The sequence below is a fragment of the Dipodomys spectabilis genome, unplaced genomic scaffold (assembly GCF_019054845.1).
Source record: "Dipodomys spectabilis isolate Male_0828 unplaced genomic scaffold, ASM1905484v1 ptg000051l, whole genome shotgun sequence".
NCBI classification, from domain to species: domain Eukaryota; kingdom Metazoa; phylum Chordata; class Mammalia; order Rodentia; family Heteromyidae; genus Dipodomys; species Dipodomys spectabilis.
The window spans coordinates 14,884,004-15,006,032 of record NW_024870728.1 but is presented as its reverse complement, the minus strand read 5'-3'; the positions used below and the strand labels follow the sequence as shown (position 1 = coordinate 15,006,032).

The window sequence follows — 122,029 nt, the reverse complement described above, 5'->3', positions numbered from 1 at the left end:
AAGACACGTTGGCCCTTGCGGATGGCGCTCATGCAGACCTCTCCTCTGTTGAGTGACATGCTGCCATGGCTTCAGCAGCCCAAGATCTCTTCTCTGGAACTGCATAAAAGCATACTAGCTGTTGAGTGCACCGAGATAGGCCTCATATTCCACATCAGCTTTCCCCAAAAATGAGCACATGGAATGCAGTTCCTCCTGTGTTGGGCAGTACACAGTGGTGCCTCGTGTGCCCTTTACATGTGCCCTGACTGCCAACAGGGTCCTAAAGAGTCAGCAAAAGCCTTTAACATCCTTTTCCTCAGTAACTTTGTCTGGCCCTCTCTCAAGTCTCTAGTTCTCCCCTCCCTAAATAAAACTTGTGAATCTTTTAAAAGTGTCACCTTGCTGGGCACTGATGGTTCACACCTATAACCCTAGCTATTCAGGAGGCTGATGTCTAAGGACCATGGTTTGAAGCCAGCCCGGGCAGGAGAGTTCCCTTGAGACTCTTTTATCCAAATAACTCCTCAAAAACTGGAAGTGGAGCTGTGGCTCCAAGTGGTAGGACACTAGCCTTGAGCAAAAAGCTCAAGGACAGAGCCCAATTACCAAAAAAAGCTGTGCCCCAAGTGGTAGAGTACTAGCTTTATGCAAAAAAGCTCAGACATGGTGCCTAGACCTTGTTCAAGACCTAGAACTAGCACCAAAAACAGAAAACTCACTTTTGTAAGGCTTTGTTTAAGTACTTTTTGGTTTTGTATAACAGGCCTTCTAGTCCTGGAAATCATTGGGTACTCCAGGGTAACCTTCCACTCAATATCCTCCTGGCCTCTACCTCCTAGGTGTTGATATTACAGACATTTTCCACCATCACACTCTCTATAAGTTGTTTTTGTTTGGGCATAGGGAGTCACTATATAGCCCAAGGTGGCCTCAAACTTGTTATCTTCATTTCTAAAAGTCAGTAGGACTATGGGAATGTACCACCGGGGCTATAAGTCATTTATACTAATCTTCCAGCCCTTGAGTTGTGCCTCCCTTACTGAAATTATTGCAAGCAAAATGTGTAAAGACTGAGCTTTGGTCATAAAGACACACCAAACATGAAAGTGGTAGAGGTCCAGCTTTGAGCAAAAAGTAAAAAATAAATAAGGGAAAGTGCTAGGCCATGAGTTCAAGCCCCAGTACACATGCACACACATCTACACATGCATTCATGCATGCATATACAAAGAAAGCAAAAGTTTAGAGTTTGTTTTCAGTTAGAAAATGCATCCAGCTGGGTGCTGGTACCTCATGCCTTGGACTTGGGAAGCTGAGAGCAAAAGGATCATGGTTCCAGGCTACTCTGGGTAGAAAAGTTTGAGACTCTTATATGAAAAATAGCCAGCAAAAACAGGGCTGAAGGAATTGTTCAGTTTGTAGATTGTCAGTTTAGCAATGTGAGGCTTTGAATTCAAATCTCAGAACCAGAAAAAGTAAGGACACACCACCTAGTCTGCGTGATTTGCTGCTGTGTGGGAAGCCCTGTTACTCTGAAAGGCATTGGAAACAGTGTTCAGCAAGGAGACATACCATCCAATTCATGTTAGCTGCAAAGCCCTGCAAGTGAGCCACATAGAAAGCTGAACCTTTAGCTCCAGTTCTAGGTCTAGATCTGAGCCAGGACTGTCCATAGGAGCTCAATTCCTGACCCCAGCTTTAGAGGGGTCATGTTGGGATCTTTAGCTATGTTGTATATTAAGTAGCAAATAGAGATTTTGGCTCTCAAATTATTATATTTGTTTCCTGTCTCCCTCCATTTACAATTAGCTTGACTAAAAGTAAACATTAAGGATATAGTTATTGGAACCACATTGGCTCTGTTTAACACCATATTTTCTAACCACACTTGCACATGTGATTCTGCCAACTCAGCATTTTGAGCCTTTTTTTTTTTTTTTAAAAAAGGTATATAGTATGTCCCCATGCCTGGAAGTAATGAAGTCCACTTTTTCCATCTTCTTGCAAATGTCAATTGGTGAGAATGGGTAACAGGAACTGGGGGACAGGGGACGGAAGGGCGGGGGGGGGGGGGGCGCAGGGATAGTTAATCCTGGTGTGCATCAAGCGTCAAAACCCAGAGTTGCTTCACTCCACGAAACAGCTAAATTTAGAGCTGTCCACACTCCTCAATTTGTGCTCCCACTGCCCTGTCAGACAGTTGGACCAAAGCTACCATTGCTCACTGAAAACAGCACCAGCTCATGCCCTCGCTGCCTTCTATTCAGCTTCCTTTGTTTGTATTTAAGCCACGGTAGCCAGAACCAACTAGCACAGTCTTCATAATGCAGAGCAAACGTGGGCCACACTCAGGAAGCTGAGGTAGGAGGATTGCAAGTTTTAATACCAGCCTGTGCTACATAGGGAAACTTCTACTTGCAAAGACAAAACAGGTGGAGGAGATAGCTCATAGCTGTAATTGTAACTTCTCAGGAATTGGAGATCACAAGGATCATGGTTTGAGGGCAGCCTGGGCAAAAAGTTTCTGTGACAGCATCTCAAAGGAAAAAAAAAACAAAAAACTGGATGTGGTAGCACACCCAGTATATCCTCCTAGGTACTGTAGGAAGTATAAGGAGGAGCACAGTCCAGGCTAGTCGGTAAAACAGATCTTTCAGAAATAATAAGCAAAAGGAGCTGGAAGAGTGGCTTAAGCAGCAGAGCACTGACCTAGCAAATGTGCCCTGAAGTCAAACCCAGTACTGCCAAAAACAAAAAGCATGTCAGAACCCAGACTGAATTTCACTGGTTTTCAAATGAAAGATATAATGATTTATTTAATGTACATTTATTAGTTGTACAAGGAGGTTTCATTTGACTTGATTCCTCCCTCCCATCATCACTTTCCTCCCCTCATCCCATGGCTATCTCCACAAACCGTTGATTCATTTTCACACGAGTATTTGAGATAATTCACCATATTCAGCCTTCTTCGCCCTCTCATAAAGTCCTAGTTTATCCTCAGAATGTCTCTTTTCTAATCCCATTTGAAGTATAGTTAATATTTACAATTGTGTATTTTTAAAATTTTTAATTGTACATAGGGGTTTCAGCTCCAATGCATCTTGCTCAGTGTCACCTCTTCCATATGATTTCTGATCAGCAATTAGTCACAGAAGAGTAGAGGAGGGCCCACAGCAGAAAACATCTTGATCAGAAAAGTTATTTTGACTGAGGGAATGCCGGTGCCCAAGCAGAAAAGAACCACCTTGAACTCACATGTGAGCACCACCAGCTACACATTCTCCCGCTGTCTGGTCCTTGGACACCCTCTGCCTAGGGCATTTCCCAGAACCTGGTCATCTTTTTCTCACAGCACAAACCCCTGCAGGTCTTCAAACTCCCAGTGCCTTCTAATTTTGGTAAACAGTATGGTTAACACAAAGTTAGTTATTTTTGAGAAAGATTCTCACTGTGTAGCCCAGCCTGGCCTCCAACTCTTGATCCTCCTGTCTTAGGGCTAGAATCACAGGTATGCACCACCCTGTCCAAATGTGTCTTAAAGAATTGCAATAACTCACATATGGAAAAGTGCATGAAACCTCCACCTTTTAGAAGCGATCTAAGTAGACATCTATCACCAGCCCTGAGGTCAAGAAATAGACCTCCAGCAGTATCTTTGTTCATTTGTCCTGGCCTGCATCTGTTCCTCCAAGCCATCTGTACCTTTAAGATGATGACGACCTTGCTTTGTGGCTCAGTAGCCTTATCCTCTTTTGGTTTGCCACTTCTCCATGCAGAGGCTGAATAGGCTCTGATTAAAAGCACATGGGAAAGGCTCTGATTAAAAGCACATAGCCAGCAGCAGGGTCAGGGTGAAGTCCCAGCTCTGCCTCCTGAAAGCTGTGTGGGCTTAGGTGGTGGACTCACAAAGCCTGGCCCTTCCTTTCTGCTTGTACAATGATGACAGAAACAATATCCACTGCCCGGGGTTGCTCTGAAGAATAAACGAGACCAAATACTAAGCACACTTAAAACACCACCAGTTAAACACTGCTGAGGAAAAAATGCTATTCCTTTCACACTAGTGGTTTTTTTGTTTGTTTTGAACTGAGCAGTGCTAAGTGCTAGTGTTCACTAGGCAGATACTCTAACCACTTGAGTCACAGTTCCAGCCTTTTTCAGTTTTGATAGGGTCTTGTGGGTTGGCTGGGAGCTGGCATCTGACACCTGACCCTCCTACTTGACATTTCCTTTGTAGCGAGGATGACTGAATCACCACACCCAGCTTACTTGTTGCAAAGTAGTCTTGCTAATACACCTCAAACCTTAATCCTCCTGATCTCTAATTCCTGAATAGCTCAGATTGTATGTATAATTATGACAATATGCTCTGGCCTTTCACATTCCCTGCGTACATGGGAAACATGGGAAGGGCTGGGAATGTGGCTTAGCGTCAGAGTGCTTGCCTAGCATGCACAATGCCCTGGGTTCAATTCCTCAGTACCACATTAATAGAAAAGGCTAAGCAGGGTGCTGGTGGTTTACGCCTGTAATCCTAGCTACTTAGGAGGCTGAGATCTGAGGATCACAGTTCAAAGCCAGCCCAGGCAGGAAAGTCCCGAGACTCTTACCTCCAATAAATCACCAGAAAACTGGAAGTGGCACTGTGGCTCAAGCAGTAGAGCACTCAATTCGAGTTTAAGAGCTCAGGACAACACCCAGGCCCAGAGTTCAAGCCCCACGACTGACAAAAAGCCAGAAGTGGTACTGTGACTCAAGCGGTAGAGTGCTAGCCTTGAGCAAAAGGAAGGGACAGTGCTCAGGTCCTGAGTTCAAGCCCCAGAACTGGCAAAAAAAACCCCACAAAAACAAGCATGGGAAATAGAGGAAGATGGTAATATATGGAAAGTGCTATGAAAGTGTGTATTTGGGGATTGAGAGATAGGTATTGATATAGAGAAAGATAAATGTTTTCAATTCTTTTGGGTGTTTTCCTAGGGGTGCAAGATCCAGTGGTAACTGTTTCACTTTTGGGGGAGCTGCCACACTTTTCCCAAACAGCACTACCAGTGTACCTTTCTATCAGCAGTGAGGAAGGATTCTGTTCCTCTACCAACATGGCATGATTTGGGGTCAAAAATAACGTTTCAGTGTTTGGTTGAGGAACTTAACAGCCAGGGCTGAATGAGAAATCCACAGGTTCATGGTAGAAGCTCTGCCCAGCAGTCTCCTGGCAAACGCATTGCTACCTTCAGAATGAAATGGCTGTGTTCAAAACAGTAAGATGCACAGCTTTGACTGAGAGAATCCTTGGCCTTCAGGCATTTGACCTGGGCACAGCCTTGGGTAAGAAAGTCAGAGCACTGACTTCAGACTTCCAAAAGTTGCTCCTTTCAGGCCGTTAAGAGACACCACACAACAGCTATTTTAGAGAGAAATTTGGTTCCAAGGAGTGTTAAGACCTGTATGCTTCCGAAGAGTAAGTAAAAAAGAAGCTAAGGAGATGTAAAACATGCTTCAGTATCTCACCTGTTTGTACTGAGGAACATTAGAATTTCCCATTTGAGGTTTTCATGAGATCACTCCTTGCTCTTTTATTACAGTATTTCCTCCTTTTCTGCTTTAGGCAGAGTTTTGTTTGCAATTCAAATCAAATCTTTAGTTTTAGTGAGGATCAAATATGACAGTGAATGAAATAAACTCACACCTCCAACAGCAGTCCAGCGGACTTGAACTTGTCTGATCTATGGCAGGTCGTTTCCTTTATACTGCTGCTGATTTGCCCACCTTATCAAAATCTTTAAAAATCCCCAGACAGAAGCTCCAATGGTGGCCTTTTTGTTAAAGCAGTTAAATTGTATCCCATGAAAATGAGATTTTTTTTTTTTTTAAATTGTGGCCTGCTACTTTCCCCACCACAGTAATGGGAACTAACCAACCAGGAAGCAATTTCAGCTCCCAGTGTGCTGACGTGGTATTTCTTAATCACTGTAATGAGTTTCATACAACTAGAAATGGAATAGAATTTTCGATGGAAATATAATTAAGTGGAAAAAGTCATTTCTTGTACTTGTCATTTCTACCTGATTATTTCTCTACAACTCCCCTAAAAGAGCCCTCCCTGCAGGCTCATCGTGATTATTATATACCAATTTGCGTAATTCATTTAGACCACTACAGCTAAAAACAATATAGATACACAATAAATTCCATTACCGATCAAGGACAGTATGACACAGAAAAACTTCAAAACTTGTTTTCTCTTTAAAGTCTAGACATCAGCAGGACACTGGTAGCAACTCAGGAGGCTGAGATCTGAGAATCATGGTTTGAAGCCAGCCCAGACAGGAAAGTCTGTGCAACTCTAGCTCTAGTTAACCACCAGAAAACCAGAAGTGGAGCTGTGGCTAAAAGTGGTAGAGACTATCCTTGAGCAAAAGAATCCAGGGACAGCACCCAAGACCCTGAGTTCAAGCCCCACAACAAAACATTTTTTAAAAAATTTAAATGTCTAGTCATCTTTACTAGTTTTACCTAAGTTTTCCTGGATTGCCTATTTCTTATCTAAGTCCAGATTAGTCTTTTTAATTGTGCCTTCACAATCTGGTTTGCTTAACACATTTCTCAGGGAAAGCATTTATTGGACAGTTAAAAGAGCTTTACAAGTATGGAGTTCTCATGCTGGAGAATTTTTAATCAGAAATGGTCAAGACAAAAAAAAATGTTCAGTGCCAATTAATAGAAGTCTAAGGGCAGCTTCACAGTGACCAGGTACTCAAGAAACTCCACAAAGGGGCTGGGAAGGTGGCTCAGTGCTAGAGCACTTGCCTTGCATGCCTGAGGCCCTGGGTTCGATTCCTCAGCACCACATAAGCAAAAAAAAAAAAAAAAGCCAGAAGTGGCGCTGTGGCTCAAGTGGTAGAGCGCTAGCCTTGAGCTGAAGAGCTGAGGGACAGCGCCCAGGTCCAGAGTTCAGGCCCCACAACCGGATCCCCCCCCCAAAAAAAAAAAACCTCCACAAAGACACCAGATCCTGCCTTTACGTAGAGAGATAATTTCTATGTTTGAGACAAATGATCTCAAATAGAAAATGCAACCTGGGTACTAACTGGCATGCTGTGCCAAAACTATGCAAGTTGTTACTAACCAAAGTTTTAGTTGCCATGTTTTCGTTTTGTTTTGTTGGTCAGTCGTGGGGCTTGAACTCTGGGCCTGGGGCACTGTCCCTCAGCTCTTCAGCTTAAGGCGAGTGCTCTATCACTTGAGCCACAGCACCACTTCTAGTTTCCTGCTTGGGCTGGCTTTGAACCGCAATCCTCAGATCTCAGCCTCCTGAGTAGCTAGGATTATAGGCATGAGCCACTGGCGTCATGTTATTTTTAAGAAGATAATGTCAGAAGATCTGTAATGTTTTATTTGGAAGATATAAATAATTTATACCAATTTATATGTGATGGATTGGGAAGTGTTTAAGTTCTAGGTATTTTTTAAAGGAAGACATTAGTTGTTTGTAAGTAAAGCCTAATAGTTATGTTTGACCATGAGAAAAAAACAACAATTTTTTTTGCCAGGCACTGGTGGCTCACACTTGTAATACTAGCTACTCAGGGAGCTGAGTCTTTAGGATCACACTTCAAAGCCATACAAAACAGGAAAGTCTGAGACTTTATTTCTAATTAACCAACTAAAAGTCAGAAATAGAGCTATGGTTCAAGTGATACAGTGGCAGCCTTGAGTGAAAAAAGTAAGAAACAGTGTTCAAGCCCTGAGTTCAAGCTCTAGTACCAACATTTTTACCATGCTTGCAGTATGGTGCCTAAACAGAAAAGACCCTTTACATTTGTTTAATGTTTTTTTGTTTTTTTTTTGCCAGTTGTGGGGCTTGAACTCTGGGCCTGAGCGCTGTCCCTGAGCTGCTTTTGCTGCTCAAGGCTAGCACTCTACCACTTGAGCACAGCACCACTTCTGGCATTTTGTGCTTATGTGGTGCTGAGGAATCGAACCCAGGGCCTCGTGCATGCAAGGCAAGCGCTCTACCACTGAGCCATCTTCCCAGCCCTGTTTAATGTTTTTCAAGCTTCACTTGTAACTTTATTGCTTCTAAAAGCCCGTAAAACATTTGAGAAGGGTGTTTATTTATTTTTAACTGTAGATTATGATTTTCTGTTAAAAGTTGAAGAGGCTTGTTAGTCATTTAATTAACATGGTCCAACCAGATTTATTTAAACTGCATTTTAGGGAAACTTTATATAGGTTGGTGGTTTATAGCATAGTCAACGTTCACCCAAAGTTGCTTTTTCTTAGCTTTTAAATATAATGACCATCAGATGAGACAAGATCGGGCTGAAGTTCAGGTGTCTGCCGGGCCATCTCATTTTTGCAGACCAAAGGTCTAGAAGCTGGTGTGCCTGTGTCTCCAGTGGGGTTCCCATAGCTTTGTGGTGAGCAGCGGCAGCTACACCAGACCTCCACTGGAGCCCACCTGATCCTGCAATAAGGCTGAATGGCCAGTGGTTTGAAGTCAAAACCCAGGATCTGGGCCTGTGGTTTGCTGTACTCCTTGTAAAATTCAGCTGGAGCCTCTCCACCAAATGAGATGCTAAATGTCCAAATATTTTTAAAATTGCAAAGCAGCTCAAATGTGAGCTTGTTTTTCTCTTCCTGAAAAATGAAAGTTCATTTCATGTATTTATAGTCTTACAAGGTATTAATTTTTCATTGGATGTTACTATTTATTGTTCTGAGCATCAGAGTTTAAATAGGCTTGTGTTTTTTTCCCTCTTTCTTTTAGGGACTTGAACCCAAAGCTCACACATCCTGAGCTCTACAACTGAGATACTGCCCCAGCCCTGAATGTCAGTATTAATCCCAAAGTTTTATTTCCCCAAGGTGAAATGGAAAAGGAAATTATCTTTGCAGGCCAGGAGTAAGCAAACCGTTCAGTGGGGGAGTTTATCAAGTCATGCTAAGTGTCTGCTGACATGAATTAACATAGGCTGGAGAGAGGTTATTATACCAGAGGGATTCCCTAAGACAAAACTGCCTTGTTCTGTAATGTTGTAACTGCTCAGTCATCCTCACTTTCCTTGCAGGTGATCTGTAGAGTAGATGTCTATTCAGTGAAGGAAGGAGAAGAGGAGAGGGAAACATTATAATGGCTAAAGTAACTGAAGATTATTTCAGTCATACATTCCTGAAGTGTTAGCTCCAAAGTTTAATATAAATACTTGAGTCCACTTAAGGTAAACAAGCTATCTCTCCAGAAGAGCATTAAAAAAAAAAAAAAAAGGATCTGTAACTGGGTACTGTGGCTCACTCCTTGCTACACAAGAGACTAAGATCTGAGGACTATGGTTCAAAACCAGCCCAGACGGGCTAGGAAAGTGGCTCAGTGGTAGAGCGCTTGCCTTGCATGCATGAGGCCCTGGGTTCGATTCCTCAGCACCACATAAGCAAAAAGAAAAAAGACTGAAAGTGGTGCTGTGGTTTAAGTGGTAGAGCGCCTAGCCTTGAGCTGAAGAGCTGAGGGACAGTGCCCACGACCGGACCCCCATCCCCCCCGCCCAAAAAAAAAAAAAAACAGCCCAGATGGGAAAATCTGTGAGACTCTTATCTCCAGTTAACCACCAAAAAGTCAGAAGTGGTGCTATGTTTCAAGTGGTAGTATGTCAGAACTGAGCATAAAAGCACAGGACCAATGCCCAGGTCCTGGGTTCAAGCCCCAGAAACACCCCCAACACATACACACAAGATTCTGTGTTTTTCAGCCGGGCGCCGGTGGCTCACACCTATAATCCTAGCTACTCAGGAGGCTGAGATCCGAGGATCACGGTTCAAAGCCAGCCTGGGCAGGAAAGTCCGAGAGACTCTTATCCCCAATAAAAAAAGATAGAAAACCGGAAGTGGCCCTGTGGCTCAAGTGGTAGAGCGCTCACCTTGAGCTGAAGAGCACAGGAACAGTGCTCAGGCCCAGAGTTCAAGACCCACGACTGACCAAAAGAAAAAAAAAAAGATTCTGTGTTTTTCTAGCAATAGGCAAAAAGTCTTGTACAGAAATCACCTAAGATTTACACATTTTCAATTTTGTTAAATTGAAAAGAAAAAGCACATTCATGAAGATTCTCATTTCCTCCCCCAATACCTGGGTGTTTTTGTTTTTTAAAGAGACTTTCAAGTCGTGGAATGTAAATCTTTTATTAAAACAGTTTCTTTCCACAGTAGTAAAGCTTTGGCACATACAGTATAAAAAATAATCACCAACCATAATCATACCAAATTCCTCTTATCAACTGCATACTAAGTGTCTTCAATACAATTTTTTCCGTATAAAAATACTGGGAAAAATTGATAAATAACAGGTAAGAGAAAGGTATTTCCAGGCAATTATTAAAATCTTTGAAAATAAGTACTGTGAAAAAAAAATTCAAACATCACAGTATGCCATATCGATAGTCGAGGGGCCTGGACAGTTAAATGAAAGCAGAAGTGTTTGGGTAACTTTCCTATTGAAAAATTTTTATAGTATCAGTCAATACATTTTGCATCTTGGTTGGCTGCATATGCTTCTCTATGGATCCCAAACCAAATCACACTGAGAATCATTTCTTTAAAAAATACTGAGCGGTACTGAATATTCTGAAGCAGAGCAGGCAGTACGCTGCCCTTACACGAGAAATATCTCAAAACCCTCCCAGGGTGATGCTTTCGGACAAGCTGTGAGTCGCGCTGAAGCTGGAGGTCTTAACTCCAGGGCAAAAGGCATAAGAAAGAAACGAACACTCAAACATGAGATCTGCTGCATCACTCTAGTTTGGATGGACCTCGGCAGAGAAAGAGAGAGACACGCTTGCTCCTTCGGGTTGCAAATATTACTCTCTGGAATCTTCTCTGTCAGCCTGGACATCTAACGGCATGAAGCACTCAATTGGACAATTAACATTCTGTTAAATGGGAGAAAAAAAAAGAAAACAATGAGAAAAAAACGAAAGTGTGGACAGAGAAGACTTCTATGGCAGGTACTTACAGAAAGGACACTTTCAAGACCCTACCAAAACACTAAGCAATCCAAGAGGTTCAGGAGTTTAATAAACTATACATTCTGATCCAGGACATAGTGACCCACCCAAGTCACTGGTAAGACTTTTATTAAATATTATTAGTTTTTCCTGGCAGTGGAGATTGAAGCCTCACATTTCCTAGGCAGGTGCTCTACCACTTTTGCCCTGCCCCCATTCCGTTTCTGGATTATTTTCAAGGTCTGGTCTCAATATCTGTCCCCCTGACAACCTGGTCTGTGATCCTTCTACTTGTGCTTTCCCGTGGCTGACAATGACAGGCACACACCACCCGCTCAGCCATTGGTTAAATGGAATCTTCAGCTACTTCCCTCACTTCTTCAACCTCCATGTCCTCTCCTGGGGACCTTGATTCCCCAATCTCTACATCCCAAGCAGCTATGATGATAGGTTTTGTCAGACCTTTTTTTAAAAAAATGTAAACTCATTTGATTCATTTAGAAGAAGCATACTTCCCGCTGTGCACCTGATTGCATTTGGGGAGGGAGACGTGACAAAACGCACTCACAGTGTTCGTTCTCTGGTGGTATCTCTGTGAATACTGGTTGTAGGAGTGGCCAGTGGTGCCCTCAGGACTGGACTCAGCCCCCGGTCTGCGGCAGTTGTCACAGCGCCAGCCCTGAGGGAGAGAACATAAAATCAAACTAAAATAACCAGAGGACACTGTAATTTAGTGCTTGAGTAAAGACTCTTGCCTCTTGTGCATTGCAAAATACAAGCAGATAATCACTAAGGAAGCTGTGATGATGGTCCCACTTATTTAAATTCTCCATACATTTTGGTTTATTGCTGTATCTTACACTTGTCCTGCCTGTTTTCGTCGGTCCTTTCTCTGGACATGTCCTCCATTGTCTTTCCATGCAAACCCCACTCACTGACCAAGGCTTATTCTAGCCCAGCCTCCTCAGTAAGCTTTCTGCACTGGATAGAGGAGATGTGCCTAGAATCCTAGCATTTCTCAGAGACTAAACTGTCTCTCTGCTTTCTTCCCTCCCCGGAACAAATCTCAGACATCAGCCAGCCCGTGCTTCTCTTTCTCATGAAACCTTACTGATTCCAGCCTCACTCAATCATACTTAATTAGTTTGATTTTGCAATGTCTGCTAGTTTAATGTGTCTGACTTCTCTAGGCCACTTCTCACTTCTCACTTCCTTTATTTTCCCCTCCTTATTTAGCATAGTATTATAGCAACATTTTAGGATCGATGAGGGGCACCAAGAGGTGGCATTTGCTTAGATCCCAGTTATTGTTCAAAATATTTAACTATGCTGCACACATATGGCTCATGTCTGTAATCCCAGCTACTCAAAATATAGATTTGTAATTCGAAGCCAGCCTGGCCTGGGTTGAAAAGACTCCTTATTTCCTGTTAATCACCAAAAAAACTGGAAGTGACTCAAAAAAACTGTGACTCAAATGGTAGAGCACCAGCCTTGAGAGAAAATAGCTCAGGAATAGCACTCAGGCCCTGAGTACAAATCCCAGTATTGCACACACACATTAACAAATAATATAGCAAGAGCACTCCTACAGCTTTAACACTTTAGGTGCTAAGGAAGAGGGCAAACAGGTATTATAGGGATTGAAGCTGACAAGGACAGGGAACCTGGGAAAGGATACTCTTGTCTTAGGGACTCTTCATTAGAGGTCCAGGTACCCTTGTGTACACAGCACATCCATACAGAAGCCTCCTTTGTGTGTCATCTACATTGTAGAGAGCTTAGTACGTCCAGTCTTACCCGCTGGCCTCCGAAGCATGTGCAGGAGCAAATGGCCCCCAGGTATTCCTTCTGCCACTGTTCGCCTACATGGTATGTCTTCCCATCGTCATAGCATGTAGCTTCATCTACATGTGGGTACAAATAAAAAGTGTTTGTAAGACTAAGAAGGTAATGTAGATTTGACCTAATGTCAGGGTGGCTCCAACATTTGTATCTTAGCCCAAATCTCATGCATGTGAGTGTCCATGGTAGGTAGTGATGCATAGATCTTAGGGCCATGTTTCTCCAAGCTTGATCTACTAGGTTCAATGGGAAGACAGAAAGGTTTTAACTGAGTGAGGGGGGGGGGGGGGGTAGGGGGGAGAGAGGCAAAGGGAAGCACAGAAAGGGAGGCAGGGAGGGTGAATAAATGCAATCTTACTATTCAGTGTAAACTACATGGAAAATGAACTGTATAACTTATGGGCAGGGATAGGATAGGAAAACTAGAGGAAAGCAAAGGAATGACAGTGTCCAAAAATAAAAATGCAGTCATTATGAAATGGTAAACCCTCTGTACAACACCTTAATAATAACACTAAAATGATATATTTTTATTTAAAAAAAAGGCTATAGGCTGGGAATGTGGCTTAGTGGTAGAGTGCTTGCCTAGCATGCATGAAGCCCTGGGTTCAATTCCTCAGTACTACATAAACAAAAAAAGCCAGAAGTGGCGCTGTAGCTCAAGTGCTAGAATGCTAGCCTTGAGCAAAAGAAGCTCAGGAACCATGCACAGGCCCTGAGTTCAAGTCCAAGGACTGATAAAAAAAAAAAAAAAAACAACCAAATAAAATAACCCTGCATCTACAGATTAACAAAGCCTTCTTGTAATATTTTCCTGAAGATAATGGTCAAAATATAGAAAAGTTAGAAAGTGCTACAGTATCTTGGAATAGCATTAAGTGATACATGACTCCTTTTTGAACCTCAACTTTGCATTTCCAAGTCAAAAGAATAACAAAAACCACCATTCCATCTTCAAAGAGATCTCCAAGTCCCTGCAGATAACAAAAAGGGGGAGCACTCCAGAAGGCAGAGATCTGTGGTAACATACGAGGATCACACTTGAATTCTCCTTTTCCATTCCCAAGACACGTGCAGCTCATCATCTGGCCGTTTTCGCCCTGCCGATCCCACTTCTCTCCAATCTTGTAGTTCACACCATTGTCATGGCACCATTCTGCAAAATGGAGAAACCACAGGCAAAGGGTTCGTTGTGTTCTGACTCACGGGACAGCCAGTGCACTGGGATGGATGGATCCAGAAAGTGTGAGAAGTTACAGATAAGAGCTCCGTGATGAGCAGACTCTGACTGGATGTTAAAATATTGTCTACAGTATTTGATATTTTCTAGGCCACTTTCAAAGTTTATTCTGTTACTAATATGTCATAGAACAAATCAATGACTCCCAGTTGAATTCTCACTATTAAGATTTAAAATTTTTTAGAGAATTAAAGTCAGATTGGGTATTTTTTTTTTTTTTTGGTTGGTTGTGGGGCATGAACTCTGGGCCTGGGTGCTCTCCCTCAGCTCTTCAGCTGAAGGCTAGCACTCTACCACTTGAACCACAGCACCACTTCTGGTTTTCTGGTGGTTTATTGGAAATAAGAGTCTCACGGACTTTCCTGCCAGGGCTGGTTCTGAACCACAATCCTCAGATCTCAGCCTCCTGAGTAGCTAGGATTACAGCGTGAGCCACCAACACCCAGCTTGGATGTTTTAGGGATTAAAAAAAATCACTTTGGATTTGCTGAGACCTCAGAGATAAAGAAGTTAATCAATCATAAGTAGAGATCAAATGGTTTCTACCAGTCACCACTTGCCTCATATAAATAGAAGGCATAAAATAAACCTAAGTGACAGAACAGAAATGAAGCAGAATGACAACAATCATAATTAACCTACAAGTAAAACATGGCTTCCACAGACGTCCAAGGCCCAAGTTATGCATCTAACTATCAGAAATAAAAGTGACTTTTTAATCCCTGAAACAGAACATCCTTCAGAAATTTACATCACAATGCATCATTTCTTCCATTTTATCAATAATGCAGTCTTAAACTATAAAAAAGTTAAAGAATTATAACATTTTAGTAAAGAATATGTAGGTTGAGCTAAAGATTCACACAAACAACCATATAGTTGGGTCCCCACAATTGTACCTAGGTACTTATGCAGGTAAAAATATGCAAAGTAAAGGTAGTTCAATGCCCAAAAGCAACAATCACCAAGTAGACAGTAATGACATCAACTCCATCACAAGATTCTCCAGAGCCCTGTCCCACCTTCCCATTCTCAGCTGGCCAAGCTCAGAAGTCCTACACTGAAAACACTGATTAGCTTTTAAATTTCAGTCTGGATTAAATCACGTTGTGTATACAACAGAAGTAAAATGCATTCAAGCAATTTTTAAAAAAAAATCTGTTCTATTTCAGTTCCACAGAATGATTTCTGTAATTGTCCATAGGAGGGCTTGTTCATAAGATATAATGGTTAGCACCTGTAAAAGTGAATCAATGGTGAATAATTATATCTCCTAAATAGAAATAATAAGTGAAACATTATAAATTCTACTATTAAACCTCAAAGCATAATAGGTAATTCCTAGGATCAGGTTTTACTACAAACTTCTTTGAAGTTAAAATGCCTTTATGCTTTGAAAATCAAATTATGTTTTAATTCTAGTTGATTCCTGTGTACACATTGCTTCATATTATTAGAAATTGTTAAAGCTGAGTGATGGTTGTTGTGATGGTAGTGGTAGAGACAGAGAGAGACAGAGGGACAGAGAGACAGAGTATGTGTGTGTAGATAATGGTATACTGACACAAGTATGTTTGGTTTGTGTTTAAAGAAACAGTGTTTACATTTTTAAATGTTCACCTCTGATCTCATTCAACATAAAGATTAACAGCGATTTGGTAGTTTGTATCACCAATCCACCGAATTACACCTGGCTCCTAAGAATCTGACTTTGATTAAATTTAACAGAAAACTTGAAAAGTCAAATCACCACTACAAACTTATTTTTTAGTTAACAGTTGTGTTAGTGTACAATCCTATTAATAAAGCAATATTGGACAAGTAAAATTTCCCATCATATATTTTTATGATGCAAAATGTTACTCTGAGTCAAACAGTTCTCTTGTGTTTGCTTCATGTTTGGGAAAGCTTGTGCCCAAACATGCTTCTCTGGTACATTAGTGCAAATGCAATGGAACTCTTTGGAAGAGATGGAAGAAAAGATGGATGGACAAAGCAAGCTACTCACTAGATGAATCGCATCTGAAATGACCACTGCCAAAGCCTAAGCACTGGCACGTGAGCTTAAAGCCAGATTCAGACAACCGCTCCCATTCCTCTCCAATGGCATAATTGGAAACTGTGTAGGGGTCAAAGCATGAGTCATCGGTGGGTTGGTTCAGGCCTTCATTGACTGGAAGAAAAGGAAGATAAAAATATTTTTTATTGGTGGGCTGGGACCATAAGGAGCAATGGAAGCATGACATAGAAGGGCTTAACCAAGTAGCACAAAGAAGCATTTGACTCCTCTGAAGGGACTGGCCACACTCACTCACAAACAATGTTTACGTGGAGTCAGGGGTCACCTGCCACAGCATCATAAAGGAGCCCAGCTTTCATTTCTGTCATCACTTCTACAAACTGCTCATTCCTGGTAGGTTTACTTTACAGAACATGAAACAGATTCTGGAGAAGTTTAAAACTAGGTAAGACCTCGGGTGGTGATGATGCCTTTCCATGAATACCTGAATACCCTTCAACTAATTATTTGTGAATTAATTCTGAGTTAATAATGAATTAATATTCATTCACCATAATATTCACTTACCATATAAAGATTGTATGAGAGGAAGAACTGATAGCATTGGCTTTTGTCAAAACACTTGAAAGTGCCCACTAAGAATGATTAGATGTGATTCTTTGCTTATAATGCCAAAGTGAACATTTGTTTGGTTGTTTATGTGGCTACTGGGGTTTGAACTCAGGATCTTGTGCTTGCAAAGGCAGATCCTGTACTATGCTCCCAGCCCCTTTTTTGCATTAGTGATTTTTCTGACATGTGGTTTTGCCAGGAGCTGGTCTTAGATTGTGATCTTCCTATCTACAGTCTCCTGCATAGTTGGAAATACAAATTGTACCATCATGTCTAGCTAATATGTTGAGATAATCTTGTTAGCATTTTTCCCAGGCTGGCCTGGGAACCATGAGTCTCCTGATTTTGAATCTCCTGAGTAGCTAAGATTTCATCCAAGTCTTGGCATTTTCAGATGCCCTTATACCATGTTTACTAATATTCAGTGTTTTGTGTAACCATGCAAAATTCCTAGATTTCATGCACTATTATAATGGTAAAGTTGCTTTTATCACTAAAACTAACTTCCAAATAAGAGAAAGCAACAGGATATAAATGACTTAGGAATAAGTAATCACACCTCATCCTGTTAGCTAAGATCTTGTCCCTTCATGTCTTGGAAAAACTAATTTTTTTTTTTAAAGGCTTTTTATTTATTTATTTTTGGGTCTGGTCATGGGGCCTGAACTCTGGGCTTGGGCGCTATCCCTCAGCTCTTCCGCTCAAGGCTAGCGCTCTACCACTTGAGCCACATTGCCACTTCCGGCTTTTTTTTTCTTTTTGTTTATGTGGTGCTGAGGAATCGAACCCAGGGCCCCATGCATGCAAGGCAAGCACTCTACCACTGAGCCACCTACCCAGCCCCGGAAAAACTAATTTTTTAATAATCTGTATAAAGCATGCCTTAAGTTATTCTCTAAATACCAAATAAGCTAACACTGTGACTTCAAATCCAATGCATATGTTTTTACAGTGTAAAAATATCAAAAGCTCAAATGCAACAGGTATTTGAAGTGCCTAATATTTCAAAAGGCAAAAAAAAAAAAAATTAGTAGGGGAAAAAATAGTACCTAGAGAACTAAAATGTCTGAATGTTCAAAGCCAGAATAACCTAGCTTGAAATAACCTGCCTGGGAGTAATGAGTTAGAAAGAAAATGGAAAAAGTTTACCATCTAAATTGAAAAGCCAAGTGGCACACTAAGGGACATCTCAGGTGCCACAAAGAGTCAATGCGCAGGGTGCCAGTGCCTCATAGTTACAATCCTAGCTACTAAGGAGGCTGAGATAGTATTGTGATTCAAAGCCAGCTCAGAAGCCAGGTGGCTCACACCTGTAATCCTAGCTACTCAGAAGGCTGAGATCTGAAGATTGCACTCAAAGCCAGCCCTGGCAGGTAGAAGCTCAGCCTTGAGTGAAGAGGCTCCAGGACAGGCACACACCCATGCATACATGTGTGTGTACCCACACAAGCAGGAGTATGTGTGTGTGTGTGGGGGGGGGGTGTCAATGGTTATTTAACTTTTATTATATAACTAGAAAAAAGACATTAAAATATAATAACTGGGCTGGAATATGGCTTAGTGGTAGAGTGCGCACCTAGCATGCATGAAACCCTGGGTTCAATTCCTTAGTACCACATATACAGAAAAAGCCAGAAGTGGCGCTGTAGCTCAAGTGGTATAGTGCTAGCCTCGAGCAAAAGAAGCTCAGGGACAGTGCCCAGGCCCTAAGTTCAAGCCTCAGACTGGCAAAAAAATAAAAAAATAAAAAAAATATGTATACATATATGTATATATATATATATAACTTTGGAACAAAGAAACTATGGGTAGGAAGGGCTGTTTGTAGGCCCTCCTGCAGAGGGAGTGTTTCTTTACAAGTAATCAATTTCAGGACTATGAATCACTCAATGGGAACACCAATTGATGAGACAGAGAGGGTTAAAGAAAAGATATCAGGAACCCAATGTCCTATGTCACCTCAAAACACTCATGAGCAAGGACTCAATGTTGAACTAAAAAAAATACTTGAAGTCCCTTCTAGACCAATATATCATCTTCTCAGTCTCTTTGTTCGGTATGCATATCAGCCAAGGGAAAAATAACTGGATCTAAAGCTGTTCTTTACTGCATATAGATGCTGCAGCTTTGCTTCAAATGCCTAAAAAAAACAACAGTAAGAGAGAAACAATAGAAAAAGCCTCCTCCTCTGGGGGCTTGGGCCTGAACAGCACAAGTGTACATACCAGAGTTGCCCACTGTAACAACCTCCTCCCGCACTTTGTGCCTCCTCTGGTCTTTCATGGCCTCCACTATGATATTGTAGGTGGTCCCCCTGGTCAGGCCTGTCAGAGTGGCAGCGGAAGAAGTGCCAGGAACTCGGAACTGCAATTATTGGTACAACCAAAGTGGGGAGAATGCATTAAAGTGAAGCACAGACATGGCCCCTACCCCATTCTCTTCTCAATAACCTGCTCTGCTTAAACACAAAGCACAGGGTGACATAAAGAAGATCATTGTAAGACTCCCAACTAGCCAAGAAGAGAAGTAGAATAAGTGGGATGAAGCCACTATTTCTGCCAGCTTTTTATCAAAAATTTCCCTCTGTGCTCCCTAGTTACCAGAGGCCCTCAACTTTGTAGGTTTCCTCATAATCCTGCACAGAAGCCGGAGAACTGGCCATGTGGTCTTCACACAAACACACATATGGTGCTCTATGGGAGATACGGTCATGCCAAGCAAGGAGGCAACAGACCAGAAGACGCAGGCACATCCTCAACCTCTTGTTTTTGAGCCACATATTCCCAAAGTACAGACTATTTGAAAATTTCTGACACTTCCTAAAAATAAGAACACAATAAAAAATGATTCCTGTACCAGTGGGACAAATTAAAGAATGGTGTTTTCCGTTAGAAAAATCAATCGGCTGGTACACATAGCCTTCTCTTCTTTTTAAGACATATTGGGATTTCTCAAGGACAAATTCTAAGGGGTATTTTAGACTTTAAACAAATGTAAATTCAAGCAGAATATGGTCTTTCTTTCTTTTCTTTCATTTTTTCTTTCTTTCCTTCTACCTTTCCTTCCTTTTCCTCCTTTCTTCATTCCTTTCTTACTTTCTTAGGATCATCTTTCTGTCCAACTCACTGAAGAGACTCTAATGTATAAGAATAATAAAAATTATTCCATTTTTTTCTACCAAGTAAGAGTTAATGATATACTCCATCTAGTACATCTACGAAAGTAGAGATTTTAAAATATATCTATATATTCAGAGCTTACACATGCTATTGCTGAGAGTCCTAGAGAGTCCATTATTTTGTATCTAAACATGGTCACTTCTGTTAACAGTTGAACCCTGTTAGGGTGCCTAGTCCCAAGAAAGGAATTAAAAACAAATTACCTGTAAGGGTTCATCATCGGTGCCAACAGGATTACATGAAATGATGTACTCAGAGCTTTCCTGGAATGGGGTCCAAGAGATGGTTGTCTGAGAGAGCGCTTCTTGTCCTGTAGAGGCATTTGGATTGAGTCCCAGAACGTGAGGATAGAGGTGGTAGTCTACGTCTCCCCTGGGGACGTGACCAATTTGGATCTCCTCATCTACGTTCGGTGTGTATGGTTGTGGCCTGAGCCTTACTGGGGTGGCCGCGGTAGGTGGTGTGGTCCGCCTAAAACCATGTTCCTCAAAGATCATTTGTTGCCCAACACTGGGCTGCTGATGGGATGTGCCAGGAAGCTGAATACCATTTCCGGTGTCATACCCAGGATTGGTGGTGATGAAAGGGGTCTTTTGAACTGTGGAGGGAACATCCAAGATTTCTGGTCCGTGAAGATTGGGGTGTGGAAGGGTTACCAGTTGGGGAAGCTCATCTAGCCAAGAGAGGTTAGAGCCAAAAAAAGCAAAGCGCGTTAAGCTCCAGTCATTGGCAGCAATAATTGTTATCAATTCAGGCAACAATGACAGTTTATCAACTTGATCAAAGCCCCTGGAAAATCAGCAGTCCACAGATCATAAAATATTTTTTTTTCTGGAAAAGAAATCTTTGATTTTTTTTCTCAAAGGTTTCTTTGTTGCTTAGAAAAAAAAAGTGTTAGTATGAATTTATCAGACACACAAAGCTTTGAGCCATGAATTTATCATACATACAAAGCTTTGAGCCGCTGAGCCCCATAAAAGCTGCCTCTGCTCACATGAAGCCTATAAGAAATGAGGTATGCAGCCTTTCGCCCTTGTTTTTCTTTTACATTTGAGAAGCATCTTGTTGGATCTAGAATCCAAAATAATCATAACAGTATCTGAAGTGTGAGAATTACAGAGGTTCTGCTCAAAAGATTTTTCTTGAAGTGGTAAGCATAAATAAAAACACATAGACATTTATTTTCAAAGGCATTCCTAACATGACTGATGTAGTATTTTCTTCATATTAAACTGAAACTGGATAACAAAGTAAGTTTCAGAAACCAAATAATAAATGAAGACCGAAACAAAAATTTAAGAACATCATAAGTAATTTGGTAGAATGCAATGTCCACCTGAGATCATAATAACATACAGTTTGATTTTTTTTGGAAAAGGAATAGTAAGATTTTATAATGACTGGCTGTAAATGAATGGAATTCCTCAGAGCTTCTTAGGTTATTCCTGTCAAAAGTGTACCAAAAAATATATAAGCTATGTTATTAGGAGAAAAAGAGTTCCCTGAGAAATGCATCAAAATGTGGAGTATTTCGCAATGATTTGTGATGAGGCTTCTTTTTCTTTTTAACCTTCTCCACTATAGCTCTTTACCTGTCTTTTTCCTTCCAATCAGAGGCTCACTCTTCTGGTTGTTCTTCAGGGCAATGACATAGAACGTGTACTCAGTTCCTGGTTCCAAGCCTGATAGAAGAACATAGGAAGGCAGGTGAAGGTTGGTGGGCCCAGCTAGTCAAGTGGGAGTTGCCTTGCCAACAGAGGCTGCTGGGGAGCAAGTACTCATCCCTCTCCACCTGGCTACTGGCCAAGGTAAAAAAAAAAAAAAATCAACTTTTCTTCTATACCCAAAGAAGGACATTTAGCCAATTCTTGCCATCACACCTGACACTTGAATGATCACTTTCTTATTGACTTTTCTAGGATATTCTCCACTCCCCCTCTCCCGCCCACCCTGGTGCCAGTCCTGGGGCTTGCTCAGGACCTGGGTGCTGTTCCTGAACTTTTGTACTCAAGGCTAGTGCTCTATCATCTGCATCATAGCTCCACTTCAGGGTTTTGTTTTTTGGTGGTTAATTAGAGATAAGAGTCACAGATTTTTCCTGCTTGGGCTAGCTTCGAACCACGATCCTTGTATCTCAGCCTAAGTAGCTAGGATTACAGGCATGAGCCACTGGCACCTGGCCCTAGGGTACTCTTTTAGCCAATATATTCAATATTGAATATATTCAATAGAGTATACCACCAATACAGCATACACATGGGGTCACTGTAGATTTTATAAATGAATCTATTTAGGTCTAAACCAGGCAACCATCAATGGCAGAGCACAAAAAGTTAAGAACAGTTAAGCAATCTTCATGTGAGCCCTGTAGGAAGTATCCAGCTCATCAATTCCCACATCAACTTCCCTGATCCCTAAAATGTCAGAGGAAGACAGTGTCTCTAGGTATCTGCATTCTCCATATTCTCTATAGGATTCTAATATTTAGATACTACCAATACAATTTGTTTCATCTCTAGGGCAAAAAATACCAGAGGCCTATAACATTTCTCACCAAGGGGGCAACATTATTCCCACCCCAGGTACTCTATCCAGGGATGGTGGCCGGGATAGCGCTGCCTCCAGATCTATTATGTGTAACTGCATACTGGGACCAATGACAGGTGGTAATTAGGAAGGTTGTACAGCATTACCAGAGCTATAGGAGGCTGAGTGTGAGGACATGATCATAACTAGCTAGTTTGCAATGGAAATTACCTTCTTCCAGAATTGCACAGGTGAACTTAAGCAAAAAAAAAAAAAAAAAAAAAAAAAAAAAAAATCCAGACAACCTTGTTATGCCGTATTACAAGACTGACACTGCATGTTCTTAGATTCATGGGTTTTGAGGCCTATGAACTCTACTGCTCCTATACAGACTGCCTTCTACTGGACCAAGCTTTTTGCCCTCAGAATGGAAGGCAAGTTCAAGGAAATGAGAACATTGTCAATATAAAAGCAGTTGTACCAGTAACGGTGGCCTCTGTGACACCTGGGCGGGGCCGAGGGACGACTTCTCTGGGAGGGGACCCAGGCTTCTCATACTTGATAATGTAGCCAGTAATTCTGGCACGGGGTGGCTGCCATGATAACAGCACAGAGTTGGGTGTGGTGGTCAGGAAGTGCAGGTTGGATGGTGCATCAATGGCTAAAAAGGAAACAGAATGAAGTCTCAGAAAAGCAATATGCCGTATCAATACTCACATGTTCTCCTTATTCCAGTCCTAAAGAGACAGAATTCTGTCAACTATAGATAATTCACGGCAAGCTACAATACCAGAAATGTCAGCTACTCCTGTGATATTTTTAAGTTCACGTGACTGATTCCTGATTGCATTTCCCCAGTGCAAAGGATAGTTACCAGTAGAGGCATCAATGATCACAGGGGAGCTCCGGGCATTGTCATTCAGGGTGTACAGGTGGATCTTGTAGTCAGTGCCTGGTTGTAAACCTGGGATTTGAAAAGACATGGTTCTTACTTGTTCTTGCTTTACTAGGAGTTTTTTTTTTTTTAAGCTAAACTGACATTTCCTTTACTGCTCCATATTTATGTAGATCATAAAAGTGGTGCATAATTGAATAGTAGCGCATGATATGGGTATTAACTGTTAATGAGAAACATACCCCCAAATCACATTACTAATGGTAGACAATGATCCCAGCTAAAATAAATTTCAAAATAGGAAAATGTTAGTTCCTAACCCACCATCTTAGAGGAGGAGCAGTCAACTATTAGAGGGGTTTTTCTCCTTAGCATAATAAATTATTTGTTAGTACCTGGAATTAGATTTGTAAACATTAAAAAGACATAAACTAATCCAGATATTAAAAGTAATCTGATTATCACTTTGACCTTTATTAAGTAGCACTGTATGTTTTTATAAATTTAATTTTTTTTTTTTTGGTGCAGTACTGGGGCTTGAACTCGGGCCTGGGCACTCTCCATTGGCTTTCTTCCTCATAGCTGATACCTCCACTTCCAGCTGTTGGCTGCTTAATCAAAGATAAGATTCTCATGGATTTGTCTGCCCCAGCTGACTTCAAATCTGGATTCTCAGATCTCAACCTCCTAGGATTATAGGCATAAGCTGTTGGCTTTTATACCTAATATTATTAATGGTAAGGATTACACACCATCCTTTCTTTTGTTTTAAATATTATTTGTTTTTTTTTAATTTAAATTTAAATTTTTTATTTAGCTTTTGTTTTTTGCCAGTCCTAGGGTTTGAACTCAGGGCCTGGGCACTGTTCCTGAACTTCTTTTGCTCAAGGTTAGCACTCTACTACTTGAGCCACAGCTCCACTTCCAGCTTTTTCTGTTTATGTGGTACTGAGGAATCGAACTCAGGTCTTCTTGCATCCTAGGCAAGCACTCTACCACTAAGCCACATTCCCAGCCCAGCTTTATTTTTAAAACAGTATCTTATTCTGGACCTCAAGCTCAAGATCATGCTCACCACCATGCTTAGACACAAATAAAACAAAATGATAAAATAAAAAACTTAAAAATAATATAGATATTAAATAAACAAGGGCATTGTAATGAAGAATAAATTTGATGAATATTAAGATTTAGGCTATTTCTCTGATAAATACTCAATGAAATCAGAGGTTCACAAACAAAATTGTTTCTCATCATGTACACCAACAACTTTATCACACTGTATCACCACAAAACATTGGAAATAGGATGACCAGCGAGAGTCAGAGAATTACTCATAAGTGAGTTTGCATTGTGAATGTGATGAACAAACATGGTGTGGTGAGTGCTGACCTGTGATGGTATAGCTCCTGACATCTGGGCTGATGATTCTCTGAACTGGGGTCTGGCCAGTCGTTGGGATGGCATCAACTTGGAAGCCTGTAATGGTCTCAGTCTTGGTTCGCCAGCTAATGGTGATTGTGGTTTCTGTAGCATCCGTCACGCGGGCTCTTCTTGGAGGGCTAACATCTGCATGGATCACAGTGACATCAATTAACGCCTGCCTCGTTCATCCATGGAAGCTTTTGGTACTTTAAAACATGTCTTCATTATGTGCCAAATACATTTATTTCAGAAAAGGACATAGACTAATAATCTATAGGTTATCTCTTCTGACATTCAAAGAGAAAAATCAATAATAATTAGGAAAGAGAATTTTCACCTCTTAAACCTTGAAGAATGGAAGTGCTTTATAAATATTACCTGCTTTTATATAATACTCTATAAAGTCAGGGCTGACTTTACAATATCTGCAGATGCCTTAGTGTTAAAAATGATCAATTGACTGTAATGTAACAGTGTATGTGGCAGGAATTACAATAACACAGCCAGCAATTATATATAATGTGGCTAATATTATTGCTGGCATGTTGTCGTTTTTATAAGGCTTCATATCTTTTCTCTATTTTATCCTTGGTTTATAGATAGCAAAACTGACAGTTCATGTCCTTGGGGAAAACGCATATGGGAGGTTATTGACATACAGCAGGGGAGAACTAAAAATCCGAGCTCATGTTGGTCTCCTTATTCCTGCACTGTTAAAATACAGCAAGAGCCTGTGTGTCCTTCCCAAACTCAACCCTATGAAAAATTCTGACAAATAGTGCATCATCTGTTTGGCAGCCCTAATCCATGTCATCATAACAAGAAGTGATTCTCTTTCTTAGTCCAGTAAGCCATTTTCTGAAGGTGCCTTAATGGCAGCATTCAAAAAGAGAAATGACAACATCCATGGTTAAAAAAAAAAAATCAAGATTCCCTCCATGATTAACTGAGTGATCAAAGATCTCATTCACTAATTCTTGTCAGTATTAAAACTTTTGATTACTTACTTTCCAGAGTGGTGACAATTCCCTGGGCTGGTTTGCTTGTCAATGAGTCCTTAAGAGCAGAAACACTCACTTCATATTTGGTGGCCACCTAGAAATAAGGACACGGTAAGCTTTTGCAGTGTCATTGCATGATGCCTAAACTTTCACTACTAAAGCATCAGATAACTCCAGTGGTTATAAAAGAAAGAAAATACCTATAAACTAGCAACATATAGCACTGTAAACTCTTAGATTAATTTCACATTCCTATTTACAGATGACTGGCAACAGACTTAAATAAAAACACTCTAGGGATTTATGCCCAACTAAGCTTTAAAATTACACCTTTATGCTAAACTGATAAAAATAAAAATGAAAAAGCGGTATTAGCCTTCTATTTCCCCTTTATGGTCTGACAGGTACAAATTAAGAATTTTTCTGATCACAGACGGGAAAAGAGAATTTGGTGCTCCGTCTCTGAACCCTTTTGTGTAGTTTCACCTAGAGTTGGCCTTTTATTAAGATATTTATCAATCTCTTAGGATCCTAGCTAGTTTTCTGCATAATGTCTAGAAGGATTACAAAAATGTTTTAATGAGGGTCAACTAGATGTGGGTTAGTACAAACTGGAGAATATTACATGCCAGCTCACAAAAATGCATAAATTCTGTGTTGTCCCCTACATACATATGTTTTAAAATAAGCAGAATGCTTGTAAAAATGAACTACACAAAATCTAAAGCTAATATACAATCCTATTCAATAGTCATCTAGAAAGGGCATAGGTCAACATAAAGGAATTCTATTTATTTAAAATTATTTGATGCCATGGAAAAAAAGTTTATAGTAAGATTATATTCTACCATCTTATAAACTGTAAGAGATGACCTACTTTTGAATATTAATGATGGAAAGTCACTGTATGTGTCTGTGTGTCTAGGTCTATGTGTATGCGCACAAGCACATTCCAGTACTGGGGCTTGAACTCAGGGCCAGGACACTGTACACCTGAGCCAAAGTTCCACTTCCAACTTCTTGGTGTTTCATTGAAAATAAGAATCTCTTTCCTTCCCAGGCAAGGAAAGAGATCTCAGCCTCCTGAGTAGTCAGGAATATAGGTGTAAACTTCCAGTGCCTGGTGGGAAATCACTTCTTACCATGAGCCCTGATATAACCACGGAAGAGCTATCAGGAGAAAGGTGGATCTCCTTCATGGGGCCCGTCTTGTCCTTGGGGGTCACACGCACTCGGTATCCAGTGAGCTGAATATTGGGTGCTGTCCACTGGGCACTCAGGCTTGTGGGTGTGACCTGAGTGAACTTCAGGTTGGTTGGAGGAGGAATAGCTGTTGGAATGGTCATTCGTTAGAGGTTTTCTCACAGGAAATGGAGAAAAGGGGGAAATAAGAAGTACAAGAACAGATTGTTCTTTTAGAGTCAGATAAATTTCAATACAATAAAGTATTAAGAAGGGTTACAAAGTGAAGAAAGTGTTTGCTGAAATAACATGTTGTATATCCACCACATTTCAAAAACTCCAAGGGGCTTTAGATTTTTAAAGGGTTCCCCAATCCCTTAAACAGAAAAATAAAATAAAATAAAAAACTAGATTGGCTTACTGGTCACTAGGATTATGTTTCTATTTGTATGAAAAGATGAGAAATAGCTGATTCCCATGTTAATTTATTTTTATATGGAAAACCATTTCACAGAGTATTCTATGCAATATATATGTATATATGTGTATGTGTGTATATATATATGTATATATATATATACACACACACACGTTTTACTGTCTCTTTATTTGGGCCTCATGCTGGCTCACAACAGAAGCAGGATAGAGAAGCAAAAAGCAGTAACACAGATGGTCACCTCTATGGTTTAGACTTTCACTAGGACACGCCTTTAGCATTCCACTCAGCCCCAGAAATAAAGCACAAGAGGATGAAGAATTGTGGATAGCATTTGCTCAAATTATTGTTTCCCATGTGTCTGAATTGAAACTTTAAAGCAAATTATACCCCACCACATGCTATAGAGCCAGGGAAGAAAGCTCTTATTCGAGTGTTCCCAGATCATGCTGCCCTACCTTGTTGTTTGTTTGTTTTACTGAGTAAGCTCTATGATGCTGAAATACTTTTCTTTGATTTATGGTTGGATTTGATTTATGGGGTGTCATAGCTTAGAAAATAATCTACAATTTTAGTATCACCTTCAGATGTCTCACTTTATGATCTTTTAATTTTCTGTTCGATCATTTCCTCTGGGACTGGAACTCACTGCCTCATAGTCTTGTTCAACTCTTTCACTCATGCCTGGTGCTCTACCACTTGAGACATGCCTTGGTACTCGCTTTTTTTTTTTGTCAGTCATGGGGCTTGAACTCGGCTTGGGTGCTGTCCATATGCTCTTCAGCTCAGGGCAAGTGCTCTACCATTTGAGCCACAACACCACTTCTGGTTTTCTAGTGGTTTATTGGAGATAAGAGTCTCACGGAGTTTCCTGCCCAGGCTGGCTTTGAACCATGATCCTCAGATCTCAGCCTCCTGACTAGCTAGGATTACAGGCATGAGCCATCAGCGCCCGGCTTGGTACTGGCTTTTTGTTGATTAATGAGTGATAAGAGTTTCAAGGGCTTTCCTGTCCAGACTGGTTTCAACCCTTGATCTCAGCCTCTTGAGTAGCTAGAAATATAGGCATGAGCCACAAGTCTTTTAACATATGGCTTTTCTTTTTTAATAAGTCAAGGTACTCCAAATTCTTTTTATGAACTATTTACTTAAATATCACCTAAATATTATTCTGTGTTATCATTGCTCTTTCAACAATGTCTTTCCTAAAAGAGCCTGAGGATGTTACTTTTCTTCTTATGTGGGAATCAATTGTCCAATTGATTTTACTTAAATATCAATTGATATTATTTAACTATCACCTAAATATTAATCTTAATTATCGTTTCTCCTTCAAAAGAGTCTATCCTAAGAGAGTTATTTTCCCCCTTACATGGGAATCAATTGCCCAATAAAATACAATGTCAGCCAGGCATAAAGCCGCTGCTCCCATGTACACCTGAGCGGTGCAGTCAACGATATACCTGTGGACTGGGTTCCAATCAAGGGCTGGCTCTCCATGTCACCGTGCAAGGCAACCACACTGACTGTGTACTCAGAACCCGGCCTGAGGCCTTTCAGCTCTGCAGTGTCTTCTTCACCATCAGGTGCAGGGAATAGCTCATGGATTCCATCCTCAGGGCTCGAGTAGGTCACCCTGTACCTGGAAACTTGCCCCTGTGGGCTTTCCCAAGCAATTTTGATGGAATCAACATCCACATCAGTGAATGTCAGTCCTTTAGGGCGATCAATGTCTGTTAGGCAAATTAATGGTAAGAGGTTATGTGAAAAGCAAGTTGTGAAATAAGCATTTTTATCACATGCAAAGCAGTTCTGCAGATTCCATTTTCTCTGATGAATTAAATTCCCTTAACCCCACTATTAAATGGAAAAATTACTTGACATTGGTTTTTTGATTTAGAAAATATTTAACGTTGCATTACTTATTAAAACATGGTGTATGTGAGATTTGTAGACACACTGCAAGATGGTCCCCAAATGGAGATTTAAATTAACTTGAAGCTCTGCCACCAAGATTTGTTCTTGCAATCTGATGTTAGTCCTAAAGACCTGGGTTTTCTATGGCTTTGGATTGGTAAAGTTGATTTTCAATGTTAAACTCAGATAGCTCTAATTTTCTCTTAAATTCTTCTTTTCTCCATTAAGTATTTGTATTAAATTTTGATCCAGCCACAGTCCTTCAAACATAATAGCTCCACAAGACATACTTCAGTCAACTTTACCAGCCAGTCATAGAAAAGAAGGCTCTAGCAAAATATCTTATAAATTTGCTATATGTGAATAAGATCTTTTTGCTGAGGCCATTTGAGCAAAAGAAAAATTCAAAGCACAGCAATAAACTATGGCAGAGCCACAACTTCTGTTCCCATATGTTCACTACTTAGCACTGAGAAAAAATAAAGCATTTGTCAAGGGCTCAACCTAATATATACTGAGCCAACCAATTGGTCTTCCCTCTGTAAAACTGCCAAAGATATACAGAGGACATTCAGATAACCAAGAACAGAATCTGACTTCAGGAATGGAAGCCAGTGTTGGTTACGTACTGGTCACTGCAGTCTGAACCAGGGGCTGGCTCTCTCCATTTTGGTTCTGAGCATAGACACTAACCACATATTCGACAGTGGGCTGTAAGCCTTCAATGGTCATTTCTGTTTCATCTGTGAAGAGAGTTCAAAGCAAATGCAGTGTCTATATACTGTAAAAGCCATCCAAGCAGCTTCCAGAATTTGATAGTAAGAACACAGTAGAAAAGAATTTCACTTGCAAAATGAGTCTTACATCAATTTTCTCTTAAAGAAAAAAAAACCTGACCCTTCATTGCTAATACAAACCTCACACTGAGGTTTTACAACTTGATACAATACCCCAATTAATAATCCTGCTCTGAAAAGCAAAGACAAAATTAACCTTGATCCTGAGATCTAATTAATTTTACAAATATTTCATATAAAAATAAAAGCAACAGAACTATAAGACTCCTCTTTGTGTGTGTGCGTGTGTGTGTGTGTGTGTGTGTGTGCGCGCGCGCGTGCATGCATTTGCACACATGTGCGCGTGCACTTGCACACTTGCATGAGCAAGCACCAGTCAGTCCTGGGGCTTGAACTCAGGGTCTGAGGGCTGTCTGGAGCTTTCTTGCTCAAAATTAGCACTCTGTCACTTGAGCCACAGCTTCACTACTGACATTTTGGTAGCTAACTATAGATAAGTGAAGTCTCATGAGCTTTCCTGCCTGGGCAGTCTTGGTACCTATCCTCCAATCTCAGCCTCCTGAGCAGTTAGGATTACAGGTGTGAACCATCAGCACCCAGCTATCCTTCTCTCCTTGATGTGCATGCTAAACAATACCACAGTTACAATTGCTTAAGTAAACAGAATTGTTTTGAAAAACCAGAAATTCTGTATTGTAAAACAAACTGAGAGTTAAGTTGGCATTAGTTTTTAGCCCCTGAATTATTAATGGGATCGCTCCAATATAGTACATGAAATGTATTCCTTATGACAAACTGGCTGTTTATTTTAAAAAGAAAATTGGTTATTCTTACCTGGACCCACAGTTTTTGATTTGGATGGTCCCTGGCCATTTTTAGGTGTGGTAGTCACTCGGTAGCCAGTGACAGGAGAACTTGAAGGCAGCCACCTGACACTAATGCTGTTGTCTTGAACATCTGTCACTTGCATCTCAGATGGTTTGCCAATTTCTACAAACAAAAGACAAAGAGAAGCTGGTGACATCCCAACCCTTGGAAATAAGACTACACAGACCCTGGTTTCAATTTCTGGTGTATATTCAAATAATCTACTCTTGTTCTTCTATGTGCTTCTTTTTTTTTAAGAAAAGAAAGAGTTTGGCCGGGTGCTGGTAGCTTAGGCCTATAATCCTAGCTAGTCAGGAGGCTGAGATCTGAGGATCACAGTTCAAAGCCAGCCTGGGCAGGAAAGTCCACAAGACTCTTAGCTCCAATAAACCACCAGAAAACCAGAAGTAGCACTGTGGCTCAAGTGGCAGAGCACTAGCCTTGAGCTGAAGAGCTCAGGGATAGTGCCCAAGCCCAGAGTTCAAGCCCATGACTGAAAAGAAGACTTTGCCAAGTGCTAGTGGTTTAGACCTGAAAACCTAGCTACTCAGGAGGCTAAGAGCTGAGGATCATGATTCAAAGCCAGCCTAGGCAGCAAAGTTCATGAGAATCTTATCTCCAATTAACCAGAGAGAAGAGGAGCTATAACTCAACTGGCAGAGTGCTAATTCTGAGCAAGAAAACTTCAGATAGCTCCAAGACCCAGGGTTCAAGCCTTACGATCAACACATAGCTAGCTAGATGGGTTTGGGTGCTGTCCTTCAGCTCTTCAGCTCAAGGTGAGCGCTCTACCGCTTGAGCCACAGTGCCACTTCTGGTTTTCTAGTGGTTTATTGGAGATAAAAGTCTCACAGACTTTCCTGCCTGGGCTGGCTTTGAACCGTGATCCTCAGATCTCAGCCTCCTGAGTAGCTAGAATTACAGGCGTAAGCCACCGGCGCCTGGCTCTTAAAACTACTTTTAAGATGACTGCTTTAGGGGCTGGGAAGGTGGCTCAGTGGTAGAGTGCTTGCCTTGCATGCATGCCTGAGGCCCTGGGTTTGATTCTTCAGCACCACATAAGCAAAAAGAAAAAAGCCGGAAGTGGCGCTGTGGCTCAAGTGTTAGAGCACTAGCCTTGAGCTGAAGAGCTGAGGGACTGCATCCAGGCCCAGAGTTCAGGCCCCACAACTGGACCCCAAAAAAAAAAAAAAAGACTGCTTTATTTTACATATCCTAAGCAGGGTGTTTTTCCTTTTACCTTATCAACTCATTCACTCATTACAAGTACATAAGACATATTAATCAAACAGACAAAATCTCTGCTTTTGAGATGCTTTCTTGTATATTTGATTCAAACCTGTTCACTGCAGGTGCTGTTAGCTACAAGTTTTGTCTTATTAAAAAGACAAATCACAACCAGGTATATATGCCTCATGTGAACCTATAATCCTAACTACTTAAGAGACAGGGATCCAGAGAATCATGGTTTCAAGCCAGCCTGGCAAAGAAAAGTCTAAAAGAGTCTGTCTTCGTTAAAAAAAAAAAAAAAAGACACCCAAAACAGCAAAATGTAGGGTTGGAACTATGTCTCAAGTGGTAGAGTGCCAGATGAGCAAGAAAGTCTTGTGGCCCTGAATCCAAACCCCAGTACTGTCAAAAAGAAAGAAAGAGAAAAAGGGAAAGGATAAGGAAAAAGAGAAAAAGAAGGGAAGGGAAGGAAGAAAGAAAGAGAGAGAGAAAGGGAAGAAAAGAGAAAAGAAAAGAAAATCAAGGCTGGTGTACACTTTAGGGCACACAAGCCACTGGGTCTACTCCTAGTCCAACACACACATCACACACACACAGGCCTTTGAATAAATAAGGCTGTGTCACTCAGAGAGAAGTCTGTACCTGTTCGATAATCAATGGAAACTGGCTTGCTGCTGGCTGGGCTGTCCCCACGGCCAACAATAGCATATAAGGTGATGGTATAATCTGCTCCAGGCTTCAGGTTGCTGATGGTAGCTGTGGACTTGCTCCCAGGCACAGTGAACTCCTGGACAGGGCTATTTCCTCCTGTACAAAAATGGACCATGGAGAATGGGAGGGGCTCCAGGTTACTTGGGTATTACTTATGAGTTAACCAATTGAAAGCAGCATACAAATCACATCTTACTACTTATTCCCTTCTACTGTGCTGTTAACAAAGATTGGACAGGAAGGAGTATTTCTGCATGGAGTAGGAAATTGAAGTTAACAAGCATGATATAACATGAAATGCTACCTTGTGAACATGAACAAATTGTAAATTGATGTTAAAAGGGAGATGAAGGTGAGCTTTTTATGCAACCTAGGATTACAAATATTGTATTCTTTTCAAACTTTTCAACAGAACATGTTTATGTTAAAAATTAGAGACTACATCCAGGCACTGGTGGCTCAGGCCTGTAATCCTAGTTACTTAGAAGGCTGAGATCGAAGCAGTGTAGTTCAAAGCCAGCCTGGGCAAGAAAGAGACTCTTATCTCTAATTAACCATCAAAAAGCCAAAACTGGATCTGTAGCTCAAGTGGTAGAGCACTAAGTCCTAAGCAAAAAAGCTTAAGGACAGTGCCTAGGCCCTGAGTTCAAGCCCTGCTAGAAGCAGCACACACACACAAAAAAGTAGAAAAGCAAGAAGAAAGCAAAATTATACATCATTAGTCATCATATATTTGTCAATTTATGACCTTTCTTCCTTTATCTCTGTTCATCCCCCTCTAGTTGTATTCTATAAACAACTTCTTAATCTAGATTTTACAACCAGTTAAAACACACACATATATATGTTTATATATATATATATATATATATATATATATATATATAGTCTTGGGATATGGCAATGTCCAATGAATAGGCTGAGCCATAGCTCTTCAATTCCATCTCCACCAATGGGTTTCCAGGACTGCCCACAACACATTCAGATGTGGTCAATGTGAAGTAGACTCTCATAGCTAACACACCTGTTTCTCCATAGGTGATCCTGTAGTACCTCACGGTGACTGCTGGAGGCTCCCAGCTGATCAGGAGGCTAGTAGGAGTTGAAGCAATGACTTCCAAGTCCCTTGGGGTATCAGAAACTACAAAAAGTACAGGAAAGTTTGATCATTTTCAAACAATGCCCAGAGTCTCTTTTTCTTACTTTCTAGACAATTGTCTTTTATATATATCCTTCACACAAAGATAAAAATGCTACATTAAATAGGCAAATTATAAAAGCAGGAATCATTTAATGTGAGAGAGTAAGGAAAGCATTTAAATTGTGATTAGAAAAACAATGTTGAATATTCAGTATTTCAGTACTTACCAAAGCATTTTTTTCCATTAACATTTTTTATTTTGAAATATTAGTTTACAAAACAATAGAAACTGGCCAGGCACCCACAGCTTATCCCTATAATCTTAGCTACTTTAGGAGCCTGAGATCTGAGGATGGCATTTTGAAGCCAGCACAGACAGAAAAGTCTATGAGACTCTTTATCTCCAATTAGCCACAAAAAACCCAGAGTAGAGCTGTGGCTCAAGTGGTAGAGCACTAGCTTTGAGCATAGAAGCTCAAGGACAGTGCCTAGGTCCTGAGTTCAAGCCCCAGGGCTGGCACTTGTGCACATGCACATGTACACACACACATATCCACACACACATAGACATAAAACTAAGGTTTGTGCTATTTGGAAACATTTGCCACATATACACTCCCTTTCTCCCACCCATCTGTCTTGCTCGCTCGCTCTCTCTCAACCATTTATGGTATAGGTTATCATAATGCTACTTCTCCCCCAAAGAACTTCAGCATCTCAAAAAAAGAACTTCAGCATCTATCTCCCAAGAATACTGTCATTATTACACTAAGATTGTTTTTTAACTTTTAGAGCAGTGCTAAGCACTCCATCCCTTCTCATTTTATGTCTGTAATGGTGGTCTGTTTTTGAGAGTTGATAATTCAGACAACATGGAGCTATTTATTCCCTAGATACCAACAGATTAGGCAAGTCTTCTGAATTTCTTTGTGGACAAAAAAGAAGTTACCTGTTGGTTGTTGGCCAACTAAGGGTTGGCTTTCCTCTCGGCCATAAAGAGCAACAATGCTGACCACATACTCCGTGCCTGGAATGAGGTTGCTGAGGGTGATGGAATTGCGGTTGGGGGGCACTCTATCTTCTCGAGGTCTCCCACTAAAGTGTTCAGGATGGTGGCGAATCTTGTAACCAGTGATGGGAGCTCGAGGAGCAATCCAGTGCACCGTGAAAGAGTTGGTAGTGATCTCGGAAAAGTCAATGCCAGTTGGGGAATCAAGACCTGTTTTCCCAGCCAGGGGAGGATGAAGATAGAAAGAAAGAAAGAAAAAAACAGTGAGACACCAGCTTAGATAGGTAAGAGGAAGTAACATACGCAGCAATGCAGTGATCCACTACTGACCACGTCGGAATTGCAAAATCATAAACTCAAAATATGTCAACTCACACATTCATTAATGCTTTTCTTCTTGCTAAATTACCTGTGTGTCATGATAAGCTTCCATGTCATCCTTGAAAGCAGGTATGCAAAAATATTTCAAGAGCTGCTACTTTCAAGTACTTCAGCATTCAAGGAGTATTTTTATCCTACAAATTTATCACTCAAAGCAAAGCAAGATTTGCCCGTGCTCATGTTCAAGAAGCTTTCCATACTCAAGAAAGGATACATATGTCAAGAGAATGACAATAATGGTAGACACAAAACTTTCCAACTAAAGACAATCTCCTGGACAAATTAGAGTGAAAATGTAGTACATTAAAAAAAAAAAAAAAGAAGAAGAAGCTGGCACCAGTGGTTCATGCCTGTAATATCTTAACTACTCAAGAGACTGAGATCTGAGGATCATGGTTCAAAGCCACCCCAGGCAGGAAAGTGCTAGCACTTTGCCTCAAAGTGGTAGAGCATTAGCATTGAGCATAAGAGCTCAGGGACAGCACCTAGGCCCCAAGCTCAAACCCTACGACTAACAAAAAAAAACCAAGAATTCAGTGTTTATCTCCTATTCAACTTACTTAATAACCTCTCTGGGACTTCCAGTGTATTTTTTGTTTGAATTATATACAACATTTGCTAATTCTATTCAGTAATATATTCAAATATGACTGAAAAGTCTTAACTACTTTTTGGAATCAACTGGACCATAAATAAACCAATGAACACGTTTTTATTTTTTCCTTTGTGTTGGCTTGAACTCAGGATCTGCCCCTGAGGTTTTTCACTCATGGTTGGATCTCTACCACTTGAGCCACAGCTCCACTCACAGCTCTGTAATGGTTATTTGAAATAAAAGTCTCAAGAACTTGCCCAGGCTGGCTTTGAACCACAATCTCAGCCTCATGAGTAGCTATAATCAGAGGCATGAGCCACTGGTGACTGGCTGTTGAATGTTTTTTTTTTTTAAGGGAAAAATGGAAAGCAGTACTCATAGTTAAGAAGAGAAATAATATTTAAGGGATTCTATTCAACCCTTTTCTTGTAAGAAAATGTGTTGTCAAGGAGAAAATATACACAAATTCATTGGCTTAGTAAAGGAGGAAATATATTTAGAAGGCAATGACAGTGTTTTAGGTCAGCTATTATGCCAAACTGCCTAATGAAATAAAGATATCATGAGAAGTGCTTTGTTGTTGCTGTTTGTTTTGTTTTGGGGGGAGGGGTCCATTCTAGGGGGCTGAACTCAAGGTGAAGGCAGTGTCCCTGAACTTTTGTGCTCAAGGAGAACACTCTACCACTTGAGCCATAGCTCCATTTCTGTTTTTTCTTTGGTAGTTACTTAGAGGTAAGAGTCTCATGGGCCTTCCTGCCTGGGCTGACTTTGAACCAGGATCCTCAGATCTCAGCCTCCTACATAGCTAGGATTATAGGCACAAACCACCAGTGGCCCAATATTTTTAAAGAAAAACCAACAAAGTTTCTGGACTTATTTCATTTCTATGTGGAAGTAGGAAATAGAAACTGAAGTGACTGCAATGCTAACTAATAATTAGTAATTATGAATTATTGATAAGGTGTCTCTTCATTTTCAAGATCAATGATAGAAAATAAGAACAATGATGCATAGACTACCATTGCAAAAGATGGAGATGTACTTTAGAAATAATACCTCATGGGGCTGGGAAGGAGGCTCAGTGGTCAAGAGTGCTTGCCTTGCATGTATGAGGCCCTGGGCTTGATTCCTCAGCAACACATAAGCAGAAAAAGCCAGAAATGGAGCTATGGCTCAAGTGGTTGAGTGCTAGCCTTGAGCTGAAGAGCTGAGGGACAGAGCCCGGGCCCAGAGTTCAGACCCCACAACCAACCAAAAAAAAAAAAAAAAGAAAGAAAGAAATAATACCGCATTTTGTTATTAAAACTGGCAAGTGAGAGCTATGTGATAAGCATGTGGTCACATGACTCACGTGTTTTCTCTCTTCCTCTGAGAGGGACGCTCTCATGTTGTTCATAGACACTGGAGACACTGACTAAATATTCAGTTCCAGGCAGGAGATCTGAAAAGACAAGTGAGGCTTAATTTAAAATTGTGCTTGAAAGCATGAGAAAACAAAGCATTCCTTGAACTATTTGAACTCGTGAGCTATCTGATATTTAGGTATCTCACTTAGTCTAATTACACCCAATTGCTACCTGGAAAAGGCCTATAATTGGGTAATACAGAAGCTTCCCTGTGTCCTAAAATCTCTTGTATCCCTGCCCTCAATTCCACTTCTTTGAATGTGACTCAACCAGATTTACATAGGAACATATCGCTAATATTTCTCTTACCACTTGATGGTGTATCTGTTGGGGACAAATGTTGATATTTATTCTGACACAATGCATTATCATTTCTTCCTCACAACAACCTGATGAGTTAGTTTTCTATTCATTATAGCAGCTTTATTATCAACAATATATGCACTTATTTGAAGTGTACATGTATACCCTTTATCATGAAGAACTTGAAGAACCATTAATGTATTCAAGATAATGAACAATCAATATATTCAACAGGACCTTTACTTCTGAACATTTAGTTTATCACAGTTATCTCCATTGCTCAGGAGAAAACTGAGGTATACTTAAGTTATTTTCTTTTATTTACTTGCCCATATATAGGAGCTGATTCAGGTCTAGATCCATGGTCTTAACAATTAACCTCCATACACACACACACACACACACACATACACACACACAAAAGAGCCCCCCTCCCAAGGGAAAGAATGAGTTCTGTCATATTCAAATAAGAGAAGAATAATTTCTAAAAATTTAATACACATCCCTGAGCATTCTTTTTTTTTTAAATAATCGTTTCCAACCATTATACTCCTACTCACTAAAACCCTCATTCCTCTACCCATCAACTTTTCTAAAGATGCTCCTGCAATGTATGGACAAGCTCCAGATTAAGAGGGAATGAGAGGCTTCAGATGCTTCTATAAAATGGGATAGTAGTGACTTTAGTAAGGGGAAGATTGCTACCATGATGTCATAGCACTAGGACCCAAGTTCTCTGAACATATGATTGACACATGACAGGTGTTGGGTAGGCTACAGCCAACTAGATGCAGAGGATTATACAGTTACTATTGATTCCAGAGTGTTCTAAAATAGAACTAGCCACTATGGACTCAATCATGTAGATATAAAGGCACTCTAGCACTCAGCCACAGAGTGGGAAGGAAAGACCATTGTCTAGCTCAGCTGTCTTGGTGCTTCAGTTTCTAAAATATACTTGAGAAAGAAGGGATGTTTTCAAGCTACTCTTTGGGAATCTATCTTAAGGTATTTTTCCCTACATGGACTCTTTTGTTGTACTTACACATTTTACTATAATGTGAAATAGTCAGAAGAAATATTTATGTAAAACAGCACCATGTTGCAACCTCCTCTTTTTTTAATAAAAGAAAAACTGCCTCATTCCAAAATGATAGGAACTAGAAAAAGACAACTTGCACAAATCGTTGTTTATTTAGTGTCAGTCATTTCCCAAGTCCTCACCGTCTTCTGAGAAATACTGCAAACAGATTTTTTTCTGTAGAAATTAAGCTTCTGACTTCATAGTATCCTGCTGTATCCCAGACAATCAATTCCTAAATTTTCAAATACTAAATAGATTACCTGCTGACACTGAGAAAAGTCAAGAAAATAGATATGATAACACATATTTGCAACTCTCACTTGTCCTCTCTGAACATTTAGATTCAGCTATATATCAAGTCTCTTGATATGTGCTGATTTGGAAGTAGAATGTGAAGTTGTCCAAGATGTTTTTTTTTAAGAAGTCGTGTTATCAAGAAAACAATAAACGTCAGATCCTTTAGAATGTACAGAGTTGCCTATTAAAATTGGAGATTAGTTCACAGCTCTTTGGCAACTTGTCCTCTTAATTGCTTCTATTCAAGAACTCCAGAATTCACTATGCTGAAAGTTAGGACTTAGTGACCAAATATATTTGACTGCTTACTTGTTAAGACCACTGCATTGTCTAAAGGAGAAATGGACAGCTCTGCCACATCTTCTTCATTCTTCACGGGTGAGTAGCGTACCAAGAGGTTAGTCAGTTCAATGGATGGAGGTGGAGCCCATGTGACACGCATAGTGTCTGAGCCGATATTGGTGAATCTCAGGTCAGTGGGAGGAGGGACCGCTGGATTCAAATAAGAAGATATTAATACAACTTTAAAGCAAAAGTGAACAAAAATAGCTGGAAAGGTAAGACCAATACTTCATGCACAAAGGAAACAGTCACAATCATGCAATTCATCTAATCTAAATCTAATTCTAAATCTAATTCATAGTGTTATGACACATAGTACTGTTAGGCCCCTTTAACCTTTCTGCCATCATCAAAGTAGTTGACGGAGTAATTTCAAATAGGTTGATTCGAAGTTCATAAGTAATACCACTGAAGATAATTTTACCGCAGGCTGAAGAGGCTTAAGTTGCCACACAGCAGAAAGGAAACAGCAGTACTTTCCAAGGAAACACATGCACACAGACAAAAAAATAAGAGGAAGGTTCTAAGTTTTCTCCATGGTGTGAGATGTCTACAAACTACCAATATAGCTACAATCTCATTCAATAAATTCTACTTACAAGTAGGAAGGGTTCATGCATATTGGTTCTCAATATGTGTCTTACCATGCAGGGCAGAGAACCTCTAAAATGTTGCATGCTGGTACCCAGACTGTGGTTAAAGAGGAGTTCTTTGTCTTGTGATAACAACAAAATCTAGACTCCTACCAAGCTTATTTTTCTTTCCTACCTGGGGCCACCTCCTTGCAATCTACCCTAAATTTTTATGTGTTCTTAATCACAAGGAACATGGTATAAAGCTCATCAGAGGACAGAAAAAAAAGAGCATAATATATTCTGGAAGTGTATCTCTTAGTATTAACTAGTGCTTATCATACCATGTGGTATTCATGTTTGATATTTTTTAACAAAAAATAACCCTCCAGGTCTGCAAATTTGATTAACTTATTATGTTACTTTGAAATTAATAGATAGGGTGTCGGGACTTCTGTATGTGGTAAAGTGTATGGAAAGCGACTTACATAGGTCTTCATCCAAGTAGATCAGTGCATGTACTAGTCTTCTTATCTCCCAACCCATCCCATCTTAATCTATATGGTCCAACACTGGCTTCTCCCTGGAAACTTCCAGATTTAACCACAGTGACTGGTGACAGCATGCAACACTATCCGTGTCTCAAACAGAAGTTTTCAAAATTCACCCGTTTGCTGTGTCAGTGTAGTAGGGGCACTCTCTCCGCCATTAATGAGAGTGATAACGCTGATGTCATAGTCAATGCCCGGCTCCAGCCCTGTAACTGTGTAGTATCCTACTGAGGAGTCCACAAAATCTTCAAAAATAGGGATACCTTCTCCTGCCGCAACTACTGTGATGCGGTACCCAATAATGGTGGAAGAGTTTAGCGGGGTCCACCTCAGGCCGATGCTTGAATCGGTTATATCAACAAAGCTTAGGTCAGTGAGTTGGGGTACCTCTATTAAGTTACAAAGCAAAGAAAAGGGCAGAAGGAAAATAGAAGCAAAAAAAAAAAAAGAGGAAAAAAATAAAGCAGTGTTCATCAGGTCATCAGTGGTAAAATTGAAGGAATGGTAAAGCAATGATGGTAATATGCAATTTGTTTCAAATTATCTGAAAAGACTTCCTAAGAATCATGAATCATTTGCTTCCCTGGGAGAATAAAACAAATTACAATATTCTTTTAGCAGTTTGCTTGCATTTTGAAATATTCCAAGTTTTGAAATGTTCCAAGTTCCAAAAAATCATAGGCCTGTTTCAGATATTAAAAACATTCCAAGAACCTAACATATAATCTAAAGTAAGTATCAGTTTGTTTAAAAAAAAATATATATATATATATATATATGTACATATATATACCCAACTGTTTTAATAGGAAAATAAAAGCTTGCATGAGGAAGGTTTTTTTTAAAAAATGGCTAAAGAATTGTTTGTCCACCATACAAAACTCAAAATATTATGGCCATCATGCTAATGCATTATGAATGTATAGAGTAAAATGTGCCATTCAAAAGCACATACAAACCAGGTGCTGGTGGCTCACACCTGTAATCCTAGCTACTCAGGAGGCTGAGAGCTGAAGATTGTAATTCAAAGCCAGCCTGGGCAAGAAAGTCCATGAGACTCTTATCCAGAAAACCAGAAGTGGTGCTGTAACTCAAGAGGTAGAGCGCTCATCTAGAGCTGAAGAGCTGAGGGACAGTGCCCAGGCCCAGGCCCAGGCTCCATGACCCACAAAAAAAAAAAAAAAGCACATACAGGCCAGGGCCAGAGAGTCCTGAGTTAAAGGCCCTTGCTAACATTTTAAACTCAAAATGTTATTTAATTAGCATAGTAGACACAAACCAAGTGATATAAATGGGAAAACACAACATGTCCAGTGCATTTAGACTGGACAAACGAGAAATCTGTCCTTATATGGGCCTCTTCAATATTGCCTCTCAGTTCTTAAGAAAGAATGCCCCAAAGGCAAGGACTTTACTTCTTTCTTTCTGTCTTTGGTTTTCCCCTCTGATTTTAAGATGAAAATAAATTTGAAGCTGCAAGATAAAGAATTGGATACTGTCGACCAAGTGCTATTTCAATGCCTATATATGGAAACACAAACTATTTTACATATCACCATTGAAATTGATAGGGAGTGTAAAAGTCAGGCACAAATGTACCATTGGGATGCATTTACCACATTACTTTCAGCCTGTCAGCACTGAGTACAGACACATGACATTGTTTAGTAATATTTCCACGAGAGCAAACAGTACAGAGTTAATGCTGTGACTGCCACTTCATCATGTACCCATGGCAACAAAAAGCATCCCAGTGAAGCAGACAGGAAAGCAGTGTTAACAGCAAGCCTTTGTCCAAACAGTTGCTTTGACTTTGTGGTTTCACAGAGTATAGTTGGTAGGTTGGAATTAAATCCCAAATATCTTTGACCCATTTAACCGCCTGGGGATTAAGATGCTAATCCCTACTCCTATTGAAACTGCCACTTGGAGGATAACAGCTTATTTTTCTATTACCTGGGATGATGGTATCAGAGATAGGAACACTTTCCTTGTCATCTTTGACAGTATAAACACTGACATTGTATTCCAAGCCAGGATTCAGGTTTTCAAAAGTGCAGGAACTCTGATCGGCATGAACCACTTCTTCCAAAGAAGTTCCCTGCTGCCCATCTGTTGGAGTTGTGGTGATTCTATAGCCAGTAATATCTGCAGAAAGCAGAGGGAGGAGTTACTAAACAGAGCATTTATGATTCAGGGTACACTGAACTCGACTCAAGATGGTGGACCACAGGGGAATAGGAAAAAGAACATTTACGGAGAATGTTCTGTCACTCAATTCTCACACAAATCTCTTGAGGCTCAGATCTTGAGAGTCCAGAAAATCTTAAGACAACTTGTTTAGACAAATAAGCCTGTTATAGAAAGATAAATACTGTATGTTGTCACTCATTCATGAAACAGTTGATCTCACAGAAGAAAGTAGTGGACACTACAGACTGGGAAGGAGAAAGAAGGTGACAAATAGAAAATGTTAGATGACGGTCCCTCAATACAAGTAAGTGGGAGGAATAAAGTCCAGTGTTATACATTATAGTAGGGTGATTGTAGTCTATGTACTTTTACATATTTCGAACATGATAAATCATTGAGAAGATGGAAATGTAACCTGGTCTTATGTTTAATGCCCATTTGATGATCTTACACACATACAGATGCACATAAATACATACAAATGTATTATATGTCAATTATAACAGTAGTAATACATTAATAATGCCAGTGCTATTTTCCAAAAAGAAAGACAAGCCAGGCACCGACTAGTGGATCAAGCCTGTAATCCTAGCTTCTCATGAGGCTGAGATCGGAGGATCACATTTCAAACCAGCCTGGGCAAGAAAGTCCTTAAGACTTTGATCTCCTATTAACTAGCAAAAGGCTGGAAGTGGAGCTTTGTCTAAGTAGTAGAGCACTAGCTTTGAGCACAAAAGTTCAGAGACAGTGTCCAGGCCCTGAGTTCAAGCCCCAGGACCAGCACAAAGAAGCAAAAACACTTAAAAAAGACAAAAAAGGAGAGGAAGAAGTGATTACTGAAGATGTCTCAGTCTGTACATTTTATCCTTCTACAGGGAAAAAATGAAAACACTGTGAAGACTGGAAAATTTTTAGTTCCATAGTAGATGTGAAAATATACTGTGAACATCTACTTCAGAGGAAAGTTAAAACTGATATTTTGAGCTTTTACTTTGTGTAATTGTGTAATTCATGATTTAAAGATAATTGCTGTAGCTGAAGATCAAACAAAGGCTGAGAAATTATTTCAACAAAATAACAGTAAAGTTAGACATAGTTAAGCAATATGTCTGTCCAATTAGGTATAGCACATAAGGATGTAATCAACACTATTTGAAACTACTGCTTGGTTTAATTTAGAATGTTCTCAATAAGAAATATTAAGAAATCTCTACAGCTCTTTCTGTAATAGACTCAAAATTAAATAATACTATTATGTTAAATAACATAGTTTATTTAAAGAGTTTGGGCTGGGAATGTAGCTTAGTGGTAGAGTGCTTGCCTAGCATGCATGAAGCCCCAGGTTCAATTCTTCAGGACCACCTAAACATAAAACACTGGAAGTATGCTGTGGCTCAAGTGGTAGAGTGCTAACCTTGAGCAAAAGAAGCTCAGGGACAGTGCCCAGGTCCTGAGTTCAAGACCCAGGACTGGCAAAAAAAAAAACAACAAAAAAAACAGTTTGCGCTTTGGATTAAACAGATTTTATGTTTTGTGATGTAATGTTTTGTTATGGTTATTACTCTGGAATGTCATGCTACTTGAACATTGCTATATCTTTTATGTATTTTAGGATTTATATGTTTTAAATATGTATAAATAGCAGGTTCACTTTTGAACTTTTAAAAATGGTCCTGAAACTCCTTCGCTAACTTTCTCAGTCTTGAATATTCAAGACTGAGTATTCAAGGAAAAACACAAAAATAATAAAAATGAAGTTCCAGCATGGTGCTGGTAGCTCATGCCTACATTCCTAGTTACTCAGGAAGCTGAGTTCTGAGGAACACAGTTTAAAGCCATCCCAGGCAGAAAAGTCCGTGAGCCTCTGTGATCTCCAAAAAAAACCAGATGTAAAGGCGTGGCTCAAGTGGTAGTGTGCCAGCCTTGAGCAAAAAAGCCAACTGAGAGTGTGAGACCCTGAGTTCAAGACCCACTACTGGCACAACAGAAATAAATAAAATAAATAAAATCCCAAATGTGTGATATTGGGTATAAGAAGTAGCCTAAACAGTTATAGTTCAGCCAGGAGCCTGTGGCTCGTACCTGTAAATCATAGCTACTACAGGAGGCTGAGATCTAAGAAAAGTCTGTAAGATTGTTGTCTCCAATTAACCACCAGAAAACCAGAAGGGGCACTGCCACTCAAGGTGATAGAGAACTAGCCTTGAGCACAAAAGCTCAGGGACTGTGCTCAGGCCCTGATTATCAAGCCCCAGGAGTAACAACAACAACAACAAATTAAAATTCCAACTTCTGCAGCACTTTTATCATCCTTAGAATTTTTTTTTCAGTCAGTTGTGGGGCTAGAACTCTAGGCCTGGGTGCTGTCTCTGAGCTCTTCAGCTCAAGGCTAGCACTCTACCACTTCAGCCACAGTGCCACTTCCGGCCTTTTCTCTTTATGTGATGCTGAGTAATGGAACCCAGGGCCTCATGCATGGGAAGTAAGCACTCTATTGCTGAGCCACCTTCCCAGCCTCTCATCCTTATATTTTTATAATGCAACTCAAAACAAAATACATTGACTCTCTGTGTTCATGGGTTACAAATCTGTGGTCTCAATCAACACAGATTAAAAAATACTTTTTAAAAAGCAGAAACAAAAACTCTTTACTGAACACATACAGGCTTTTTTTGGTCATTATTCCCCTAAATAATCCAAAACAACAACTATTTACATTGTGATAGGCACTATAAGTAATGTAGACGTGATGGATGGTTTATGGGAGATGTATAAGCTTATTCAAGACCACTTTATTTAAAGGATTTGGGCATTTGCAGCCTATGGTATCCAGTGGGGGTCTTGGAATCAAAGAGAAGCTTGTAATAGTAACCCTTCATTGAATAAAGCTAGAATTCATGATTACTCACAAAAAGGAAATTACATCGTAGGTGGTTTCAGCCTTTTGTTTGGCAATTTTTTTTTTTTTTGGTCCGGTCATGGGGCCTGAACTCGGGGCCTGGGTGCTGTCCCTCAGCTCTTCAGCTCAAGGCTAGCGCTCTACCACTTGAGCCACAGCGCCACTTCCGGCTTTTTTCTTTTTTTGCTTATATGGTGCTGAGGAATCAAACCCAGGGCCTCAGGCATGCAAGGCAAGCGCTCTACCATTGAGCCATCTTCCCAGCCCCTTGTTTGGCAATTTTTAATGCACAGAAAATTAAAACATCTTTCCAAATTCTTTTACCTAGCTCTCAGAAAGCTGTCTTAAGACCTGTACTTTTCCCCACAGTCTAGCAGGTGATTGCTGTCATTCTTATGACTTAAGTAAACATGTATTGAAAAAACATGTTTGGTGGGGCTGGGTATGATGGTTTACTCTTCCAACTATTCTGGAGGTGAAGATTATGAGATTGTGGTCTGAGGCTGAACAAAATCATGTGTCTGTCTCAAAAAACAAACAACAAAAAACAAACAACCAAGAACAAAAACCACTAAAAGTAAAAGGAACATAGCCCAAGTGGGAGAATGCTTGTCTAGCCAGCATAAGACTCAATGTCAAACACCAGTACAGCAGATACAACAAAAACATAAACCAAAACAATAGAACATATATATCCCTGCATAAAGTACTGCATACTCATGTACTCTTATGTTACTTTGACCCTTGCTTTGTTTCTTATCCTTCTTTGAAATGAATATTGTGTCAGGAATCGTTTTCATGGGAGTTGTGCTTGCATTGAGTTGGCTCTTGGAGCTATCTCTAGCTTACCTGGTGTAGTGCTTCTCTCCCAGGAGACTACAAGCACGCCAGTGTCCGGGTGTGTCTCCAAGTGCAAGTTTGTTGGAGGAGACAATGCTAAGCAGAAAGAAAAATTTAAAATACAAGTTAAACCTAACATAAAATCCTGAGCCTCTACAATGTTTTCTTTTCTTTTCCTTTCCTTCCCTCCCTCTTTCTTCCCTTCCTCCTTTCTCCAGTGAAAATTCCAAGAATATACCATAAAAACATAGTAGACAGTAGTCCTCTTTGCACAGAAAGTTTTTCAGGATTAATGATTTTGAGATACTACTGAAATTCCATCCATACTGCCAATTCAAAAAGATTCTTGACCTGGAAAGTGTATTCTTAGGGTCATGGAACTCATAACATGAGTTGAAACTGCTACTCTGAAGTTGGAAATGACTCTTTTCCTCTGGTACCATCCTCAGGAGTGAGCAGTGGTATTGATGTTAGCTAGTTTCCAAAAGCAAATGTTTTAAAAACTAAAATGAAAGGAAATTTAAAAAAAAAAAGCACAAGAACTCTTCTTACGTGTCACTACTGTGTTCACAATTGGCGGGATGTTCCGTTCCTGCCCGTCTCTCAGGACTTGGACGGTATAAGTGTATTCCACACCTGGAGTCAACCCAGATACCATGACGCTTCCTGTTTCTGAAGTTACCTCTCGAGGTGCTTCCCCTCCTTGGCTTGGGCGTACACCCAGCTAGAAAGGACAAAGGTAATTACAATCAACACAAAGGACAAATATTTCCAGAGTTGTGTCTCTGAGAAGTTGTGGTTAGATTATATAATGCAATCTCCTTAGAAAAGCAGAATGCACCTTTGTCAGGAGATGAGTCGGGGACGTGCTTCAGCTCTATATTATGATTTAGCTGGGGGTCCCGTGTTGGTAAGAGAAGTGTTTCCCAAAGGACATTAAGGCACCTTATAATGGAAGTTTCCAGAGAAATGTCATTACATATTCATTTATGTATTCTATGATAGAAATTTCTACCTGCTCTCTTTAATGATATTCAAATTCAATTCACTATTTTACTTATCACTTAAATGAATCAATTTCTGTGGCAATTTGTACTAGAAAAAAAAGTCACTCCTCTTGAAGAACTATGTTCAAATCTTCAACTGCAGAACTGTATCTTACAAGAGAACTAAAATGAATGTGCTCACAGTTTTAAATCCTTTTAAGATTCTATTTCAAAAGCCTAGGTAACACTGTGTTATTAAATGGTGTCAACTTTAGAGAGATCCTTCATATGCTGTCTTCTGAAAATCCAAATGCCACTATTAAGAGAGAAATTTGAAAAATATATTGTCAATCTTCAAAAAGGGTTCTCTGTATTTAAGTAGCATAGTCATCAATGTGGCCATTTACATCCTAAAAGAAGTGACCTTTTAGTCTTTTATTTATTTATTTACTTATTTTAATGAAACAGGGCTTTAGTTTTGATTTCCAGTCATAATATTTCTGTCTCCTAACTCTAATAAAACATATTCATCTGTGCTCAACACTTTGCTAATACCATTCCTCTAAAGAACATGACTCCAGTTATCTGTAAAGGAAAACCTCAATTTTAACTTTTATTAAGAGATTCACCCATAGGGCTTTAAATAAGCTGAAAGTGTTTGGATAAAAATGCGATTTTTTTAAAGCATCCCTGAATAAGTGTCTCCTTAAATTGATTTTCATAAATTTCTTGACAACCTTTTAGAGCAACAGCAATTGGAGTTGCCTGATAACGATCTAAAAGTACAGTTCCCTGGGGAAAATAGAAGAAACAAAACAACAATGACAAATATTTCCAGGCTAATGTTTTCTTCTTTGCAAAAGAAAAAAACTTCAGAGCATCCTTACAGCAATTCAGTGAAGTGGGAAAGGCAGAAGTATTGCTATGGTTGGTAACAGGGTCCTAGAGGTATGAATGGTAACAGCAAAACCCAGGCCTCCTGAACATCCTATTCCAACTACATGCAGAAACAATAGAGCACCTTAGGGATGGATGCATCACAATAGACTGGGAACAGCTACAATTACCTTAAAACCAATTCTTGGAGCAGGCGTCCATGTGATGACAATGGTGGTCTCAGTCACCTCTGTGTTGTAAGGCGGAATGGAAGACACAGGCTGCACTGCAAAATGAACAAATCCATGTGTTCAGATCTTGGAATCATAGACAGTTTCAGAGAAGGTACAAATAAGCTTTTAAAAATATATTATATGTGTGTGTGTGTGTGTGTGTGTGTGTGTGTGTGTGTATTTATGCACCGAGAACCTTAATTTAACCAATAGGCAAATGGAGAATGGACCATAGGTTCAATCACTGACTACAAATGTAGCATTGGTTCCTTCACTGACTGAGCAGTGGGAGAATAGTATTGTTCAGACACGAATGTACTACACAAATCATCTGAGACCCAGTGAAAGGGCAAATACTAATTATGCAGGTCCAATGCAGTGCTAAGGAGTTTGTATTTCTGACAAAATGATAGATAATGCCAACTCTGATCTGTGAATGGCCCTTGAATAAAATGATGTGTTTGATCATCTCAAAGGCAGGAATTTCCAACTCCTTCCATCCCATAAGCTGCATCTTTTCTTCATTGGTGGGAATTATGTTTAAGGACAATTAATTTTCTTATGTCATTAGCTTCAAATTCTTTATCAATTGTACAACTGGACACCACAAACTGATGGTCACTTTGACTGTTAGTCTCATTAAGAGCAATGGCAAGATTAGAGATTAATCTAAATCAGTTTTATGTTGCATTATTCCATAATTATGGGCACATATGTGTGGTTGCCATAAGAGTAAATCTGAAACTGTGGGTATTCTTCATATTCTAAAGATTCATTCCTCCACCGTGAGATTGCTCATTCAGAATAAGACTGCAGAGATTTATTATTTTACAACTAGCACTGAAGATTTCAATCCAAAATTTTTCCTATTATCTGTATTTATTTACTTAACATATTTATTGTGCCAGTCCCAGGGCTTGAACCCAGGGCCTGAATGTTGTCCTTGAGCTTTTTGCTCAAGGCTAGCACTCTACCACTCCCTACTTTTTTTTGGGAGGGGGGCAATTTTTTGGGAACTTTGCTGCTTGGGCTGGCTTAAGCCATATTCTCTGACTCCTGAGTAGCTAAGATTATAGGTATGAGACACCAGCTCCCAGCCTCTTTTCTATTATTATTATTATTATATTATGAAATTACTACTAAAAAGAAAAAAGGAAGAGAAAAGAAAGCTAAGGGAAAAAAGAATGTGTACAGAGTTAAGATGAACATTTCCAACAGCCCTATATATCTTTTTAAGTTTAGAAAGGTAAAGCCTCAGAAGCCAAGATAACTAAGATAGGCAAATCAAGCTCCAGGGTTTCAAGTGCCTTAAGAGCCCTGATTTAAAATCCCTTTCTCACCGGGTGCCAGTGGCTTACTCTTGTAATCCTAGCTACTCAGGAGGCTGAGATCTAAGGATCATGGTTCAAAGCCAGCCTGGGCAGGAAAGACTGGGAGACTCTTATCTCCAATAAACCACCAGAAAAGCAGAAGTGGCACTGTGGCTCAAGTGGTAGAATGCTAGCCTTGAGCTAAAGAGTTGAGGGACAGCGCCCAGGCCCAGAGTTCAAGCCCCACGAACAACAACAATAACAACAACAAAATTCTATTTCTCTTTACTTCCTGGTAGAAAACCTCTTCTTTCTGTTCCCACTAGCAAAATCCAACTGAATATCCTTACACTAAATTATGGCTGCCTCGCAAGACAGAGTAGAGTTATCCTCCAGAGTTATACAAACAAAAAAGTCTTCGGACTCTGGCCTCAGTTCCAGTGAATTATATTTTTCTGTGCTTTATGGGAATTTAGATGCATTGCAATTCTTCCTTTTATGGGGGCTGTGGGTTTTAATGTCTCATTCTCATTTTTAAAAGATGGTGTGGGAACACGTCAAATATATGTGTGGGCTACTTGGCAGAGATTGCTAATGGCTAAACTGAAGTACTACTGGTTTAGCCAGCTGTATGGTAAGGGTGCTATTTTGATGTCATTTGGGGGAAATGAGGGTGGATGACCCATGGAACATCCCCATGAAATCGTATACCTCTTGGCGGCTGCTGACTTTGCCAAAATGCCTGGACTAGCCCTGGGTGACCATTTTTAATGGCCCACAGAAACAATTCAGTCAATTTCTTTCACTGAACATCTGTAAAAGCCACAGCATTTTCACAAATTGCATTCCCCGCACCAAACCTGGGCTTTAAGACTGGGTATTTTTTTTATTGCTTGGGCCAGCCAGCTAAAATTGCCCCATGTTTAAGTTGATACTCAGCCTGGGAAGTCTATGACCAAAAAATCATCAAACCACAAGCCTACAAGGATGTGACTGTAAGGATGAGTTATGGGTTCTGGCAAGTCTTTTTAAGTGAAGAACAGCTTGGTTGTTAAAGGAATAAAATATGCCCTATCAATAAAGGAAGCTGAATTTCCCCCAGAAATAGCTTAGTCTTCCCTCTCTTGCTCTTAAGGATTTAGCACAAGTTATAAAAAGTCAGAAAAATTATTCCCAGAATTCAGTTTAGTAAGGTAGTAAAAAGCAAAAAGAGTTATAGAAAACTCACAGTAATTCTAAAAACATGCAAGCTTTGTTGATGCTAAAAGCTGTAGGGAGTACTTGAGGTTCAGATAAAATTGCAGAAGTCCTTGGTAATGTGAGTTTATTTACACCTAAGCTTGGTTAAGCTGTTTGCATTATTATCATTTGTTCCTCAATCGATCATCCCCCCCAGAAAATGTTTTTCTTGAAAACACACTATGTATAATATACAATGTTAATTGACATTTACTTAACAATTCTTCCTATCATACTGTAATTCAAATATCATATTTCATGAACATTAAGGAACATATTCAATAGGTATATTTGATAGTGCTTAAAATATTCTATACTGACCCCACTCCTTTCATTAAAATGCTTTTTCTTATATAGGCGTTCAACTTACCAAAAAAATACATGAAATAAGACTTAGGTTGAGGAACAAAGAAATTATGGATTCTTACAGGGAGAAGCTTACATAGATAATTTTGTATAGGAAATAATTTCCAGTTATTTAAACTTGTTTTGATTTTTTTTGGTCTGTTTTTGGTGCTAGTCTTGGAGCTTAAATTCAGGACCTGAGCCCTGTCCCTATCCCTGAGCTTTGAACTCATGGCTAGGGCTCTACCACTTGAGCCACAGCTCTGCTTCCAGCATTTTTGGTAGTTAATTGGAGATTGAGAGTCTCAGAGACTTTCCTGCCAGGGCCAGCTTCACCGTCCTGAGTAGTTAGGATTACAGGTGTGAGCCACTGGTACCCAAATATATATATAAAAATTATAAATGCTTTTGAACATTAATACTTTATTTCTTAGTCAAAAAGAAAGACTGGAGGTGCTTAGAAATATCAAACTAGTATAGTTTCAATAATTGCTGAGAAACAAGCACTTACATTAGGTGCCTTGTAAGTTAAAAAGAAGGTGAAAATAACAACGTTCAGATATACCTCAGGAGTCCCATTACTCTTCAGATAATAAATGGAATGTAGATGATAGATTGAGGTCGGTTTGTGATGTAGGTATGTAGGATATTTGAGATCAATTTCCTTTAAAGTGTTGAGCAAAAATACACACATGAGGAGGCTGAGATCTAAGGACCACAGTTTGAAGCCAATCCTAGCAGGAAAGTCTGTAAAACTCTTATCTCCAACTAACCATCAAAAAGCCAAAAAAGAAAATGTAGCTCAAGCGGTAGAGTGTAAAACTCGAGAGAAAAATCTAGAGGACAGCACCCAGGCCCTGAGTTCAGACTTCAGTACATTGAAAAAAGAAAAAAAGTCATTTCTTGGCTTCTTTTGTTGATTAAAAACTATTATGGGCATCCTATGAGAGAATGGATACATAGATACAACATATATATGTATATATACATGTATGGGTATATACTTATAGATATAAAATGTATCTATATAGTTATAATTATCTTCTATATATAGATAGATCTATATATCTTAAGTAAAATTTGGTAAATTCATTTTATACAACAGAATTCAAGTTTTCTAGTAGCATCACGCTGAACACCCTGTTTGCTCACAGTTTTTACTCAAGAAACTAGAAAAAGGTTGTCAATTTATGCAGATCAACACACTGCTTCCTTCATCAAGAAAATCTTGCTTTAAAACAAATGATCAGCCAAACCTAAGAGCATTCTTTGTTATACACATTCAAGCAAGAGCTCCTCGTCCGTGGCAGGCCAGGAATACACCGTTCACAGAGCAGGAGCCAATCCATGGAGGATACCTCCATCTGTATTCCTTTAAACGATGATGTACTAAAAATTTCAAGTTAACTCTTTAACCAGAGAAGAAGAATAGAGAATATATAGTGAAGAACCTATGAGAATCATAAGAAAAGACAACTGAATTTCAACTTACGAGTGGTAAAGACACCAGTGGCTTTGGGGCTTTGTTGGTTGCTTTTCACAGCTACTAGGCTGACGGTGTATTCAGAGCCAGGCTGCAGATTCCGCAGCGGGTACTTGGAAGCCGAGGGCCCCACGTTGTACTGCTTAGGCTGGCCTCCTCGGGTCAGGCCCACGGTCAGTCGGTAGCCTGCGATCCGGGCCCGAGGTGGAGTCCAGGTCACCATCACAGTCGTATCTGTTTCATTGGTAAACTGGAGATTCGTGGGAGCAACCAGTTCTAGGGAAAAAATATATATCGAACATGTCAAGACATAGTTAGATTATATATCATATTGAAATCCTAAAGCTTGATTAAATATTCCTAAGTTTTTTCTCCTCCCAAAGTTAGAACTAAAGCAAAAGTCAAAACCCTGGAAAAACTGAGCATGTAAGAGCCTAATTGGTAGAATTTTGCCCAAACTGTATCAAGTATGAGAAAGGGTTGACCTTTTACACTGGACTGTCATCCTTTGAAAAGTCTCATTTTCCAGCAAGATGGTCCCATCACTTTCGGAGAAATTATAGTTACATTATAATGTTCATAGTTTTGCCTTTTGAGTTTTTTTTTTTAAAGCAAAATAAACACTTATGCAACCCACAATTTACTATGCTCTGAGCCAGAAAGGCTAAGGGATGGATGATAAGCTTAATAGAACAGGAACAAAAAGAAAGATCCAGCTGGATCAGAAGCAATATTCTGTACATTTATTGAATGACTAGCCCCTTGCTGGAAAAATCAGTTATTTTCACCTGGTTCGTAATGACAATAATTTACAACATACAACCAGAATCTCAGATTCACGGTAGAATACTAGTGGCTTTGTGCTATCAGAAAGAATTACATAAGTTGTAGGTTTTCTTCTAACTATAAGTTTCCCCCTAAGAATTTTTGTGTGTGTGTGTGTGTATGTATGTGTGTGAGGTCCAGTCCTGGGACTTGAACTCAGGGTTTGGGTGCTGTCCCTAAGCTTTTGTGCTCAAGGCTGGTGTTCTACAAGCTGAGCCACAGCTCTACTTCTTGGCTTTTTCAGTGGTTAATTGGAGATGAAAATCTCACAGACTTTTTTTTGCCTGGGCTGCCCTTGAACTTAAATCCTCAAATTTTAATCCTCAAATTTTAGCCTCTTGAGTAGCTAGGATTACAGGTCTAAGCCATTAGCATCTGGCTCCATGAGAATTGGAAACATCTTCTGAGTAGAGAAATCTTCAAAAAGCTGTCGGGTATAATGACCGAGAGCTGTGGAGTCAAAGGGAGGCTTTAGAGCCAGCTCTTGTCACTTCCTAGCTCTGGGATTTTGCAAGCTGCTAGACCTTAAATGCCATCCATTTTTTAAAATGGATCTAATAGGGTAAAAAGATTTTCCTTTATGAGATTATAATGAAGATTGAATATGAAGCTAAATAATGCTCGTAAGGAACTAAGCTGGTGACCTGTTCACCAACAATATTAAATGCTAGCAATTGTTTTTTTGTGGTCCTAGGAATTGAACCCTCGGCCCCATAAATGCTAGGCAAGGATTCTACCCGCTGAGCTAATACCTCCAGCCCAGGTATTGACTATTTTTAAATTCCACTATAAAACTGTGAAAAGCTTACATTTTAATTCTGTCTGGATATACATTTACAAAAAAAAAGTACAATTAAATTACTTTTCCATGGATGCAACAGCAAAAGAACAATTAGGTTTTTCTCAAATTCTGTCTTTCTTAGGACCATTGCTACGGAACATGAGCGTGGAAAATGGATTATCCAATAAGCCTCCACAAAGCTTGTCTCGGTTTATTTCCAAGTTTGATGTGTTCTATCTCCACTACACATTCTCTCGTCGGCTTTCCATCACAGATTAGATATACCAGTGCAGAAGATGGGAGGGGAAGGGATCAGGGCAAAAGGACAGACAGGCAGGAACCAGACATACTGGTGGTCTGTTGTGCGATCAGAGGCTTGCTCTCTCTCCCTTGGTTCACAGCGAAGACTTTGAAGTAGTAAGTGACGCCGGGGGTCAGCCCGGAGATTTCTGCGAACGTGTTCCTGCTGACAGGCAGCCTTTGCCCATGCTCCCCAGGCAAGTTGACAGGGAGCACATCCACACGGTAGCCAGTTACCGCACTCTCAGGAGGCGTCCACATGATGGTGACCTTCACATCTGTCACCTCCACAAACTGCAGGTCCCTGGGAGGGGACACTTTATCTAACAGGCAAGAGACAACTGGTCATTCGCAATTCCTAATAAAGACTGTTTAAAAAACAAAACCATTTCCCTGGATGTTTGAGGCCAGCTCAGTAGATCCACTCACTCCAGAGCAATCCTAAATTTTACCCCTGAATCAGTAAGCCTACTTTTCTGCATAAATTCTGCCCATTCAGTTATATTGTTTATCTAATGCTATTTGAAGCTTTTATCTAAAATTCATAAGTAAGCATGAGTTTTCTGCAGAAGTGTCTGTTCATAGTGAGAAATTATTAAACACTAAAAAAACCCCTTAACTTTAATAGAACTACAGAAAACTGGTAATTTTGTTTTACCGATCATTTTATAGTACTTAACAGCAAAAGATAAAATGAATAAACAAACATCTGTGGGGAAGAAGAGTTGATGACATCAGTTTCTAATCAGAAGGGCCAATGTCTTAAATAATTTACTTTTATTTATTTATAATGGGAACATCTCAGCCACTATCCCAAAGTTAGAGAAAAACTAAATATATAGAATTCCTTGGATACAGGAACCAAGACAAGAGACCAAACAGTCCTGCCTAAGACAGCTTCTTTTCTTCTCATACTTCTGGTCCTCACAGAGTGAACTAGTCTAAGAGACTTTATTCTCCAAGGAAAGAGATTAAAAAGGGTACGCCCAAGAGATAAGACATCAATGGAAGTGGCTTTTTTTTTTTTAAGTTACCTGTACGTGGGACACCAGTAGTTTCTTGTTGGATGAAAACAGGTGTGCTTTCTTGATTTTCTTCCACAGCATAGATGGTGATGTTATACTGCACACCAGGCTGCAGATCACTGAGGGTCACGGAATTGGCAGTCTCGGGAAGGTTCAGTTCTGTGCTACTGCCTTCTAGTGATGGTGAGTAGACGATTCTGTATCCTGTGGTTCATAGCAAAAGGAAGATACTTGTATTGTGAACTCCACAAATGCTATGTCCTCCCCAACCTAGCCCTTAGATCAAACTCATTTGAGTGTTAAGAATTTAAGCAACAGTCTCTTTTGCTCGACTTTTTCAATTATCACTTCTTATGGTTATGATGACTCAGAACAAGATAAAATAAGAACGTCATGCAAACCTTTTAATAATAAATGCCATCCTTAAAGACTCAAAATCCTTCATGTCAATTAGAGAAGTCATTCATGTTAAGCTAATTTCCTTTCTTCAAGGTCTAGATGATGTAAACAATGAGCCAGCCTGAATACACAGCCATCTAGCACAGTCTGTGTCTTTTGAGAAAGTTAATGGTGATGAAACTGAAGAAAGAACTCAGCTCCTGCACTGACGTTTCCAGGAATATTATCTCTGCAACACCTGGAATGTTTGCTTCAGCAAGCATTTCAATAAGCCATAGGGTTGGCCTTTAGGCTGAATATGTTATGGTGTGTATGTGTGTGAAGAAGGAGAGTAGAGAGTGACCGAGGAAGTAAAATGGATTTAGAGGAGGAATGATCCATAATCAAATAGGGCTAGAATACAAACACACACACACACACACACACACACACACACACACACACACATTCACTCACATATGCACAAATCTGAGAGATGCAAAGTGGTCCATATCAAAACCATACCTATACAATTAACATTAAAGATTAATTAACAGACAGCTAAACTAAATCACAAGGCATAGCTGACCGGTGATGGGTGCCTGGGGTCTGCTCCATCGAACAACAATGGAAGTATCATCAACCTGGTCCACGGTAGGGTCAGGAGGGGCATCAGGTGCTAGCAAAGAAGAAAAGGAGAAAATGTGGCCAACTGTGCTGCTGCAAGACCCACCCTTTACAGAAGGCCTCCTGTGGATGAGGGTTTTTTGTTGTTGTTTTGTTTTAAGATAGTCATGCTATACACATAGCTCAGGCTATCCTTGAACTCAAAATCTTCCTGCCTCACTCAACCTCCCATGCTGGGATAACAAGCCTGCCTCACAGCAAAAAGATGAACACCATACACGTGTGTACCTGTAGTCTGCGACGTTGACAGGATCAAACTCTGTTTTCCTTCTTCAGATATCTGATAGACATTGACAATGTACTTCCGGCCAGGAAGCAGGTCAGGGATGTTCACAGAAGTGGCTGTGCTTGGAAGGTCTTCAAAAGAAAACAGAAAGGTAATTGGCCAAAGCAAACTTCATAGAGGAAGAACTATATATTTGTGGGGGAAAAAACTAGAAGGAAGTATACTAATAAATAACCAATTTAGGAAGTGGGTGAAAGGATGTAGGAGGAATTTTCCTGATGATTCTTGAAAATTTGCTGATCACACAGTAGATTTCAACAAACTTTTCAAGAATCTCTAGCCATGAGAATTTGAAAAGCGTACATGAAGGGACTGCATGCCCCCTAAAAGCTAACACTGTCCACTGTGATTCTCATACTGGCAATCAATCCCTTCATGAACTGGTGCCCAGACAATTGCAGGATAAAGTGCCACCATCGACCAGAACAGTAGTGCAAAGGGTTCAAAGAAACTCAGTTAGCTTAGAAACAAGGGGAGGGGAGTTTGTTCAGTCACAGAAGTTTCCTTTCATGGAGGGGAGTTTATTCATTCCATTTCAGCTATAGACTAGCTTCAGAGACTACCAGCCTGGAACCTGAGTGGAGCTGTCTATCAACAGCCCCTCCAAACTCACAGGAGCCCCACATTCTGCTCACCAAGATACTGTGGTTCACCGCCCTTTTCACTCAGCTCATACTCCACTCGGAATCCTGACACGGTGTCCGAAGCAGAGACCCATGAGACCACAAAGCTGCTGGCTGTGATTTCAGTCACCGACTCAGAAGTGGCCACAACGGGAGAAAAGGGTGCTGTCTCTCCTGTCACAGTGTTGCCTAGAGGGTAGAAGAAAAGGGAGAAAGCAAACCATTCAGCTGTCTAGAACATTCACCATCCTCGCCTGCAGAATATGCATCTGACAATGCAGGTGCCATTCCTGGAAGAATACGATCTGAGACGGAACACTTCCTGAGGGAGCCCATGTCTGGGGCCCACAGGAGGATTCTAGGGGACATCACGTACTGGTGACAGGTGTGCTCGGGCTTGTGGTGAAGTCGAAGCGGGTCACCTCTCTCTGGCCATACTGCTGGATGCTGATGAGCTGCCCCTCGTATATCACACCTGGGGTCAGGCCTTTGATAGTGTACGAGTTTAAGTGGCCTGGGATGGTGGCTTCCTTCCAACGGCCCGTAGACGTTTTCTGCAATTTTAGGTTAAAAGAAACTATCACACAAGTGTTTTCAAGGATGGACCTTCAGAAAGAGTGTTCTGTATATCACTCAAAGGAGGAGGGATCTTTTATAGCTCCATTCTGGATGAAAGTCGTACAGAACTGGAATTGGAGTAGAGACTTATTAAGGATTACTATTAGAATTGTACCTCCTTGGAGTTTACCATGTACATGTTGTGGTGTTTTTCTTACTTGTTGCCATTAATCTTCATCTCTCAACCCTCTATACCCAGAAGTGATTACTGCTTTGCTCTCATTTTAGAAGTAGAGAAACAAAGGGTTACGGGCTGGAAGTTACACTGTTGCAGGCACTGAATACCTTTCCCTTTAGTCTGAGTGTTTAGTAGTTTAATTATTTAATAACAGGAGCCTAGGTTTCATCTCTTCCAATTCTTTCACTTTTACAATAAGCAGAGATTGGTTCTTTCTAGAGTGAAAAAAGGCCATACATTCTGTCTCTTAACTTGGGATACATTTCACGTTTCTTGCCTGGCAGAAACATCCAAAAGCATAACAATGCTTTGACTCAGACCCTGGGCCATCATGGAGAGATTCAACTGGTGTGGTTTTGTCACTCATACTTGGAAAAGAACTCCCCCATGCAGAGTGGTGAGCCCACTTTAGGGAAGACTGGAAAAGAATGTCATTTCAGTTTATTTAATCTTTTGTTTCCAGTTTTTTATCTTGACATCCACCCAATTTCATTAATGTCATGGATCACAAAGCTCATTGCAATCCAATGAGTGGATAAGAAACACCTCAACTTCAAACAAGATGAAATCCTTCTAAGTGTAAATAGTCTACAGCAGTGCAAGGATCAAAATACATATTTGGTGCTCAGTGATTTTATTTAATTACCCAATCAACCAGCTTGTTAATAATGCCAATGTTCAAGTGCCTGTTTATATATTTTGGGGTAAATGAAAATGATCTTAAATGCTCTCTAATTTTAAATTTCAATAAAATTATATTGTAAAAAAATTGAAATTAGTCATTATGAGTAGCTCAAAACTAGCAACAGACTTTTATTCAATAGTAGTTTTTTGTTTGTTATCATAAGAAAATTCTGGAATATAATGGTATTACAAAAAAATAGATGGCATTAAAAAAAAAAGCCAGGTGCCAGTATCTCACACCTATAATAATAGCTACTCAGGAGGCTGAGATCTGAGGATCAAAGTTTGAAGCTAGCCTGGACAGGAAAGTCCATGAGACTCTTTTCCCAAATTAACAAGCAAAAAGCTCAAAGTAGAGCTGTTGCTTAAGTGGTAAAATGCCAACCTTGAAGAGTAAAAACCAAGTGGGGGTAGAGGCCTTGACTTCAGGTAAGCTATATCCAAAGTGCATCAATTTTTCCAAATATGAATTCAATTTAAGGGTATTATATGCAACATTTAATAAAAGATTGAGTAAAGAATAGTTTGGACTATCATTAAACATTCAACATTTTTTTAAAAAAAACATCTAATGTCTTCTAAATACTATACAAGTCAACCAAAGCTACACTCTAATGTGACTGACCACATGTCAATTGGTCACTAAGAAAATACAAATGCTATCTGATAGCTACTCAGATCTGTGGAATCAAAGCTAAACAAACAAACAGGACAGCACATCCAGATTTGGTAAGGTCAGGAGCCCCAGTGCCCCAGGTTTCTGGGAGAATACTTACAGGTCTCCACCTGAGGATGTACTTAGTGATATGAGATGGTTCTGGTGCATTCCACTGGATAGGGTGAGAGTTGGGCTGGCTGGGGGTTTCAGTGATAATTACTTGGACAGGACCACTTGTACCTGAAAATGGAAATGGGAGATTTGGTCATGCTATTTTATTCACTCACCACATTGACTTATAGTTAATATACACCTATGGCCATCATTAAAGACAGTTTGCTTACCAGTAACTATGAGTATAATAAAAACTATTAGGTGGGAAGGACAAGGGGTGAACAAAAGCAGCAGTGGTACTTACTGGACACTATGCTGAAAATGAACGATATTACTTGTGGGTGGGAATGGGAGGGAATAACTAGGAGAGAGCAAGAGAAAGAGTGACAATATCCAAAAAGAAATGTACTCATTACCTGACTTATGTAACTAACCCCTCCATACATTGCTTTTATAACAACAGAAGTCAAAAAGAAACTATTAAGCTTAGCCCTTTATATGCTAACACTGGAAACAATGCAACAGATCCTTTTTTAGCTGATAATTATTGTCTTTCTCACAAGAAATAAGTAGAATTGCTTTATAACAAATCATTTTGAAAAAAAGATTAAGTATCTTGGCATGCTTTCTTCTCTATTTTCTTTTTTTTTTTTCTTTTTCTCTCTTTTTTTATTTTTTTTGTCAGTTGTGGGGCTTGAACTCTGGGCCTGGGTGCTGTCCCTTAGCAATTCAGCTCAAAGCTAGCACTCTACCACACAGTGCCACTTCCGGTTTTCTGGGGGTTAACTGGAGATAAGAGACTAATGGACTTTCCTGTCTGGGCTGGCTTTGAACCACTATCCCTAGATCTCAGACTCCTGAATAGCTAGGATTGCAGACATGAACCACCAGCACCCAGCTTTCTCTATTTTCAAAGTAAGAATTTTGAGACCCTCTTGAAAGTGCCTTCATACAAATATTGCAATTCAGAGTACAAATTCCATGTACTGATTGCACTAAGCCTCTGTTACAGCCAATTCTCATGTGTGGATGTTTTCGTCACTAATGCATCTACTAAGAAGGAAACCACATTCCAAAGGCCATATGATATGATGTAAAACAAACACATTTCTAAATAGGGTAGAATCTTAGACAAATAGACAAAGCTAATCATTAAAAAGCCAATTTTATTTCTCACCAGTCTTAGTATGGAAAAAGAAATCTAATTTTACTTTTATTCAAGAGAAATACTCTAATAACCATTGGTCAAAATTTTTAAGAGATCCAACTTTTTTTATTCAAAAGCCGCTAACTATGGAAATGACATTATGACAACGTTTCATATTTTGATAGGTGTGACTAATAAACAAAATGTCAAGTACAGATTGAGTTCTTTCATTAAAAAAAAGTGAAAATAAACTAAATTTCTTAATACAGTAGACTCCATTTAGGAAAATATGTTTATAGAATAGAAAATTATCTTTCTTCTAAACATTATATTATCAGTTAAAACTCATTTGTAAAAGGTTCCTTGTCATAATCCTTCCCAAGAATTTCTCAAAAATATTTTCCATTTAATAAGGTATTTCTCTAGTCTTTTAACACATTTAAGTTTTCTGAAGGCTCTTAGGAACAAGTATATTGATTTTCAAACTTAGTTGTCATCTATCTCAGCTGTTAAATTATCTTTGCAAACAAAAATTTCTCTAGCAGAACAATTATATTACTTGTCAATCCCTGTAGACTCGAAAGTTCTAAAATAATAGACTCATTACTATACTGACAATAATTCAAAGTTGGCTGAACACTTCAAAATATTTGTAGTCTCCTTTGGAGACTACTTTAGAAATATCTGGAGACCAACTTGGAATCTTAATTTCATTAATGCATACATATCCAAGACACATGAAAATTCACATGTAAAATACTGTTTTCCATTCTTACACTTCACAGAAAATGCCAGATATTTCTTTTCTATGGCTCTTTGTTCATGAAAGCTTACATTCAAGCATGAATAACTTTGTTTTTTGTTTTGTTTTGTAGGTGGTAGGGCCTGAACTCTGGGCTTGGGTGCTGTCCCCCAGCTCAAGGCTCTATAACTTGAGCCACAGCACCACTTCTGGACTTTCCTGCTTATGTGGTACTGAGGAATCGAACCCGGGGCCTCATACATGCAAGGCACTCTACCACTGAGCCACCTTCCCGGGCCCTCAAGCAAGTTTTAAAAGACAAATACCTAAACAAAATTTTAGACCTTTAAATTTTAAATATTTATACTTCAGTTAAAAATAAGACTGCCATGTCTTTAAGTCATTAACAATAATCCGCATAAGGCTGTTTAAATATTGGTCCTTCAAAGATTTCCTACTATAATCTTTTCAGTTACAGAAGACAATTTACTTGTTGTATCAGTAATGACTGAGGGAAAAAAGTTTATGATGGTAAATTGTCTACAAAAAAATAATTCTTTAAAAGTCAATATTAGTCAGTCACTGGTAGCTCATGCCTGCAATCCTAGTTACCCAGGACACTAAGATCTGAGGATCACCATTCAAAGCCACCCCTGGGCAAGACTCTTATCTCCAATTAACTGCCAGAAAAACAGAAGTGGGGCTATGGCTCCACGTGGCAGAGCTCTAGCCTTGAACAGAAAAGCTTAGGGACAGTGACCAGGCCCTGCGTTCAAGCCCCATGATCAACAATAAATAAGCAAATAAATAAATAAAACAGAAAGTCAATACTAATGACTTTTATTATCTAATTGTGCTACTATACCCACAAGGACACAAACAGGAGTATGAAGAAGGGGAAGGAAAGGAAAGAGTGAGGTTTCTGCAGTGATTTTAACTCCTGCTACAATGGATCAAAACTACTGAATTCTACCTTTTAAATCTCAGGCACAGGACATAGTTCATCTTTAAGGGAACCACACTAAACAGCAGTGGTCACTTAGCACATTTTTGTAATTCTATGCTACATACAACTGGAAGACAGAAAAGTTGAAAATCACACATATACATTATTTAAATTTCTAATAATTTCATTGTATTTTTTCTTCTTCTTTAATTTCTTTTGCTTTTTAAAGCAAAGTTTCTCTATGTAGCTCACACTGGCCTTTAACTTGCCAAGAATCTCAGGCTGGCCTCAAGTTCATGCTACTTCTGACTTAACTTCCTGAGTGCGGGGATTTACAGGTGTGGGGCTCCCTATTCAGTCTGACCATCCTTTTTGATTCTAGTTATTTGGTGTAATTATTTCATTAACCACTCGGTCTTATATGAGCAATTACCACTGTGAAATCTTTACTTCTCTTATTCAATACGATCAAACTTAACTCTAAACTAGTTAAGAAGAAGCAGGCATGATACAATTTATGCACTTTCAAAATCTGTTTAAACTAAGCTCACACTGAATCACTTCCAGTTATGGTGACCCTGGAGAAGTTAAACATTTATCATTTTTTCAACTCAATCCTTCTTCCCTCTACTTAATTTGCTGAGAGCTGTGTTTTCCTAGTTGCTTATTGACAAATCAAAGACTCTTATCTTCTGTTAGTTTGGACAACTCTTCTAAACCTCTGTAGGAAGAGCCAACAGGGCAAGGCTCAGAGACAATCTATTGGTAATCTGTTGTTTCTTTATTCTTTCCACACGCTCACAGCCCACACATTGGACAAACCAGACATGCGGATAACTACCACACAGCATGTCTGAGGTCAAGCACCCCTCCCCACTCTCCCTCTTTTCAAAAGGGCTCAGTGGGCCTTTTTGATGTTGCCCTTTTTAGAAAGTAGGGACAAAGTCAACAGGTAAATCTCCATGTAGAGTAACAGATTTTAGTGGCAGTGTGGTGGCTCAAGGGGTAGAGCACTAGTCTTGAGTAAAAAAACTTAAAAACAGCACCTTCCCCCTAGATTCAAGCCCAAGAAAGAACTGGCACCAGAAAGAACAAGCAAGCGAGAGAGAGAGACAGACAGACAGACAGAAACAGAAAGAGAAATAGAGGCAGAACCAGAACAAAGATCAAGAGAAATAATTTTCAACTATTTTTGACACAACGGAAAATAATTTCAACACACTAGTAGCCATTGAAATGAAGGAGGATTATTTTAGACATTTCTGAACAAATTATCTTCTCAACTCACAATACTGCTGTAACCAAACTTAAAACTCAACTGAAAAACAACAACAACAAAATCCAGAGTGATTCCACATCTGAATCCACCAGGAAATACAACTTAAGAAGTGTCTTTCCATAAACATGTGAAAGCCAAGTCAGGGCTGTTCACCATCTTCCCATTCTATAGATGAGGAAGCGAAAGAGTGGGGTGTGACTGGTATCTGAATGGCAGCACGTTCAGAGCTGGGATCCAGGGCCTGGCCTTCTAGTTTGTTCTCGATCACAGAGCATCTCTCATCACATTATGGAGGCACTGAGTTCATCTAATCTTAATTTCAGAAACTCCCTAAATCATTTTGCTTGTGAATGAGGACATATTTATTGTCTAAAGTTAGGAGAGTCATTCAAAATATCTAGGAGCCATGCAAATAACTGATGTCTGGTAAGTTGATGTCCCCAATTCAACATGTCTAATTACAATCACTCACTAATTTTTTTTTTTTTTGGAGGGGGGATCGATCATGGGAGCGTGAACTCTGGGCCTGGGCGCTGTCCCTCAGCTCTTCAGCTCAAGGCTAGCACTCTACCACTTGAGCCACAGCACCACTTCCGGCTTTTTCTGTTAATGTGGTGCTGGGGAATGGAACCCAGGGCCTTATGCATGAAAGGCAAGCACTCTACCACTGAGCCACCTTCCCTAGCCCTCAGTAAATTTTAAATCATGCTTTTCCCAAAAATCTATGACTAACCCTACAGATAGAAATCATGTCATTGTGACCTGGGAAAAAAAAAGCAATAAACATTTGAAAGTGTTTGAACTATACAGGCAGAGTTGACCAAGTTACTCAATGCTTGACCCAGAATACTCTGTTCCATATTTGAACTCATCAAACAAATGGACAGTTTGACACAAGAAGGCCTCAGAGAACATGGTAGAAGAAAACATACCCACATTATATTCCATGCCCCCTCTTCGCTGTTACTTTTAAGAACTGTATTTAACTCTATTCCCAGGACACCTCAATCCAAGGTTTCTACTTCCACGTATAGATAGACAAGAGATCAAATGAGCTCAAGTGGTTTAACCTAATGGGATAGTCTACAGTATATGAAACTAAATTGTGAGTGAGTAAACAATTTCCTACCTTTTTCTTGATGGGAGGAGAAAGGGAAATTCTGTCAAAAGTTCAACCATTGGAGGAAAAAAAAAAAATGGCAAAGAGAAGAATCCCCACGTGGAGCTTAAGCCATTAATAAACACTGAACAGTGCTGTTTGGTCCTCAGTGCACAGTCTCAGAGCTGCTCACCTGGGTAGGACTGCAGAGGTTGGCAATGCCACTCCCCAATGCCCCGGCCATAGCAATAGCACTGGTATCTGACGCCGTGCACGTACTTCTCCCACGAGTCTCCGATTTGATAAAATGTCCGGGTTTCTGAATCCTGACACTGGTCTAGAAAATATGCCAGAAAAACATTTTTACAGATGTTTTTTTACGAAGTTTGACAAATACTGATTATGTGAATTTTTTGTTTTGGTTTGGGTTTTTGGCGGTCATATGGCTTGAACTCTGGGCACTGTCCCTGAGCATTTCAGCTCAAGGCTAGTGTTCTACCACTTGAGCCACAGCACCATTTCCAGTTTTCTGGTGGTTATCTGGAGATAAGAATCTAACAGACTTTCCTGCTCAGTCTGGCTTTGAACCACGATCCTCAGATCTCAGCCTCCTGAGTAGCTAGGTGTGAGCCACAGGCACCTGGCTGAAATGAATATTAATTTCTTAAATAGATACTCTGTGTGTGTGTGTGTGTGTGTGCGTGCATGCTCATCCTGAGGTTTGAACTCAGAGCTTGGGTAATACCCCTTTTTTGCTCAAGATTAGCTATCACTTTATCACTAGAGCCATAGCTCTACTTCTAGCTTTTTAATGCTTAATTAGAGATAACAGTATCACAGACTTTGCTGCCCATGCTGGCTTCAAACCATCCAGATTTCAATCTCCTAAGTAGCTTGGATTTTACGCCTGAGTCACTGGTGCCCAGTTAGATAGTCTATCTTATCCATATCAGCTATACTATTTGAATAGCCAGGAAAAAATTCCAATTATTAGAGGACCTAATCTTAGGTCAATCATGTAGATTTTAACTAAGATTAACTACTAAGAAGCTTCTAAGAAAATCTCTTTGGGTCTGTGTCAGCTTTGGCAATCTCAGGTCAAACAAACTGACTTGGTTTATTTTCCCAGTGAGCAATCTCTCTTTAAGTAAAGGAATTTTTAATGGATTACCTTATACTTGGAGTGCTAGCAACCTAGCTTGTTTAAGGACAAACCTTCACTCTGCCCAATTTTGTCACACTGAGCAGCCAAAATTAAATTAAGAGTATTTTGGAGGAGGCATTCGCTTGCCTCATCTTTGGCCCTATTATTCTACAATCAGCAAAGGAAAGTTGATTATCTTAATGATGCAGAACCAAAGCCCTAACTCCTCTCAATTAAAGAAAACCTGCAAACGTCACCCAATCCAGCAAAAGCCAGATGATTACAATTGAGATGATACATTAGTTTGAAATGAAAGAAAAGACTTTGCAAAGCTTTCTGCAAACAATTAAAGTCCTAGTCAACTTCAGCTACAGAAAAACTAATTGCTGGCTATATCTAAAACTGGCTAAGCATTCTCCACATCCAAAATCATCCAGCAAGAGGGGGCTACTTACCAATGGGATCACACTTCCATCTGCCCCGGCCCTGGCCAAAGCAGGTGCAGTTCAACATGTGACCCTCTTCATGACGCTTGTGGAATGTATCATTCACATTGTACGTGATGTCATCAACAATGCACTGATCTGTTTGGGAAGCAATTGGAGGGGTGAAGCAGTTTTTAAATTCCACTGATGAACAAAATTATGTTTTTCAAAACAGATGATTCTTCTCCTTGATTGCTGAGACTTTTCAGGAAATCAGCTTTGCTATTGACTTAGATAGAATAAGCACTTTGTTTCCCTTCTAAACTTGGTAATACAATTTTTGCCTCTTTTCAAAATTTCTCTCTTACAGACCTGTAACATCAGTAGATACAACTCAAGAATATGGTAAAAAAAAATATATACACCTCACTGTGAAAAACCAATTTTGAATAAACACATGTACTAGTTGTTATAGTCCTTGCCTAGTTGATAACTTCCCTTTAATTTCTTTTTGTTATAATGAGATGATTCAACATGTTTGTGGAAGACACAGCAGAGTGCGGTGGTCTTTGCATTGGAATGGGAAATGGGGAAGGGAAAAAGATAGGTGGACTTAGACTGAAATAAAACAGCATGTGCATATAGTATTTGAATTTTGTTCCTCACTCTCCAAGAGATCCTGAGAAGATTGCTTTCCCTCTTTGGATCTCTGCTTCTTCATATGTAAAATAAGAACCTTAGTCTCATAAAACCTACTATGGGGGGAGAGATGGGGAGGGGGGGAAACAAAGGAGGAGGCAACAATTGATAAGAAATGTACTCATTATCTTGCCCATGTAATTCTAACTCCTCTATACAGTATTTTCACAATTAAAAAAACCTACTAAGGTTCCGTTCAGTTCTGTTCTGTAGTATCATATGTAAATTATTACTCCTGAGTCATGCTGCCCATAGGACACCACAAAAAGAACAGAAGCAGACCAGTGTGTACAAACTAACCACATAAATTATTTATTAGCCCAGAGTTCTATTTAAATATTATTTTTCAAATCAAAGAAAGGAAAAACTAAAACAGTTTTCAAAAAGCCAACAATTCTTCATATATCTGAGTCCAAAGGGGAAAACAGGAATTTAATTTCTAATTTGTCTTAAACTTGGATCTCGTAGGACCTGCTTTTTGATTAGCAAAGTATTTTTTATTTACAGAAATGATCTGATCTTTTCTAGATATGAATCCAGGGCAAAACCTGAAGCTCCAAGATTCAAATCTTGATGATTTTGTCTTTTACGTTTATCTTTTTGGTTGAGCCTAAGTAGTTAAATGCTGGGAATGTTCCAGAAACCTAGAACTGCTGAGCCAGCTTTGTTTATCTCTTTCCTTCTTTCTTTTCTCTCTCCTTCCGTACTTCCATACTTTCTTCCTCCGTCTTTCCCTCCTCACTCTCTCCTCACCCCAACCCCACCTCTCGGCACTCGTGGCTCTCAGATATTTTCAATAAACCAGCATACCTCGGAGCTGGGAGTAGGCGACACACGTCCACTCTCCACGACCATTCCCAACACACGTGCACCTCATCATGTGACCCATGTCATGCTGTTTATCCCACTGATCTCCAATGCGATACATAACTCCCTCGTTGGTTGTACAGATCTCCTCGTGGGCTGTTTGGAAATAGATCAGAAGTACATTGATAAGCAATCACAGGGTCCAAATGGGTATGCATACAATAGTCCAGATTGGTCATTCTACATATTCTCAGTTGTGAAGAAGCCTTGAGTGCCTTCAAAATCTCTAAGTGCAACTAGCAGAAGTGTACAGTTTTGAGGGAGAAAATTATTCAAAGGTACGATATGCTATAGGAAAGCATTACAGAAGGGCTGAGGGGTGTTCAACTAAAATAATACCTACACATTGACTCAAAGGCTTTACATTGTTCTAGAAGCCTGCCTTGTAACTTGTCCTATTTCTGGTTTAGAATAGTTCTCAAAGATAAGCTATGTATTTGGGTATAGAATGTCAAGAAAAAAAGTTTTCCTCCTAAACCCAATGTTATTATTTGTTGAAACGAGCAAAATGAAAGTATAAATGGTTTTCCTGTCTCTTACTACACAGGGCACAGGTTCCTGGTTCTACAACTGGAAAATTCAAGGTCATCAACATGACTCTTGAAATTTGAAAACAAATAAAAAGGCCTTGGTTCCCTTTTGTTCATTCAAGAAACTAAATAAATAAAAACATTCCCTACTTGTCAGAAAATGTGTTTGGTCATGGCACTTGATAAGTGGTAGAGCTTATATCAGTCAAACCAAAGCCTCGTATCAAGAACTGTAGGTCTGGGACTACAGCAGTCAGTTTGATTTCTTAGCTGTGTGCTCCCACAGAAGATAGTACTTTTGCAAATTTATATTTCCAGACTTAACAACAACAAAAAAGGATTTGATTATTTATGTAGCTATTGACACCAGATCACACCAATGGAATTTTAAAAGCTGAGCACTGGTGGCTCATGCATGTAATCCTAGCTACTCAACAGGAGGCTGAGACTCTCATCTCTCATTAACTACCAAAACCTCAAAAGTGGAACTGTGGCTTAAGTGGTACAGTACCAGACTCGATCATGAAAAAGCTAAGGGACAGCACAGTACCCATGCTCTGAGTTCAAGCCTCACAACAAAAAAGTATGCCAATAATTATATAGTTATATAGTCCTCTCCATTCTTACGTATATGATAGGATGTATAGAGAGATACATAGATATCATCTAAATGAACCAAACAGAAATAAACAGAACCCCAGTCTCTGCTCTGGCCCCCTAAGGGGTTTTATATATATAGGCAACCCACAGGGTTTCATCTTACCAGCCATGGGACAGAATCCAAATTTCTGGTCAACATCATAGTTCTGTGTGGTTCCACACCATTTCATGTTATCCCTCCTGCCCTCAGAAGTACAATCAGTATAATTGTGGTTGTTGTACAGGAAAGGAAAGTGGCACAAGGCACCATTGGAATTTCCACCTCGAGTCTGCACCAAAACTGCCAGGACAATACAAATAGGAAGGGATAGGTTACAATGGAAAGGCTCAGAGAGTACCAGGTTTCTTAAGCTAATTCCCAGACATCCTCTACCAGAATAAAAGATGTCAGATAATATAAATATAGTCTTAAGCTTCTTAGTCTATTTTTATCTTCACTTTCAAAATAGATTTCAATCTCATTCCATTCATTTTTCTGAGCCAAGAAGAAACAAACAAACAAAAAAGATTAAGTGATAGCTTTGTAGAAAATATAATCCTAACCAGAAGGAAGACAAGCAAAGTCTCTCAGATATCCATGCTGTGCATATGAATGCACAGCCTTGTGGGACCTTCTACAAATTTCAATGTATTTCCACGCATGAGCATCTTTAATCACAGCATAATCCCTCCATGTGGAGATAATTGCACTGGAGGGCTTGTCCCTGGGTGTGGTTTCACAGTGGTGGTACAGGAGACCAGGGAATGAGCCTTGCTGCTGAGTTAGCTCCATATCTCTTGGGTCCAAACAGATCCCATGGGAAGCTCCTTGTGTAACCTTACAATTAATGGTTCAACAGTTGGCAAATAGAATGGGTTTCCCCCCCACACCCTGTGGTCTCTACTGGGACACTCACCAGTATGGTCGGTACAGAAAGAATACTTCTGATCCTGCTCATAATTTGAAGTTGTGCTACACCACAGATGTCCATCCTGCCGCCCTTCTGTGGTGCAGGAGTAGAAGGTGCGGCCGTTGTAGGTGAAGGGGAGGACGCAGGGCTCTCCATTTGAATTGCCACCATAAGTCTGAGTCACAGCTACAAGCACACACAAAGACAGAAACGTCTCAGTCAAGAGAACGGCTTTGCCTCCCACTAACAGCTGCTTATTTATAGCTTAAAATGAGAGACTGAGCTTGTGCCCTCAAAGGAAAAAGCTGTGCATATAGATAATCATCTGCAGTTAAAGCAGGACTCCATCAGGAGAGCCAGGCCTGCTGTGGAGACAGCCAAAGACTTGAGTTCCCTGGATGCCCTTGGCTACTTACTCCTGGGGCCTTCTCTATGTTTATTCTACATGTAAAACTATGCAAATTTAGGGTAATTAAGAATAACTGTTCTAAAGATGATTCTGGGGATAAGTATGCATACTTCTGTGATATAATAAACATAATATATTTGAGCCCACTTTAAGGAAATCTGTTTTTTTTTTTCCGAGAAAGACACTTTTTTTAATTACCATGTTTGTAGCCCAGAAGAGATAACTTTGAGATAACTACATGTCAAAAACCACTGAGATTTTTTTAAGAGTATAAACTATGGATAATCAGCTATTCAAAAAGCAGCCCTTGCAGGAACATTTTTGGCAAATAGAGGGAATACATAGTAGCATAATGCCAATCACAGGAAGGAAAACACACAGATTAGAAAGGCTGAAAAAAAATCCATCAAATGTCACTGTGGTTGTCATTAAGAGGTAGAAGGATTATAAGCTTTTTTGTTTTTTTTTATTGCTTTATACTCAAATGTATTGCCTTGCCAAACAAACAAAAAAAACCCAACTAATTAATAAGGTCACTTGTGTTGCTCTTTGGAAAGGTATCACATACCTGTCTCCTGGCAGCTGACTCCATTGCCCAGGCAAGTACACAGCATTTGCTTATTTCCTTGGGTCTTCAACCACTGCATCCCCACAGAGTAGAAGACACCGCTGTCAGATGCACAGTGGCCGTAGGGACCCGGCTGGGGCTGAGGCTGGGGCTGATAAATAGCTGTCCGGACATCTGAGAAGGAGCCAGATCCTAAAGAGACAAGAAATGAAAAGTCACAAAAGTAGATGAGAGAAGACAACGAAAGACTTTGGAGTCAGGACCTTCATGATCCCACGGGAATTACCTGAACCGGGAAGAAATATGTTTTCCATTATTCACTGTACCTTCTATCTTCAGCTTAAGAAATAATCCACAAGACTCTACCACCAGTTCACCTGGAGCTGCCACGATTGTATTTCTAAGTGACAGATAGTATGTTGCTACTCTACCAAGCAAGTATTTCCAAGAAATCCTTACTTATAACAGGAAACTCACAGTCCATGAGCTCCAGAATCCTTCAAAGCTAACTTCTTGCCAGACTCAAATCCGGCTTTCTTTCTTACTCTCTGCTTCATTCCACTGAGCTGCTCTTAATGGCCATGTTTCCTTATTTTCTTCTTCTTCTTAGTGCTGGGACTAGGGCTTGAACATAAGGTTTTGTGCTCTCACTTAGCTTTTTTGCTCAAGGCTGGTGCTCTACTACTTGAGCCATACCTCCACTACTAGCTTTTTGCTGGTTAATTAGAGATAAGAGAAACCTATCTGCGGAGGCTGGCTTTGAACCTCAATCTTCAGTTCTTAACATCCTGAGTAGCTAGCGTAACAGGCATAGCCGGGTACCACATTTGTGCCATCATCATATACCCTTGATGGACAGATTTCTCTGTCTAGACTCTTATAAAACATTTATGATACAAAAACATATCTTTACTATGCCAGAAATCATGAAAACTTCTTTAACTTTTACATTTATTATTTGTTTTAGTGTTGGTGATCGAACCCAGGTTCTTGAGCATACTAAGAATAAACATGCAACTCTGCCCCTGAGCCTTATACACACATTTCTCTTATTTTTTTTAAATGCTAGTTCTGAGGTGTGATAGTGCCTTGTGCTTGCCAGGCAGATGTTCTACCACTTGAACCATATCCCTACCCCAATAATATTTCTATTAAATTTCTACCCTTCATTGCGAAAATTCTTTTTGGTGTGTATGGGCTCATCCTGGGGCTTGAACACAGGGCCTGGACACTAGCCCTGAGCTTTTGTACTCAAGGCTAGTACTCTACCACTTGAGTCACAGCTCCACTTTGGCTTTTTTCTGGTTACTTGGAGATAAGAGTCTTACAGACTTTCCTGCCCAAGCTGGCTTCAAACCACAATCCTCAAATCTCAGCCTCTTGAGTAGACAGGATTACAGGTGTGAGCTATTAGCACCCAGCCAAAGATTCACTTTCATCTTCACTTAATTTTTTTTCCCCAAAGCTTGAAATTGGACATTCAAAAAAAGCTTAAAAGTAACAATGTATCAGTGACCTCAGATTATTAGCAGAAAGTCTACCAACCAGCCTTCCCTTTCCCCTACCCCTCCAGACCCAGGCCTCACCAGATGATGTGGTCTGCAGAGATGCATGCCTCTCACATTTCCATTCCCCTCTGCCATTGCCTGTGCAGACACACTGGAGCATGTTCCCTCGATTATCCTTCTTGCTCCAAGTGTCTCCAATTCTATAGGAAGTCCGTGTGTCCTGATCATTGCATCTGTCTGTTTCAGAAAGGAAATCATTTAAATACATGAATCAGGTCGAGAGTCACAAGTGGTCAATTCAAGCCTAAGACAGGAATAGAGTCATTGAATTGCTAACTTTTTTTTTTTTTTGGTAATATCTCCATCTATAGTGCTGGTATAGCAGATATTAGACTTTTGAAAGAAGGAACTACATTTGCCAATTTAAAAATAAGTGTGTGGTTTAGCTTGGTTTCTTTGGTCTATTTGCCTTAAAAACTTGTTCCTTACCATTTTACTATTCTGATTTGTGTTTTGTTTTGTTTTGTTGTACTTTACCTTAGTAATTTCTATGTAAGGTTTTGTTGTACTTTATCTTAGTAATTACTCTGTAAGACTGGCCTTTGTAAGAGGAACCTTCCTCAGAATAAAGAAATGAGTCCAAGCCCAGAGTTCAAGCCCCGCCACTGACCAAAAAAAAAAAAAAAGAAATGATAGGAAAGCTATAATGGGACTGATGACTTTCATGCAAAGGCTAACTACTAAAGCCACACCCCAGTCCTAGGAGACAAACAACTCCTTTGACTAAAATGGTTTCTTTCTCAGACAAAATGAAATATATAGAAACTACCAGCAAAATGTCCTCTTAAATTGATGCAATGGGTAAAAGTGGAATTATTTATGCAAAATAATAGATAACTAAATTAATATGTATTAATTTTTGTACCAAGTAGAGTGAAATTATAATTCAACACTGCCCAAAGGCTACAATCTGAATATAGAGGTTCAGAATTATTTGTGAATCAGTTATTTCAACTACTGAGGTTTTGTTGTTGTTGCTTTAAAAAGAAAAGACTATTAAACTCAGCAACACAGGTACTGTTTATCATTGGAACTTTATGCAAGTCCCCAGCTAAAGCTAGAGACATCCTATCTCTGTATTTCTCTCACAACCTCTAATGTTGTACTTTGTGGATGACAAAAGTGTATTAGCTTTTCTCATCTCTGATTTACTAAGTGGTGTTAGTACCATCTTTCACAAAATATAAAATTTCATTGGATATATGAGTTTCCTTTGAGAAACTTTCCCCAATTTGCTATTAGAGAAGTTTTAAATAATAAAGAGTTTGAATTAGACTTGGAAGACTGATTGATGATCCTAACATTTTAAATGTGAAGTTCTAATAAACTAGTTAACTTTTAAGGAAATATTTAGTCAGATTTACTCATTTTTCATGGAAGTTTTCATTTGTTTGGTAGCAAAGAATTTGAATTTGGTGGACAAATATTTCTCGAGAACTACTTTAAGCTAGATAAACAAAATAGATTGAAGTTATTTCAATTTGATTTTAAGTTCTGCTTCAACAAATTCTATAGTTTAAATTAGCTTGAAATTCCACAAATGGAGCTTTGAAACTAATGGCAACAATCTCAGCAGAGGCAGAAGAGATGCCTGAGCTCTTCTTCTTTATAGCACCAACAGATTTTTATTTATATAAGAGACATCCTTCTCCACTAGGAATTGAACTCGGGGTCTTTGGCTTAGCTTTTTCATCAAGGCTGGTACTCTTATCACTTGAGCCTCAAGTTTACTTCCAGTAATTGAAGATTCTCTTGGATTTGTCTGCCCTGAGCTGCTTCAAAATTTGATCCTCAAATTTCAGCCTCCTGGAGTAGCTAGGATTACAGGCATGAGCCACTACTGCCTGGCCAAGAGACACCATTCACTCTTTTTTTGTTATTGTCATTGTATGGGTCCTGGGTTTTGATTTCAGAGCGTGGGCACACTCCCTGAGCCTTACTGCTTCAGCCACAGATCCACTTCTAGCTTTTTGGTGGTTAATTGGAGATGAGTCTTACGGACTTTCATTCTCTGGACTGGCTTTAAACTAAGATCTTCAGATCTCAGCCTCCTGAGTAGCTAGGTAGGATTGAAAGTGTGAGCCCTAGGAGCTCCAAGACACCTTTTTTTTTTTTCCAGTCCTGGGGCTTGAACTCAGGGCCTGGGCACTGTTCCTAAGGTTCAGGGCTACCGCTCTTACACTTGAGCCACAGCACCACGTCCAGCTTTTTCTATTTATGTGGTACTGAGGAATTGAATCCAGGGCTTCATGCATGCTAGGCAAGCACTCTACCACTAAGCCACATTCCGGGGCCAAGAACACCATTGTTAACTCAAGTAAAACAACTATAACCAAAGAGATAACTTCTTATTTTCAACAATTTTGCATATGAATATACCTTATTTAAGTTTTAAGCACAGAATTCATTTCCCTACATTTTAATCATTTCTTTCCTCTTAATACTTGAAAACAATACCCGATTGGTGATTTCGATTACACATTGGCAACTAATCTTCAACACTGAAGATGCATTTAACACTTGAATAAATAGGAAATTTCTTTTTTTGGTATCTCAAAGTCTAATTACTGAATTAGACTTTTTCTATTTATTTAGTTTCTCTCTCAAGAATGTCCTGGTTATTCTTGATACCCTAAAAGTATTAAAACACAGAGTGTGTGCTATAGGACATAGTATTTATGACTGTCTTTGAGAATCAGCAAACAGTACCCGGCCTAATCTTCAACATAAAGATCTAAAACGTACTTCGAGAGGTACAAGTGATGCGTCCATTGCCTTCTCCCAGACAAGTACAATCCACCATCATCCAGCCTTGGTAGGGCTTTTCCCACGTTTCCCCAACCACATAGGAAGTCCCAGCAGCATGATCAAAACATTTCTCAGCTGTATAAAAATTTGGAAGAAACACAGAAAAAAGGGTTATTCTAAATGATACAGTCTCCTTGTAATTTAAAGGGGAGTATGTAAGCAAAAAATCCAGCCACATTTTCTTTTAAGTGGCACTCTGTTCAGAAAGAAAGGCACACACCCTGCAACTAAGCACAGAGCATGTAGCCAAAGCAAAAGGGAGTTTGAGCCAAGTTGGCAGACAGAAATTTTGTTCTTCTAATGAGGACATGGATTGCTTATTTTCAGCCAGGCATGAGCTTTCCACTAGCATTCTGAGGGAGAAGAATACATGAATACAATCCTTTGGAAACTATATATACAAAATTCTAATCTTAATTATTATAAATGGCCAATGATGAAATATGAATAAAATAAGATGACATGAAAGCTATTAAAAAATTTGAATTTCTATAAAAACAAAGACAGTGGCCCATGCCTATAATCCTAGCTACTCAAGAGGTTGAGATCTGAAAATCAAGGTTATAATCTACACTAGGCAGCAAAGTTTGTGAGACTCAAATAAACAAAAAGAAGAAGAAGAGGAGGAGGAGGAGGAGGAGGAGGAGGAGCAGGAGGAGGAGGAGGAGGAGGAGGAGGAGGAGGAGGAGGAGGAGGAGGAGGAGGAGGAGGAGGAGGAGGAGGAGGGGGAAGAGGAGCAGGAGGAGGAGGAAGAAACAGCAGCAGCAGCAGCAGCAGGAGGAGGAGGAGGAAGTGGAGATGTCACTCAACTGGTAGAATGCTAACTTTGAGCACGAAAGCTCAGGGACAGTGCCCAGGCCAAATTCAAGCCCCAGTACCAGCAAAAAAGAAGAAGGAGGAGGAGAAAGAGGAGGAGGAAGAGAAGAAGAGGAAGAGAAAGAAAAAAGAAAAAACTCTGAATCAGGAAACAAAGGGACAAAAAGTTTTGGGTTTATAATTACACAAATCAAATGAGGACCAAGACTAAAAGAATCTAGGAGTTTTTATTCTGAAAAGTTATTACCAAGGTGTAGACAGGGCACATGTCATTTTGGATTCCAGTCTAACATATTCTAAGAAAGAGATGTGTCGAAAGTATCTTTTTTTTTTTTTTCCTTTCAGACAACTTATAGCTCGACCAAGGAAGAAATCTGCAATCGGCTATAAACAAAAGAAATGTCTTCTTCCTAAATGTGTCAACTCTTGTGCTTTTGAAACCAAAAATTAAAGCTGCCATACACAGTCAGTATTTTGTGACCGGATTTCTTCAAGAATACTGCAGATCATACAATATCACATCACTTGGTATAAAATTCCCATTTCACTATTTTTAAATGGGAATTCACATCTCTTCTCCAAGTAGACGTGACTTTCATTCAACCTAACATTAGAGCAATGCATGCCTGTTCCCACCCCCATTCATCCACAAGGGGCCACCCACCTATAGGCTTGCAGGTCCATTCTCCTTTCCCATTACCAAGACACACACACTCTAACATGTAACCACCGGTCTCATGTGGTCTCCTCCAGGTGTCACCAATCTTGTAGGACTGGCCCCCTTCATGGCAGCGATCTATTTAGAATAAAAGGCAAATAAATGTTAGGAGAAAATGGGATAGAGAATCAAGTAGGAAAAAAAGCAAAAGCCTCACGTTCCAGGATAGGTTGGTCAAAATGAAACACAAAGAATAGCTTTCCTATTGCAGACAGAAAAAGAAAATGAACAGATGTGATCACTTTAATTCAATTAGGTACCTTGCTCAAAGCACAATGAGAAAACTACAGAGACATGAATTACAAAGAAGAGGTTATAAATCCCAGTTCCCCAATGAGATCACAGGAGATTGGGTTCTAAAGCAAAAAGGAAAGGCTGATGGGGGAGTGATATCCAACCATGCACAGTAGGTAAAATCTAACACTACTTCACCAGAAAGTCTGAGACAGGCACACAGCATTCTACTTCGGAGAATAGGGAGAGCCTGCTTTTTACCATAGAATACAAATGTCATTTTAATGGAAGACAAGCAGACACACACATGAAAGTCTTGAGACTTTTCTAGGCTGTTAAACCCAATGGCACATCTAAGCTGAACTCTCCACTACATTGTACTAGATTATAAACACTATGGACCTTTCTTTTGTTCCCGTATTGTTTTCAGGAAGTCTTGACATGGCCTTTAGTTTAAGATCCTCCCGCTTCAGCCCTCTGAGTGCTGGTGTTACAAGTGCATACTACTACTCCTGGCTTGAGCCATTAACTCCTGATGTGCCAGGAAAACCGGATAGATCATAACACTTAACTGTAGAGAATACTGATAGTATTTATTCGTAAAGGACTGGCTTGTCCTTATAGACAGTGTTTTTAAGATTACTTATATTTAAACAGCCGATTTTAAAGTGCTACCTATATTAATAGAAAGTATGAACAACCCTCATCCAAAAAAGATTATCTTAGCAGTGCCAGAGTTGATGAAAGTCAGCCCAGTCTAAACTTACTTGAAAAGACTACTGGGTTAATCATTTAATATTACCCCCTAGAACAGAAAAGATTTGCTTCCTGGGTGGAACCAGAGTTGTTTGTGACAAGCAAGAGGTCTCTGCATTGCAAGCAGAAAGAGCAGAAACATGGTGGGGTCTATCTTAAGGAACGTCCCTCCCATTGTTGCAGAAAATCTCATAACCAGTCTGGCTAAAAGATGTTAACAGGTAATTTAGGATAGGTGACTCATGTAAGCACTTCTTCCTGAAACAGAGCCCATGAGACTTACTTAGTTATACGCTACACATACATACACACACACAGTCTTACACACTCGCATAAGCATTCATAAATCCACAGATGTCAAACACTGATTCTTCAAGTCCTCAAGACCCAATCTCCAGAACCATGGGAACCAGCAGGGTGCCCATGTATGAAAACCTGGTCATCACTCCAATGAGAGTAAATCTGAATGTTAGAAGACAGTGATAGCGGTAAAGAAATGAATAGTTCTGATCTTTGATCATCATTTTGCGTGTCATCCTTACTTGCAATGGTGCAGCTGATCCTCCCTCGTCCAGCTCCGATGCAGGTACAATCCCAGATCATGGAGTCTTTAGGGCGCTCATAAGTGTCACCCACGCGGTAAGTGTTCCCAGTGTACTTGTCAAAGCAAGTCTCTTCAGCTAAGGGGAGAAAAGGACTGCATGAATCTCACATAACTAAAAGCAAACACTAATCCATCCTGGGAGGGGGGTGGCGGGGAACTCACTTTTCCATTGTTATAAGTAGCATGGCATTTTCAACAGGAATTTAAAATTGAAGTTAAGAGTTACAGATTTCATCTTAGGTCTGGTTACATTTTGACCTCTGACAAGTCCTCAAATTTCCTGAAAATTTCTATTGTTAAGTATGCTCAGGAAATGCACAAAGTACTATGACCCTATGACCAGTTCAATTTCAAAAGGAAGAATTTCAGATCCAAACTGTGACTTGGGAAATAAAACCAAAGTCTACAGAGAAAAGAAATAGTTTGAAGATGGTCACCTCCCAGCAGGCACTGGACCTTGTCAGTTCTACTAATACCTCTCTTGGAGCCTCAGCTATGACTTTTCTGAAGGAACTGCTATGATTTACAAGAAATATGTCATAGGTCTTCAAGGTATGTTAAGTGGTTAGTGGTTTTTTTCACTGGACTGCAGTTGACAAACCACTTTACAATATAATGCCCCAAAGTGTTTTTTGGCTTATAAAACAGTGAAAAAAAACTAAGGATGACTTTCCAATCAACTCTGTGTGTGTGTGTGTGTACCCATACTGCAGCTTAAACTTAGGGCTTTGCACTCTTGGTTGGCTTTTTCCAGTCAAGGCTGGAGTGGTAGCACTTGAGTCACACCTCCACTACTGGCTTTTTGCTGATTAACTGGAATTAAGGGCCTCATGGACTTTTATGCCTGAGCTGGCTTCAAATTGAGATCCTCAGTTCTTAGCCTCCTGAGTAGGTAGGATTATGGTATCTGATTACTTTCATAAGCAAACTGAAGAACATGCAGCCCTTTTCATCTGTTTAAAAAAAAAACAAAACTAAGGACCAATGACCGATTCTCTCCACTTACTTTCAGGTTTACTCTCGCAGTTAAAGCCTCGGCTTCCTCCATAACATGTACAAACCAAAGCATTGCCCAAGTAGGTGCGTTCCCACTGTTGGTTTATCTGATAGTGTTTCCCGTTGTCATAACAACCAGCTGTAAATAACCAAAGGAAAAATGTTATTACGTTGCCATCCCTCCTTTTTCCAAATTAAGGAATTTTCTCACAGAACTGAATTGATGAGCCTGAGCACCAAATTCAGAAAAAAAAAAAATTAAGTTAATCACAAAAAATAAAAAGCAGTATTCTACTAAATGATAGACATGGAAACTAAGCAAGTTATCTAAAGAGGTAAACACAATTTGGATAAGTGGATATTTATGTTGGTTTTTTTTTTAACTTCACTAAACATTATACAAATGATGTCATTTCCATCTGGCCAGGGGTCTACATCAAAGCGGTGGAAACACTTTGGAAGGCAGATAATTGAAATTACATTTTAACCATGTAAGGAACTTCAATATCTTGGAAAAATAAATCAAGAAGGTTAACTTTAAGGTTTCCTTGAGCCCAGGGAAAGAAAGGGAGGGTGTGTCTTTGAAAAATTGGAAGAGGAATTCCAATCTCAATTCTTGGTGAAGAAAATTCCAGAGGAATTCTCAGAGCAATCTAAGCCAATTACACCTCGGGCAAGTTTGTTACAAACGACCAAACTACTCAACTAGCCTCTCTCCCCATCCCCACCTGGCCAATCACTTAGTAACAAAGAAATGAGGAGCAAAGAGAACCACACGAATCCCAGAAGAGCACTGTATAGGCATGCATCATTTTTTCCTTTAAATGCACATTTTGATTAATTCGTATTTTAGAACAAAGATGCTTTGATCACGCAGGATTCATCAGGACACCAGGGAACACGGCAGATCCCCCCCTCATCTCCTCTCCGCTAAGCCCTCAAAGCCAGCCCATTCACACCAGGACCCTTTTGTGTCCCACAGCTGGTTTCTCTCCAGGAGACGTGCACGCGCGCACACGCGCACACGGACGGGCGCGCGCACACGCACGCAAAACTTGAGCCACAACTTTACTTCTGACTAGGTCGGCGGCGAGACCCAGCCCGGTCCCCGCCGCTCCCAGCCCTCGGCCGGTACTCACGCTTGCTTTGACTGACGGGCACCGGGGACTGGGGCTGCACGATCTGCTGAGCCTGCCTCTTGCTCCTCGAGGCTCCGACGGCGGGCACCACGGTGCCCAGGCACAGGGCCGCGGCCAGCAGCAGCAGCAGCGGCGGCGGCGGCGGCAGCCGGGGTCCCGGACCCCTGGGCATCGTGGATCGCGAGGGTGGAGGGACAGCCGCCTCGAACCCCGGGGATTCACTAGTCACCAAGTTGCACCTACAGTGCAAAGTCTCTCCCGGGGCCTCCGGGTGGGCTGACGCCCGGGGGGCCGCAGAGCCCGGGGAGAGGGGCCGAGGGGGACGGGGAGGGCGGGCCGGGGAAGTCGAGGATGCAGGGCTCTCCTTCCGCGCCAGCCCGGGACTCCCTCTCCTCCTCCCCCGGGTGCAGCGCAGCTGTTGCGGGCGACGGAGTCTCGAAAGCTGCGGGGTTTATATGGGACGGTCCCCTCCCGCCCCACCCCCCCTCCCGCCCCACCCCCCCTCCGCCGCCCTCGGGGGCCCCGGGCGCGGGGCGGGGGGGGGAGGAGGGAGGGGAGGGAGGACTGGCCCCCCCCTCCCCGCGACCCCTCTCCCCCACCCGGTGCGCCCGCCGCCGCCTCAGCCCGCGCGCTGATTGGCTGGGGCCCCGAGTGACGTCACGGGACGGTGGGTTCGCCCCGAACAAAAGCGAGGCCGCCGGCCGCCGGGAGTGGGCCGGGGACTTTTTTTTTCCTTTTTTTTCCGGTTTCCTTTGCGGTCGTCCAACTTCTGGGAGGGTTTGTGGAGTGGGGGTGGGGGAGGCCTGGCAGCAGCCGTTGGGGGTAGGCTGGGAGGGGAGGGCAGGGCCGGGGCTGCCCGCAGCCGGGGATGCAGGTCCCCCCCGACCCCGCTTCTCGTTTTATTTTTTGCATCGGGGCACCGGTGGGGTTGGAGAACTCTGCACCGCCCCCGGGGGGCGCACGGGGCGCCGGCGCTCCCAGGACGTTCGCGGGCAGGCGGAAAGCCCCAGGAGCCGCTACCTGGCTCCAGGCTGGGCAGTCCCGGGGCGGGGCCGGCCGGTCCCCGGCGCGGGGACTCCACGGTGTCCCGGGCCGGCGTCTCGGCTTCTCCACTGTACCTGCCGGGGCTGGAGGGGCCGGCGGGGAGGGCCGGGGTCCCCTCCCGAGTTCACCGCTCACCCGAGTGCGCGCGCCCTGCTCGGGGAGACTCCGAGAGAAAAGTTTTCTTTGGAAAAGACAAAGCAAGTTTCCACGTTTCAGAATTCAGGGGCGTGTGTGCTGCCTTCCTTTCCTTCCCTTCCTTCCTTCCTTCCTTCCTTCCTTCCTTTCTTTCTTTCTTGGAAGTCTCTTTCCTTCCTTTTTTTCTTTCTTCCTTTCTTCTTTCTCCTTCCTTCCTTCCTTCCTTCCCTCCTTCCTTCCTCTCGTTTCCTTTGGGCAGGAAATCAGTAGTGAATACACAATGCCATTGGGAAATCTGACCGACCGACCGTTTGGAAAGAGGAAAACTTTTTAAAATTAAAGTTTTTGCCACGTTCCGTGCTACTTAAAACACAAAGCCGAGATTTTGTTTGAATCACTAAACGCCAGAGGGGTGGGGTCGGGAGAGTTTTCACAGACTTGCCTTTCTAAAATGCATTGGCTTTTTACTTTGGCACACAGCAATTTCCATCAGACAAGGCCGCATCCTGCCCAGGCCCTTCCATCACCAGATTTTGTTGAAATGTTTCCATCGTTATTTGTTCCAAAAAAAAAAAAAAAATGTGTGCAAAATTCTTATTTAAGATTCCCAAGATTAGCCAGGTGCTGGTGGCTCACGCCTGTAATCCTAGCGACTCAGGAAGCTGAGATCTGAGGATCGCGGTTTAAAGCCAGGCTGTGCAGGAAATTCCGTGAGACTATCTCCAATAAACCACTAGAAAACCAGAAGTGGCACTGTAGCTCAGGTGGTAGAGCGCTATCTAGCCTTGAGCTGAAGAGCGCAGGGACAGTACCCAGGCCCAGAGTTCAAGCCCCATGACCCACAAAAAAAGAGAGAGCATTTAAGCAAGTCATCGAACACCATTTCGGCCTCCTTGCCCCAACAAACCCTACCTCAATTGCTTTTAAAACGAGATTAACAACTTTCAGAATAGCTTTTCAAAAATCCACATATTTTTCCTTATATGAGCAGTTCAAAAGTTCCCACTTGCTTTGAGAATATATTAAAGCTACTGGCAAAATATACTTATTTCTGCAAGATACTTATTTTCTCCACAGTCCTACCTTCAATTACCCATAGGGGTAAGTTGAACCCTATGTTCTAGAAAATCTCAACACAGTTAAGACACAAAACTAATACTTGTTGTTATTGATGTAAGGAATTTTTTTTTAACCCACAGCAAATATCAATTTCCTGCAAGTGGTATAAAATAACTCTTGAGGAATCTTGGTGAGCAACTGAGTTGACTGAGTGCCATAGATTTCCCCAAATTTAGAATCCTGTCTGGGTTAGAGTCTTTTTGGAATTTCTCATCATCATTCGACAAAACAGTTTTCTCTTTCAAATGTAAAAGGGTGCCTTGTGAAATATTTAGGAGATTTCTGGGAAACCAGAATGTTCCTTGCTGAAGGGAGGATACCTGGAAATCAAAAAATGTAAGCAAGATAAACCTGAAACAAGTTTTCTTAAAATATGTAGATTATGGAGGAAGGAAAGAAGTGGTTAGTGGTTATTTTGTCAACCTCCAAACATGAAAATTTGATATATTTACTGTACCCAAAATATATTAGAATAATATACCTATCAAAGGGTTTTTTTTTGATGTTTTAGAAGACATTTTTGTCTTTTAACTCCATAGAAATATAACTTATTTAAGGAACTGGAAAAATCCATTACATCTCACAAGCAAAAAGGTAATAATAATATTTGAATTTTATAGGAATGCTTGGGAGTTTACCTGTTTTCTTGAAAGTTAGTTTTTTGGTCTTTTGATTTTTTCTTTTTTCCGGTTGGTTGTGGGCCTTGAACTCAGGGCCTGGGCACTCTCATAAGATTTTTTGCTCAAGGCTAGCAACTCTACCACTTTGAGCTACAGCTCCACTTCTGGTTTTCTGATAGTTAATTGGAGATAAGAGTCTCATGGACTTTCTTGCCCAGGCTGGCTTTGAACCACGATCCTCAGAGCTCAGCCTCTTAAGTAGCTGGAATTACAGGCATGAACCATTTGCACCCAGTGGTTTTTTGATTTTTGATTTTGAGGAAGGAGATCCTTTCTCAGTTGACAGAGTTTGCTACAGAATTCTTTTATCAAAATTTCTTGTCATTGTAATCTGTAACTGGGAGATAATTAAATCTGAAGGCCACAGTCATTGTAACTCAAAGAACATAACTAGAGTCCTTGGGCTCCATTAAAAATTCTGATGTGTCTGTGTGCTGATGGCTCACACCTATAATCCTAGCTATTCAGGTGGCTGAGATCTGAGGATCATGGTTCAAAGCCAGCCTGAGCATCATGAGATTCTTATTTCCAAAATAACCGCCAAAACTGGAAGTGGTGCTGTGGCTCAAGTGGTAGAGCACTAGTCTTGAGTTGAAAAGTTCAGAGACAGTGCCTAGGCCCAGGGTTCAAGCCCCACGAAAAAATAAAATAAATTCTGATGTTGTAGCGTCTTTCTCAATTAAGAAAAAAAATCACTTTGTAAGTAGCACTGTAGCTAAAGTAGTAGAGCACTAGCCTTGCGCTGAAGAGCTGAGGGACAGCGCCTGGGCCCAGAGTTCAAGCCCCATGACCACCACCACCACCAACAACAACAACAAAGAGAAACTATGTTAAAAAAAATCACTCCAACTTGGAGGTAAACATAGCAAAATTATAAATGAACACAAAGAAATCTTATTAAGGTAATAGAAATATTCTAAAACAACTCTGTGTGGTCACTGTAAAAGTTGGTAACATTACTAAAAAAAAAAAAAACCCTACAATTATAGGCTGAAAGTGGATGAACTTTACTATGTGTAAATTTTACCTTAATTAAGTTTTATTTATTTATTTAGAGAGTACTAGAGTTTGAACTCAGAGCTTTGCTCTTGCTGGGCAGGCACTGTGCTGTTTGAGCCTTACTTTCAACCAGGTTTTGTGGTGGTTGTTGGTACTGTACAGAACTCTAGGGCTTGTGTTTTCACTCAAGGCTGGGCTATACCATTTAGGCCACACCTTCTCTTCTAGCTTTTTTCTGGTTAATTTGAGATAAGAGTTTTGAGGACTTTTCTGACTGGGATGGCTTTGAACTTTGATCTTGAGATCTCAGCCTCAGATCTTAGCCTCCTGAGTAACTAGTATTACAAGTGTGAGCCAACAATGCCTGGCTACTGTTTTAATTAATTAACAAAACAAAAGTCTGTATTCTGTTCTACTTTTACCATTTTCTAATTGTGTTTCATGGGTTGGCCCTGAAGTGGCAATAGCAAACACAGTTGTCCTCAATTCTTTTCTCTAAGGGGAAGTTTGTCTTCCACACAATGGTTGATTATGTCTATTCCAGCAACTTGCTAGGAAGCTTAGTATTTGGTGATAACACACATGTGGTAGATACAGACAAGTCCTCATTTAGCACCATGCCTCATTGTTTCTTGGCATTACCACGGTGATAGGGCTTTCTCAGTATTTCCTTTAAAAAAAAAAGGTAGAGGGGAGCACACATTTATGTATGGTGTGTTATTCAGATGGTTTGTTTTTAGAGAGGGTTAATGAGGAGCTTGAACAATTTGGAAAGTTTACATTAAATTTACTTCATTTGAGTTGAAGGTTGAACATGGAGGCATTTGGTTTAACACGAAAATAATTTGTCAGATCTACTCATTTAGAAAGATTAAAATTAAAACAGTGTAAAGGAAAAGTTTTGAAAGGCAATATTTTTCCAAGTGAAAAATTAATTTAAGACAAATAAAAACTTGTCATAATCAGTATTCTATCTAACCAAATTCTTTGCCTACTGAGAGAGGGGGATGGAAAGAGCGAATCCCTACTAAATAACTGTAGTGATTTATGGCAGCAATTGCCTATAATCCCAGGATTGAGGAGGCCAAAGTAGGAGGATTATCAATTTGAGGCCAAACTGGGCTACATATCAATACTGTCTCAGAAACAAAACAACCCAAAACTAAAAATAAAAAGAAAGAAGAGAAAATAGCCTCTTGAACTTAAAAGTTAGCTTTAGCTGATAGTGGGCTGTTTTCCTGAAAAATCATTGGCTTTTGTCTTGTCCTTAATTTCTTTCAGGTAGGTAGAGGTCATTGACCCAGTGAACCCTGGAACTTCCAGCCTGAAGAACTAGTAATACATTTACAAATTGCAAGGTCTTCTGTAGGTCATCTGGATGGAGATAAATTGCAACAGCTATTTTTCCTTATCTTGATTTTTTTTTTTTTTTTGCATAAAATGCTTTACTTCTGCTTTTCTTGAAAACAGCCAACTTTGGAAAACAGCTACTCATTAAGCACAGGTAGGAGCCCAGTAAACTGCCCCATGGGCCCCCCAATAGGTAGAGAATATTCAATCGCTACATCTAGAATAGACAGGGCTCCCCTAACCTGGGAGAAAGTATTTGATAACAGGGCTCATTTATGCCATGAATACTAGCCAATTTTCACTTAATAAGCATTTTGTTTATATTTTAAATTACTTTTTTTGGTTTGGTTTGGTTTTTGTCAGTTGTGGGGCTTGAACTCTGGGCCTAGGCGCTGTCCCTCAGCTCTTCAGCTCAAGGCTAGCCCTCTACCACTTGAAACACAGCACCACTTCTGGTTTTCTGAGTGGTTTATTGGAGATAAGAGTCTCACAGACTTTTCCTGCCCAAGCTGGCTTTGAACTGAGTTCCTCAGATCTCAGCTTCCTGAGTAGCTAGGATTACAGGTGTGAGCCACGGGCACCTGGCTTGTATTTTTTTTTTTTAATCAGCAGTTTTTCATGCCTTAACTGATGCCTTTTGCTTCTCAATGGGGAGTGTTTTCTTTCATTGAAGTGATGTGGTTGCATTCCCAGAATGTTGTGCAATGAAGTCAAATTCATTCACAAAGATGAAAATAACTATTGTGTTGCTGGGCCACGTCACCTAGACGTTGTCACAGAGCCTTAATGCTGCTCCAGATGGGTAGCAGTCTCTGTGGGAAGTTGTTAGTTTTGTATGCTGTTGCTCCTTTTTCCAATTTTGATGTATTTTATCTCCAGTTTTGCTTTGTTTTATTTTGGCAGTTTGTTCTAAAAGAGTGGATTTGAAAAGTTTTCAGTAATTAACTTATTTTCTGTCCATTTTACATTTACATACTTCATACTTCAACTTCTAGTTAGAAAAGTTGAATCAGATGCATAAAAATGACAATAAATATTATTCCTTAAGCAAACTTTTATGTTAGCAATAGACTTGTGATATAGGACTTGTGATCAAGAACCACTCTCTCTGTCTAATTAACTGCCAAATTAAGGGCATCTATAACTGAATTGTAAAATGAAAGCATAACTATAATGATCCCTGAATGTATATGGAAACATTTCTAGAGACATTTGATGTGTTTGTTCATTGTTAGGAAAAGTTAACTGAAATGGAAATGGACATTTAACGTCATCTTTTTAATTAATTTATTGTGCCAGTACTGTGGCTTGAACTCAGGGCTTGGAACTCTACCTTAGTTTTTCTTGCTCAAGGTTGGTACTCTATCATTTGATCCATACCTCTACTTCTAGCTTTTAGGTGGTTAATTAGCTATTAGAATCTCTAGGATTTATCTGTCCTGGGCTGGCTTCAAACCTATTGATTCTCAGATCTCAGCCTCTGGAGTAGCTAGAATTACAGGTGTGAGCCACTGGCATCTCGTTTAACATCACTCTTATTTTAAACATGGGAAATGGAGGAACTGCTTACATGCATAGAAACAACTAAATGGCTAGACTATAGCAAGTGCTAATCATAGCCAAATAAGAGAACAAGTACCTTAGAAGCATTCATTTTTCAACCATTGACATCTTTTTTTCTTTTTCTTTTTTCTTTCTATTTCTTTCTTTCTTTCCCCTCCCTCCCTCCTTTCCTTCCTTCCTTCCTTCCTTCCTTCCTTCCTTCCTTCCTTCCTTCTTTCTTTCCTTCCTTCCTCCCTTCCTTCTTTCCTTCCACTGCAGAGTTGGGGATTGATTTCAGAGCTTTAAGCATGTTAAGCAAGTGTTCTAACACTGAAGGACATCCCTTGCCCTCATCAACAACTCTTACAAGTAAGTACTCTCATCCTCTCATCTTTATAAATGAGAACATAAGGCTTAGAAAAATCACTGTGATGAAATTTATTGAATCACCAGCTCATAGATATTGTGATATCCCTTAACAATCTGTTTTTGGAGTAAATATGGACAAAGCAATTGACTGCAGCATTTGGTAATGTTGTCTTCCATATGAGACCCATTCAGTTCTCTTCTCTCCTCCTCCCTCCCTTTCCCTCTCCCAGCCCCCCTCCTCTTCCCTCTTCTTTTTTCTTCTCTAATATATTTTTTTCTTTTGATGCTAGAGATTTAACCCAGGGCCTCACCCATGCTAAGCACACACTCTACCACTAGCCACAGCCACAGCTCCTGATTTGGGAGTTTTAAGTCAAATATGGAAGATGGTTACTGGGAACTTTCCACTAGACTACAAGTATGATGGAGGCAGAGTGTCTGGCTTATTTCCTCTGTGTGCCCAGCCTTGCTCCCAGTGTACCTTACGGCAAGTGCTTGGCAAATACTGAATGAGTCCAAGAAAAGAAAAAGGGTAAATGATAAACACTTTCAAGTGCTCACATTGTGACTGTCCAGCCAGCCACAGTACTAAGTGTTCTGCATATGTTATTTGACTTTATCCTCAAAGTGACTGTCAGAAACAGATATTAATAGTCTCATTTAAATTGGAGGCTCCGAGGGTTTAAAGATGGTCAATAAGCTTATCCAAGGAGAGAAGAGCAGGGCTGGAATTTAAATTAAGGTCCATGACGCATTCATGTTCCTGAGCAAGACATACAGGGTTTTCCCAAAAGTGACTGCACCCCCACACAAGTTATAAGTTACTTTCCTCCAGCTCCTCGTGCTTTGTACTGACCTTTTGGACTATTGGGCTAGCTCTGTTGCTTCAAAGAGGGCAGAGGGACAAGAGGTCAGGGGACACCCCCCTTACTTCCTGGCTTCTGGTGGCAGCCACCCCCTTTAGAACAAACATTTTCACTAGGGACAATCTTGTCCTAAGAGGTTTGGCTATGGGAATCAGGTAAGGCAAATGAGGTAGGCTGGGAAGGTAGCTCAGTGGTAGAGTGCTTGCCTTGCATGCATGAGGCCCTGGGTTCAATTCCTCAGCACCACATAAGCAGAAAAAGCTGAAAGTGGCACTGTGGCTCAAGTGGTAGAGTGCTGGCCTTGAGCTGAATTGCTGAGGGACAGCACCCACACCCAGAGTTCAGGCCCCACGACCAACAACAAAGAAAAAAAAGAAAAAAAAAATCTCTCATCCAGCTAGGGACTGATGGCTCATGGACTTTTCCTACCACGGCTAGCCTTGAACTATGATCTTCAGATCTCAGCCTCCTGAGTTAACTAGGATTACAGGCATGAGCCACCAGTGCCTGGCCCAACCCCTCTTCTTAATCCCTTGGGAGGAAATAATTGCTTAATGACAGTGCCTCCTCCAAAGTCCTCTAGTAGAAGTTACTTGAATTTTGTTTCCTGCTGTAACCCTGACCATCCACATTCTAAAAGTCTCTAATCATGACATGAGCAAATCACATAAGTTATGATTTTTAGACTTAAATGGTAACACAATAAATTTAGGATATGAATTATTTTCCAAAGTTAACAACTAATATTGTGTAGTGGTTTTGCCTCTCATTTCTCATATATTGAATGGACTTATTCTCCTCTCTATGATGATAATGTATCTTTTTGTTTTGTAGGTCATGGGGCACTTGAATGCAAGGCCTGTCCCTGAACTCTTTTGCTCAAAGTTTAGCACTCTACCACTTAGAGCCACAGTGTTACTTCTGGTTTTTGAGTAGTTAACTGAACATAAGAGTCTCATGGGGACTTTTCTGCCCAGGCTGGCTTCAAACCAAGATCCTCAGATCTCAGCCTCCTGAGTAGCTAGGACTAGAAGGGGTTAGCCACAAGTGCCCAGCTGTAAATTTCTATCAAAAGCAAACAAGTATCTGTTACAACTTTAATCGTATGTGTGTGTGTGTGTGGGGGGGGGGGTGTTTGTATTGGACCCGTGACTTGATCTCGGGGCCTAGGCACTGTCCCTAATTTTTTTTTTGTTCAAGGGTAACACTCTACCACTTGAATCACAACTCCACTTCCAGCTTTTGGATGTCTAATTGGAGTCTTACAAACTTTCCTACTCAGCTGACTTTGAACCTTTATCCTCAAATCTTAGCCTCCTGAGTAGTTAGGGTTCAGGCATGAGCCACCAGTACCCAGCTTGTCTTTTTTTTTTTTCCAATTGAATCCAGAACTTTGCAAATACTAGACGGGTGCTCTACATTTGTGCTACACTGCCAGCTTTTTTTCCTTTTTCCTTTGTAAATTTGGTTTTAGTGACAAGGGTCTTGTTAACTTTGCCCAGGCTGACCTCAAAGTCTTGTTGCACCTGCCTTTGCTTCTTGAGCATCTGAGAATATAGGTGTGTACCACCACACCCAATTTGTCATAACTTTAATTTTACAACACAATGTGTTATATAGGAGCACAACTTTCCTACAGTTCTTTGAAACTTCTTATAATATTCTGGAGATTCTTCAACTCATCTCTGAAAATGAGAGAATCTGTTTATTTGGGAGTTAGGTTAAAATTCAAAAGTAATCACAATGTCATTGTTAGTTATGTGTGAGCAGTAATTTCTGTATAGTTCATCTTAAGGATATTTGATAATATATCTTATATTGCAAAATGGTAACATTTTTGCCAGTTGAAATAACATTCTGAAAGATTCCTGATACTTTACCAACTTCAGCAGTGATTTAATCTTCCTGTTTCTTTTGTCCAGTTAAGTTTTAAAGCAAAATAACACAAATATTTGTGGATCCAAAGTATAAACTTAGTGAGGTTTAAAAACAGCAATATAAAGTAAATATAGTATGGAATTTTACTGCAACATTTTTTTTTCCCTTCTGAGGAACTGAGTTTTTCATGTTAGGTACACACAAATTAGTAAATTAGAAGGCGGTTTTCTTTGCTAATGAAAATGTTTCTTTTTTACTGTTCTTTTTTCAAATGTGGTTTTTAATTATGGACTAATTGCAACTGCTTAGATGAAGTTACAGCTTAAACAACCAACTCAAATATTTCAGCAAACTGATTCTGGTTGTTCTCAAATTAGGATAAATCATGTAGAGGGAACATGATTAGAACGTTGCAAGGTTTTAAAAAAGAAACATGGGTTTATTGCTTGCCCTAAAATGTTGCTTTCTGGTTTTAACAGCTTTTCTTGAGGCATCGTTGCATATACTATACATATTTAATGGGTACAATAAAGTATTGACATATGTATACACCCAGGAGTTGATTCACAATTAAAATAAGTTTACTATCTTGCTTTTCCTGTCCCCTGACTACCCCTTATCTGCTTCCCATCCCTCTGATTAGTTTGCATTTTCTAGAGTTTTATGTGATCATTTATATCTGGCTCTTTGACTCGGAATTTTGAGATTGTGGGGGAGTTAGGGGGTAATGCACACGCGCGCACTGCTCAAAGCTAGTGTTATACCGCTCGAGCCACAGCTACAGCTTCACTTCTGTTTTTCAGTTTTTGAGTAATTTATTGGAGATAAGAGTCTCATGGACTGGTTTTAAACCATGATCCTCAGATCTCAGCCTCCTGAGTAGCGAGGATTACAGGTGTGAGCTGCTGACAACCAGCCTTTGAGATTTGGCTTGTTTCTTTCATCCATAGTTCATTCTTTGCTCCATCAGATTCTCTCTTTTTATTTTCTTGAGTAAATATTTAGGAATGAATTGGCAGAATCATACGACAGGTGAATTTTTAACACTTTTTCCTAAAAAAAAAATACCTGCTTTCCTAATTTGCTTGTACCATTTTGCAATCCCATCAGCAATGGATGGCATTCCAGTTCCTGAACCTCCTTGTCAATTCAGTAAGATGTTGCATGTGAAACAGTAAATCTGTGCCCTCTGCACCATGTAAGCAGTCAGTGTTGTACCCTTGCAGTTTTCAGTAGACTCATCAATAACTTGAAAAGATGTTATCCTTATCTGGAAACTTACTTCAACTACAAGTTGGGATTTTTATTATTATGTGTTTTTAGGATGTCTGTAGTGATTATTTTCAGCCTGATGAAATGGATCACTTCTTGCAGTTTTTTTTTAATTACATCTTTTTAAAAAAAAAAAAAACTGTTGTTTTGTTATTCCTTTCTCACTTATAGAGTATTATATCCTCTTCTACCAGTCGGATGCTTGAAAACAAATTTTATTTTCCATGATATGAAAAACTGAAATTGGAGGAAAGTTAAATTCAAAGCCCAAAGAGGGGAGGGAAGACAACACACAAAATAGCTGTTAGAAGCATGGCATTTCTAGGTGTTGAATCAAATGGTTGCTAAGCTAATTGGGAGATAATAATGGGATCTGTTATCATTTAGCATAATTAGTATGTCAACAGGGAGATATAATTTATGTTCTGTGTGAAGTTGCTACTGGTGGTGATTGCAACCTCTATGTGCAAGAGAAAAACCAGCAGGAGGATGAGGCAGCAGAGGATTTCTCTGATCATTCTGACCCAATCTAATATTCTTCTCCTTGTTTTGATTATACATGTACTCTTTCTGCATGGTCTAGTATATTATTATAGCTCTTTGATTTATTTTATTTTATGTCGGTTGTGGAGCTTGAACTCAGCACTTAGGCACTGTTCCTGAGCTCTTTTGCTTAAGGTTAGTGCCGTACCACTTTGAGCCACAGCTCCACTTCCGGTTTTCTGGTGGTTAATTGGAGTCTCATGGACTTTCCTGCCCAGATTAGCCTTGAACAGTGATCCTCAATCCTCCTGAATAGTAGGATGACAGGCATGAGCTTCCAGTGCCCATCTTAGCTTTTGCATTTTTTGCATTGATTCTTTTCTGCAATAGTTTTATAAACATTTTTTTTTTTTTTTGGCACTGGTACTGAGGCTTGAACTGAAGGGCTTTGCACTCTTGTTTGGGCAAGTAGGCAGTTTTTACAAAGCATTAGGACTTTGGATGCTGAGTTCAGAGGATTGTATATCAAAGCCATTGGGCAAAAAATGTCTGTGAGACTCTTAACTCCATTTAGCTAGCAAAAACCAGAAGTGGAGCTGTGATTCAAATGATGGAGAGTCAGCCTTGAGCAGAAAAGATAATTCAATGCAAAGATCTAAATTCAAGCCCCAACACTGCCACAAGCAAACAAATAAAAAAAAGAAACCGAAGAAACTTAATGATAGAAAGCAGGTACCTGGAAGATAGGGGGAAGTATGAGACTAAGAAATGTTTGAAAAGTCTACACTGGGTTCAAGTAGACATCATCAATTTCATCCTTGTTCTACCTAGACAGAGACTAATTTATCCCCCACGTTGTTCATGTATCCTGTCTCCAAAGTGAAGATTAAAAAAAGTCTTATAGAAGATAGAAAGTTGTGAAAAAGAACACTTTAAGGGGTAAAAGAAAATGAAAATTGAAAATAGCAAGTTAGAACCTGTAGAGAGGGAAGACATTGCATAAATACAACAAATATGGGGATATATATTTGTATGGACATCCAGAGGCCTAGAATTAACCCTCAGAAATTAAACAGTAAGGCAGCACCAAGGAATGAAAGATGGACTATATCAGAAATCATGATGGAATTGGGAAGAGAGAAGGGGAGGTGTGTACAGGGAGTGATAAGGTGATGGTAGAGAAAAAAGATGGAGAAAAAAGATGGTAGAGAAAAAAGATGATCAAGAACACCTGGCTTTTATTACAAATCCTATAGCATTATTTATCTTTTGATTAAAAATAAAATAAAACACAACACACAAAAGAAACAAGAACTTCCAAGACCCTGACTTAAAGTGAAGACTTTTAAATATTCTCCTGCTGAGATGTAGTTTGCAGTTCTCATTTTCATCAACTCTTCAAGTAGAAAGGACAGTGAGAGACCAGGGTAAATGAGATAGTTGTACTAAAATCCATGGCAATCTTTTTTTTTTTTTTTTTTTTTTTTGCCAGCCTGAACTCAGGGCTTGGGCACTACTCTGAACTTCTTTTGCTCAAGGCTAGCACTGTACCACTTGAGCCACAGCGCCACTTCTGGCTTTTTCTGATTATGTGGTACTGAGGAATCAAACCTAGGAAAAATGAGAATTACTTCGGTTCCTTTCGGAAAATGCAAAGAGGAAAAACAAAAACATTAACTAAACAGCTTTTTGTTTTGTTTTGTTTTTGTCAGTCCTCAGACTTAAAACTCAGGACCCGTGTGCTGTCCCTGAGCTTTTTCCACTCAGGGCTGGTATTCTACCACTTTGACCTACAGCACCACTTCCAGTTTTGGGACCGTCAGTTAGAGATAAGAGTCTTATGGGCTTTCCTGCCCAGGCTGGCTTCTAACTATGATCCTCAGATCTCAGCCTTTTTAGAAGCTAGGATTACAGGCATGAGGTACCATACCTGGCTTAATATACTACTCTGGCTTCAACAAGCCAGAGGTGACAATTCCTGAGGGCGAGTCAGCTCCCAGCTGCTGATTCTGTACTCTCGATCTGCTTTGACTTGAGATACTGTATCTTTTATGCCATTCTCCCAAATAATGTGTCAGCTCTTGTGATTTATTTTATGTTCACCACCTATCACTTCAGCGTTGGGACTTTTGCCTAAGCAGCAAAATTCAAAGAAATCTGTTCTGTCAAAATTGCTGATGTGAAAGAAGACAGTAAGGTTCCAGTGACCTTAACGTACATAAAAACATGAAAATGGGGAATAGTAGTTATTGTTCAAGACAAAAGCGAGGATATTATGTGGAGCTTGGGCTGCTTTTGATGAGATGGAAGTTTGCTGCAGATAGCTTAAAGCTTAACTTGTAAGATATCATTAATATTGACAAAAAGAAGTGTCTCATATTCAGTTATTACATATAATTTGTATATTTCCTTGCTTTATCTGTTCATATATATATATATATTTATATTTATACATGTTGTTGACCGTGGGGTTTGAACTCAGGTCCTGGGCACTGTACCTGAGCTCTCTTTTGCTCAAGGCTAGAGCTTTATCACTTTGAGCCACAGCGCCACTTCGTTTTTGAGTGGTTAATTGGAGATAAGAGTCTCAAGGGAGCTCTTCTGTCCAGGCTGGCTTCGAACCATGAACCTCAGATCTCAGCCTCCTGAGTAGCTAGTATTACAGGCACAAACCATGGGCACCTGGCTCCTGTTCAACTTCAGGAGTATGATCTAGAATCTGCAGTAGTGTAGCTCAGTCTAAGTTGTCAATCTATGAAGAAAATCTATTGGTGATGAAAATTAACTGGTATTCTGTAACATGTCATTATGTAATTACTATCAAATGCTAAAAATATATTTAATTTAGAAGGATTGATAGGTATTAGCTTATTTATTAATCTTATTCATGATGTGCCTTATGATTATGGTAAAATACCTTTTTAAAAACTAGATCACTGTCTTTTTGTAAAAGCTGCATAGAATTACGTTCTACCCCTGTCATTACTAAATTGCAAAGATGCATAAGCGTACTGTATAAAACAGTATTTATGTTTTGGATTTCATGGACATTTTAATGTAATTGGCACTCTGGTCCTTGCTCTGCTGAGATCTATCTGTGCTTCCTTAATGTTATGTTTAAATCTCTGTGCTTCGGTTCTGTGTTTGTAAGCCACATGTGATGAATTAGATTATTTCTTATTCGTGGGCCTAAAAATTAAAAAGAAAAACCTCTATTTATTACTTTGCTTTATAAAGTGTTCCCAAATAGCCAAATGCTGGTGGCTCATGCCAGTTAATCCTAGCTACTCAGATGGCTGTAATCTGAGGATCAAGGTTTGAAGTCAGCTTGGAGAGACTTATCCCTAATGAACCACCAAAAAGCCAGAAATGGAGTGTGACTCAAGTGGTAAAGCTACCGCCTTGAGTGAGAAAACCAGAGTACAAGCTCCTGAATTCAATCTCTCTCTCTCTCTCTCTCTCTCTCTCTGTCACACACACACACACACACACACACACACACACACACACACACACACACACACACACACAGTGCTCCAAAATGGAATGATACACTAATACTTGCTAAGCATTCATGCCTGAATATGCATGTAACCAGAATATTAGAACTTACCTATTAGCAAAAAATATGGTTTATACCCTAATTTTACTTTTGTTTCTAAATACAGGTAAAGAGCCAACACTTTATTTCTAGCAAGAAAAAAGGCTGTTTCTTTTTCCTCCATTTCAGTATCATCAAAAGATTTCTCTTACTCCAAGATGTACCACTTTTATAAACCCTTAGAGGATGAGAGGTATAGCACGTGAAAGAGAAAATCTCTCCCAGACTGGGGTCCAGACCTATGACTGGTAGCGGTGGGGGGGGGGGGGCAGGAGGGGTGGAGGAATGAGTGGCTCAGTGAAAGGTGTGCTCAATGCTAGGAAGTCAAATTCACCAGTTGCAGACCTTGCTTTGCTACGCGGCTTCTTAGCAAGATCAATGGCAGGGACTAGCAACAAAGATCTCAAGGAACAATTTCCCTACCTAAGGGGGAAAAAAGGAGGGCAGAGAAGAACAGGCCTGTCGGGTTATTCCTTTTCAAATCTATAGCCGAGCAAATTACTGTAGTTCCTCAGAAAGAGACAAGAGGGGGAAATGAGCAGAGAAGAGTGTGACTGTGCTTACACCAAATACCAGGAACAAGGAGCAGACTTTCCATCTAAATTTGCACCCATAATTCCTACTAGCCATGTTCTCTAAAAATAGATTTTCACAAACTAAAAAAAAGGAAAAGAAATACCAAGAGGTGTCTCATGTAAAGCAATGCAATATAACTTTTCAAGTAGATGTGTCTATAATGAAAACATTCTTTGCTCTTTGCAAAGAATTTTATGCATGTGTTTAACATTTACCTTCGGTATTAACTGTGTTAATATTACTGTTGCTTGCTTTGACATTTTAGGTTTAGCATTTATATTTTGGAGGATTTTTTTCTTTTTTTTAAAAAAAGTAATTCTGTTTGAGGGGGTGGGGTAGGAAAAGAAGGGATGATGTTAGCAGGTGAACAATACTGAAACACATTGGATCTGTGAATGAAGATAGCAAAATGAAACTCAGTGAAAGCTGTTGAAGAATAGGGGGAGGGAGGATGGAGAAAGCAAAAGTAAGTGACAGTCACTCTGATTAAAGGACTGTGTATGCATGTGGCAAATATCACAGTGAAACCTTTTAGAACAACTAACATACACTAAAAAAAGTGACAGGAATGTAAAATAGGTCCTGTTTTGTTGGCGGGGGAGGGTGAAGAGGGTAGAAATGGTCTAAATACTTCATATACATGTATGAAAAGAAGATAATCAAGCTTATTGATGTTTTTGTTGTTCATTTTTTTTTTTGCCAGTCCTGGGGCTTGAACTCAGGGCCTGGGCACTGTCCCTGAACTACTTTTGCTCAAGGCTAGCACTCTACCACTGGAGCCACAGCATTACTTTCAGCTTTTTCTGTGTATGTGGTATTGTGGAATCAAACCCAGTGCTTCATGCATACTAGGCAAGCATTCTACCACTGAGCCACATTCCCAGCCCATTGATGTTGGTTTTGATGGAAAGGAGGGTTGACGAGAGTAAATCTGACCAAGGTGCACCATAGGCATCCACAGACACATAAGATGAATCTCCTTGTACAAGAAATTGATGCAAATAAATGGGAGAAGAAAAACTTCTAAGGAGCTAGAGTTCATTTTCACAATCTTGAGTTCATGTATTTAAAAACAACAACAAACCCTTAGAAATGGTTTCAAAGTCTCCTGAGACAAATGTTTGGGGTTATGCCATGTAGAGAGCTCAAAATCCCAATTTTGGGAATTTGAGAAATACAAATTGATGTTGGATGTAGAGCATATTTTGAGAGAAGAAAAGTATTAAATTTTCATTTGTCTAGATAAAGATCTATAATTAAATAATAACCCATAGCCAGCACCAGTAGTTCACACCTATAATCCTAGCTATTCAGGAAGCTGAGATCTGAAGATATAGATTCAAAGACAATCAGGACAGAAAAGTCCTTGAGACTCTTATCTCCAGTTAACCAGCAAAAGCCAGAAGTGGAGTTATGGCTCAAGCGGTACAGTACTAGCCTTGAGCACAAAAGCTCAGGGACAGTGCCTAAGCCTTAAATTCAAGCCTCAGGACACCCCTGTCCTCCCCCACCCCCAAATAACCAGTAAGAAAAGAACAGAATAGCCATAGTCTTAAGTGCAGTTTGATTGTCATGACAATGGATAGAAAGTAGATATATCTATTTACTTCCACGTAAGGATGAACTTCCTGATGGTAAGAGCCATTCAGAAGGTGTGGGGCTACAGTGGTTAAACAAAGGCTGGACAATCTCTTGGTGCTGACGCCTAGAGAGACCCTCTGAGAACTCTACTATCATGCTGAGGACTTTCAAGTCCTCTGTAGGACCAACCCAAGCAGATAAGGATGTAAGCCTTTCTTGATTTTTGTCTTTTTTTTTTTTTTTCTGTCGGTCATGGAGGCTGAACTCTGGGTCTGGGTGCTGTCCTTCAGCGCCCTACCACTTGAGCCACAACACCTCTTCTGGCTTTTTTCTACTTATGTGGTGCTGAGGAATTGAACCCAGGACCTCATGCATGCAAGGCAAGCACTCTACCACTGAGCCAACTTCCCAGCCCTGATTTTTGTCTTTTATGTTAGTAAAATAGGTTATACCTACCCAACAGGTATGTGCTTGCAAAACCAACAACAAAGAACATTTACAATGTATTAAGAAAAAAAGAATAGTTTGGAATACATTTTTACAAATAAAGGTGCTTACCACTATATCTGTGTTCTATATGGATTTATAAAAAGATCCTTTGTGCCAGGCGCTGGTGGCTCATGCATGTAATCTTAGTACTCAGGAGGCTGAGATCTGAGGATCGTGGTTCAAAGCTTGCCTGGGCAGGAAAGTTTGTGAGACTCTTATTTCTAACTAACCACCAAGAAAACTGGAAGTGGTGCTGTGGCTCAAGTGGTAGAGTGCTAGCCTTGAGCACAAGAGCTCAGGGACAGCGCCCAGGCCCAGAGTTCAAGCCTCACAACCCACCAAAAAAAAAAAAAATCCTTTACAAGCATTTTTTAGTATTTCTTTGTTAGTTCTGGAAAGTATCTGTGTACGCACACACAAAAATTGTTCTAAGAATGAGCTGTATTTTAGTGTGTTGGCCATAATTTGTGAATTAGCAACAGCCTCTTGTTCTTAGGATGAATAGAATGACCACATTGTACATTGCTTGCGGCAGCAATGGTCAAAATACATGACTTGTTTGTTTTGGTGTCTCAGAGACAACCAGTGTCTCTTGTTCTTGCTTGGCTTTTTTGCTTAAGGCTAGTTCTCTTCTACTTGAGCCACATCTCCACTTCCAGCTTTTTGCTGGTTTAATTGGAGATAAAAGTCTCATGGACTTTTCTGCCTGGCTGGCTTTCTGGGATTCTCAGATCCCAGCCTCCTAAGTAACGAGGATTTAGACATGAGATACTGGTTGTTGTTTGTTTGTCCCCTCTTCCCCATCTTACAGTTTAGGCTTCACCAGAAATGTGTTTCCTGAGTTGATAATAACCATCATGCTCCCAATGACAACTAGGGGGAGCTGCTTGGTCTTGACTTTGTCTCAGGATCCTTTCTGTGGGATGGAAACATTACACCTGCTTGTATACATTGAGTTTATCTTTTGTGACTTTTGGTTTAGGTATGTTAAAGCTAAAGGAAAAAAATATTTATATTTTAGGTTGCATAACAAAGACACAATTTTTGGGGTCTTAGATAAGAATTTAGGTCAATGAAAATTGTTCTTTCTTTGTTCTCAAGAGGTGCTCATGCACTGTTTTGAAATTTGTAAGAATTCCTAGCTCAGTCATACACTCTGAATCTTGTTTTGTTGTTGTTGGCCTTCTGTTCAGGGAAACTTTTGATGCTGCTCAACTGTTCTTTTAGGCTGAAGAGAAAGAGTTTTAAATTTTCAGTCTATTAGCTGGGCGCCGGTGGCTCATGCCTGTAATTCTAGCTACTCAGGAGGCTGAGATCTGATGATTGTGGTTTGAAGCCAGTCTGGGCAGAAGAGTCCCCAAGAGACTCTTATCTCCAGTTAACCACTCAAAAACTAAGTGGCACTGTGGTTCAAGTGGTTGAGCGTTAGCCTTGAGCACAAGGAGTACAAGCCCTACAACCAACAAAAAATAAAATAAAATAAAATCAATCTATGGTCTAAACTGACTAGGGTTCAATGATTATGCTAATACAAAATCCCCCCAAGTCCATATAGCTTTACTTTTTGCATTCTAAAGTATCAACATTATTAATTTGAATGCCCATACATTAATGTAAAAAAAAAAAACAACTGTAGCAGAAACAAAGATACCTTCTGATCCCAAATATCTTCAAATCACATTTAAGAGCAGATGCACATTGTAAAATATTAAAAAATGGTTCATGGCTGTAGAGAGAAACAATATATGATATGGGGAAGAGGATTTTTTTTTTGCTGGAGGGTAGTTTGTAGTGTGTGAATTTTGAGGAGTAAAGAACAGGGAAGTGAGCAAGTCTGCACATATTCTTTATGTCTTGTGGGGGAGGGAGTCCTGGGGCTTGAACTCATGGTCTGAGCTTTTCTGCCCAAGGCTAGTGTTCTACCATTGAGTCACAGCTCCACTTCCAGCTTTTTGAGGGATGGTTGACCGGAGATAAGAGTCCCATGGACTTTCCTGCATGGGCTAGCTTTGAACCATGATTTTCATATCTCAGCTTCCCAAGTAGTTAGGATTACAGGTATGAGCCACCAGCGCCTGGCCAGACATCCATTTTTTTTAATGTCTTCCTAAGATGTCAAGTCTGTAAAAACCCATTAGCTAAACAATATTAGATTAAACCAAATGATGCAATTACTTCTGTAGGTTATAGCAGTCCATGTTGTGAAATTTATATAGTTCAACCTAACCAATTGTACTGATTTTCTCTGGCTCTATAACAAATTGCCATAATGTAGTTCTTCTAACAACACCCTACTTTTTTTTCCCACTTTTTTTTTTTAATCTCACAGTTCAGTTCAGTAGGTCAGAAGTATGGATGCACTTAACTTGGTTCCCCAATTAGGGTCTCACAAGGGCAAAATTCAGGCTCTGGAAAAAAAAAATCTGCTTCTGGGCTTACAGTGCAGGCAGAATTCAATTCCTGGGTGTGGAGGGAATTAAAGGGTTGTTCTCCTATACAAGAAACTGCCCATTGGTCCTTCTATGTGTCTACCTCTGTCTTCAAGCCAGCCATAGTAGGTTGAATATTATCCTTTGAATCTCTCTGACTTTGTTTTCATCAGCCTTAATTATCTCTTTGGTTTTACAGGATTCATATGGCATTATCAGGCCCATTTATAGGTCTACTTTTTGATTAACATAAAATCATTTGATTGTCTTAAATATATATGAAAAACTCATTTTGTCATAGCCTATAATGGAATCGCAAGTGCCAGGAGAGCACTTAATTATATCTCCTTATTTGGAGAACAAATGGGACCAGTGGCAATCACTGACAAATGCTAGATCTATATAGTTTTGTTTTCCTCAAGGAAAAGTAAACAAACAACATAACCAAGAAGTTACTTCACTGGATAAACAGATAAATAAGCAGGTTTATTCCTAATACCTGAAGGTCACCCCAGGAAATTCATACACCATATATCCCATTCCCTCCCAACATAATCTAAACGTTAATCAGAGTTTGGATGAGATATAACAAAATTTGAATGAGAGAGATAATTCATGTGTGTGTGTGGACTGGAGTTTGAACTCAGGACTTTGTGCTTACTAGACTGGTGTACTACTGCTGAGCCACATTTCCAGACCTTAAAATGAAATAAAGCTGAACCTTCAGACAGATGAATGGGAAAGAGCCACAGTCATTCGGAACAAAAGCTTGAGTCTATAAATCCCTTCCCTTGCCACCCTATCAATCCCTTTCGCTCCATTCAACTAGCAACTTTTTTAATATATTCTCTCCAAATATCCCAAGGCTGGCCCTAGATAGACAATTAATAGATGAACTACTAGTCAATTAACCAATTAGTTTTCACCAGTTTTTGTGTGTGCGCTGGTGCTGGGACTTGAACTCATTTAACTTTGCTTGGCTCTTCTTTTCAAAGACTGTTGTTATACCACTTGAGTCACCCCTCTACTTCTGTCTTGTTGCTGGTTAATTAGAGATAAGAGTCTCTCGTCACTTAGTTTTGAACTGTGATCCTCTAATTTTAGCCCCCTGAATAGCTGAGATTACAAGCATGAGCCACTGGCTCCCAGTTTTCACCCATGTTCTCAACATATGACCTTGAGATAGCATGTATACTCCAGTTTCCCTGTAAAGAAACATCCATTCTCCCTTTCATGAGCTTCCACATGGCTGACCTCAGGGGTGGCTTTGGATTCTGGCTGGGTAATCAGAGCATTGCAATGCTCTTGCCATTAGATCATGAATGGGCGCAAATCCAAACTAGGTCATTGGAAATCTTTCCCCGAAGGAGCTCTTTTTCTGGAATTAATTAATAATTAAGCTCCCACTTGGGGTTGCTAAAATGATACAATAGAGGTGGGAAGCTACTGGTGGGTAGCTTGCCTGGGAGTGAGATTAATCCCAAGGAAAATGGATCGAGAGCTGGAGATAGTCAGTCCTGAAGCTGCCATTTGTGCACTAGATCCAGTCAGTTGTAAACATCTTTCTGGATTTCAAAGTTAATGGGCCAACAAATTATTATCTTCTTTTCAGCGCAATTGAGTTTGCATTTCTGTCACTGTCAACCAAGAGAGTTTTAATGAAGTCAATCCAGGGAGCTTCAGATTTAATATCTCTACTTTAACCATCAGACTGTTTAATCTTATTCCAAGTTATAGAAACTTTGATAACCCCTGCTCCAAGCAACTGTGTTCCCAGAGGTTCACAGAGACAAACATGCTTGTTTTGGGGACTTAGTTTGATGAATGAGTGAAGAATGGGAGTGGTTGTTAACATGAGACTGAGATGCAAGCTGGAAAGCCACTTGGTTCAAATGCATATACTTTTTATAATCAGATAATTAGAATAATTTATTCAATTTAATTAATTTTTATTACCTTTAGTCATACAAAGGAGTTTCAATCGAACATGTCCATCTATGCATATAATGCATCTTGATCAATGTCAGCCATTCCATCATTTTCTTGCATCATTCCCAGTCTCACCCCACTCCTCAATTTACCTGGTTCAATTTTCACGTATACACATTGAATATTATGATGGTGTCTGCCAGCCTTCCTCTCTCTTTTTCAGATACCCTCCCCCCCCTTGACCTCTTCCCATTCCCTGACAAAATATGCTTTAGCAAACGCTACGTTAGAACATTTATTTTAAAATGAATTTTAAAAACATTACTCTTTTGTTAAATTCAGTAAGCTACTAAGAGTATTTTGTCCTTCACATAATGTTAGTGAACATTGAGTGATAGAAAGCCAAGCACCACAAAACTTTCCTCTCAGTTAGTTTAAAAAATAAAAGGAATAATGTTCAGATGGTATCGGGAGAGCCAAAACCCATTTAGTCATGCTTCCTTTCCATGCCTCATAGTCTCACACTCCACAGCCAAATTCCTATATTCAGTCCTTAGGAACTATGCTCTGTCTCTCTTGCTCTCCCTAAGACAACCTCATTCCAGGGGAACAGTAACATTACAAAGTGAGCCTTCACAGAATGATTAGAATAGGTTTCCAAGAAGTCAACAATCATGAGATGTATAAAAGGGGCTGAGGTAATTTTAACAAAATTCTCCAAGCAATTTGATATTGCAGGTATTTATCAGTCTTGGCTGAGACGGTCTCCTTCACAGTCATGGTTCCTGAGTAGATCTTTGTCTTTTGAAGTGAGTGAGGCATCAAGCCTAGCTGAATAATTCATGCTGGGAGACCATGGAAGTTCTCTAGTCCAAACCCTGCCTCAGGGTTTCCTCCCAGGAAAAGAAAAAAAAATGAAGGAAAATGAAGAAAAAGTAAGAAATTGAGGGAAAATTTGCTTCAACAGAGGCATTGGGGTGAATATAAGATATGCTTAGGAACCAACTTTGCATATGGTTTTTGGTGCTTGAGAAGCTGACTAAAACTTGAAAGATGGGCTGGAGATGTGGCTTAGTGGTAGAATGCTTGCCTCACATGCAAGATGCCCTGGGTTCTATTCCTCAGCACCATATAAGCAGAAAAGGCCAGAAGTGGTGCTGTGGCTCAAGTGGTAGAGTGCTAGCCTTGAGCTAAAGAGCTGAGGGACAGTGCCTAGACCCAGAGTTCAGGCCTCACGACTGACAAAAAAATCAAACAAACAAACAAACAAACTTGAACGATTTATTAGGTACAAATTCTGAGAGGTAGAAATTATGCACAAAGTATTTCTCTTGTGTTTGTTTTGTTTTGTTTTTTGTATCAGGGTCTCACTGTGTAGCTCAGGCTGGCCTCTAACTCAGGTTTCTTCCTGTTTCAGCTTTCTGAATATTGGGATTAGAGGTGCACACTGCCATGCCAAACTTAGGACAGTTTTATGTATTAAAGAGATGCTTGATTTTCTTAACTTTACAAAGTACAAAAGTAGGAGAAAAGCATATATTCAATCCTATGTAGTTATTAGTCATAAAGAACAATTCATGGCCAATTTTATATTGTCTGTGCTACTCTTCTTTCCTGCAGATTACTACTACTACTACTACTACTACTACTACTACTACTACTACTACTACTATACTCCTAGCCTCATACTCTTGCTTGGCCTTTTCACTTATAGCTAGTGACCTATCAATAGAGCCATGCCTCCAGTTCCTTGAAGATTATTTTAAAGCAAATCTCAGCTGTAAGATCACCTCGTGTGTAAATACTTTAGGATATGTCTCCCCAAAACATGGACTCAGAAGGTTCTGAATTATATTGTAGGTAGGGGAAGCCTTTGAGTATTTTGTTGCCTGGAAAGCAGCATGTTCTAAACCACAGAGGGCTGGTCTGGCAAGGGCAAGGGATGGATGGGAGACCAAGCAACCAGGACACTATCAGCCTTTCACTAATAATGCCATAACGCCATGACCACCAGAGCTGCATTCACTTCTTTGCTATTTTCCAAATCTTAAACACGCTGTGTGATTTTTGCCCATGCTGCTATTTAAGAATACATATAATTTATAATTTATATACTTATTCTTAGCAGAATTATTTCCGTGAGGGTTTTTGTCATGTTTACATAGGAAGGTCACGCCTTGTGTTTCATTCACAGAGACAGATAGCCATCATAGAAGTATGAATTCGTCCTCTTAGGTACCAAGTACTCATCTTTTCTTTTAGTACAGTGTTCCTAAGAATGTTCTGAGTCCCCACTGATGGTTATGGAAAGGGGAAAATAAAAGGGTTTCCAAGCTTTAAAAACCTTTGACTTTTAAATTCTTCGTCTCCCTAAGAAGTAAAATACACCACCTAAATTATTCAGGCAATATTGAAAGAAAGCGAACACATTTCAAGTGGCAAAGAGATCATTTCTCTGTGCACTGAGACCTCCCCCATAGGCTGTACAAAGCCATAAAAGATGGAAATATTTTCTGAATGAGAACACTTTCAACAAGATGCACCACACAAGACATTGCAAACAGAAACTAAAATAAACCCTGTCTGGCCTCCAGGTTCATGCTGAATATTGAGAGCTGGAAATTCTCATTTGAAGGCACATTTTTCTTTAACCTGGTCATTGAGAAGTAGAGCAGTAACACTAGAGAATAGTTAAATGTCCACCAGGCCAGCTGAATGCACTGTCTTTCACACTGCTGAGAGATTTATAGAGCATGGTGGAGGTTTTTAGATCTTGAAACCATACGATCCATCTTCTGCTTTTAATTTATGCTTCAGAGATTTACACAAAATAGAAAACCCAAATAACTCACTTTCCACTTAAAGGGCTCACATTTTCCATCTGGTGCATTGTTATGAATAACATGTCTGCATTACATAATGTAGTGAATTTTGCATACCAAGACTAGTCTGCCATCAATTTACAATCAGAAATGTCACATGATGTATTGAAAAGAAATCAGCATTACACATGTTGGCTACATTTGCCTCCTTAGACTTCTTACCAGAAGCTTCCCCGCACCTCTTCTCTTTAGTTACTGCTGTAAATTGTTATGGAGTCATTAGAGAAAAAAAACAAAAAAACAAATAGAGAGCTTGCAAGTCTATCAAACCCTACAAAATACAAAGCTTTGATTATCCATTACCATACTATAGATTTAAATTCTTTCTTTTTAAAAGATTTTAGATACACTTTAAAAACAGGACAAGCTCAAGTCTTTGTAACCAAAGCTCTACGTACTTGAACTTTCAGGCAGACCAGCAGGAAGTGACACCAACCAGAGTCCAATACATCACATTGTACTGGACTCCTGCAGCTGTGCAAGGGTTTTTCTTTTCTTCTAAGAATTCTCATTTTTAGTGATTTAAATTTAGAATTTTAAATACCAGTTTTAGAATTTTAGTGATTAAAAAAGAAAGGAAGGAAATATGAGTTTCTCTATGTCTATCTCCCTCTCTCTCTCCATCCTCCTTCCTCCCTCTCTTCCTCTTCCCTTCTTTCTCTCTCCCCTTCTCGCTCCCTCTCTTTTTACCCTCTTCCCCCTCTCTCCAGCTAGTTTCAAACAATGTGGTCCCATGTAGTCCAAGCTAGCAGTGAACTCAGGATTGTCCTTTCACAGCCTCTTGAGGGGATTTCCAGCATGCACCACCATGTCCTCCTCTGAATTTTCATTGACAGTGTCCTACTAGTGGTTTGGATCACCTTCTCTGTCTTGTTGACTTCTATTTCTAATGCTTCTGTTTCTTTGGTGCCCAATAAGAAAATATTTTAACCACAAAAATAACCTTAAAAGGACATATACACACATAAAATTGCTATTATTTCTATTTATCTAAATCTGAGGAATCACAAGAAATGTTCAACAATACAACTTGTACTAGCATAGTGCTTGCTGTGGAGCCTCAGTGAACCAGACTGAGCCTCTGCTCCACTGGAGAAGAATAATATCAATGGAAAAGACAGATGTCCATGAAAATTATTTTAAGAGCCACAAGTATTTCAGCAGTGAGAGAACAGAGCTCTGCAGGAGTGAATGATAAGATAGACTTATCAAATTTGGGATACCAGGGAAGGACTCGTAGGAAAATTGTTGCACAAATTGTGTCTCAAAGGCAAACTGGGCAGAGAGTTGGGGAAGAGTATTTTGCACAATGGAAACATCTTGAATGGAGTGTGGGAGTAAAGAAAAGCCCGAGCTGGAGGAGGACTTCCTGACATTCCTCAAGCCATTGCTCACAAGCGTCCCTGGATGGACTCAGGCTCCAGGCAGGCCAATATCTCAATGTCTTCACATCTATGCAATCCATTTGCAGAAGAGTTTGGGGCTTTGGCAAACCATTTGGAAGTTCTAACTTAGTTTTTTTTAAATTTTTTAATTTTATTGTAAAGATGCTGTACAGAGGGTTTAGTTATATGAGTAAGGTAGAGAGTACATTTCGAACATTGTTACCTACCACTATCCCTTCCCTCTCCCCCCTCCCCCTTCCCCCCCCCCCCCAGAGTTGTAAAGTTCATTTCTGACACAGTGTCTTGTGATTATTATTGTTGCAATGGGCCATCCTGTGTCCTTATTTCAGCATTCTGTTATTCCCCTTCCCTTCCCCAAACCAGATAAACGTATATACAAGGCAGAGGGTACCAGAATCAAAGACAGTGATTGCCAGGGATAAACCAATGGAAAAAAAAATGAAATAAAATAGAAGAAAGAATTAAGTATAGTACATTGGCGACACCAAGGTCAACGACCAAAAAAAGACTTGTTGTTTCCATGTCTTGGAGTTCATTTCAATTAACATCATTTTGTATGGTCATATGTACATAGCTACTGAGCTATTATTATTCTTAGTTTTTAAGAGAGGACTGGGTATGAGAAGATACCGATGGGGTAGACTGAGATCAGACTGGAAAGAGTTGGGTAGTGAGTGGAAGGTGGGCAAGGAAAGATAGTAGAGGCGGCACGTTCCACTCAAGGCCATCCAAGGTCAGATAGTCTTTGCTATGTGGACTTGACTATGCAGAGGGCAATGAATGAGATCCCAAGGTACTTTTAATCCACTTTGTAGCTCTTAAAATCTGGAGTTCAAAGAGGGTCTGGCTCCAAGCTCAATTCTCCTTTTCATTCTGGTCAAATTCCTCCCTCCCTCCCTCCCTCCCTCCCTCCCTCCCTCCCTCCTTCCCTTCCTTCCCTCCTTCCTTCCTTTCCTCCTTCCTTCCGTTCCTCTTTCCCTTCCTCCCTTTCTCCCTTCCTTCCTCCCCCATCTCTTTTTTTCACCTTAGCTGGGTTTTGTTGCTTACAAGAAAATACATTAGTGCAGAAGTAATAATAAGGAAGATATTGAAGCCAGCCAATGGTAGTTCACATCTATTATCCTAGCTGCTTAGGAGGGTGAGATCTGAGGATTGTGGTTCAAAGCCAGCCCAGGAAGGAAAAGCTGTGAGACTTGTGTCTCCAATTAACCTCTAGAAGATCAGAAGTGGCACTGTGGCTCACAGTGGTGGATTGCTAGCCTTGTATGAAATCGCTCAGGGACAGTGCCCAGCCCCTGAGTTCAAGCCCCTTACCCCCCCCCCAAGAGGGTGTTGATTCATATTATACACTGTATTTAATATGTTACAAAAGTAAATTAGCAAGTCTAGACATAAAGTAAGACCCTACCTTGAAAATAACAGGCAAAAGGGTCCAGAGGTATGGTTCAAGTGGTAGAGCACCTGCCTAACAAGCACAAGACCCTGAATTCAATCCTTGAACTGAAAAGAAAGTATCAGAAGGAAAGTTAAATCCAGTAGAAATGAACAGGACTGTGGGTTAAGTTTAATGATATAGCACTTGTCTATCACATATGAAACCCTGGATTCAATCCCCAGCACAGAAAGACAAAGAAGAAAATAACAGTACTAAGTGTTTAAAACTAACCTCATGTTTGTTTCAGTAAAATTGCTTGGACTTCAAACATGCTTGTCATCACCAAAGAATTTCCTAAAAACTCTTTTATCAAGATTCAATTGTAATACTGAGAATATAATGTAGGACAAAAGAATTATTTGGAATAGCAAATAATTCTCCTAGGAATGTTCTTTTCTAAGGCCAGGTCCACAGATGACATGTGAAATGATATACCCACTGTGTATATAATTTGGTGATCACAGGGAAGAAGGCAACAAGAAACCCAAGCAACCAACAAGAAACCTAAACACAGACCACTCTCCTAACTTACATTTTATCCAACTCAGAAGCAAATGTATAGAGTTGATATATGTGTGTCTGAGATTCAAGAAGGACACCCCATCCTTTCATAATACTGGCCAGATCTCTTTTAGAGACAAGGGTCTAAAAAGAACTCTAATTTGCCTGAGGAAAAGAGGGACTGTGCTGGCTCATTTCACTAAAAGGCTTACAGACATTAGACCCAGCTAGATCCAGATGCTTAATATGTGTCATCAGGACTCACTTTCCAATATTCCTGGCACTGCCTTCTTTGCATTGGCTGTGTTCAGGAAGGACTCCAGCCCATGCCCAGACAGTAACGATATCTAACAAGCAGCTATAGGTTTTTATTTTGCTAATTTAGCAATCCCAATGGAGTTGCCCATTGATGGGATTTTCCAGTAAATAGTATTACTCACAGAAGGTGCTTTTGATATACAACCTCACAGGGCTCTGCAGTACCCTCCATCAGTTACCTGGCAGTTTACATGAAGACAAGAATACTACTTTGTCTATCAATGCCGCAAAATTCTTTCTTTCTTTTTTTCTTTTTTCTTTTTGTAGGTCATGGGGCTTGAACTCAGGGCCTGGGCACTGTCTCTGAGCTCTTTAGCTCAAGGATTAGCACTCTACCACTTGAGCCACAGCTTCACTTCTGTTTTCTGGTGGTTAATTGGAGATGAGTCTCATGAATTTTCTTGCCCTGGGCTGTGGAAATCTTTCTTTTTGCCAAATTGATTCTAGTTTTCTCACCAGTCCAGTCAAAATTGAAAGTTAAACCTGGCATGGATTTGATGTAAAAGCAATAAATGAAGAAATAGATCAGTCTTTCACCCCTTCATGGTGGACAGGGAGTCACCCAGGAGAGAGGTGAGATCGCTTCTGCTCATGACTGGACATTCTGAAATGAGCTCTGGGGGACATTCTGTCTGAATCACCAGGAGATAATGCTGTGTAGGCTCAGGGTAAATTATAGTTCCTTCCCATCATCTCAGCTCTGTGTCCAGGAGGTCAGAGAGTCTTAACCCTATTCTCGTACAGTTACCTCCACTGTCAGCATGAAAACCAGCATGACTAATCTCACTCTGTCCTGTGGATGTCATTTGACTCAGAAAGCTTGTCCTCCCTCACCCCAGACTCGTTTCCATCACCTCCTTCTGTAAATCTTCTGCCAGATGACTCACTCCATTCTTTATGAGGCCTTTCCCACCTACAATTGATTAATAACACTAAGCTGATGAATTAGAAGTGAGATGGCGTCATTGTTCTTCTCATGTATCTCCGGTCTTCTCAGGGTAAACTACAACCTCTTTACCACAGCCTCCTGGCCTGAGGCTGTCTGTTCCCAGCTCAGCTCCTGAACTTCCCCGTGCTTCCCCAAGCTCTTCTTCCACTCACCTTGAGGTCTTCACTGTTCTTCAGATGCACCATCTTTGCTCTTGCCTTAGGCCATTTTCTGTGTCTAGAAAGCGTTCTCTTTCCTAGATGTCATGGAAGCTGTCTTTTTTTTTTTTCATGTTTGTGCAAACATTAATTTCTTAATGAATCCTTTCTGGGCCCCTCTGATTAAAGTTGCGTTTCTCCCCTTAGGTAGGTGAAATAATGTATCCCCAAGAATGTCTATGTTCTAATCTCCTAAAGCCTGCATATATGTCATGTCACACGGCACAGAACTTTGCAGCGTTGGTGAGTCCTGATGATACAAGTTAGTTGAGAAGCTGGTTGACCATTGGTAGTGTTGGTGGGATAAACAAAAACCAGCTTGACCACAAAATAGGAGCAGAGGGCTACAAAACAACAAGGAAGTAAGAACAGAAGAATGAGGAAGTAAGGATGGGACAGTACATTTTTGCTGTTTCAATCTTACCGGAAATGGAAAGGAGACCCACCAATCAGAAAGCCATCCAATTCTCGCTGTTTAACCCAAAGTTAAGCTCTGTGAGGAGGAAGATGGTCTACATGGTGACATGGCTGAAGTGCTGTCTTTCCTGTGACATGTCTAAGCCAATGCTCTCTTTCTCTATCACATTTCTCTTCTAATAAACTTTCCTATCACCTTTACTATATTTGCGTCTTGACTGAATTCTTCTCTTACCAGATGCTCAAGGGCTTGAGGTTGTTTTCATTGCCCTAAACTTTCTGATAACATATTTGGTACATTGGCTGAGAAATTAAGGATTAGGTATCCTTTTTTTTTAAAACTTGGACTCATTGAGTAGTTACATTGAGGTGAGGATATAACTCAGGACTACCTAAGTATGCTGAATATAAACACAAAGGTATCTTCTAAGAGGGTGGGTGAGGACCAGAGAAGGGTAGATGATAAAAGTCAGGAGCCAAAGAATGTGGGCAGCTCCAGGGAGCTGGAAAAAGACCCAGAAACAAATTCTCCTCCGGGATCCTCCAAAAGAAATGCGATCCTGATGATACTCTGATTGTAGCTTTGTGTAATTGCTTTTATATTTAAGATTCTTGACTGTTTAGTTTTTTTTAATCACACACAGCATGGTAATTATTAACTTGTTAAATTTAAGGGTATTGTTTTTAGGAGTAGAGGGGTGAAAATAACTTTTTCTTCCTCATTATAAGATCTCCCCACACACATAGAGTTTATCCTATGGTTTCAGCTCTTTCAAACAAATGTAAGCTAATTTTCTCAATTCTATATATTTTTGGCGTATACAAAGTTGATTTAAATGAATTATTAGCAGTTTTCCTTACAAAACCTCATCCTCATGTTTTAAATTTTGAAAATTACATTTTAGATTATTATTTTTTTTTTGGGGGGGGGGGTCGGTTGTGGGGCTTGAACTCTGGGTCTGGGCTCTGTCCCTGAGCTCTTCAGCTCAAGGCAAGTGCTCTACCACTTAAGCCACAGCGCTATTTCCAGTTAATTGGAGATAAGACTTCTGGGTTTTCCTGCCTGGGCTGGCTTTGAACTGTGATCCTCAGATCTCAGCCTCCTGAGTAGCTAGGATTACAGGCGTGAACCATAGGTGCCAGGCTACATTTTAGATTTTTAAGGAGACTTCTGAAGGCTTAATATATTCAGAACTTCTGTCCTTACCTAATAAAGAAAGCAATCTTTAAATTCTTGGCTAAATATCAACTTCCTGAAGTCATGCAGCTTCAAATCTAAGGACCTCAAATCTTCTAGTAAGAATTCCAAAATATGTTTCTCATACATTTAGGAGAAATAAATCATCATCTTAGAACTCTCTCCTCCTTTCTCCTCTCCTTGTTACCACACAGCTTTTCCTTCATTTTGAAAAGAGGAAATAAGAAAACATGTTATGCTCCGATTTTTATAAAATCTATCCAGTGTGTTTTACCATCATGACCCCAATTCCCAGGTTGGGTTTCTGGCGTTCTTGCTGTGCAATTGCTTTTATACTTAGGATCTGGAAAAATGTAAGATGATAAATGTTAATTGCAGAACATTACATTTCCCTTTCAACTATACAAAGGACATTCATTCTGCAGCTTGACTCTACCCCTCCAAGGCTCTGAGAGTTGATTGGACATGTTACCCAGTGTGTTAAAAAAGCAGTTATTAACAAAGATATTCCTTTGATTGAGAAGATATATTTGACAGGGGACTTACACCTGTAATACTAGCTATTCAAGAGGCTTAGATCTAAGGATCATAGTTTGAATCCAGCCCAGATAGGAAAGTCCATGAGACTCTTATCTCCAGTTAAGCACCAGAAGTGGAGCTGTGGCTCAAGTGGGAGAGCACTAAAAATTAAGGGAGAGTTCCCTGACCATGATTTCAAGCCCTAGTACTGATATATACACTCCCCCCCACACTTTTGAATTAGCATACATTTGTAATATGAGAGATTTCTAGTTAGGAAGCTTTTTTTGTATAAAGAATTTTTAAATGTAAAAAAAAAAATTTAGCTGGGCACTGGTGGCTCATGCCTGTAATCTTAGCTACTCAGGAGGCTGAGATCTGAAGACAGCAGTTCAAAGCCAGCCCAGGCAGGAAAGTCTGTGAGACTCTTATTTCCAATAAACCACCAGAAAACCAGAAGTGGTGCTATGGCTCAAGTGGTAAGAGTGCTCACCTTGAGCTGAAGAGGTCAGAGACAGTACCCCGGCCCCAGAGTTCAAGCCTCATAACCGACAAAAACAAAATACAAAAACAAAAACAAAAAACATTTTAGGTAATATATTATTTTAGACTTTTTCACAGGAAAAAAAATGTTTCTTGTTTAAGAGGAAAATTTGGGCCCAAATGTGTGTGCTTCTCAAATTCTCATGAAAATGCAAGGGATGGAATCAGTGTTGAAGCCATGTAAAGGTACTGTCCACTCTCCTCTAAAATGGAATGAAATTTCTGAAGGACATTATGCAGACTGAGCAATGGACCAAACAACCAACAGTTCACTATGGAAGAAGACAGACAAGTAGGAGGGCCAGGGCCTAGAAAAAGAGAGAGCTTTGGAAGTCTTCAAGGTACAAATGGTCCTGACTTCACACGTAGCGTAGATGAGCGGTCTAGTGCACAGAGCAGTGTCTCCCTTAGTGGGTCCATAATGAGGTGGTTGTGCTGAATGTGGCTAGAGCAAAGCTCCAAAGAGCTGGCTGCCCCAACAACAGGAAAAAGACATTAAACCAATGAGAGGGAAACTGTCCTGTTGGCTTACAATGGAGAGTCTTTTTCAGGCCCACAGTTAGCAAGTCACTAACTGGAGAAAGCAGTTTAGGTATTTCCTTTCTCTCTGCTCTCTCTCTTCTCCCTTCTCATTCCCTCCTCAGCCCTCCTGTCCTTCTCTTCTTTTCCTCCCTTCTCTTTCTCCTTGTCTCATCTTCACTTTGCCCTGCTCCATCTCAGCCTGCCTTTGCCCACCATCAAGAGGAGGGGACCACATGAAAAACAGATGTTAAATGCTCTTCCACCATTGATTAAGCAAATTACAATGACTTGCTGTTATAAAATGCCCTCCCTTGAAAAACAGTCTTTGAACTATTTATTAGCATGAAAAGAGTTTCATGATATATCTCAAAACTTTAGAAGAGAGATGAGTATGTGTGACAGAGAGAGAAACAATGTAAGAATAAAGTAAATGTTCTCTATATATGCATGTGACAATGATACGAACATTAAAAACTTGAAAATGGTCTGGGAAGGTGACTTAGCATGAATAAAGCCCTGGGTTCAATTCCTCAGTACCATATACACAGAAAAAGCCAGAAGTGGCTCTGTGGCTCAAATGGTAGAGTGCTAGCCTTGAGCATGGAGAGGCTCAGGGACAATGCCCAGGCCTTGAGTTCAAGCCCCATAACTAACAAAAACAAAAAACAAAAAAACAAAGAAAAAAACTTGAAAATTAAATATCCAAAAAGTTACTAAACAACAAGTTAAATATACCATACAATCTGACATTAAGATGATTGTATAACCTTTTGGATAATGTATTTGAACATAAATGGACATTTTTTCATGTAACTAGAAAAAGTAAATAGTATTTTTCAGAAAGGTTATTTCCAAAAAAGAAGGCACTGGACTGAAACAATTTTATGGATGAATTCTTAGCATTTAGCAAAGAGATGAGTAATTTCCATTCTACTTAAAATGTGTACAATTCAGGAAAAGTCAAAAAGTGTACCAATTCATCTTTAAGAACTATTATATCCTGTATATCAGTACCTAAAAATGAAAGAAGTGGATATCATGGGCCAATTTCATTTTCACTTCAAATTCATTTCATGTGAATTTGAAAAGGATAACAATAACTTGTCTTTCCTATTAGGTTAACAGAACAACATGCCATAACCACGTAGGATTTTTGTCCAGAAATGTAACCATTGTTTTCAACACTACTGAAGTTTCTAATAAAATTTTTTCAGTAAACCAACGAGATAAAAGAACATAACACTGAGGGGTCAGTAGATTTTTGAAAATGCGTTGGATGAAACTAAATACCTAGTTCATTCAAAATAAAAGACAAACACATTAAAAAAAACATGAATAAAAAGAAGAGCTCCTAACTGGAAACTTAAAAGGGTCCTGCCTAAATATTCTAGACAATGATTATCTTAAGCCACATCCAACATTAAGTAAAACAATGGAAAGTAAAGATATTCTCATTAAAATGATCAGTAGCTGCCATGGTTTGGACGTGGTTTATCCCCCAAGAGTATATACTGGAAGCTTGGTCTGCAGTGTGTGTTATTCAGTTGGTAGAGCCTTCAGGAGGTGTAAGTGGAAGATTTGTAGGTCACAGGGCCTCCACTTCCATGACTGAATTAGTACTGTCTCTGGAGTGGCTTAGATCTCCTGCCACTGGATTCTTCTGAGCACAAGTTGTTGCACTCAATCCCTTGCTCAATCCCTCCTGCATGTGGATGTTTCCCTTTCTGCTTCCTCATGTTGTGGAAGGGCTCTCTAAGCATAGTGCTACTTTTTACTTTTTAGCCACCAAACCGTGAGCCAATAAACCTAACTTTTCCTTTCCTTTCCTTTCTTTCCTTTCTTTTCTTGTATGTGTGGTAGGGAAGGGTGTTCTGGGGCTTTAGCTCAGGGCCTAGGCACTGTCCTTGAGCTTTTTTGTTCAAGGCTAGTGCACTACCACTCGAGCCATAGATGCACTGCTGACCTTTTGGTGGTTAATTGGAATTAAGAGTCTCAAGGATTTTCCTGCACATATTGGCTTTGAATCCTGATTCTCAGGTTTCAGCCTCCTGAGTAGCTAAACCTCTTTTCTTTGTACATTATCTAGCTTCAATATTCTGCTATAGTAACACAAAAGATGGTGGCAATACCCTATAAAACTTTAAAGGCAAGCCGGTGCTGGTGGCTCATGCCTGTAATCCTAACTACTCAGGAGGCTGAGATCTGAGGATCGCGGTTCAAAGCCAGCCCGGGCAGGAGAGACTGTGAGACTCCTATCAGCCCGGGCAGGAGAGACTGTGAGACTCCTATCTCCAATAAACCACCAGAAAACCGGAAGTGGTGCTGTAGCTCAAGTGGTAGAGCGCTGGCTTGAGCTGAAGAGCTGAGGGACAGCGCCCAGGCCCAGAGTTCAAGCCCCACGACTGACAAAAAAAAAACAAAAAAAACTTTAAAGGCACCACTAAAAAGTGGTTACACTAATAAGTTTGGGCAGTGACAAACTAAAATATGTAGAGTACAACTAAAGGATGAAAGAGAAATGTAAATTGGACTTGAGTTAATAAATTCACTCAACTGAATTTGAACATTTTAATAGTTAAATCTTTCTGGACATAAGGTTTTTTTTTTAAGTCTCCTTCTTAAGCAAGTTGCTTTCTTCTTACCATGTTTATTTTGATAAATAACTCTCAAGTAGCTGGCACCTCCACATCTGCAGGGGCAGAAGTGGAAGGCAAAGGTAAGTACTGGGTGCTTAGAGAAGTGTATTTGTAAATGGAACAAGGGCAGGTATATGTGACAGATGGAATGATGGGAAATGGCCTTCATTCCCATTTTGTACTTACAGAATATGGTACTTTCAGTTCAGAAGGAGGACTCTCTTCAAAGCTAACCACCCAAAGTGTAATCTAGCAAGTTAGGGGATGGTAGGCTACCACCATTACCAGATGCATTACCATTACACCTCAGCTTGGGAGCAATGCCTTTGAACCTGGACACCTTTCCATTTTCCCTAGAAGGCTGATCCCCTAAAACAACTAGACAAAGCAATCACAAAATCTCGGTTTTACCATACTATCCCTTCCTAATCCAAAAGACTTGTGCAGGGATTTGTACATTCCCAGACAAAAATCCCTTACCATACAATGCAAGAGACAGAAAAGCGTCAGAAAATGTGGCACTCACTGTATAACTTAAAAATTTAAGGACAGTTGATTTAGATTGTGATATCAGCAAACTGTTATATTTAATAAAATACGATATAAAGCATTAATAGTAGATCTTAAAGTTATGAGGAAATTCAATAGATTGGAAGATAACTTGGGGAATGCTTCCAGTGCTGAGAGTGGATTTAAAAAATAGACTGAGAGAAGCAAGGTGGACTTGGAGGAAGAGTTGTAAATAGTTCATATGCTTAAAGACTTTTGGAGGAAGGTGACAGAAACAGGCATACTGGACTCTCCAGAAACAAGTTTCTTCATAGCAACATGCTATGAAGCAAATTCCTCATTTGGATACGTGATTAGAAGAGATGCACTAAAGATGTACAAAGTTATGCATTCCAGGTATCTGTTGATATTTTCCAGGTAATTGATGTAAGTATTATGTTTCTCACATTTTAAGATTTTGTAATTTGTCAGTATTTCTCATTCTAGGCAAAAATATTCATAAATTTTATTTGATTTTATTTGATATGATTTATAAATTATGATTATTTTAAGTGCATTTTTCTTAGATATAATCTTTTAGATTGTATAAATAAAGCTTGAAACCCCTCAAAGTACTCAACTCTCCTTCTATTATATTCTCATTCAATCAAGAAATAAATCACCAAGAAAGAAACAAAATCTAAAGAAAACTAAAAAGACTTGGCGTAACACCAACCCTAGAAAATGTATTGACTGTCTAAATAATTGTTGTATATTTATAGAAACCAAATTAAAATATAACAAATAGAGAAATAAATATAAAACTTCGTCATTCTAAATCATAAATTATAGATAATTGTGGTACAGAATGGGAAGAGAAATAAAAAGAGGGCTACATGGCTCATAAGCCTTGTATGTAGAGTGTATTTATGAGTATGTTGTTTTGTTGTTGAACATAAATATTCATAATATTCTAAATTCATGGAATTAATCTATCATAACCATTTATCATGAATACATTTTAGCTGTAACAAGTTGTATGATGATCTTAGTGTGTCAGAAGAAATACTATCTCAGATCTAAATTATAATCATTGTTAGAAAAGATAAGAAATTGCAGTTCATTTGGTCTTTTTAAAAGTGGATTTCTTAAGCTGGTTTTTAGTAGCATATACCTGTAATTATAGCTACTCAGGAGGCTGGGATTTGAGGATTTTGGTTTGAGGCTAGCTTGGGCAAGAAGCTGAAAGTAGAGGTGTGGCTCAAGTGTTAAAGTGCCAGCCTTGAACAAAAATACTAAGAGTGTGAGGCTCTGAATTCAAGCTCAGCATCAGCATGCATGCACGTGTGCGCACACTCCCGCACACAACACACACACACACCACAGTAAATTTCTTGTTCTTCAATTAATAGTAACCCTTCAGTGAGAACACCGAACTTGGGGAGCAATAACTACTCAGCGAATTAATTTGCCATCAAGCCAAAGCAGATATAGAGTAGCTATGGCAGTTCATTATTTCTTGCCCAGTGTTATAATACTGTGTTCTAGTGTTATAAAACATCACAGTGCTGAAACTTGTGGCTGTGTCACCTTCAAAGACAGGCACAGTGAATCTCTGGAGACCTTTGAAGGGCTGATGTTTCTGGAGGGCCACTTTCTTTTCTTCATCCCGAGAATGAAAGCAAAGCTTATCTGAAAGCAACAGAAATAACAGACTCATCACCTATCACTATTTTGACTTTGTTCAGTTGTGACACATTCATTGGTTTAAAAAGAACAAAAAATAAAAACTGCAAACACAGGCAAAGCGCTGAGCAAAGCAAACCAAAACAAAACAAAAACCTAACAAACCTCAGACCCCTAAACCCCAAACTACAGAACTATTTCCTGAGAAATGGTAATTCATGTCTTTGTTGTATGGAAAGTGCTAAAATTACAATTGGAATATTGATCAGATTCAGACTATATGAGATTCAGGCTTTAATATTTTAGAACCTCTGAGTTCTAATTATATTCCTTTATTTGTTCATTCATCATGCGTGCATGCATGGTTTTGCACTAGTAGAGTGTGTTCTCAGCCTCACACTGCTAGGGAAATACTCTACCACTTGAGCCATGCCCCTAGTCTTTTTGCTTTTGTTTTTTTGTTTGTTTGTTTGTTTTTTGGGGGGTCCAGGCGTGGGGCCTGAACTCTGGGCCTGGGCGCTGTCCCTCAGCTCTTCAGCTCAAGGCTAGCGCTCTACCACTTGAGCCAGAGCGCCACTTCCGGCTTTTTTCTTTTTGTTTATGTGGTGCTGAGGAATCGAACCCAGGGCCTCAGGCATGCAAGGCAAGCGCTCTACCACTGAGCCACCTTCCCAGCCCTGCTTTCGTTTGTTTTTCAGATAAGGTCTCAAACTTTTGCCCTAGGTCAAAGTTCACTACTTTGTTACTGGTAGATTATTAGCATCTTAATTATTTACCTATCTGAGCATATCAATAGTATTGTTTCCTTTTTCATGGCATTATAAACTAAAGGTATTGTTTCAATTTTTCTGTCTATAAGTGTGTGCGTGTCTGTGTCTGTGTCTGTGAATGAGCATGTGCGTGTGTGCCTGTTATGTCTTTCCCTGTGTACAACATTTCCAGTAACTTCAGAGTATGATACGAAGGAAAATGTGTTTAGCTTCCAAAAGAAATTTTTCATCGGCCTGTCAGTTTTTTGGCTGTTGCTTAGGAATTGCTAGTTTGGTTGCTTGGGTACACTTGATTAAATACAGTTACAGCAACTAATCAAAATCTGTTACAAGTTAGAAAGGTCTTTTACATCCATCCTCTTTTGTCTCTAGCCTAAAGTGTTATTTTGTACCCATGTTTAGCACCTGTGCTGAATCCTTTTCCTTTTTAGCACCTGTGCTGAATCCTTTTCCTGCTCTATAACCTTGTCTGATGAGGAGGACAAGGACAGTTGTAACTCACTTTGAATGGAGGAAGAGCTTCTTAATTAAAATATATTAAAATTAAAAGTTAATTAATTAAAATTAAAAATATAATATTCCATAAGCTTCTTAAAATTATAATACTCTATAGGTGATTCATTGAAACATAATTTTTCCCCTCTTGCCTTCTCGAAAACAGGTCAGGTTTCCTTCCTGTTAATGGCTATCCTTGCCCAGTAGAAATCTCTGCAGGAAGTCAGGGTATTTATTATTCCACTTTCTATCCACCAGGTGGTTGAGAGTTAGCTTTGTTCCTTTATGAAAGGCCAGTGTGCCTGTCACCTACCAGAAAGCTGGTTGGACTCTCTTTTGTTGTTGTTGGTGGTGGTTGTGGGGCCTGAACTCTGGGCCTGGGCACTGCCCCTCAGCTCTTCAGCTCAAGACTAGCGCTCTACCACTTAAGCTACAAGGCCACTTCCGGCTTTTTCTGCTTATGTGGTGCTGAGGAATCGAACGCAGGGCCTCATGCATGCAAGGCAAGCACTCTACCACTAAGTCACCTTTCCAGCCCCTCTGGTTGGACTCTTAATCTCTTTTTCCTTTGTTTCTAGACCCAAGGCTGATAACAGCTCCTTTCTGTTGCTCTTTTTCAAGGCCCCATACCAAGCTTCTTGCTCCTTCTAAATGCTGCACACACCATTGCAAAGTGGCTTTAATTAAACTCAGCTCCAATTTTCCAGTATAAATGTGCTTTCCTTTTTGGCGGGGCATTCGATAAGTTAGTTTGGCATAAAAAGGCATTTGGGCCAATTTCAAAGATGAATGGGAAGAATAAAGGTACCATGGGTGTAACATGAAATTTCTACCCAGCACCCTTCCCCCCCAGCTCCATTAGGTCCATCTGGGCCCTCCTGGCCTCCAATGTCCCCATAACTGACCAAGGTCTGTCCTTTCCCTTCTCCATGCTCCTCTCTATTTGGAATTAAACCCAATATTCCAGACATGCCATTCTACTGACTTTCTTATCAATCTTTACCTCTTGTGCCATATTCTCTCCAAACACCAGTGTCAACGAATGATTAAATAAGAAAGAAAATTGATGTACAAATCTATGTTAAGGTACAAATGTCTGATAATGCCTAAATCGTGATTAGCACCCTGAGTAGAGGATTAGCTTCTGAAGATGAAATGGCTGATCCTGGAGTACATAGCATAAACAAAGGAGTAGATCCCTAATGGTGAGACTATCACTCTCAAAGACATGGTGTTCTGTTGGGGGAGATTTGGTTAGCCAAATAGGAGTTTCTCAGCTCTACCTGGTTGTAAGGACACAATGTAAAACACAGACAATGCCAAAATGAGACAACTTCCCTTCCTCATAACATGAAAGTGGGTTGGATACTGGAAAGTTTCATGTAAGAAACAAACATCTACCTCAATAATTCTTTGTGGACCTGTGGATATAGTCTGAGGGTCAAACAGAAATCTGTAGGTTTTGGACTATTTTCTAATTTCTCTGACACTGAAAGTTTTGGGGTATAATTAAGTACCTAAATCCCAATTCCTGGCATCTGCATTATTCTGTATTGGCTTTCATTAATTCATTATT

At 40.0% G+C, this 122,029-nt stretch overlaps 1 protein-coding gene across 10 annotated transcripts; it reads right to left on the bottom strand.

Moving 5' to 3' along the window:
* Positions 1-10,141: 10,141 nt before the first annotated feature.
* Positions 10,142-81,425, bottom strand: Fn1 (fibronectin 1). Of its 10 annotated transcripts, XM_042679297.1 has the most exons (46): positions 81,149-81,424; positions 80,020-80,148; positions 78,952-79,089; positions 77,366-77,497; positions 75,823-75,960; positions 73,096-73,254; positions 71,510-71,701; positions 70,539-70,718; positions 69,746-69,922; positions 68,396-68,548; positions 66,917-67,045; positions 65,511-65,654; positions 60,109-60,230; positions 58,229-58,406; positions 57,865-58,041; positions 57,172-57,300; positions 56,846-56,935; positions 55,888-56,082; positions 54,904-55,176; positions 52,957-53,223; positions 48,529-48,623; positions 47,028-47,199; positions 46,485-46,571; positions 42,500-42,691; positions 40,660-40,932; positions 39,388-39,570; positions 37,340-37,429; positions 34,953-35,222; positions 33,887-34,003; positions 32,794-32,958; positions 30,889-31,044; positions 29,887-30,000; positions 28,804-29,073; positions 26,865-27,052; positions 25,729-25,816; positions 24,689-24,865; positions 23,276-23,365; positions 22,883-23,062; positions 21,468-21,557; positions 20,079-20,548; positions 18,922-19,060; positions 16,073-16,237; positions 13,855-13,980; positions 12,780-12,886; positions 11,548-11,658; positions 10,142-10,904 (listed from the first exon to the last, which is right to left on the bottom strand). In XM_042679297.1, exons 1-46 carry the CDS (start codon positions 81,318-81,320, stop codon positions 10,833-10,835), a joined length of 7,461 nt encoding a protein of 2,486 aa, XP_042535231.1. In that variant the 5' UTR covers positions 81,321-81,424; the 3' UTR covers positions 10,142-10,832. The 10 variants fall into 10 exon arrangements, with proteins under 10 accessions (XP_042535231.1, XP_042535234.1, XP_042535233.1 ...); XM_042679300.1 differs by lacking the exon at positions 28,804-29,073 and having other exon boundaries at positions 20,079-20,185; positions 81,149-81,425; XM_042679299.1 differs by lacking the exon at positions 28,804-29,073 and having other exon boundaries at positions 20,079-20,473.
* Positions 81,426-122,029: the final 40,604 nt, after the last annotated feature.

What these genes read in the sequence shown, in the direction of transcription:
- Fn1 (XM_042679297.1), bottom strand. Translation starts at nt 81,320, where the DNA reads ATGCCCAGGGGTCCGGGACCCCGGCTGCCGCCGCCGCCGCCGCTGCTG. An exon ending in ACATCCTCAGGTGGAGACCT is followed by an intron (nt 58,407 to 60,108) that starts GTAAGTATTCTC and finishes CTAAAATTGCAG; the next exon opens with AAAACGTCTACGGGCCGTTG. An exon ending in TTTCAGATGCGATTCATCTA is followed by an intron (nt 13,981 to 16,072) that starts GTGAGTAGCTTG and finishes TCCATTTTGCAG; the next exon opens with AATGGTGCCATGACAATGGT.